At 48.5% G+C, this 113029-nt stretch overlaps 1 protein-coding gene across 1 annotated transcript; it reads right to left on the bottom strand.

Moving 5' to 3' along the window:
• Positions 1-19212: 19212 nt before the first annotated feature.
• SEC31B (SEC31 homolog B, COPII coat complex component) lies at positions 19213-102186 on the bottom strand. The gene is made up of 23 exons (XM_060240953.1): positions 102103-102186; positions 101437-101560; positions 98344-98539; positions 91150-91245; positions 87631-87771; positions 86930-87072; positions 79520-79619; positions 76732-76893; positions 73463-73618; positions 69484-69714; positions 55450-55524; positions 54900-54986; positions 54314-54410; positions 49208-49338; positions 47960-48102; positions 46845-47118; positions 33824-34016; positions 32836-33129; positions 29140-29195; positions 28045-28191; positions 24386-24502; positions 23341-23412; positions 19213-20525 (listed from the first exon to the last, which is right to left on the bottom strand). Exons 1-23 carry the CDS (start codon positions 102179-102181, stop codon positions 20346-20348), a joined length of 3294 nt encoding a protein of 1097 aa, XP_060096936.1. The 5' UTR covers positions 102182-102186; the 3' UTR covers positions 19213-20345.
• Positions 102187-113029: the final 10843 nt, after the last annotated feature.

The following is a 113029-nucleotide window of genomic DNA, read 5'->3' as shown; positions in this document are numbered from 1 at the left end:
CCAACCTTGGGGCTCCTCTGTCCTGTTAGGTGAGTTCAAAGCTCAGGGGTCCAAGCTCTTTTCCCCAACCTCTGCTTCAAAATCCAGTTGAGTCCTTAATCAAATGAGCCACTCAGGATTTGAAGAGATTGGGAGGGGAGGGGTTGGGGGGGGAGTATTTTGGAGGCCCTGATTGTATGAAGAGGCTTCTTGGGACAGGTGAGGGCCCTCAAACTGGGGCAAACTGGAATTATGAGGAGAAGCAATCTTGTGCGTTAAACAAGAGGAATGGGAACGAAGAATCCTTTGTGGTTGGAGCAGAGCACCATTTTGAAGGGGAAGATGGACCGGAGCAAGACACATGGAGTGGGGGGAGAGGCTAGGAAAATTAACTACTTGCATTTTGGGTGTTTTTGTGCTTCCATAACAGTTAAAAAAATTGCCAGATTTTTCTGAAAAGTAAAAAAAAAAAAAAACCCTTCATTTTCTGAACTTCTTTTTGCTCCGTAAAATTAGCACAAAGCCTCCGACTCTGGGGACTTCTTAGGAAGTATATAGGCATTTTTCATCCCTTCTGGGCTAGGATGTGGAGGGTGCCATCTGTGCTGTCCTGGAGTGGAATCCTCCATCTCTTTGATCATCTCTGCAGCCCTCAGCAGTGCAGCTCAGTGTGAATAAGGGTTTTAGGAGCTCTGGCTGGAAGAGTTCAGGGTGCCATTTGACCTTCTTAATCAGCTGCTGACTCAAACATGCCGGTTTAGGGATCCCATGACTCATTCTCTCATGCTTCTGTAGTGCATCTGGCCCATCCGTCCTGGCTTCCAGTGGTGTGTGTGTTCCTAGCTCTTACAGCCAGTTCCAGCTCTCCTGATCCCCCAGAGTTATGCTGCAGAATAATCTCCCCAGCCTGTCTCAACACATTCACAAAACCCAGCAGAATAGATGGGAGTGTGGTCAGGACTTGTACACAGACAAAGGCTGTGGGTCTGAGAGCTGACAGAGGCAGATCATGAAGCCAGGCTCCCTGTGACTGGAACTTGGGGCAACTTTGTCACAGGCAGGCTGAGTAGGGGTTTTTGTTGATGCAGGGGGCGGGGCGTGTTGTACGTGTGTGTGAAAAATCATAGCCTCTGCCAAACAGAGCCATTCATTTTTTTACTCAGATATTTTGAGCCCAGAAGGAAAGGAAGCCAACTCTGAGCAAGCTTGCTGTAGGCATAACTACTGTCTTGCCATGAGGAACCCACATTGTGCTGGAAATTGCATTTTGAAGACTGCTGCGGTCAATGCCTTGTGGGAGGAAAACTCTCTTCTTGCCCTCTGTGCCTCTTACAAAACTTTCTCTTTTGATGCAGGGGAATTATGTTGTAAATAGGAGTTAAGCACTTTGAAGTTTAATTTATTGCACAGTTAACTGTGATGTATATCTAGCTTTCACCTGTCTGGATTCCGTATCTTGATGAGGCTTAGTAAAAGCTTTGTAACTGTTTGGATGGAAGACATATTTGGCCAAGCCAAGGAGTACACAGAAGTACACAGGAAATTTCCCATGGACCAAGAATCAGTGGTGGTCCCCAGGGAAATAATTCATCTGTTGAAGCTTCTGGTGTTACTTTTCAATTTTAGGATGTTCCTAAATCAATCTACCTAACTGGCCAGTAGACCTCTAGCTTGTTAGTCAATAATCAATAAATTGAAAGCCATGCTTGCTAAAAGTCAAGGTGTCTGAGCAGTTTCTTTGCCGGGGGGGGGGGGGGCGGGGGCGGGGCTGGTTGTTGGTTTAGGGATGTGAACATAAAATGTATTCAGATTCAGATTTGTGTCTTTTAACATAATTAAGATTCTTAAAATATTGTGGCAATTTGGATTAGCTAATCATCTGCAGTTATTTTCATTGCTTTCAGCAGGATATGCATTTTTCCGTGCAACTTCCCTACAACTATTTATTTATTTAAAATGTTTACATGCTGCCTTTCCACCCAGTTAGGGTTCCCAAAGTGACATGCATGCAGATATGAAAACATCATTTGAAATGTATATTTAAATATTTAACAATGCAATAAAAACATATAGACCTACAAACACACACAATCAGGGTGGAGGGGTGATAAGAATTTTACGGGGGGAGGGATGTGGTACACCGAATGGAGCAAAGCAGTTTTCATCTGCTGGCAGAAGACAATGGGTGCATTCAAATACACTAAATAAAGCACTTTGCAACTGGATTTTTACTGTGTAAGACAGGGTGTGTGTGGCCAAACTTGCTTAGTGTAAGAGCCCCATAGAATAATCATAAGATGTTTGAGAGCTGAAAGACATGAACTAATATTGAACACTTTCTAATTAAAACTCTCAATACTTTCTTTGCACAGAAAGATAAAATACATATGAACATGCTAGAAGAAGACTTTAATTTAAAAAAAAAAGCTGGGAATAACAGTTCCCATAAGACCAGCATAGGGGAAAGTTAGGGAATTATTTTTTGGCAGCAGTGGGGAGAAGAAAACATACATGTAGCATATAATCACTGACCACTATTTGCATTGCATCATTATGCATTTCTTGTATTGGTCAAGGTCAATACAGCTTTTACAAGAGTTATGAAACTAAGGGGGAACCCTGTGTCGCCCTCTTTAATTCTATCTCTCCTTCTAGTGTGACAACCTAATTGTCAGATGAGGAACTTCAAACTGAGACGGATCATAATGTTACAAAATTGATCCATTTATTTGAGAACAATCAGTCTAGTATAGAAGCAAGTTGAGTTTGATAACTTTCAAGGCTATGCATTGCCTTTTTGTGCATTTCAGAGAAAGGAAACAATACAGCATTTTCACACCCTCAGAGACAGTCGGCGCTTCCCATACTCCCTTATCTCTCTCCCAGGAAGCTACCCACTAGTTGCCTTGGGCATTCTAACTTCAAAGGCCCCAGATGGTTTCTAGGCCGAGTGTGAAATTCCTCTCCTTGCGGTTAGGGATTGCTCTGGGGAAGATTACAGGTTGCTGTTCTCATGGTTAGTAAAAGCAGGGTCACAGCAGAGTACAATATGGCGTTAGTCATGTCAAGCAGTTACATTACACATGTTATAAAACTACAGCTAAGTTACACGTCTGACACTAATGGGGGGGGGCACCTGAGAAAAGGTGTGACGTGTTAGCATAGGAGAAACAAGGGAAACCACAACTACCTACATATGGGCCAGCAGTCAGAGGCTGACTGAGGTTCTGATGCTATGCATGCTTACTTGACAGCCTGCATTAAGTTCCTCCTTGACCTCTGGGAGCTGCTCAATATGTGTGAAAGAGCCACATGTGGCTCCCAAGCCGCAGTTTGGCCACCCCTGGTGTAAGAATAGCAAAATTCACTTTCAAACAGTCGCTGTGTGAAAGCACCCAATGACAGAGGGATCTTCCTTGGGAAGCAGTTCCAAATGTCAGTGCTGTGATCAAGGAGGTCCTTTCTCAGGTTGGAATTACAGATCCTCTCCAGAGATCAGTTTCCTGGAGAAAATGAATGTGTTGGAGGGGGGACTGTATAGGGCACTGTGACCCACTGAGGGCCCAAGCTCTATTCCCAAATCTCCTAACTTGGATATGGCAGCCCCATCAGTTACCAGGGGGGACCAGGCAACCCTAGCTGGTATCCATCCTAGAGTTCTTGAAGAACCTGGGTCAGTAGTGAATAGTTTGGCTGCTGTGAAAAAGGCAGATTCCATATTGGCCATAATTAGAACAGGAACAGAGAATAAAACTGCTGCTCTCATACTGCCCTTATACACATCTATGGTGAGGCTACACTTGGAATACTGCATACAGTTGTCACCACACCTAAAGAAGGATATTGAAGAGTTTGAAATGGCCCAGAAAAGAGCAACAGAAATGATCGGGGGCTCGATCAGCTGCCCTGCAAGGATTGGTTGAAATACTTAGGGCTGTTTTAATTTTGAAAACATGAGTAAGGAGAAACATGATAGAGTATGCAAGGAGTGGAGCAATTTGGACCAGGAGAAGCCCATAATACTAGAACCCCCAGGGGTCTTCCACTGCAGCAGAAGGGTGAGAAACGCAGGAGAGACAAAAAGAAGTATGCCTTCTCACAACATATAATTAATTGCAGGGGTCATTTTGTAGAAAAATAGGTGGTGGAGCTCATCCAAGGATTGTTATGCAGCTGCACATACTGTCAATGGACAAGGAGGTGGAACTCTCAGAAGGAGGAGGAGGAACTCTCAGAAAGGTTCAGTATCTGTGCTCCTGTGAGCTCCCACTGAATCCGAGGCCTGATTAATTTGTGGAACTCACTGCCCACTTGGAAGGCTTTAAAAGGGGAGTGGACAAATTCAAGGAGGATGGGACAATCAATAGCTACTAGGGTTGCCAACCTCCTCCAGGTGGCAGCTGGAGATCTCTTGGAATTACAACTGATCTTCAGGTGACAGATCATCTGGGGAGAATGGCCCCTTTGGAAGGTGGACTCTGTGGCATTATATCCCATTGAAGTCCCTCCCCCTTCCTGAGGCTCCACCTCCAAAATCTCCTGGTATTTCCCAATCCAGATCTGGAAGCCTTAATGGCAATGGCAACTAATCATGATGGATATCTACTCCATTATTAGAGGGTGCACACCTCTTTAAATCAGTCACAGGGGCGGGAGAACAGGCAGGATAATATGTTGCAGTCTTCCTGCTTGTGGGATTCCTAGAAGTAATTGGTTGGCCACTGTGTAACTTGATGGGCCTTTGGTCTGATCCAGAATGACTCTTCTTATGTTCTTATACTCTTATAGGGCTTTAAAGGTCAATACCAGCATGTTGAATTGCTATTGGGCTTGGAACCAGATTGGGAGCCAGTGTAGGAGCATTCTGCACCAAGTGCACTCTTCAAAGGCAGTCCTGCACAGAGTAATCAATCTAGATTAATTGCAGTAATCAATCTAGATGTTACCAGGGCATGCATCACAGTGGCAAGATCTTTCCCACCAAGAAAGGACTGCAGATGAAAGGCACTCCTAGTTCCTGTTTATCCAACAGGAGGCTCAGGTCCAGCAGCACACCCAATCATAGAATCATAGAGTTGGAAGGGATCTCCAGGGTCATCAACCCCCTGCACAATGCAGGAAACTCACAAATACATCCCCCTAAATTCACAGGATCTTCATTGCTGTCAGATGGCCATCTAGCCTCGGTTTAAAAACCTCCAAGGAAAGAGAGCACACCATTCTCTATGACAGCCCTTCAAGTACTTGAAGATGGTGATCATATCACCTCTCAGTTGCCGCCTCTCCAGGCTAAACATCCCCAGCTCCTTCAACCTTTCTTCATAGGACTTGGTCTCCAGACCCCTCACCATCTTCGTCGCCCTCCTCTGGACCTGTTCCAGCTTGTCTATATCCTTCTTAAAATGCGGTGCCCAAAACTGAACACAATACTCCAGGTGAGGTCTTACCAGAGCAGAGTAAATTGATACCATCACTTCACATGATCTGGACACTATACTTCTGTTGATATAGTCCAAAATTGCATTCGCCTTTTTTAGCCACCACATTACCCAAGCTACGAACATGCTCCTTTAGGGAGACTGAAGCTCACAGACAGTAAATATCCACATTCCTGGATCAAATCTCTATGCCCCACCCAGCAGCTGTAAGATTTGCAAGTAACACTCAGGTAGACCTCTCTTTAACATAGATGAAGCTTTATTTATCATTTGTTACAAGTGTTCTTTCCCCTGCTGGGGCATTGCCAAGAATAATGAATACTAAGCTAATGGTTCTAAAATAGTCTCACAATCCCTCCGCACACCTATATGCAACATTCTAGTCAAAGCAATAAAATACATTATTATCTGAACTAACCTAAATACTACACAGTTCAAAGCAGCAAGGTGTTACCAGAAAGCCATGACCAGATGGCACATGCAGGAGAGGTAACATATGAGTGCTTCCAGAGTCAGGCTAATTCACATGGGAGTGCATTTCATGTTGTAACTCAGTTCTCTCAAGGATGAGAGATATCCTCCAGACGGTCAGGTGCAAAGGAGAGTGAGCAGGAAAAGAAATGAGCAAAGGGGAGTTGGGAGAGAACAAGGGAGAGGGACAAAAGCAGACAGTAATAATCATGGCAAACAAGATGTTTCAACAGCCAGGTACATGATTATGCTAACAGCACCTAGCAACCCATCTTAATAGAATATGGCAGAAAACTGGGAGGGGTTCTGACAAGCAGCACCCCCATTTTGGTGGGATTAAGCTTCAGTTTGTTTAGCCCTCATCCATCTCAAAACTGCACCCAGACACCTGCTCATGGTTTCCACAGCCTCCCTGGGGATGTCAGAAGGGTGAGAAAGAGCTGAGCATCATCCACATATTGGTGACAACTCCACCCAGATCTCCAGATGACCTTTCCCAGTGTCTTTACATAGATGTTGAAAAGCACCTTGGACAAGAGTGAACCTTGGGAGATCCTGTAGGCCACAGGCCATGGGGCAAAGCTGCAGTCCCTCAGAGCCACACTCTTGAGGTAGGACTGAAACCACTGCAGAACAGTACCTCCCAGTTCCAGCCCTGAAAGCCAGTCCGGAATGATAGCAAAACTGTCGGCACCAAAAGTCTCATGCTCCCCTTGTCCATCTCCAAGCACAGGTCATCCACCAGGGCAACCCAGGCTATTTCAGTCCTGTGACCAGGCTAGAGTGACAATGTCCAACTCAGAAAATACCTGGGGACTTTGGGAGTAGAGCTGGGGGGACTTTGGGAGTGAAGCCAGGAGACTTTCTGATTCCTTAAAATAAATAAAGATACAGCAGTGCAGTTCCCGTGAATACAGTCCATTTCCTAGTCTCTCAATAGCTAAACTTCCACTAAATGAAAATGAACACACACTCTCTCACAAAACAGTTAGCAAGCACACACTTATGATCTTACTGGGGCAATTTACTCATATTGCTGCATATAACCGTCTCCTGTATTTTAACCAACTTCTTCTGACTAATAGGATAATGAAAGAACAGTCTAGGAGGCGGAGTTTTCCTCCAAACAAACAGAGGGCTGAGAGCAGTGTGGCTTTATCTGCTCACCCTGCCCCTCTGCAGCTTTCCTTTTGCCAGATTTAAAGGCATGCACACATTCAAAAACACAAACAGTTGCACATGGTGGCTGTTGGAACATGGCTTCCCCCCACTGGCCAGTTGGCTGGCAGTGTGGAGGAGCCTGAATAACTGGAGGATCCCCCACCTAGACCTGGGGACTGGCAAGCCGAGGCCAGGTCTGAAACCATATTGGAACAAATCCAAACAATCTGCTTCATTCGAGAATCTCTGAAGTTGCCCAGCCGCTATGCAAGTGGGATGAAATTCTCAGGATGGCAGGCAAATAGAAAGCCACGTCCCTGTTCTAGAGGCCCTGAAAGGCACAACACATTTCTGGTTCTAAATTTTTACCACCACATTCAAATGGCAACGAACTGTTAGATACTGTAGCACTCACCTAAGAGAGAGAGGATGCTAGGCAGTGACCTCAGAGGGAAGGGGAACAGGGAGGTTATTAAAACAATCCTTGAATAAGCTGTGTATCCTCAGTGATGCTGAGGGCTACCAGGGGCTTCTTCAGCTCAACCTGGGCCGCTGCAACAATGTAGGCAGGTCTGCTTGCTCCTAACCACCAGCAGGCCTGGTGCTAGGGGTGCCTGCGTGGGGAGGCGGAGGACAGCAGTGAGCGCGGGGAAGCGGAGGACCACAGGGAGGAAGAAGATGGCAGGCGTGGGGAGAGGGGGCGCCTCATGGTGCACTTCACATGAAGTACTGCAGAACTGTGATCTGAATTCTCTGCTCTGTTTGAAGAACTTGGTTGAATATACAGCAGATGGTTACATTCAACAACTCTGTGAATAAATTGTCCCAGTAAGATCACAAAAGTGCGGGATTGCAAACTGCTTATTTTGGCTTTCTCCAAGAATTCTCAAAAATAATGGCCAGATGCTCAGAAATTACATCTGTAAGTTTTTTTTAGTACCCTTGGATCCAGTTCATCTGGCCCTGAGGACTTGGGTTCATTTAAAGAAACTATATGTTTATGTACTGCCAGTATGCTGATCCTAAGTTGCAACTGTTTCTGCCAAGCTGAGCACCTTTTCCCTCAGAAGAGAAGACTGAGGAAAAGTAGGACTTGAGCAGTTCTGCCCCCTCTTCATCACCTGCTACAATTCCACTTTCGTGTCCCTGCACAGGGGCCTACCATGTCCTTACTCTTTTTCTTACTTTGTACATAAGAAAAGAACTCCTTTTTTGGTTTTGTTTTTAGTATCTCTTGCTAGCCTCAGTTCATAGTGAGCTTTAGCTTTCCTTTCTCTACAAGCACTGGTTATTTGTTTATATTTATTTGGGATTTATAATCATCCTTGGTTAGAAAGCCCCCCTTCCATTTCCTAAATAAGTCTTTTCTTTTAAAAAAAATTCTCTAGTCTTTAGAGAGCTGTTTATGGAGCCACCTTGGCTTCTTTAGGCTTCTTCCATTTTTTTCTTCTCATAGGAATAGGATTTTTAAGACATCTGTTGGACTCAAATCCAGCAAACTTTCTTTTCTACATTATGGTTAAGAGTTCCTCATAGATGGAAAGCCATCTTGACTGTTTTGATTTGTGATGCCACCATTTGCACGAATCAGCATGTGATCTGGATGAGCAGACACAGATGCCATTTGAACACTCCCTGCTTTCTTTTATGCACCTCTTCTTGCAGGCAGGATTGTGTAAATGAGCAGAACCACAAGCATTCAGGTCACACGTCTGAGGAGCAGGCAGCTTGCTTTTCATTTCATTGCAAGGAGTTTCTTATCAGACTCTTTGGAGCCTAAGCAAGATTTTAAAGAGTAAAGTTTTAGTCCAGTGGCACCTTGAAGACCAACAAGGTTAATTCTGGGTGAAGGTTTCATGTGCATGAACTCAAAGCCTTACACCCAGAATTAAACTTTGTTGGTCTTCAGGGTGCTACTGGATTAAAACTTTGCTCTGTTGCTTCAGACCAACATGGCTGCCCACCTGAATCAAGATTTTAAAGGATACTCTGAATACTGCTTTGGTTTATCCCAGAAGAGGAATATGGGACTGCATCCCTATACAATTTGGATAGTGGAGAATCTGGTCCACAGCTATGAGGACATCTTACCCCATGCTCAGGCCTAGAAGTTTTCATCAAGAAAGACAAAGATGGAGAGAGAGAGAAAGAATACATTCTCCCTTGGTGAATATGAAAGCAGTTGGTGGTACTTGAAAACCAGCTTTACATCGTGTCACTTCATCCAGTTTAGTCTGCTGCTATGAGCATGAGTGAATCCTCTGGGCTATGTATGTCCTTAAAATTACTTTATTTGCTCTCTGCCCCCCCCCCCCCTTTCATTTTTGGTACTGTCCATTCAGTGTGATATAGAGCTCCAGAGAATGCCAAAGCTTGCACATGGTTTTGAGATGCACAATTTTGGAATATGTTGAAGGATCCTAATAATGATTAAACCAAAAGAGTTAAATTAAATCAAAAGAGTTTCCGGCTCAGCATTAGGAAGAACTTCCTGACAGAGAAGTTCCTCAGTGGAACAGGCTTCCTTGGGAGGTGGTGGGCTCTCCTTCCTTGGAGGTTTTTAAAGAAACGTTGGATGGCCATCTGACAGCAATGCGGATCCTGTGAATTTAGGGGGGGGGTGTTTGTGAGTTTCCTGCATTGTGCAGGGGGTTGAACTAGATGACCCTGGAGGTCCCTTCCAACTCTATGATTCTATAATTGGGGAATTTATCTGTGGACCAACATGCTGACTTGAAATTTATATGAGCAATTAAGCAGTATATATAAATGAGACAGCCTCACTATAGACACAGTAAAGAAATCTGAATGGTTAAAAATGAGAAGGTCTGGGGACAAAATGGTAAATAATTTCTCCCCTGCCACCACCACCCATTTCTGACACAAGCCCATAAAATTTTGAGGAGCTTTGGGAAAAAAAATCTTATGAAGTATTCTCTTGCTTGGAATTAATGTGATGCTTTTGAAGACAAGATTTTACTAACTCAAATTGTGTGATTGGAAGTCAATCTACAATATTAGATAATGATGATAAAGAATGCTAATAAGCATACTGGATATGTTTATTGTTTAAATGTGACTAATTTTGCCCACAATAAATATGCTGTAATATGTATTACAATAATATGCTATTGTAGAATTCAGTGTTTTTGTTGTCATAAAGTTTAACGACATAACCAAATCTGCCAGTGGTGAGATGGTTTCTTTTACTTGAAATAAGTTTGTTGCATCTCTTTCAAATATTTGCTTGTGTTAAGGGTGGTCTAAAGCCAGTTAACCTCCATCCAACTGGAACATGCTAGTCTTAAACATAGTTCAAAAGACAGAGGAACTGAAGAGGTTGAAAATCCGATGGCATTAAATAAGAACAAGGTACATTCAACTTTTGTCAGCTTTCATCTCAATTGCTGGATCACAAGGAAGCTGTTGCAGGGGTGGGGGAAGGTGCTGTAGCAGCTGCCCAAGTCCTAATGTGGTTAACCGGCTTTCATGTGTGTTCAGCCGCCTCAGGACCAAATCAGGCATGATGTTAGAAGTGCTGTGAATGAGTTCCCTTCTATCTCTCCCTCACTCTTTTCTGAATGCAGTTTGGACTGAGACTGTGGAATGATAATCTTCCCTCTTAGAGTGGGAGAACAAGCTCCATAAGCCCATGACAGATTAGGACAATCACACAGAAAGATGGTCTACACAGGCATCATGCCAGAGTCCCAATCCAAATTGGACACCCCCACATGCCTCCTCTTAGAAAGAAGAGACCCCTTCAGGTGCTCAGTTATGGAACTCTGGTGTCTGCTGGGAAAATTCCCCAAGACTTGGGGGATGGGGAAGGCAGGGTTTGGGAAAGAGAGGGGGGGCTCAGCAGGGATGTGATGCCATTGAGTCCATCCTCCAAATCTGCCATTTATTTCTGATGGAAGCAAGCTCTGTAGTCTGGAAATCAGTTGTAAATCTGAGAGATTCTCAGGACCCGCCTGGAGGCTGGCAACCCAACCACCAGCCCACTGCAGGTGAGTGGGGTGTTGGGGCTAGTGGTTGCCCATGCAGTTTCCCTTCACGGAGGGAGGAGAGCCAGATCAGCAATACTTCTCCTTGATCCTGTCATGTCAAAGTGGCATTTCCAACAGGCGTGGTGCTATAGTGGTGATGGGGAAGGTAGGGGAAGAGAAGGTACTGAAAACTTCATATTTGTAGGGAAGGGTAGACTATTAGCAGAGTTCCGCTCAGGGAGCATGGGAATATGACAAGGGGGCCTCCAGTTCCTAGCCTTGTGGCAGACGTGGCTTCTCATTCTTCCCCTCCTTTTTGAAACAAATTCCACCTTAGCTCTGAGAGACGCTATATATGAAGCAGAGTGGGGCCCAATATGTTAGACAAAGAGTATGGCAATGGAGTGCTGCATCCCCCCACCTCCTTCCTCCCCCCGCCCTTTCTTCTCCGTTCAAGAGGGGCAAAGGGGGCCCTGCACCACGGGGCTCTTCCACACCCTTTGGGATGCAGACAGGCCCAAGCCTTCTGCCAATGGGAGCCCCTCTTTCCCAGCCAGCATTATTCTTCCTGGGCACAATGGCTGCCTTGGAACTCTCTGGCCCACCAGTGGCCTCCATTCAGCACAGTGACACCTGGAGGCGAGGGGCAGCACTGGTCCCCTCCATGCCCATGGCAAGCTGGCAACCCGCTGGGAGCTTTGCCAGCAGGCCATCCTGACCCTTCCACCCACTCCTTTCTGAGCCACAAATGCCGTCACGACAGCTGCAAAACATGCTGCCCCTCGCAGCAGGGCCAGGCCATGACGGGGTCGGCTGGAGCAACAGGCTTCCCGGTGGCAAAGGCCTCGCACCATTGTGTTCCGGGATTGGACGCTTCCACATATTCATTTCCTCTTAATGAAGGTGCATTCCTGCGAGGAGAAATATTTACATTTGACTTCCCAGGTGGTCACCCCCATACAAGACAACACCGAAGCAGCTGCCTCCCAATCAAAACCTCTTTAACAGGCTCTGAGAGGGAGGGCGAAATGAGGGAACAAAAGTCTAATACCCGAGACACTCACTGGCCTCCCCCCTCCCCTCGATGGAGTCAATGGAAAGTCCATTTCACATGCTAATCCCCATGGCTCTCTTCACAACACCTTTTTCCAAAAGTGTTTGGGAAAAATCCTTGTGGCGGGTACACAGCGCCCTGCGGCTTGGATTTCCCCTTGTTTAGTGCTGTGGGTCTCTCACTCCAACAGGGCCATTTACAAGGGGGGAGAGGGGAAAAAATTAAACAAAGACTTTGGAGTTCATCAACCTCCCACTGAAATTCACAGCTGCTGAACAAACTAATCCCCTCTCCAGGGCTTTCTTCCTTTCAATGGGTTCTTGGCTTCAAAGACACTTTGGGAAAGGACTTTGTAGGGACTCACACTGTTCCCTCAATAGAAGTTAGTGCAAGTATTATGCTCAGAGCAAGTGCCTTTACAAACAAATACTACTGAATGCTGCAGACTCCCCCCCACATCCAGTGTGAGTGTGTGTGCGCACACACACGCACAATCTCTCCCAAAGAGAGACCCCAAGCTATCTCATAGACACTTTGCTCTCTGTATGGTGGATGTGGCATTCTCACATGCATCATTGCTGGTCAGCAAAGATAAGGGTGCCACAAGCACAGAGATGGCACAGCAGTGCAAATAGAGTTACCCTCACACAACAAACTGGGTAGACCTCTGGGTTTTTGTTGTGGATGCAGACTCAAGTCAAGACTGATATGGGTGTTCCTGCCTGGCTCTTTGGAGCCATAAGAACGGAGCTTGAGGACTCAGGAACAATGGGCAGCAGGATCCAAATCCATGCTGCCCTGCACCAATCACAAGGCCTCTGCTGGTTTGAATGATCCAATAACGTGCTTGCGCGGGAACCCTGAGGTGTATATAGTTGGCCCAGCTCTCCAGTTTTGGAGTGCAGCCTACCTAATGCTATACCTAATAAAGAGCTGATGTTCACTACTTCGCCTCTTCAGTGCATCGAACCCACTATATTATAGTTTTAAAAGCAGGCACTCTTCCCAATAGAAGATATTGCAAGCATTTGTGCTGTCCCGTCCCCCCCCCCCATAGAAAAAGCTCTGCCCATAGAACAGAATGGACTCCATTCCCAATTTGGTGCCCCCCCTACAGCAGCGCCTGGGGCAAGCACCCCTCTGCTCCCCCCTAGATTCAGCCCTGGATCCCTGTCAGGAGCCCCTGATTCCTGAGAATGGTAGTTCAGGTCTTTGTGCTTAGCCTCCCAGACCACTTCAGTCATGGCCCTGAGCAGTCTGCCATTCAGGTAATTCATTCATCCCACATAATCCCCAATATTTGGTTTCCACTTCACCTGGGTACACATCACTAAAAATTTAAGCCCACCAAAAAGGCAAGAGCATGCACCCATGGTCCAATCCCACTGCAGATTCCAACACTGCATGAAAGCTGGACCACTACAAATCTGGGCAACAACAAAGGCATAGAAGGGGCACTTCAAGTTCCTCCCGTCCAGAACCATTTTTCAGGCATCCCAGCTGGGGGAGGGGGAGTAGGCAGATACCAGGCAGCCTGAGCCCATGTGGGAACTCTGGAAGACGGCAAAGAGAGAAGTGGAGGGAACTGGGGATTCAGAACGGAGCTGCTAGGACTGAGGTCAGCTGCAATGAGGCACTTAAAGTGTTTCCCCTCAGATCCTGTAACATCTGCACTGGCATCCCATTAATCCCTGAGCATCACTGAAAGCTAAGTACCAGCACTTTGGAGCCCTAAACAGTCTGAGACCAGGGGGTCTTTGGGACTGCCTTCTCCCTCACCACTCTACCAGGTCTCATAACAGGAAATGGGCTACCTATATGCATGTGTAAGGATGTGACACTGGTGACCAAGAGTAAGATAATACATACAATAGTACTCCCCATTGCTATGTATGGCTGTGAAAGTTGGACAATGAAGACAGCTGATAGTAGAGTTTTTTTAAATGGAGTGTTGGAGGAGAGTTTTATGGATCCTGTGGACCTGCCAAGAAGATAAGTCAGTGGGTTCTAGATCAAATCAAGTCTGAACTCTCCCTTGAAGGTAAAAAAGAGAGAGACTAAACTGAGGCTATCATACTCTGGGCCAATTCTGAGAAGACAAGAGTCCCTGGAAAAGACAATCATGTTAGGAAAAGTGGAAGGTAGGAGGAAAAGAAGACCCAACAGGAGATGGATGGATTGACTCACTCAAGGAAGCCACAGCCCTCAGCTTGCAAGATCTGAGCACAGCTGGTAACGAGAGGATGCTTCAGCAGCCAGTCATTTATGGCAGGGGCGGCCAACGGTAGCTCTCCAGATGTTGTCTACTGGCTGGGGCTGATGGGAGTTGTAGGCAAAAAACATCTGGAGAGCTACCATTGGCCACCCCTGATTTATGGGGTCACTAATTCAGAAGTGACTTACTTGATGGCTCCTAGTACTTGGAAGTCTTTGGAAAGGTGGGGAGCGGGGAGGAGTAGATTCTGGGGAGACAGAAGCCACTTGACAACACTTCGCATAAACACTCATGCTTTCCCTTAAGGGGGCAAACACCAGCATGGAGGTGGGTCACTTGAGGTTAGGAAAACAGGGGGAGGAAAGACAAGTAGGGTGATGGGAGAGCGAACCAAGAGAAGGGTAGGAGAGAGAATCAGGAAAGGAGAGGTGGCATGGCAGCTGCAGGGGATGGATGGGGGGGATGAGGGGAGAAGAGGGGGATACATTGGGGATGGTGAAGGAGCCACCTGGAGGGGTCTGATGAATGGCCTCTGGTTCCACCCTCCAGGCACCCCAGCCTATCCCTGGGTAGGTAGTCACCAAGAAGCCTGAGCCAATGAGAGGCTGTGGCACTTCTGGAGGAGGAGAGTAAAGTGGAGGGAAAGTCAGCTATTGCCTCAGAGGGGCTTGGAGAAAGGATGGAGAACAGGAGGAAATTACTGGAACAATTCGGCAGTTAGGTGAAGGAAAAGAACACAGGCATCTATAGGATGGGCATACTGGGCTCAGAGGCCAATAAAGTGTTTTAATGGATTCTTATAATTGGCTTTAATGTTCTTATTTTAACTGTTTAATTATATTGTAATCCATCCTGAGCTCGTTCGTGGGGTAAGGCAGAATATAAATTTACGAAATAAATAAAATCCCACAGGGCCCTGGTGGAGAGTTCCACCAGGTTTGGGTGAGGACCGAAAAACCCTGGACAAGGACAGTCAAGACTTCTTTGGGGCTGAGGATCACCAGCAGATTACTATTTAGGGAGTGTAACACTCTCCCAGAAGAGATGCTTCGTGTTTTCCTGCTCTCTCCCTCTTTGCTCATCATCCTCTCCTGGTCTGCAGATGCCTCAATTGCCTTCCCCATTTATCCCACCACACCTTTCAGTCCCTCTCACCTATCTCCTTCCTCAGGAGTAGTTTGCTCTGGACTGGCCAGCATCATTTTAGTCCAGATAAAATGAAGAAATCTGTTGAATAGTGTAGAGCAGCCTGCTTGATTACAGCTTCTGCGAATTAATCAGTAAAATTCTTGTCTAAGAGGAACAGAACTTGAGTCTAGTGGATTAAAAGGTTTCCTAAAGACGCAGCTATAAAAACAGTGGTTGTGAGAAGTTATCAAACAGATTAAGATTAAAGGAAGAGTGTTTATGCTCTCTGGGGTGTTCTAGATCCCCTTGTTCTCAAGTCACATGGAATTTATAGCTACTCATAAGAATCTTCAATATAGCATAAAGCAGTATAGTTGTACTCTGAGACAAGTGTACAGCTGCTGTAATAGCTCTCGGCCCCACTTACCTCACAGGATGACTGTTGTGGGGGGGGGGGAGGTAAAAGGAGATTGTGACCACTCTGAGATTCAGAGTATAGGGCAGGATATAAATCCAATATCATATCATCAGTATCATCCTGTTATAGCAGGAAATAAATGCATGCATTTTATTCTTTTAATAATCCTGCCTCTTGAGTGCCAGATACTAGCTCTCCAACATCCATATGAAGAAATTACCTCAGTCACTGGTAGGAAAAAGGAGTATTAATTCTTTAAGCACATCAGTGATGTAATATATTGAGTAACTGTCTGAAATAAAGATACGGGCGCAACACTTTGCCCACCACCCTGTGTCAGAAACACTGCCTCTGGAAAGTGCTAATGCTGCGCCTTTGAAGCTTATGATGCATTTATTGGGCCACCATTTTGGGGTGAATTCAAACATTTGTTACCAGAAACTGTGATGCTGAAGTCTGAGATTTTTGTTCTATGATGACTCATCCCATTTTTAAAGGATAAGAGGACACTGGGAGGCACTTCCGGGAGAAAGTTCTTGCCTCGTGTGCAAGCGTACAGTCACTTTACATCAGAGTCTGCCCCAAGTATCAATGAGTCCTGAGCAAGAGTATGGTCGACAGGCTCCTGGTTTCAGCTCTGACACCCCATACAGCATTGGCCTCCCAGCTCACTCAGGACAGAAATCTGATGGGAGAAAGAGGTCCTGATACCAGGTTCTTCTGTGACCAAACAGGCAACTGCCCAGAGACTAATTTAGGCAAAAATGACAAAGTGAAATTATGCACATGCCTACATACCATCAAGTCACAACTGACTTTTGATGACCCCAGCAAGGGGCTTTCAAAGCAGTCTTCCTTCTTTGGTGGATTCCCACTGGAGGGCCAATCCTGCTCAGATCAGGCCATACTATACTATCCCACATCCCAAAGTGAAATTAAAAGGGACTGTACTGATACCATTATTTTTAGACATACTGCTTAAAATATTTGATTCTGCCTTCTGACCAGGTCTGAAGTAGGCAGATTATCTAGGCAAGGGACAGAAAGAATATACACACTCTCTCTACACCTGTACTGGAGGGGGATTTCACCAGAGTTAATTCATCGATTTCCTTCCATACTATTTTATTCTACTAACATTACCATTCTTTCTCCAGTGAGCTCCAGTGGAAGCTATAAAAGGTAAGAAGGACTCCTTTAAGCAGTGGAAAACCAGCAGTGGAAAACCAGTCCAAGTGAGATTAGTAAAAGGGAACACAGGCTGTGGCAAATCAAATGCAAGACTGTGATCAGGCAGGCAAAAAGGGACTATGAGGAGCATATTGCAAAAAACATAAAGACCAACATTTCTTCATATATTAGAATTTCTTCATATATTAGAAGTAGGAAACCAGCCAGGGAGGCAGTGGGGCCCTTGGATGACCATGGGGTAAAAGGATTACTGAAGGAGGATAGGGAAATGGCTGAGAAGCTGAATGAATTTTTTGCCTCCATCTTCACTGTGGAAGATTAGAACTTTTTGCCCACCCCAGAACCACTAATTTTGGAAGGGGTGTTGAAAGACCTGAGTCAGATTGAGGTGACAAAAGAGGAGGTCCTACAACTGATGGATGGATTAAAAACTAATAAGTCACTGGGTCCGGATGGCATACATCCGAGAGTTCTGAAAGAACTCAAAGTTGAACTTGTGGATCTTCTAACAAAAATCTGCAATCTTTCATTGAAATCTGCCTCCGTTCCTGAGGACTGGAAGGTAGCAAATGTCACCCCCATCTTTAAAAAGGGTTCCAGAGGAGATCCGGGAAACTACAGGCCAGTCAGTCTGATTTCAATACCGGGAAAGTTGGTAGAAACCATTATCAAGGACCGAATGAGTAGGCACGTTGATGAACACGAGTTATTGAGGAAGACTCAGCATGGGTTCTGTAAGGGAAGATCTTGCCTCACTAACCTGTTACATTTCTTTGAGGGGGTGAACAAACATGTGGACAAAGGAGACCCAATAGATGTTGTTTACCTTGACTTCCAGAAAGCTTTTGATAAAGTTCCTCATTAAAGGCTCCTTAGTAAGCTCGAGAGCCATGGAGTAAAAGGACAGATCCTCTTGTGGATGAAAAACTGGCTAATTAATAGGAAGCAGAGAGTGAGTATAAATGGGCAGTCTTCGCAGTGGAGGATGGTAAGCAGTAGAGTGCCGCAGGGCTCAATACTGGGTCCCATGCTCTTTAACTTGTTCATAAATGATTTAGAGTTGAGAGTAAGCAGTGAAGTGGCCAAGTTTGCAGATGACACTAAATTGTTCAGGGTGATGAGAACCAGAGAGGATTGTGAGGCACTCCAAAGGGATCTGCTGAGGCTGGGTGAGTGGGCGTCAACGTGGCAGATGTGGTTTAATGTGGCCAAGTGCAAAGTAATGCACATTGGGGCCAAGAATCCCACCTACAAATACAAGTTGATGGGGTGTGAACTGGCAGAGACTGACCAAGATAGATATCTTGGGGTCGTGGTAGATAACTCACTGAAAATGTCAAGACAGTGTGCGTTTGCAATAAAAAAGGCCAACGGCATGCTGGGAATTATTAGGAAGGGAATTGAAAACAAATCAGCCAGTATCATAATGCCCCTGTATAAATCGATGGTGCAGTCTCATTTGGAGTACTGTGTGCAGTTCTGGTCGCCGCACCTCAAAAAGGATATTATAGCATTGGAGAAAGTCCAGAAAAGGGCAACTAGAATGATTAAAGGGCTGGAACACTTTCCCTATGAAGAAAGGTTGAAACGCTTGGGACTCTTTAGCTTGGAGAAACGTCGACTGTGGGGTGACATGATAGAGGTTTACAAGATAATGCATGGGATGGAGAAAGTAGAGAAAGAAGTACTTTTCTCCCTTTCTCACAATACAAGAACTCGTGGGCATTCAATTAAATTGCTGAGCAGCCAGGTTAAAACAGATAAAAGGAAGTACTTCTTCACCCAAAGGGTGATTAACATGGAATTCACTGCCACAGGAGGTGGTGGAGGCCACAAGCATAGCCACCTTCAAGAGGGGTTTAGATAAAAATATGGAGCAGAGGTCCATCAGTGGCTATTAGCCACAGTGTGTGTGTATATATAAAAAATTTTGCCACTGTGTGACACAGAGTGTTGGACTGGATGGGCCACTGGCCTGATCTAACATGGCTTCTCTTATGTTCTTATGTTACCTGTGAAGCCAAAGATAGTCACTTCCTCAAGACCTACCCCAACAGCTTCCTGGCTCCTCCTCTTCCCCAGCCAAGCCCAACACATAACTATTCCAACTGCACAGGCTCAACAGGTTTGTCTTCTGCACTGAGAATAACAAGAGGGAAGGAAGCCTGTGTTCACAAAAACACCTTTATTTCATCTGCTTAATCTGTGCCTCAAATTGCAGACCTCTGGAGAGATTGGCACTGGCTATGTGTGTAAGGCAGAGGCATCAGAAAAAAATGTGAAAATACTGATCAGAGCTGAATCCCACACACAGAACCACACTCATTCTCATCTTCTGGGCTGCAAGGCAAAGACTGTCTCAGTGCAAGCTTAGCTTTAGTCCACCTTCAAGCATGTTCCTGTGAGTGACAGAAAGCTGACCCACCCTGCAAGTTGGAATATATCTAAAGAATTCTTCTAACCCCTTGAAATCATCCACCAAGAAAGATGAAGAAAGTCTGACCGCAGCGCAAGTTATGAAACACCAGGAACTTCCTTGCACTGGTCTCTCTGAAAAGGTACACCCCATCTCCTAGCAAGGCAGTTATTAAAAAGCACCATACAGTACTGAGCCAAGCCCCACCCCAAGCATGGACTGAACTGGACCTACATTTCCCGTGTGGCCTGGCAGCAACAGAGGATTGTCCAGGGCTTAATGATCGTCTGCTGCCCAGGCTGTTTTGGGGAAATGGACACAGTAGGTGGGATGAGGCCACAGTGGGAAGAGAGGCACTTGGGTCCAATCTGGAAGGGGCCTGACAGTTTTCAAACAAGGAGTTTGTGTTTACAGCCCATAACCCCACAATAAGAACAGCATATCAGTCATTATTTAGCAGCAGGATGGTCAGTGCAATTCCATGAGCTCCCCAAGCCCTAACAAAGCGCCTCCAAAAGCAGCAGCCCTGAAGTTCCTTGACACTGGGAGGTTCCTGCAATACAGCCAGATGATCTCCTGCAGCACGAGGATGACCCAAAAGCCAGGAAATGATGGGAAAGGGGCTTGGGAAGGCAGAGGAGACAAGGAGGCTGGCATTTGCTCTTGCCCCGAGTTGCATTCGTACTGCGCTGAGGTCCAGCGAAGGGACTTCTTGAAGAACCTGCAGCAGGAAGACACTCAAGGAGCCGCACACTGAGGTGCCTGAGTGGCAGCTACTTCCAGCCACAGCCCCCCTCAGGAGGAGATCCAGCATCCAACTGCCAAAAGAAAACCTCTGCAAGCCCACACCCTCCTTCCACAGTGACGGTCCAGGCCGCGGAGATCCTAAATGTCGAGCTTCTGGGCAATGGTCAGGAGAGCCTTCAGGACAGGCATGAAGCCAGAGACATCGCTGAACCTGCTGCTGTTCACCACCTGTGTGTGCACCGCCAGGGCCTGCTGGTAGCTGCCAGCCTCTGCACAGCGAGTCAACTCGTGGAGGCCCAGCAGGATGGGCTGGGAGAGCTGGGAAAAAAGGAGAATGTTAAGAGAACCTGGCCATGCGCCCTCTGTTATCTGACAGAAGAACCCACAGAATCAACAATGGCTTCCAAACACTGTGCCTGTAGTCTGGTGGGAATGGAGAAAGCATGCTCCGAACTGCTGCCCCTCTACTGGAGCTACTCTGTACACCATGCGCTAGTCATATGGTGCATCAAATGCATATCATCACCCACTCTCACTCAAGAATAAGAAGAACAAAAGAAGAGCCTTGCTAGATCAGACCAGTGGTCTCTCTAGTCTAGCAGTGGCCAACTAGTTCCTCTGGAGGGCCAACAGCAAGGCATAGAGGCCTTGATAAGAAATTAAGAAAAGCCCTGCTGGATCAGACCAGGGAGGGTCCATCTAGTCTCACACAGTAGCCAACCAGTTCCTCTGGAGGGCCAACAACAGCCATAGAGGCTGAGTGTCAAGCATGTTATTTCTAAATGCTGGTTTATCCATACTTTCTCCATCTCCCCTTCTCCCCTCTCTTCCTTTCCTCTTTCTTTCAGTAGAAGCATAATAAATCTCTCTGCCTCAGGAGTTGTAAGTAACCTTGTAATAATAATGTAAAATGCCTCTCCTACAGATTCTCACCAACAGGTCTTATCAGTCAGTAAATAATGCGTGAGAAAAGGAGATGTTCCCATTCCTTAGTAACCAAAGATAGTTGATAGCAGCCTTTGAACCTTCAATGCAATTTGCATCTTTATGTTATTCTTTTGAAGTTATGTATAACCCTGCCTTTGAAGTAACCCTTAAGATACTATGCAATGTAGAGATCTGTATTACTTCCAAGGTTTCAGTCCTTGGAACAAATCATGGAGTTTCAATAAAATAAGTCTTTGATTTTAAAACAAAAGCTTGATTATTTTGAAATATTGATGCTTGACACTGAGGCCTTCCTCGGATGTTGCCTCCTTGCATTGGTATTCCGAGGTTCACTGCCTCTGAGTGGGGAGGTTCCCTTTAGTCACCATGGCTAGTAGCCACTGATAGACCTCTCCTCCATGAGTCTGCCTAATCCTCTTTTAAAACCATCTATGCCTATAAGAACTAATAGCAGAGATTGGCTCACTTCAGTTGTTTGTCTCACTTTTCACCCAGGCAACAACAAGGATACACAACATTCACTTATCGCACTTAGAAGTATTCAAGGTAATGAGTGTTTTGCTGCTTGGAACAGAACTGTGGAGGAAGTTTCCCCTGCAAATGCGAGAGCTCTCACATAGAATAAAAAACCACATCACATGGCACAAAGTGCCCTGAAGTCTGGTTACTGAGTGGTGTGGGAAGATCCAGTGCCAACACTGACAAATGCAACACCCCATACCTGACCCCCCCAAGTTTGAGGAAAGCAAAATTTTAAGTCAGTCTGGGGATTTGCTATGATGCTGACCCAGCCTTAGCTCTCCTTCTGAGCTGAGCAGCAGCCAACTTTTTCCATCCTAAAGAACATAAGAGAGGCCATGTTGGATCAGGCCAATGGCCCATCCAGTCCAACACTCTGTGTCACACAGTGGCCAAAAAATGGAGAGCCAGTTTGGTGTAGTGGTTAAGTGTGCAGACTCTTATCTGGGAGAACCGGGTTTGATTCCGCACTCCTCCACTTGCACCAGCTGGAATGGCCTTGGGTCAGTCATAGCTCTGGCAGAGGTTGTCCTTGAAAGGGCAGCTGCTGTGAGAGCCCTCTCCAGCCCCACCCACCTCACAGGGTGTCTGTTGTGGGGGAGGAAGGTAAAGGAGATTGTGAGCCGCTCTGAGACTCTTCGGAGTGGAGGGCGGGATATAAATCCAATATCTTCAATATCTTCAAAAATCTCCAAGTAGCCACAGCTCCTTCTATCATCCTTCCACCCTGCAGCCTTCACTGTGTGGCCTTGCCTAGCTGTTCATGGTTCCATTTTTCACTCTTGAGACTGTGCTGCTATCTAGTTTGGAAAGGAGCCACAGAGGAAGAGCACATGAAGCTGCCTTATGCTATCAAGGTTAGGGCTTTCTGCTCTGACTGGCAGCAGCTCTCCATGGTCTCATGTGGAGATCTTTCACATCATCCACTACTTGATTCTTCCAACTGGAGATGCCAAGGATTGAACCCGAAACCTCCTGCATGCCAAGCAGATGCTTTGCTGTTGAGCCACATTCCACAGGAGATCCCTGGGCTCAATCCCAGGCTTTCTAGTTACAGTGGGAGCTCACAGGAGCACAGCTCCTACACTTTTCTGACAGTTCCACCTCCTCCTTCCCACCTTGTACACTGAATAGTAGGTGCAGCTGCATAACAATCCCTGGATGAGCTCCACCACCTTTTTTCCTATAAAACAACCCCTGGTTACAGTGGACCTCAAGAAGTGTGGCTGGGGGAAAAGTCCATGTCTGAGAGCGCCTTGAGAGTGTTGCTGCCACTTGCCACAGACATTCAGTCATCCAGCTCAGTATAAGACAGCTCCTCATACCTGACACATTACAACTCACAAGTGCTTTTGGACCCAAAATAGAGCTGGAAGCAGGGAAGAAAATACTTTTCACCAAGACACTGGGGCGTGGGTAAAAGCATCATAGTTCACCCCCCTTCCATTCCCTTCTTGGCCATTCCAACCCTTTAAGAGGATTCTAGAGGCTGATTTTATGTATAGTTCTAGCAATCATTTGCAACCAGATTTTCCTGGATGAAACAGGAAAATCCAGTTGCAAACAATTGATTATAGTGCACTGAGTGCGGATTATCCGATGTGAGTAAAAACAGCTTAAGAGACCATGCCACTCAGGGTCTCAAGTGATATGCGCTAGCACATACCGCCTGCTCCTGCAGTTTTTCATATAAACACTCCAGCCGTTGAGTTGCATCTTCCAGCTTCCTTCTGGTTTTCTGCAACAAGAAAGAAAGAACTGCCACAACTCCTGGTTGAGGAGAAAAGGCTGGGGATACTACAATAGCACAGGTGAAGTACAAAGTCAAGTTTCACTCCAGAACAGGAAACGCTTCGAAGCCTTCAAGACCCCTAGATTTGGCCAGACTGTACTCTGCCTTAGAAGAGGCCAAACAAAAATCTCACTTGTGGGGTTTTGAGCCCAACTGGGAATGGCAGTTATCAATCTAATCTATAAATGAATAAAAATGGGTGGTGTGGGGGGACAAGAAAACCTGTCCATATCAGAATACTCTCCAAACCCAGCTTTTGTTCTGCTGTATTCCTGTCAAAAGGAATTGGCTTCCATGATCCAATCAAAGTATTGGTCTCCAAACCAACTCGCACGGGACATTGCTGGTGAAGAATTCTGTCACAACCCATTGCCAATAGGACTACAGATTAAGCAGGAAGAGGAAAGCTGGCTCTTTATAGCTCTGCCACTCCCTGAGGATGTGAAAGGGAGAAATTGTCTTTTCTCCCATTTGGGGAGAAGCAGTCCTGAAGCACACAGATTCCATAGCAGAAGGAAAGACTATATGGCCATTAGCTTTGTTTTGATCAGAGCTCTAAGGCCTCAGTTATAGAGAGAAGGTGGCGAGAGAGGTAGATGTAAAACAAGAGGGGGAACTGGACATGATCAGATTCTCTAAATGAAGATGAGCACTGCATGGTCAGAAGCTACTGACTTTCAAGAGAATGCCAACAGATAAAGGGAGCAATCCTGAACAGGTCTACTCAGAAGCAAGCCACATATTATTCCTGAGAAAGTCTCCAAATAACTGTCACCTAAATTTCTGAAGTCAAACATAATAATGCCTTCTGCAAAACAAGCAAGTTGTGGAATGCAGATTGAAGCAGGACACTGGCCTAATTCTGTCTCCTGTCTTAAAAAAAAAGGGGGGGGAGGAGATGAAGTGATCAAAGACTTACAATGTCAGTGGCGACGGATAAACAGCGCTGAAGCAGGCTTTCAAAGGTGGTCTTCAGCACCTGATGCTCAGGAGGGATCTCCCTCTTCTTAACTTGCACCACAGGCAGTTCATGAAACTAGGAGGAGGCAGGAAGAGGCAAACACTGTAGGACTGTCCTTAAAGGGTGGACAATACACATCTAGATGACCCCTTCCACCTGAGTGGAACCATGTACAAGACACCAAGCAAATTTTGACTCACACACTGCTTTGGCAATAGCTCACAAGCCTTAGGCAAACATCCTGCAAATGTAAGAAATTCTCCACAAATGCAATATGTGGACATGTGTGTGTGTGTGTGTGTGCATGTGTGAGTTTGTATGTGCACCTGGAAGTCATGGCCACCTCTGGTGACTGACCCCTACTAAAGGCCTGGAGGATATTCAGAGAGGTGGCTGAATACAGCCTGCCCCTGCCCTCCCGGCTGCTGGTATTCCAAGGAGGCCTCCCATCGGAGTCCTTACCAGAGTCAACCCTGCTGAGCTTCCAAGACCTGATGAGGTCGGGCTTGCCTGAGCCATCCTGACTGAGGCAAAAGCTGGTTTGTTTTTTAAAGACTTGTCCCTTGGTTGAATCTTGGCAAATAAAGATGCCCAAGAAGCAGCCGTGCAGTGAAATATTGGATGCAGCAGGCAGACATACCCTTCAGAGCCAGTTTGGTGTAGTGGTTAAGTGTGTGGACTCTTATCTGGGAGAACTAGGTTTGATTCCCCACTCCTCCACTTGCAGCTGCTGGGATGGCCTTGGGTCAGCCATAGCTCTGGCAGAGCTGTCCTTGAAACGGCAGCTGCTGTGAGAGCCCTCTCCAGCCCCACCCACCTCACAGGGTGTCTGTTGTGGGGGGAGAAGATAAGGAAGATTGTAAGCCGCTCTGAGTCTCTGATTCAGAGAGAAGGGCAGGGTATAAATCTGCAATTCTTCTTCTTCTCCAAGATGATCCAGAAACTCCAGCTACTGCAAAATGCAGCAGAGCACCTGCTGATTGAGACGTTTGTGTGGGTACACAACCAGCCAGTGCTACGCCAATTGCAGTGACTACCAACTGAGTACTGGGTCCATTTCAAGGTGTTGGTTCTGAACTTTAAAACTTCTTGTGGCCGGACCAAGGGTCATTTTGTAGAAAAATAGGTGGTGGAACTCTCCAGGGATTGTTATGCAGCTGCACCTACTATTCAATGGACAAGGTGGGAAGGAGGAGGTGGAACTCTCAGAAATATTCAGGAGCTGTGCTCCTGTGAGCTCCCGCTGAATCCGAGGCCTGCCTGGGACCAACATATTTAAGGGACTGTCACATATGCCCCAGAGAGTCTTGCGGTTGGTGGACTGTTATTGCTGGTTGTCCCTGGCCCAAAGGGCATCCACTTAGATTGACCAGGGCTTTTCCTCCTACCTAAGATCAGGGCCCTGTGGGACCTATTCCAGTTTTGCAGGGCCTGCAAAACACAGCTGTTCCGCCAGGCTTTTGGTTGAGGTGGTGGGCACCCAATTATTTGGCCTTGCTTGCTGAAGCTTCTGGCTTGCATGATGCCCACATACATTTAGACCTTATTGTCTGATTATGGCTTAGCTGCTTCCAGTGATTTTGGATCGCAAAATGTTATCTTTTGTACTGCCTGTTTTTTAAAATTTTAATCCTTAATGAATAGAGGGAATGCTTATTAAATGTGCCGATGATACTAAATTGGGAGGGGTTGCAAATACAGTAGAAGACAGAAACAGGATACAGGATAACCTTGACAAGCTGGAAAACTGGGCTAAAATCGATAAAATGAATTTTAACAGGGATACATGTAAAGTTCTGTATTTAGGTAGGAAAAATCCAATGCATGGTTATAGGATGGGGGAGACTTGTCTTAGCAGTAGTATGTGTGAAAAGGATCTAGGGGTCTTAGTGGATCATATGCTGAACATGAGTCAACAGCGTGACGTGGCGGCTAAAAAGGCAAATGCAATTTTGGGCCGTATCAACAGAAGTATAGTGTCCAGATCACGTGAAGTGATGGTATCGCTTTACTCTGCTCTGGTAAGACCTCACCTGGAGTATTGTGTTCAGTTTTGGGCACCACATTTTAAGAAAGATATAGACAAGCTGGAACTGGTCCAGAGGAGAGCAACGAAGATGGTGAGGGGTCTGGAGACCAAGTCCTATGAAGAAAGATTGAAAGAGCTGGGGGTGTTTAGTCTGGAGAGGAGGTGGCTGAGAGGTGATATGATCACCATCTTCAAGTACTTGAAGGGCTGTCATATAGAGGATAGTGTGGAATTGTTTTCTGTGGCCCTAGAAGGCAGGACCAGAACCAGTGGGTTGAAATTAAATCAAAAGAGTTTCTGGCTCAACATTAGGAAGAACTTCCTGACTGTTAGAGCGATTCCTCAGTGGAACAGGCTTCCTCAGGAGGTGGTGGGCTCTCCTTCCTTGGAGGCTTTAAAACAGAGGCTAGATGGCCATCTGACAGCAATGAAGATCCTGTGAATTTAGGGGGAGGAATGTGTGAGTTTCCTGCATTGCGCAGGGGGTTGGATTAGATGACCCTGGAGGTCCCTTCCAACTCTATGATTCTATGAACCATTTATATTAGTATAATTGTTTTAATGGTCTTGTAAAACTTGTTGTCTGTGACCTGCCCTGAGCTTGCTTGCAGAAAGGGAGGGACATGAAACGAAATAAATAAAATAGATAAATCTAGGCTGAAATCCCATCTGAGCCAGGGGCCGACAAGGGGAGCTGTGGGACCTCTCTCTGTAGCCAGGGTCTCAAATACCTTGGTGAGCACGGATGAGTGTCCTCTCGGAGAGACAAGGGGTTGAAAAAGGCATAGCCACAATTCTCTGGCTAAGGAACAGGAATAAATAGTTGTGGGGTGAAGGATGAATGAGGGCTGTTCAAACTATATACAAGCATACATTTTTAAAAATGGCTTCTAACAATGTGGTTGCAGATTAAAAATAAATTAACCACTGGGTTTTTATATGTCCATTTGGTATCTCTTAAAAAAATGAACAAACCATTTAAGACAAAAATAAATACAATACAAAGCATCTTAAAAGAAAAGCCACACCCATCATCACTTCCAACCAAATTTATGACCTCTATCAAGCTCACCACCTTATGAGAAAACCTTTGTGGTTAACATTATTCTCTAGTTTAAAGAGCTGCCTTGGACGGGGGGGGGGGGGGGGAGATGGAACCCCTCAGTTGCACGTGGATTTCTAGTGATTCACTGTGCATCCACACAGAGAGAATTACATCACGATTGTTTAGCACAGGGCTTTCTTGCAGAAAAAGCCCAGCAGCTCATTTGCATATTAGGCCACACCTTCTGATGCCAAGCCAGTCGAAACTGTGTTCCTGCTAAAAAAAACACACCTGGTTATAAGTATGGTATGCAAGATCATGTGCTGTATTTCTTACAAAGGACAGCAAGAGTCAGGAACCAGAAGACCTTAAAGAACCAGTCCTTGAAGCCTGCTGTTCTCTGTTTCACAATATCCAGAGGTTTTTGAGTCTTAGCCAGAATAAGACACTATTTAGCCATAAAAATAAAACTTTAATGGTGACAGCAACTAATCCCGAGCCAAATGCTGGGCTAGAATATGGAAGACTAATGGCCATGCTCACCCGCATACTGCCTTCTGTTGGCATTCTTGGAGGCCTGCAAACATACTCCTGGGATGGAGGAAATCGCACAGGAAAACCTCCAGGAGGCCTTATGGGGAGGTTCATTATGGGAGTTGTGATTGGGGCAGGAGAGGTGAACTCAGGAACCTAAAAGGAAAAGAAGAAATTACACAGAGGGAGAGCACTTAAAACACGCTTTTGTTAACATCCACCATGACCCACAAGGATGCAGAACTAGCAGAAAAGGAGGGCACCACTGGGGTTTTCACAAAGCCAAGTATAGAAGAATTCAAAGATTCCAGTTTTCCATTTCTCTTTCTTTAATACAACTGCTTGTCTCACATGTCGTCAAGTCATTTCCACCTATGAACTAGCAACAGGGGCTTCTGCCACCCCAGGCTGAGCCCCTCCTGACTTCCAGTGTGTGTGTGGGGTGGTGGTGTAGCAGGGCAGTGGGTGTGCTGGGAGTATGCCCACTGCTGAACCATCCTGACCTCACCCAGCCTTCTCAGGGTCTGGGAGGGCTCAGTGGGGTTGTTCGGAGCCTGGCTGTGCCACCCCCTGACCCCACCCAGCCTTCCCGGCAGCAGGGGGGTGCACTTGGAGCCAGGCTGTGAGTGTGCTCACTGCTGAGGTGCCCCACCAAACCTGCTCAGCCTTCCTGGGGAATGTGAAAGCAGCCGGGAGGCACCTGCACAGTGTGGTTCTCGGAGCCTGCTTTTGCATTCCCTGGATCTGTAGCACTGACTGGGGGAATGCAAAAGTGGCCAGGCAGGCTTCAAGGAGCACATGTGCTGTGTGTGTGGAGAGAGGGCACCTTGCAGTGTCCCTGTAGGCCAGGTGATGCCCTGGGCAGCCACCTACTTGATCTACTCCCACAAGCCGTGACTAGCAACTTCCCAAACATTCTATCATTAACAGCCTGGCAGACTGAAGGCCATGGCTTCCTTTATGGAGTCCCTCAGGGTATCTAAGACACAACCACCACCACCTATCTCTGAACATATACAAACAGTTCTTTGCAGCAGGTTTAAGAGGTTTAAATCAGCTCCAACTCCCATTTCTCCTCTCCTTACTAGCGAGGAGATCACTTACTTTTTTCCTCTGGAGGCTGCCTCTCAGAGCAGAAGGACTGTCCCAGGATTCTTGGGCTGAAAGGTTGTAACAGCACAAGGGTCAGATTTACACAAGGGCAGGGTGTGAAGCTCCTGAGTGCACAGGCTATTGTTTCCCTCCCTCTTCCTGTCATGAGCCATCAGGAGATTTAACGTGCCAGTTCAGATCCAAACTACACATCACTTTGGTGATTTAACTTTTCTTGCATCTTTCCCAGTGGTGTAAGTCTGGCCAGAAGCAATTTTTGTTGGCTGGGGAAAACTCTTCCCTCAGACTCTTGCTGAGAAGATTTTTCTATAATCCCAAGGAGTTCTCTGTTTTTTAAACAGCCACTTTACAAGGGCCAGCACTAGCTTTTACTGGGACATCTTCCTCATAACTCCAGAATGTTGGGAGCTGTGTTTTTAAAACTTTTACATCTTTGTGCTACATGTTACCATAACTGATGAAGACCTTTTGGCCAAATGATTTTATATGAAATGTTCTAACTCTTTCTCAACCTTTGCCTTATTTTCTATTCTTCTTTGCTTCTAACCTCTAATGAGGAGACTACTGTGGAGCTCAAATTCTTTTACAAAGGTCTAGATTTCAGTGCTTAAAAATCCTGATACACACAGAACATGGTGACAGAGAGGCAATTCTTTTACTGTACTACCAGAAAAAGAAAGTGATGTGGTGAGTATTCAGTACAACAAGTTTCTTTAGGGATTCTGTCAAAGGCTGTTCCAAAAAACAAGAGGAAGAATGTGGTGAGACTTCATGGTGATAATTTTAAACTTTACAAAGTCACAGCTAGACACACCAGGATAATATATAACTGGATAACCTCCATGCTCAAAATGCTCCATATGGGTTCTCAGTAATTTCTGCTACAGGCCCCTGAGGCATGCCAGCACGACTGGCTCACCATTCATACTGGTAATCAGGATACTATAAATATGTAGAAGAAGATCAACATCCATCTGCTTATGGATGACCGGCCCGTCTGTGCCTCACAAAATCTGGACCGGGCATTACAGGCTGTGGCTGGGTGGCTCAAGCAGAGCGGGCTGCGGCTAAATCCGGCGAAGACAGAGGTCCTTTGCTTGGGCCGTCGGGGTCTGGGAAGGGAAATACCCCTCCCGTTTTTTGATGGTGCGCCGCTGACGGCGGCGGACAGGGTCAAGAGCCTGGGGGTACTATTGGAGCCTTCTCTAAAGATGGAGGCTCAGATAGCAGCCGCTGCCAAGTCCGCGTTCTTTCACCTTAGACGGGCAAGGCAGTTGGCCCCCTTCCTGGAGCGCGACCATCTAGCAACAGTGATCCATGCTACGGTCACCTCGAGGTTGGACTACTGCAATGCCCTCTACATGGGGCTGCCCCTGTGCCGAACCCGGAAATTGCAGCTGGTGCAGAACGCCGCCGCCCGGTTGTTATTGGGGCTCCCAAGGTGGGAGCACATTCAGCCGGGACTTCGGGCTCTGCACTGGCTACCAATACCTTACCGAGTTCGGTACAAGGTGCTGGTTATTACCTTTAAAGCCCTATATGGCCTAGGACCTGCCTACCTGAGGGACCGTCTCTTCCCACACGTTCCCCAGCGAGCACTGAGATCGGGAACTCAAAACCTCCTGGTTGTCCCCGGGCCAAAGGAAGCCCGTTTGAAAGCTACAAGGGATAGGGCCTTCTCCGTAATGGCCCCATCTTGGTGGAACCAGCTGCCGGAAGAGGTAAGGGCCCTGCGGGACCTTACCCAATTCCGCAGGGCCTGTAAGACAGCCCTCTTCCGGCTGGCCCACAGCTAACCGGCATCGAACATCGAACACTGAACACCGAAATACTGAATTTGAAATCGAATTTGAATCGAGTGTAGCTTTAAGACCGCTGTATGATTTTAATGTTTATGTATATAATAATTGTTTAGATTTTTAACTATAAATTATGAAATGTTAATTTAATGCTTAATTTTATATTTTATGTTAGTTTTACATGTTGTAAGCCGCCCTGAGCCACCTAGTGGGAAGGGCGGGATATAAATAATAATAATTAAAAAAAAGATGCTAAGAAATGGAGAAAACAGTGCTAGGAAGTAATTTCAATTGTAGGCCATGCATTTGTACAACTCCTATTGGGGGAATCTTTGCAAGCTATTCTGAGCACTAACCCTTAAGTGGGATCTTTGGTCCTACAGGCTCATTTTTCCATGCAGAGGTTTGCTTCATTTCACCTCCTAGGCATGGCTTCCTTGGTGTGGAAGAGGTGGCTTGTGGCTGAACCAGACCCTTGGTCCATCAAGGTCTGTTTCCTCAGACTGGCAGCAGATCTCTAAATTCTCAGGCAGAGATCTTTCACATCACCTACTACTTGGATCCTGTAACTGGAGACGTCAGAGAGTGAACCTGGGATCTTCTGCATGCCAAGCAGAGGCTTTATCACTGAATCACAGCTCCAATCCCAAATCACATCCTTCTATCTAGTGCTACTCTTTTCTGGCAGGTAGACTGTGGTGCTTCCTGAATCCTTTTTTGCATTGATAGATGTATAATCCAACATGTCCTCAATCCTATTTTCAGACTTTGTACTGAACATCCAGTCAGGTGAAGAGTTCTGTGGTTTTTTTAAAGTTTACACATTGGGTTTGAAATGCTATTGTTGATTCTAACACTACACAACTTTTTGTTGCTCTGGACTGACAAGATGGCCCACAATCTGTGTTGGAAGAGGCAGCTTAGAGCACCACAGGATGCAGAAGACATCAACTTGTGAGCCCCTCCCCCCCACTCTTTAGTGGAGACCAGCTTTCTGCCACCTTCCATTTGCTTCTCTTCCACTATACATAACAATTTATAAGTTGCCATATTATAACTTTTCCCCTCATAAAATAGTATGTGTGTAAAGAGGACAGCCATAACCTCCCTGCACTTGATAGAAGGGAGTGCCACCTAAGCATCGGTGAAAAAAAAGAAGTCTTTTCAGAAAACAGTTCAAAACTGATCAACAGGGCAGAAGTAAAATGCCAGAGAGGCAGTTTTCATTGTTAAAGCCCTCGAAGCTTCTCCTGTGGGGAAATTCTTGTACTCCAGCAGGCTCCTCTAGGGATGGAAGACTGCAGGTGCTGCTTTCCCGACAAATGAAATCTAAGACCCAGATAGGATGAGAGAGACTCTGCAGACATCTCAAGTCCACTGACTCATTCCTTGTACGTAAGAGACCCCATGGGTTGCCGTCTAGCTGGTTTGCAAATCATTTATTTTAAGTATATCTTGGGCTGGGAATCAGCCCAAAGGAAGACAAGATTAATTTTTCCGCCTGTGCCATCCAAGACACTGAATATTCAAGCCCTTCTTATTCGGGATTGATTTGAATCGAGAATTAATTGGCAGGTCTGGGACAAAATCACACCCTCAACCAGGAGTCCCAGCTTTTCTAAGTCTGCGGCACCTTTGTAAGTCTGACGTGGCATGGTGGGTGCACCACTAAATGGCTGGCGTGGGAGGCAGAGCTAGCCACAAAACAGGTGCCACAGTAAAGAGAGACCCTTGTGCTGTGGACGTGGCTGCTGCCAAAGGACCTTTTTTAAAAAAGCCAGAAGCCTTGCTGGGCAAAAGCCCACCCACTTTCTAAAAGGTGTTGGCAGGAGCCATGGTGCCCACAGGCATTGTGCCCTGCAACCACTTCCAAGCACAGTGTCCTCACCTGTGGGTGGTGAAGGGAGGCTGCTGGCAGCCAGGGACTCTGACAGTGGTGGAGGGTAGCTCATCCCTGCTGGACAACTGAGAGGCAATGGAGAGAAAAGCATAGTGGGCTGGCCCTGTGTGGCAGCACTGCCAGCCATGGGGAGCTGGGAAGAAGGCACTGAGGTTGGAGTCAGAAGAGTGGGTCCAGGACGGAATGCTTCAGGGGGTCCCAGAGAGAACGATGGAGCAGGAAGCTCTCTGAGTCCAGAAAGGCTGGCCCCAGGCAAGCTGAACGGCTGCGGCAATGGCGCATCTGGAACCAAAAGAGAAAGCCCAGTTATATGGAGGCATTCCCTTCTGCTATCTTCACACTCTGTCCTGCTTAGGACCTCAAAAGTGCTCACACTGGGCCTGGGGCTCCTTCCCTCTCCCCTAAAACAGTCTTGACCCCCGTGGCCTCATATGATTTGACAAATGTCACATTTCCCCTGCACTTCACTCTGCCCTCCCTTGACTTTGCTGGCTACAGAAAACACAAAGAGAAGAGCTCAGGGAACAACACACTGATTTGGCACAACCAGGGCTTTTTCTGAGCAGGAATGCAGTTCTGGTTGGCTTGGTATCAGGGGGTGTGGCCTAACATGCAAATTAGTTCCTGCTGGGCCTGTTGTACTAAAAAACCCCTGGGCACAACTGCAAACATGAGCCAGGTTTTTCTGGCTGCAGAAGCTCATTCTGTGTGCCTGGCAAAGTCTGGTGGGGACAGATTCTGCAGCCAAAAGCTGTGTGTTTGCCATTCCTCTTGGGTTAACTGACACAGCTGCCAAAGCACAACAGCTCTGTTCAAAGGCAGGCCTGGGCACGCTGGTGGCTTCTCTTCCCCCAAGTGACAAGGGCCAGTCTGGGGAGATGCTGGAACCCCCAAGTTACAACAACACCTGGGCCTTTTCAAACGTAGCCCTCAAAACAGGGAACAAGACACATACTTCCTGCAATGCCATACTCACTCGGTCCAGCAGCGGGCACAATGCCAGAGCCATACTGGGAATAAGGTGGGGGCTCTCCTCTGTGGGAGAAAACAGGCACAGTTGGGGCTGCACTGGGCAGAGGCTTCACTGGTGCAGGCGGAGGCATGTAGGGTGAAGGCACAGGTGGCTGAGCGAGGGCTGGTGGGGTGAATGGCAGTTGGCTGGGACCCAGCTGGAAAAGGAAGGGGCAAAGGGTGAGGTGAACACTCAGTGGGCATGGCTGGCTCAGAGCTGAGAAGCCACTGATTGCTTCCTTCTGCTCAAAAACACATCACACTCCTTGGATAGCACGCCCTTAAATCTCCTCCCATGGTATGCAGTTAATGGCCTCATTCTAATTGCAGGACCTTGAAAGAGTCCTGCATTGTAGCTTTTTGCCACTACCTCCCCAAATGGCTTGTACTGCAAGCTTCTCTCCCCCCCACCCCCAAATCTACTCAGAGTGTCTGTTGCTCTCCAGGTGTAATGTTTCCCTTTGGCTTTGGCTGTGGGTTCCCAGGTTAAAGGACTCACTTAGGTACCTGTTCTCAGGTCCACTAGGAAGGAAGGAAGGAAGGAAGGAAGGAAGGAAGGAAGGAAGGAAGGAAGGAAGGAAGGAAGGAAGGAAGGAAGGAAAGAAAGAAAGAAAGAAAGAAAGAAAGAAAGAAAGAAAGAAAGAAAGAAAGAAAGAAAGAAAGAAAGAAAGAAAGAAAGAAAGAAAGAAAGAAAGAAAGAAAGAAAGAAAGAAAGAAAGAAAGAAAGAAAGAATCTGCCAATTGGTGTTTCTGTAAATCTAGGTGAATCACAAAAGGATGGGTATTTCCTAGTTGTGGTCCACCTAATTTGTAATATCTTAAAAAAGATAGATAGACAGACAGACAGATAGATAGATATTGGATTTATATCCTGCCCTATACTATGAATCTCAGAGCAGTCAATCTCCTTTACCTCACCGCCCACCCCCTGCACAGCAGACACCCTGTGAGGTGGGTGGGGCTGAGAGAGTTTTTATGACAGCTGCCCTTTCAAGGACAACTCCTACAAAAGCTATGGCTGACCCAAGACCATTCTAGCAGGTGCAAGTAGAGCAGTAGGGAATCAAACCCGGTTCTCCGAGATAAGAGTCCGTGCACTTAACCACTACTCCAAACTGGCTCACCAAGCTAGCTCAAAACATCAATCATTTGCAACAAGACAGCTGAAGCTGTTGGTTTTTGGAGTTAACATACATAACTGGAAATTGAAACAAATGCTTCACCCAACAGGAACAAGCTAAATCATACAGATATTAGAGGGGGAGCAGACTGTTCCATTACATATAAAAATGCAGAATGAATTTCCCATTAAGATCTCTGGGCAGACACAGACTACTCTGGGAATGGAAAAAACCACTCCAAACTTTCTTTGCAACTTTTTCTGTGTTTCAATGGAGCCCAGAGAAGCTACAGACGAGGGAGGCAGCCCTGTCTTCTGCTTCCTGCAGCTTGATCTTGAAAAGGTGAGGACAAGGAGGGGAGGGAGTTCTGCGCATGCGTCACGTAGGACAGACGCCTCATACAACCCCTCCAAGTTAACAGAGATAAAACTTAATTACAACCAAAATAGAGACAAGATAAACAAGAGAAAAAAACGGAATGAAAGTATAAGGCTCGAAGAGCAGCAGCGTGCTGGTGTGGTGGGTTAATTTGTTTTGAAATCATTTTTTAAAAATTCTCAAGACTGAGACACACTGGAGATAATGGCAAAGAAGGAGATAAAGGAAATGGCGGAACTTTTAGCCAACATGGAGAAAAATATCAGAGATGATATAAAAGACAGACAGTAGAAGCCTTATCTGAGCAAGTAATAAATATTCGGTCACTTGCTGACAAAGTCTTTCTTGAATCAAACTTTTCAAAGGTTGCAGTCATTCTATGAAGGAGAATTATTGATAGTAGGAGATTTTAATACTGGTATTAAGGGAAACAAGTATTTGAAATTTAAAAAATGGAAACTTAGAGAAGTATATGAATTCTCGCAAAAGGAAAAACAACCTACTTATTTCTCTAAAAAGTTTTAAAAATTCTCTTACATAGACTATATTTTAATAAAAGAATCCAATGAGACAAAAATTACTAAAATAGAAACAGAACCAATATGGATCTCAGGTCATGCACCAAATTTTATGGAAATTGAATTAGAAGAGGAAAGGAAGATTAAAAGATGGAGATTCAATCCTAAGTGTTTTTTTTCATCAGGAAGATAAAGAAGATTTGTTTAAAGGGGTGGAAAATTATTTTAGGGAAAACAGACAATCTGCAGAAGACGAGATAATATGGGATGCTGCAAAGGCAGTTATTAGAGGAATTTGTATATCTATAGAAGTTCAGCTTAACAGGAAAATAAATATTAAGAGAGAGGAAAGGCTGAAAGAGCTATTAGAACGTCAGAGGAGGTTACAAAAGAAATATGAAAAACACACTCAGGAAAAACTGACTAAGCTGAAAAAGGAATTGCAGGAACTGGATCTAATAGCCATGTGGAAAAGAGACATAATAGTGAAAAATGAATACCAAAGGTCCAATATAAATACAATGAAAAGATTGGCATATTATTTAAAAAGCAGAAGAGAAAAACAAAGAATAGGGTCAATGAAGAATGAAAAAGGTGAGAAAATATATAAGGATAATCAGATAAAGGAGGTCTTTGCTAAATATTATCAAAATTTATTTAAAGCAGAAGAAAGTAAACAATTTGATGAAATTATAAGAAACAAAGTTAGTCAGGATGAATTAATGGAATTAATTGAGGATGTCACACAACAAGAAATATTAAATGTTATAACAAACTTTGAAATGCCAGGTCCATTAACAATAAGACCTCTGCCCTGCGGGAGTTCCTGTCCGAACAGGATATGGACCTGGCTTGCGTGACCGAGAACTGGGTGCGTGAGGGGGAGACGGTAGCTCTCTCCCAGACGGTCCCCCCGGGATACTCGGTCTTTCACCAGTCACGGACTAGCGGGGGGGTGGGGGGTGGAGGGGTGGCACTACTCATACAAGAGGCTTACTCCTGTAGGGCTCTTCCGGCTCCAGAGATTCCGGGCATTGAATGTGTTGGCCTGATGTGGGATGTTGGGGAGGGGTTGGCGATCTGGCTGGTGTACCGACTGCCTAATGCACCGGCCGGCGCCTTACCATCCCTGGTGGAGGCCGCGGCAGGCTGGGCGTTGGAGTGCCCAAGGCTCTTGGTCTTGGGTGACTTCAATGTCCATGCCGACGACGCGGCCTCCAGCTAGGCGATGGACCTGGTGTCATCCATGGCGACACTAGGACTCTCCCAGGTTGTTACAACGCCCACTCATCAGGCGGGACACATATTAGACCTGGTCTTCGCGGCCGGAATATCAGTGACCGATATTGCAATGGAAGCAGTACCATGGTCGGATCACTTTGCCTTTAAGGCTCGTATGGATGTGTCACCCAAAACCTGTTTAGGCAGAGAGCGTATTTTAGCTCACCCGCGGAGTCTGATGGACCCAGAACGGTTCCTAATGGCCCTACGGGACACCTGGCCCACTGGCGATTCCCTGGATGATCTGGTAGAGTCCTGGAACGATGGGCTCTCCAAGGCCATCGAGGAGATCGCACCCAGGCGCCCTCTACGCCCCCGCTCGAAGCCGTCGCCCTCGTTTAACCGGGAGCTGCGGCAACTAAAGCGGGGACTCAGACAACTGGAGAGGCAATGGCGGTGTACTCGAGACGAAGTGACCCGAACATCTTATAGAGAGAGTTTGAAGGCCTATGAGATGGCAATCAAATCCGCAAAGAAAGCATTCTTTGCAGCTAAGATTGCGTCCGCAACTTCGCGCCCGGCACAACTGTTCGATATAATTCGAGGACTTACAACGCTGCTGCAAGGCAGACCAAATTCTATTAAATTGGAAATAGGCTGCGAGGCTTTTGCGAAATTTTTTGCGGATAAAATCGCATCACTCCGCCCCGACCCCCCTGCCAGTTTTAAGACAGTTAGTGAAACCGAGGCCCCGAGCCTGTCTTCAGATCATATTCTGGATGGTTTTAGCCCCCTCAGCCTGGAGGAAGTTGACAGGATTCTCTTATCTGCTCGCCCAACAATTTGTAAATTGGACCCATGCCCTTCCTGGCTTATTAAATCTTGCCAGAGGGACCTTAGATATCCTGTACGGGATATCATAAATAGATCCCTGATGGAAGGGCATTTTCCAACGCCGCTCAAAGAGGCTGTGGTCCGTCCCCTCCTAAAAAAAACATCTTTAGACCCGGCCCAATTGGCACATTACCGGTCGGTCTCAAAACTGCCCTTTTTGGGCAAACTTATTGAGAGGGCAGTGGCGATGCAGTTACAGACTTTCCTGGAGGACGCTTCCATCCTTGACCCATTTCAGTCCGGCTTTCACCCAGATCATGGGACGGAGACGGTGTTGGTTGCCCTAGTAGATGACCTTCAACGGCATCTGGATCGGGGTGGCTCGGCGGTGCTGATGTTGTTAGACCTGTCGGCTGCGTTCGACACGGTCGACCATCAGCTACTGACGTGCCGCCTCGCCGACGCGGGGATTCAGGGGTTGGCCTTACAGTGGCTTTCCTCTTTCCTTGAAGGTCGGGGACAAAGGGTCGCAATTGGGGGGGAGCTATCCCGGAGGTGCACACTCGATTGTGGTGTGCCCCAAGGGGTGGTTCTCTCCCCGATGTTATTTAACATCTATATGCGGCCTCTTGCCCGGATTGCCCGAAGGTATGGGCTGGGGTGTCACCAGTACGCTGATGACACCCAGCTCTATCTACTGATGGACGGCTGGCCGGTCTGCGCCCTGGAAAACCTCGATCGGGCACTACAGGCCGTGGCTGAGTGGCTCAAACTGAGTGGACTGAGACTAAATCCTGCGAAGACAGAGGTCCTTTGCTTGGGTCGCCGGGGGCCGGGGGGGGGAATCCCCCTACCAGTTTTTGACGGTGCGCCGCTGACGGCGGCGGACAGGGTCAAGAGCCTGGGGGTACTATTGGAGCCTTCTCTAAAGATGGAGGCTCAGATAGCAGCCGCTGCCAAGTCCGCGTTCTTTCACCTTAGACGGGCAAGGCAGTTGGCCCCCTTCCTGGAGCGCGACGACCTAGCAACAGTGATCCATGCTACGGTCACCTCGAGGTTGGACTACTGCAATGCCCTCTACATGGGGCTGCCCCTGTCCCGAACTCGGAAATTGCAGCTGGTGCAGAATGCCGCGGCCCGGCTGTTATTGGGTCTCCCAAAATGGGGACACATTCGGTCGGGTCTTCGGACCCTGCACTGGCTTCCAGTGATATACCGAGTTCGGTACAAGGTGCTGGTCATTACCTTTAAAGCCCTATATGGCCTGGGACCTGCCTACCTGAAGGACCGTCTCTCCCCACATGTTCCCCAGAGAGTACTGAGGTCGGGAACCCAAAATCTTCTCACTATCCCTGGGCCAAAAGAAGCCCGCTTAAAATCCACTAGAGATAGGGCTTTCTCTGTTATGGCCCCTACATGGTGCAACCAGCTGCCGGAGGAGGTGAGGGCCCTGTGGGACCTTGTTCAGTTCCGCAGGGCCTGTAAGACGACCCTCTTCCAGCTAGCCTACACCTAGCGGAGATGAGAAACTCAATGTAGCTTGCCAGACTCCTGTTATATATATTTTTGGAATGTTTACTGGTTTTTAAGGTTTTAACTGTTTTAAATGTTTAACTGTTTATATATTTAAATATTGTTTAATTTTATGTTTGACTAATTGTTGGGAGACGCCCTGAGCCACTTGTGGGAAGGGCGGGATACAAATCATAAATAAATAAATAAATAATAAAAACAGGAAGTCACCAGGATTAGATGGGTTTACAGCAGAATTGGTGGGAAATTTGATAGCCCCGGAATTACAAAGGTCGTTTAATAAAATTTTGAATGAAGGAAAAGCCCCAGACTCCTGGAGGAAGACAGAGATTAATACAATCCAAAAATAACAAAGAGATCCAGAGGATCCAAATTCTTAGAGATCAATGTTCGGCAAACCAAGATTATAAAATTTTTGCAAAGGTTCCAGCAAATAGATTAAAGAAGGTATTACCAAAGTTAATAGGAGAGGACCAATATGGATTCGTGAAAGAGAGGTATATAAGGCATCCTATCAGAAATGTGATAAATGCTTTTTACCATGGGAATAATAAGAAAAAATTGCCTTATTAAAACTGGATATATATAAAGCTTTTGATACTTTAAATCAAGAGAAGGAAAACTCTAACATCAAACCCGGGCAGATAGAGCTCGTTAATGTAACACCTACCACCTGGAGGACTCGCTGCTGGCGTCCCGGCTTACTGGGCCATGGCAGATGACCCCAAGGTGAAAGGGTGGAGCCAGTACTGCGCACACTGTGCTTCACCTAAAAATTCCTCTGTGCAGGCCTGAAGGGCATATCCACATCCACAACCCACAACACACCAAGTCCTGCAGCGATGGGCAAGGGGCGAAACGGCAGGTGGAAGATGCCACTGGAAGCCGCAGTCCCAATCCTGCATGTAGGCGGTTCAGGGTATTGGTCACCTGATGCTGACCCGGAGACGAAAGCATTTTTCGGCAGCACCCTGAACGACCAAGCAGCCTTATCTAGGGACAGCACTGCTTGCTCCACACGGAGAGGGGCCTAGAAAAGGTGGCCTAAACAAAGCTCGTCTCCCCCACCCCAGTTGGCTAGCTGCGGTCAACGGGCATCCTTACTTGCGGTCAAAAAATAACAACAAAGAAAAGGCATGCACCTGCCTCACAAAGTGTGCAAAGACTAAAGCTTGCGTGTTGGAACATCAGAACCATGCTTGACACAGTAGACAGTGGTAGCCCTGAACGACGCTCTGCTCTAGTTGCCCACGAACTTCTCAGGTTGAATATCGACATAGCAGCTCTCAGTGAGGTCCGTTTCCCTGAGGAAGGTAGTCTTCGAGAACATGGTGCTGGCTATACCCTCTACTGGTTGGGTAAGTCAAAGGCTGAGAGCCGCCTTTCTGGCGTTGGCTTCATGGTCAGGAACTCCATTGCCTCCAAACTCAAAAACCTGCCAACAGGTCACTCAGATCGCATCATGTCCATGCGCCTCCCACTTCAAAACAAGCAGCATGCAACACTCTTCAGTGTGTATGCCCCAACCCTTCAAGCAGATCCTGCAGAAAATAACAAGTTCTATGCTGATCTACGCAACCTCGTACGGAAGACCCCTATAGAGGACAAGGTGATCATCCTTGGCGACTTCAATGCCAGAGTAGGTAAAGACTCAGAAGCCTGGAAAGGAGTACTTGGCAAACACGGCATTGGCAACTGCAATGATAACGGGCGCCTCCTGCTAGAATTCTGCATGGAGCACCAGCTCACCATCACCAACACTATCTTTCAGCAGAAGAACAGCCTGAAGACAACCTGGATGCACCCACGGTCCAAGCACTGACACCTTATCAACTACATTCTGGTGCGCCAGAGAGACCTTCGAGATGTCTTACACACTCGAGTAATGCCCAGTGCGGAATGTCATACGGATCATCGTCTTGTACGCTGCAATCTCCGTCTTCACTTTAAACCCACACCCAGGAGAGGAGGTATCCCTCGGAGGAAGCTTCAGGTTGGCAGCCTTCAGTCAGCCAAAGTTAAAGCTGCCTTCCAGGCAAAACTCCAGTCAAGAATTGAGGACCCCAGTTGCCCCACAGACCCTTCTCCAGAAGCACTCTGGGAACACCTAAAACTACCATCCTGTCGATCTCTGAAGAAGTCCTCGGGTTCTCCACAAGGAAGAACAAGGACTGGTTTGACGAGAACAATCAAGAGATCCAAGAATTACTAGCGAAAAAGAGATCTGCCTACCAAGCACATCTTGCTCAGCCCTCCTGTCCCAGGAAAAAAGCAATCTTTCGCGCTGCATGTAGCAACCTCCAGCGCAAGCTTCGAGACATTCAGAACGAGTGGTGGACCAAGCTTGCAGAGAGAACCCAGCTGTGTGCAGAAACTGGTGATTTAAGAGGGTTCTACGAAGCCCTGAAGGCAGTATATGGCCCATCATATCAGGCTCAGAGTCCCTTGCGTAGTGCAGACGGCCAAGTGCTCCTCACAGACAAGGCATCCATACTGAACTGGTGGTCGGAGTATTTTCAGGTTCTCTTCAGTGCCAACCACGTAGTTCAAGATTCAGCAATCCACCTCACTCCCCTTCAACCAGTGAAAATAGAGTTGGATGAGATCTCCACCCTAGAAGAGACTGTTAAAGCCATCAAGCAACTGAAAAGTGGCAAGGCAGCGGGAGTTGATGGAATCCCACCAGAGATCTGGAAGCATAGGGGCACAGTACTACATAGCACACTTCACAAAGTACTTGTCACCTGCTGGGAACAAGGCAAACTACCACAGGACTTTCGCGATGTAATCATCATCACTCTACACAAGAACAAAGGGGAAAAGTCAGACTGCTCCAACTACCGGGGGATAACCCTGCTCTCCATCGCAGGCAAAATCCTTGCCAGAATACTCCTGAACAGACTGGTGCCCACCATTGCAGAAGAACTCCTCCCAGAGAGCCAGTGCGGCTTCAGAGCTAACAGGAGCACCACTGACATGGTATTTGTTCTCAGGCAGCTCCAAGAGAAATGCAGGGAACAGAACAAGGGTCTATATGTGACTTTTGTCGACCTTACCAAAGCTTTCGATACCGTTAGCAGGAAAGGCCTGTGGCAAATCTTGGAACGTTTAGGATGTCCCCCAAGGTTCCTCAGCATGATCATCCAGCTACATGAAGACCAGCGAGGCCAAGAAGACACTGCAACGACCTCTCGGAGCCCTTCCCAATAGGCACAGGTGTAAAGCAAGGCTGCGTTCTCGTGCCAACTCTCTTTACGATCTTCTTTAGCATGATGCTTCAAAGAGCCGCAGTAGATCTAGATGATGACAATGGTGTCTACATCCGCTATCGCACCGATGGCAGCCTGTTCAACCTGAGGCGACTAAAGGCTCACTCCAAGACAATGGAAAAACCTATCCGAGAGCTACTGTTTGCTGATGATGCTGCACTCGTCTCCCACTCGGTATCAGCTCTGCAGCATATGACATCCTGCTTTGCAGAGGCTGCCAAGCTATTCGGCCTAGAAGTTAGTCTGAAGAAGACAGAAGTTCTCCACCAGCCTGCACCCCAGGAAGATTATCACCCTCCCTGCATCACTGTGGGTGAATCAGTTCTGAAGACAGTCCAGCAGTTCAGCTACCTGGGGTGCATCATCTCCTCAGATGCCAAGATCAACAAGGAGATTGACAACAGGCTGGCAAAGGCAAACAGTGCATTTGGCCGACTGCACAAAAGAGTGTGGAGCAACAAACATCTGAAAAAAGGCACAAAGATCAATGTTTACAAAGCGGTTGTGATGACAACCCTCATCTACGGCTCCGAATCGTGGGTTTTATACCGTCATCACCTGCGACTCCTTGAGCGCTTTCATCAGCGCTGCCTTTGCACCATCCTCAACATCCACTGGAGTGACTTTGTGACCAACACTGAAGTCCTCAAGAGGGTGGAGGTTACAAGCATCGAGGCACTGCTGTTGAAGACGCAGCTGCGCTGGGCAGGGCATATTTCTAGGATGGAAAACCACCGCCTTCCCAAGATTGCTCTGTATGGCGAACTTTCCACCGGCCATCGAAATAGAGGGGCACCAAAGAAGAGGTACAAGGACTCCTTGAAGAAATCCCTTGGCACCTGTCGCATCAACCATCACCAGTGGTCTGACCTAGCCTCAGATCGCAAAGCATGGAGGCATACCATCCACCAGGCTGTCTCTTCCTTTGAGAACGCACGCATAGCTGGTCTTGAGGACAAAAGGAGATTGAGGAAGAATCGTACTGCTACAGCACCAACCCCAAATCAGACTTTTCCCTGCAGCCACTGTGGCTGGATCTGTCTGTCCCGCATTGGTCTTGTCAGCCACCAGCGAGCCTGCAGCAGACGTGGACTACTGTACCCTTTTTAAATCTTCGTTCGCGAAGTCAAGCCGAGAGAGAGAGAGAGACTTTAAATCATGTTTAAAGACATAAATTTGGTTTTGAGGGGACAGTTGTGAATGCAATAAATATATAAAAATGGGAAAGCAGTGGTTAAAAATAAATGAAGGACATACTAAGGAAGTTATGGATGGGAAAGCAGTGGTTAAAAATAAATGAAGGACATACTTACGAAATTAAGCAAGGTTGCCCCCTATCACCGATGCTTTTTGTCATGGCTATGGAATCTCTGGCTGATAGAATTAGGAACAGTAGTAGAATACAGGGATATAAGGTAGGGAAAGAGAAAATTAAGCTGAATTTATTTGCAGATGATATATTATTAGTTGAGAACCCCCTAGAGGCTATGAAAGAATTAATAATAATTTTGGAAGATTTTAAAGAATGTTCAGGACTGGGAGTAAACATTGAGAAATCAGAAATAATGTTCAGTAAAGTAGATATAAGGGAACAAAAAGAATAGCAAAGTTAACAGGCATGAAATTAGGAGTTAAAAAGTTGAAATATTTAGGGGCAATTATAACAAGGGATGTTAAGAAGTTAATGACATTAAATTATAAAATAGTTTGGAAAAAAACAGAAGAACTTTAATTCAATGGAAGGACAAGTATATGAGTATATTAGGAAAAATAAAAGCAATTAAAATGTTTATAATACCAAAGCTGATGTATCTGTTTCAGGTACTCCCAGAGTGGGATCCCAAAAAACAACTGACAATATGGGATAAGGTACTTAGAAACTGGGTTTTTGGAAAGACGCAAGCTGGAGTCTCAAAGAATGTGATATATACTTCAAAAGAAGAACTAGGTTGGGGTGTACCACAGTTGGAAGCATATTATGAAGGATTCCAAATAAAAATGTTGATGGAACTGGATGGAAATAACAGAGATAAATGGGCAAGATGGGAAGATAGTACAAATAAAGGAGAAGGAAGATTTGGTATATTTACACAAGAAGTAAAAAGGGACATAAAAAATACAATAGGACCAAGACAAGTGGAACTAAAAATATGGCGAAAAAAGAAGGCAATGTGGATGCCTACAATAAACTGTAGCAAATCCTTAAAGAGATGGGAGTACCAGACCACCTCGCATGTCTCCTGAGAAACCTGTATAAGGGCCAAGAAGCAACTGTCAGAACGGGAAATGGAACAACTGATTGGTTTAGAATAGAAAAAGGAGTTTGACAAGGATGTATATTGTCACCCTGCTTATTTAATTTATATGGAGAGTACATCATGCGGAATGCTGGCCTGGATGAAGCACAAGCTGGAATTAAGATTGCCAGGAAAAACATCAACAACCTCAGATATGCAGATGACACTACTATAATGGCAGAAAGTGAGGAGGAACTAAAGAACCTCTTGCTGAGGGTGAAAGAGGAGAGCACAAAAGTAGGCTTGAAACTCAACATCAAAAAAACTAAGATCATGGCATCCGGTTGCATCACAGCTTGGCAAATAAAAGGGGAAGACATGGAAGTAGTGACAGACTTCACATTTCTGGGATCCAAGATCACTGCAGATGGTGACTGTAGCCATGAAATTAAAAGACATTTGCTCCTTGGGAGGACAGCTATGGTGAACCTGGGCAGTATAATAAAAAGTAGAGACATCAGCCTGCCAACAAAAGTCCGTATAGTCAGAGCAATGGTATTCCCAGTAGTAATGTATGGCTGTGAGAGATGGACCATAAGGAAGGCTGAGCGCAGAAGAATAGATGCTTTTGAGCTGTGGTGCTGGAGAAGACTCTTGAGAGTCCCTTGGACTGCAAGAAGATCCAATCAGCCAGTCCTAAGGGAAATCAACCCAGACTGTTCCCTGGAAGGTCAGATGCTGAAGCTGAAATACTTTGGCCACCACAAATTGAGAGAACAAATTGAGTCAAAACAAATTGAGAGAACCTTTTGGGAGAAACTGAAGGAAAATGATATAAGGAAAGTGAAAGATATATGATACCCGGGGTACTTTAAAACCAATGCAAGATTTATTAGTAGGGGGTCAATATTGGTTAGGTGTTAATGGTTTATATAGTATGTTGAAGCAACAGAAATATGCTGGAATATTTAAGGATGATACCCTGATGGAAGAACTACATAGAAGTAGGAAAGATGACAGAAAATTTTTAACAAGATAGATATATAATATTATGAGGGAAGCAAAGATCATATGATAAGTATAATACAGTCAAAGTGGAAGAAAGATGTGGAACTATCAGAACAAGAGATAAATAAAGTAATGAGAAATATTAATGATATAAAACTGGAAAAATTTAGAGAATTAGAAATGAAATTAATTTGGAAATGGTATAGAACACCGGCTCAATTAGCACATATGATTAAGGTGTCAAGATCGAGTAATAACGACTTAAGACTGGGAGATCATGGCCTAAGCAATAGGCCCTGTTAAAATCATAATGGATCCACTGCTGCTAATGTTCTACCTTAGTTGCTCCCCTTCCCCCCTTTTCTTATTTTGATTTGTAACTGGTGTAAAGGAACTAGCCAGCGCCTTCTCAGGGCCTGAGGTGGCAGGAGGCCTTGCATAACAATTCAAGAGCATTTGCTACCCATCGTCTGAGAAAGTATCTAGTAGTTGTATGTGAATGTTTCCTCCTGTAACCCCACCCCCCGTAGGAATGTTTTGAAGTGTACCTTAAAACCCATGTATCAATGTATTGGTTTCATTCTTAGCAAGCTAGAGGCTTGCGCCAGAGTACCAGTTATCAATAAATGGGAACTTAGTATCAACTTTGACTCATTCTTGAATCCGTCGACTTGACATTTTGCTAAGAATCTACTTTGAAGCTTAACCACCCTGGGCACTTTACAGTGAAATGGCTGAAGAGATACCAGAAGGCGGTGAGCTTCCTGACGCCATTCCCTGGCCCGTCCTGGACGCCCGGAGAGTAGCGGCATCTCCTCCACAGTTCCAGCAGCTGCTCATCACCCCGAGGCAGTGGCAACCCCAGACCTCCACCAGCACCATGGATGAGGCCCCGGCTAGACGCGAAGCCAGCCTGACCCGACACATGCGAAGGCTGCGAATGGCGAACGCGGAAGAGCCCAATCCAGAACCCATGGAGCCGGGGGAGATTGACACTATCGTAGCGGCCCCGTTACACGAGGAGTGCCCGCAACCAGACGAGGGAGAACTGGGGGCAACGGCCCCAAGGGCCGAGGAGGACGAAACAGCCAGGGAGTTTCGAGCCATGGTCCGCAAGGAAGTGGAGAGCGTGGTCAAGGGACTGAAGACGGAGATGCAGGCCATAACCAACTGCATGGCAGGAGAGATCACGAGAGAGATCTCTCGCTCTCTAAGGCTGCCTGCGCCCAGAAGGATTACTCAACCCCCCCCACACACATCCGGCAGCCACCAGCACCAGCGATTCCCATGCCAGCGGCAACGGTCGTGGCCCCAGCACCACCTGCAGCACCCTCCTGCTCCTTGCGATGGAGGGAGAGGAAGGGAGCTTGACGCTACCTTCGACGGGGACCCGGACGAGGTTGAATACCTTACAATCCAGGCGAACAGCTATATGCAGTACTGGGGAAATACCTTCGAAACTGAAAGGGGCGGCCAAAAGGTGGTGCGTAAGCCTGTACGAAGCAATGAGCCTGGAACTGGACTATGTAGCAACGTTCCTACAGGCTCTGTTGGCCCAGTATGAAGACCCCCTCCAGGAGACCCGGGCGCTGGCGGCCCTGCGCAACACGCAACAGGGGCAGAAGTCGATCCAGGAGTATGCTGCGGACTTCCGAGCCAATGCAGCCAAGGTGCGAGGGTGGAGTGAGCTGATGAAGATCGAGCATTTCACCCGGGGGCTGAATGCGGGCATATTGGATCGGGCCCTCACCCAAGCCCGACCTACCACGTTGGTCGGTTGGATCCAGCTAGCGGGTGAGGTTGAGACCAATATGAAACGCGTCGCCCTGCAACGCCAGCAACTGAGTGGAAAAGGGGGACGGGACCCGAAAGCAACCCCAAAAGCAGAGGTGAAGAAGCCGGCCGGTGGGGGTCAACCAAGCAGGACCCGCAAGTGCTTTCGGTGTGGAGACTCAGGGCACCTGGCAAGCAGCTGCACGAACCTGCCGCAAGCACCACCAAGTGCCCCGAAAGAGAGCACTCCCGTCCCAAGGAAGGCTCCCGGCCGCACTAAGGAAGCGGTGAAAAGCAACGTGGCGGCCAGCAAAGAGGAACCGTTCCTGAGCGACGAGCTGGGCGAGTTGGTCTGGATGGAGGAGCCGTCGGGAAATGAGAACGACCTGCTCTGAAGGGTGCCCACCAGCAGGTCGCAGAGGAGCCGGCACCAGTGAGGGTGAGAGTGACTGGATCACTATGTTTTGTACCAGTGAGACTGTTGAACCCCAAACTCAAGAGGTTCTAGCAAGTGAGGGCGTTAATTGACTCGGGGTGCAACAGGGAGTTAATAACGCCTAAGATAGTAGAGGCCTTAGGCCTGACTACCAACCCCCTCCCCTGCCCCATACTGTCACGACCCAGACCTGCAGGCAGCAACGGGCAGCTTCCGTTGCCCTGGCAATCGGCCAGGACGCGGGCTGCCGTCTGTAGTGCTTGCAAAGGGAGCTCAAGCGTTATCTTAACAGTCCTAATTGGTCTTCACCATAAATCAGTCCGGCCGAAGGGAGTAGCAAAGCACGGTGTCAGGAATGCAAAGGGTCAATAACCGGGGAAAGCAAGCCGAATATATCCAAAGTACTTAGCCAAGTCGCAGAGTCAAAGCAGGGTCCAGTGTCCAGTCCAAAAGTCAAGCCGGGTCGGGAACAGACAGGTTTGCTCAGCAGGCAAGAGGGTGCAGGGCGCGGTCACGTCCGAGGGTGATCATTTGTTGCCAGCACAGTTTGTACTGAGGCCAGGATTCCAGATATACTGTGCTGGCTAATTAGCTTGTTAGTATTCTGGGCTCAGATCCCTCCTAGCACGCCTGCGTGCCTCTCTACGCCTGTTCCTGAACTCCAGCCGTCTCCTCTCGCGTAGCCGGTCTCCAGGTGGTGGTGATTCAGGAGGGGATGAGCTAGTGCTTGGTGTAGCCTGATCGGTTCCAGGTGGCCCCTGCTGCTGGCTTGCTCCTTCGGGACTTACGTCCGATGTTGGTAAAGGCATCTGCACAGCAGGGGCTGGGTCTGAAGCAGGCACCTGCTCCGAGTCAGCAGGGGCAGGCATGACACTATCCCCCCCCCCTCAGGCCCCCCCTCATCCAAGCCGCCTGGCTTATCTGGGTAGGCCTCGTGGAATTGCCGGAGCAGGTCAGGGGTATGCAGGTGGGTAGCCGGTTCCCAGGAACGATCCTCGGGAGGGTAGCCTTCCCAGTCCACCAGGTACTGGAGCTGTCCTCGATGCAGCCAGGAGTCTAGGATCTGACGGACCTCGAACTCTTCCTCATCGTTCACCACAACCGGTGGCGGAGGCGGTGGTGGTTCGTCCCTGTTCGGGTCCGGCGTTGCCACTGGTTGGAGGAGGGAACGGTGGAACACTGGGTGGATCCGAAGGTGGGCGGGGAGGCGTAGGCGGAACGCCACTGGGTTGATTTGCACCTCGATGGGGAATGGGCCGATGAAGCGAGCGGTCAGCTTGGCGGATCGGCCAGGAGTCCGGAGGTACCGGGTCGAGAGCCAGACGGAATCCCCGACCTTGAGGGGGGCTCCGCCCTGGCGATGCCGATCTGCGGCCAGTTTGTAGGCGTCTTTGGCGCGTTGGAGCTGGGTGCGCAGGAGATCGTGGAGTGCGTGGAGTTCCTCGATCCGGTTGTCGGCCGCGGGGACATTGGCGGGTGGGCCGAGCGGAGGGAAGAACCGGGGGTGCAGTCCGTAGTTGGCCGCAAACGGTGTGGTTTGCGTGGAGCTGTGTACTGCGTTGTTATACGCGAACTCTGCCAGGGGTAGCAGAGAGGCCCAGTTGTCCTGTTGATAGCTGGTATAACAGCGCAAGTACTGCTCCAGGGTGGCGTTGGTCCGCTCTGTCTGCCCGTCGGTCTGGGGATGGTAGGCGGAAGACAAGTGAAGCTCCGTCCCCAAACCGTGCTGGAAGGCTTGCCAAAAGCGGGAGGTAAATTGCGGGCCCCGATCCGAGATGACCTGCGTGGGCAACCCGTGCAGGCGGAAGACGTGGTTTAGGTATAGCTGGGCAGTTTCCGGCCCTGACGGTACTTTGGCGCAGGGGACGAAGTGGGCCATTTTGGTGAACAGGTCCACCACAACGAAAATGCAGGTATGGCCCTGGGATCGTGGTAGGTCTACGATGAAGTCCATGGACACCACGTCCCAGGGGCCGGCGGGAGTAGGCAGAGGCTGTAGGAGACCGGAGGGCTTGGCCGGTACGCTTTTGGCTCGGCGGCAGACCTCACAAGAAGCCACGTACCGACTAACGTCTGCTCGGACGCGAGGCCACCAGAAGTCTCGGGTTAGTAGGTGAGCTGTCTTGTGTTGCCCGAAGTGGCCAGCCGGGGGTGCATCGTGGGCAAGACGGAGGATGCGGGAACGGAGGGGCCCGGGAGGGACGTACAACTGCTCCCGATGGTAGAGCAGCCCATCCCGGGTGGATAGGTCTCCGGCAGGGTCTTGCTGCGGTTCCTGCAGGTGTTTCTGAGCCCAAGGGTCGGTGTCTTGACTGGCCTGTATCTCCGCCACCAAGGCGGGTGCGGTCAGAGTGGCAGCAAAGACCGAAGGTGGCAGGATGCTTGCCTTGGGGGCTTCGGTAGCACTAGAGGTGCTATAGTCCGGCCGACGGGACAGAGCGTCGGCTTTTTGGTTCTGAGAGTGCGGGACGTAGGCAATGGTAAAGTTGAACCGTGAAAAGAACAGGGACCACCGGATCTGCCGCTGGTTCAGCCGGCGGGTGGTCTGCAAGTGTTCCAAGTTGCGGTGGTCTGTGAAGACTTGGACCGGATGTCTGGTTCCCTCAAGGTGGTGACGCCACACCTCAAAAGCCACCTTGATAGCCAAGAGCTCCCTCTCCCATATGGTGTAGTTGCGTTCGGCGGCGGAGAGCTGCCGGGAGTAGTAGGCGCAGGGTTGCCACGGCTGGCTGGAATCGTCCCGCTGGGAGAGCACGGCTCCGAGGGCCACATTGGAGGCGTCTGCTTCTACCATGAAGGGCAAGCAGGGGTCAGGGTACCGCAGGAGGGGACTTGAGGAAAAACTATGCTTGAGGTGGCGGAAAGCCTGGTCGGCTTCTGGGGTCCACTGAAAGGGCTCCTTAGGTCGGAGGAGTCTGGTCAAGGGCTTGGTCAGGTCGGCGTAGCCTGCGATGAATTGCCTGTAATAATTGGCGAAGCCCAGGAGGCGCTGGACGTCCTTCCGATTTTGCGAGGCCTGCCACTGAAGGATGGCGTCAACTTTCCGCGGATCCATCTGGGTTCCTTGGGGGGAAATGATGTGCCCCAGGAACTCGACGGACTGGAGGTGGAAGGCGCATTTCTCCAGCTTGGCATACAGGCGATGGGCTCGGAGTCGCTGTAGCACCTGGCGGACGTGTTGGACGTGCTCCTGCTCGGAAGTGGAGTAGACTAAAATGTCATCCAGGTAAATGATCAGGAACCGGTCTAGTAGGTCGCGGAACACGTCATTCATGAATCGTTGGAACACGGCAGGGGCATTGGTGAGCCCAAAGGGCATAACCAGGTGTTCGTACTGGCCATACCTGGTGCCAAAGGCGGTCTTCCACTCATCCCCGGCTTTGATACGAACCAAGTTATAGGCCCCTCGAAGGTCGAGCTTGGTGTAGATCGTGGCCCCTTTGACACGGTCGAGGAGCGCTGGGATCAGTGGAAGCGGGTAGCGGTTCCGAATGGTAATCTTGTTGAGGGCTCTGTAGTCGTTGCAGAGCCGCAAGTCCCCAGTCTTCTTTTTGACGAATAGGACAGGTGAGGACAAGGGCGAGGTGGAGGGTCGAATGAACCCTCGGGCCAAGTTCTTTTCCAAGTACTCCCGGAGGGCAGCCAGGTCCGGGTCCGCCATAGGGTAAAGGCGGCCTGCTGGTAGCGGGGCGCCGGGTATCAGGTCGATGGCGCAATCGTAGGGCCGATGTGGGGGAAGCTGGTCTGCTTCCTTCTCGTTGAAGACGTCCGCGAACTCCTGATAGGGAGCTGGTAGTGCGGTGGCGGCCCCCAGGAGGCTGGTGGTGAGTGGGGAGCCAGGTTGATTGGCAGACGGCACAGGAGCCGAGGCGGGTGGTAGCGTGGAGCAGGGCGCGAGGGCACCCGAAAAGCTCAGTTCGCGTTGCACCCAGTCCACACGGGGGTTGTGGGCCTGCAGCCAGGACAGGCCTAGGATGACAGGGAAACGGGGCATGCGGGCCAAGTCAAAGGTCTGTTTCCCTTGGTGCTGCTGGACCCATAAAACGAGTGGTAGAGTCTCGTGGCAGACGGGTCCAGAGCACAGCAGACGGCCATCCACTGCCTCAACCAGTGTAGGAGTCTTCTTTTCCCGGACAGGGACGCCATGCTCCTTGGCAAAGTGGTTGTCCATGTAGCAGCAGGCAGCCCCTGAGTCCAACATGGCATGGACGAAGATCCACCGGTCGTCAGGGAGTTGCAGACGAATCGGGACCAGGAACGGGGTGGGTGGTGGGTGGACGGAGCTGGAGGATCTCAAGAAGTGCCCCAGGTCAGGCGATCCAACTAGACCTGGGGCTGGCCTTTTACCGAGGCAGCGGAGCTTGTGGGGCGCTTCGGTTTGGCCGGACAGGAGCTTGCAAAATGCCCGTCTCCACCACAATACAGGCACAGGTTGTGGGTGCGCCGTCGGTTCTTTTCCTCGGGTGTCAGGCGAGGGCGGGCGACGCCCAGCTGCATGGGTTCTACAGCCGGCGGTAGAGCTGGGGTGCCTGAAACGGGAGCCACCGTGGGAACTCTGGTTGTAGTAGCGCCCCTCTTCTGCCTCTGGCGTCGACCTTGCAGCCGCCCATCGATGCGTAGGCACAACAGGATCAGGTCTTGGAGGGCAGCTGGGCGGTCACTGCGTGCTAGTTCATCCAGGACAGCATCAGAGAGACCCTCAGTATATTGGTCCACCAAGGCAGCTTCATTCCAGGCCAGGTCTTGAGCCAACAACTGGAACTCTGTGGTATAATGAGACACAGAGTTTTGGCCTTGGTGCAAAGCCCGTATCTTGTGATTAGCCGTCTCAGCACGCACAGGGTTGGCATAGGCAGCCGTGAAGTGTGCCTTGAACCGGTTATAGTCTGCTAGCAGCGGTGAGGGCTCGAGTAGCAGAGGAGTGGCCCATTTGGCCGCTGGCCCTTTAAGCAGGCTCAAGATAAAGCAGACTTTGGTCTTGTCTGTAGGGAAGTCGCCCTGCCTTATCTCCATGTACAGTTCACACTGGGCGAGGAAGGCAGGGAACTCCTCCAGGCTTCCAGCAAATTTCTCAGGGACGCTCACCGGGCAGCGAGAGCGGGGAGCGGCGGCAGCAGCCAAGGCCATGGCATTGGACGCAGTCTGTTGCTGGAGAGTAATTACAGCCTGTGTCAGCTGCTGCACCTGGTCTAGGAGCCCCGGCAGGGGGTCCGCGCCTCCTGCCACTGGGTCAGTCATGGGTGTGCCTGGTGAGTTTTGGGTGCTGGCAAGCTGTCACGACCCAGACCTGCAGGCAGCGACGGGCAGCTTCCGTTGCCCTGGCAATCGGCCAGGACGCGAGCTGCCGTCTGTAGTGCTTGCAAAGGGAGCTCAAGCGTTATCTTAACAGTCCTAATTGGTCTTCACCATAAATCAGTCCGGCCGAAGGGAGTAGCAAAGCACGGTGTCAGGAATGCAAAGGGTCAATAACCAGGGAAAGCAAGCCGAATATATCCAAAGTACTTAGCCAAGTCGCAGAGTCAAAGCAGGGTCCAGTGTCCAGTCCAAAAGTCAAGCCGGGTCGGGAACAGACAGGTTTGCTCAGCAGGCAAGAGGGTGCAGGGCGCGGTCACGTCCGAGGGTGATCATTTGTTGCCAGCACAGTTTGTACTGAGGCCAGGATTCCAGATATACTGTGCTGGCTAATTAGCTTGTTAGTATTCTGGGCTCAGATCCCTCCTAGCACGCCTGCGTGCCTCTCTACACCTGTTCCCGAACTCCAGCCGTCTCCTCTCGCGTAGCCGGTCTCCAGGTGGTGGTGATTCAGGAGGGGATGAGCTAGTGCTTGGTGTAGCCTGATCGGTTCCAGGTGGCCCCTGCTGCTGGCTTGCTCCTTCGGGACTTACGTCCGATGTTGGTAAAGGCATCTGCACAGCAGGGGCTGGGTCTGAAGCAGGCACCTGCTCCGAGTCAGCAGGGGCAGGCATGACACATACAGTTCAAGCAGATGGATGGCTCAGTGATGCGGGGGGAGCCCTGTGCTTCAGAGACTCAATTTCTGCTGATGGGGATTGAGGAGCATTGGGAGCAGGAGTCTTTTGTAACTGCTTGTTCAGGTGCAGCCCTCAAAGTGCAGGTTTCCCAGTACCTGTGGAGACAGGAATTTCCAGTGCAGGCTTCTCCTTAAGCAGGTCATCAAAGAAATGTACAGATGAAGTGGCCTTTCCTGTGGAGTTTTCCCGGCCCTGTAGAAGGAAAGGAAGGCACAGACAGGTTACCAGTTGGCAGAGGTGATTCTCACAGGTGCACCAGGGGCAGCTTCAGCTGATGACCACGAGGAACTGAGACCAAGCAATATGGCTCTTTTGTGCACCACTGCACACTTCTGTCTCAGACCCTCCGGAATGGTTCCATGGAATGATGGATGGTCACTCTAAAGAACCTACAGTGGCCAAATCACATCCCCCCTATTCGTTTCTATTGTAAACAAGCAAGAGGGGCCCAGGGAGGGGTTGTGGCTCAGCAGAAGTGCATCTGCTTGGCATGCAACAGGTACCAGGTTCAATCCCCAGCAGCACTCCCAGTAAAAAGGCCTTGTAGTGGGTGATATGAAAGACCTCAGCCTGGGACCTCGGAGAGTTGACTGGACCTACTTTGACAGACTGAGGGTCTGATGCAGAATAAGGTAGGTTTCTGTGTGTTCATCAGTTATTAGGCAGGAAACCCACACACACCTGAATAGCTTGTGTGGCTTGCCCGAGGTCATCAGCTTCAGGAGGAGGCTGTTTGTCCAAAACTCCGTTCCCCAAGTATGAGGCAATCTAGAAAGAAGGAACAGGCCACTTTGGCAGTGACCTCCCATGCAGAAGACAACAAATGTGCATAGCATCACAGCCTTGGGAGGCACTTCAACTGGAATTCTGCATGTTCTCAACCCTGCAAGGTAGGCTAGCAGGACAGACTGTGACTGGCCCAAGCCCACGTCGTAAGCTTCATGGCAGAGTGGGAAACCTGGCTGTTCCAATCTTGCCTTTGCTGCTCTTCCCATGGGCCAGCCAGTCTTTCAAAAGGAGAAAAGGTTCTTATACGCTGCTTTTTTCTGCCCTAAGGAGTCTCAAAGTGGTTTACAACTGCCTGACCTTCTTCTCCACACTAGAGGTATTTTGTGAAGTAGGTGGGGTGGAGGCTTCATGTGGAGGAGGAGTAAAGAATCAGATCCGCCTCTCCAGATTAGAGCCCTCTGCTCTTCACCACCACACCTCTCGCTGGCTGGAGGCTACTCACTTTTTTTTGCAAGTCTTCTTTGCTATAGCCCAGCAGCTTCAGCCGTTTGGTCCTACATTCTGGCTCCAAGTTCACCTGGACACCAAAGAATATGCAAGCATGAGAAGATGGATGGGATCAGGCCATAAAATGTGTGTGCAAGGAGGTTTAAGTACCACAAACAGACCAAGATGTGCTCTGCTCTTCCCTCTGGGGGATGTGGCTCAGAAGCCATCAGCAGCTCAGAAGATAGTTCTGTTCAGTAAACATGGAATCACTTCAGGACTATAAAAAGTAGCTCTTGAAATTACAATGAAGTGCAGTGCATAACAACAAAAGGGGAACCACCTGTTGCAGTGGCAGGACAGCCACTCTCTGGAACACAGGGAACAAAGACGGGGAACAGCTCAATACCCACCTGCTAATTTCCTTCTTCCACCTTGTTTCAAGACTGACCAGGAAGCAGATTTATGCATGCAGCAGCACAAAGTACAACTAATGTTATTCTTTAGCGAGGGTTTGCAAACCCTGGTTGAAAACCAACTATAACAAGGTTGGTTTGACCATAGTTAGTAGCAAAACAAACATTACTGTACTCCCAAATGGGAGTGCTCAGGTTTTCACAATGCTAATGATGTCATAATTAATATATGTTATGCACCACTGTAATTTCAGGCATCAGTTTTTAAAACTGGGGACCTGCAAGGACTTGAAGGGGTATCTCATTTTCTCTTTCCCTTTCCTGAAAACCCCAATAGCCGCTCCCCTTTTCCTGCCCCCTTTTCTCCTTCCCATCAGATCTCAGAAGCTAAGCAGAGTTGGCCACAGCTAGTATTTGGAAGGGCAACCTCCAAAGAACACCAGGGGTGTGATGCAGAGGCGGGCAATGGCAAAACACCTCTGAAACATCTCTTGCCTTAAAAACAAGTTTAGCTCCCCACCTAGTGATGCATAATGCTAAGAGAGCTAGAACTGACTGCCAGAAAAACTTAGGATCTCTTGGTTACACTACACACAATGCCGCATAATAAAACAGCAGCAGCTATCTGACCTTTTATTTACTCCTCGTCTTCAGCTTTCCTCCCTCTGCTTGCCCCAGCACAGTCTCCCTGGGAAAACTATGGCCCAGACTACACACTGCCAGCTGCTAGGCTGGACCCGGAAAGAAGAGCTGCTGTGGGCAGTTATGTTCTCTGGCTCCTGATCCACTGACCGAAATGTTCAGAGAAACTGTGGGTCTTCCCCTCAAGTCACACTGGGAGGTTTGTGGCGTGTGATTACTTTCAGATGCTTTCTTTTTCACCTTCCCTTTCGGGTATTCCTTTGCTCCACAGCAAGCTTACAGCCATCCTTCCTTCCTGACAACTCTAAAATCCGATTCATGTGGGTTGTGTCAAATACAAGACCCCACTAACGGTTAAATGATGACCTTGAGATTCTAATTAGTTTAACAAATTATATTTTTAAGCTGTCTCCAAAACCTTCAGGTTGAGAGTTGGAATATCAATTTTAAATAAATAAATTCTTCTAATTAATTCAATAAAACCGTATAACCCAGAAAGTTCATGGCAAAACCAAAAGGACATATTTAAAATTAATTAAGATTGTTTAAGACCAAAAGAGATCAAGAGTTATGTGTCAGACACTGGAGAGTTTTGCTATTGTGTTATGATAAAGGTCACTGAAATGCAATGTGTAGCTTGACATGACTAACTCCATTTTGAGCATTTGCTACTAACCCTAACCCAGAGGCCTTGCGTATGAAGTAGAGACAGAGATGTTACTAACCCCTGCTGTGAATTCCTCTTCATAGTACTAATAAAAGCAACAGCCCTTTGAAGATAACATGCCTCAAGGAGAGCCAGCAGGGCTCCTCCATGAGAAAGGAAACCACAAGAGATAAGGGGAGAGAAGGTGTTACATGTATCCTAGAAGTGTGAGAATGTAGTATTGTTTAGAAATTCTTTGATGTATACTGTTTAAAGCATTGCCTTTCCCGCCAACTGGCATCAGTTCCATTGATCCTTTGTCCAGAACCTTGAGATATCAAATAAACATCTTAACATTGAACCTCCATCGTCTGACATTTTGGAACTGATCCAATACGGGTCTATCCGAACCGGCAACTTATTAGCTGGATGGCCGCCAAAGTTCCGGATAACGGAGAACCCACCAAACTCAAAGAAGAGCCGGAGATCCCACCGGGTGTCACAACTGACAGACGGAAGGGGGGAGCTCCGCTGCATTTCTCGACTCTACTTTTCACCCCAACGAAGTGGAAGCCCCACACCTCAACCGCGCTCATGGATGAGGCGGCCGGGTGCTTCGGGAACCTGTTCACCGGGACGGGGAGTGAAGGGGAGGACGTCCTGGCCGAAGAGGATCAAGGCGGTGGCCCGGGGGAAGACGAGGGCCGGGCCCCGAGAGAGGGAGAGGACGCCCAGCTGTTGAGAAACGAGATGCGAATTTGGATATGAGAGATCCGAAACGATATCCAGGCAAACACCGTGCACATCACACACGAGGTGCAGAGACAACTGGATCAGATGCGGGAGCAGATACGGGCCCAACCGGGCAAACCGGTGCCGTGGCCAGAGCCAGTGGGACCACCGCTGGACCCACCCACGGACCGACCCGGAGAGCCAGGTGAGCTACCACTGGACCGGCCGGCGCCGTAGCCAGACCAACCGAGGGGCCCACCGGGAGGACCAAGGGGGCCACCGGTCCCGGTGGGGCCACAGCCAGCCCCGGGCCCGGCTGCTCCACCAGGGCCGGCCCTCCCACCAGGGTGGCCGATAACTCCGGCCGGCCCGCAACCCCTCATGCCATGGGGGGGAGGCAGGGGCTGAGAGCTGCAAATCACCTTCGATGGTGACCCAGAGGAAGTGCAGTACTTCACCATTCAGTGCAACAGCTTCATGACCCACTGGGGAAACACCTTCCCAACTGAGTTTAGTCGAGTGGATTATCTGGGGTCGAAACTGAAGGTGGCGGCAAGGCGGTGGTTTGTTAGCCTGTACGAGACCCGAGGCCCCGAAATGACCAACGTGGCGGGGTTCCTGAAAGCCATGCTACAACAGTACGGCGACCCGTTGAAGGAGGTCCAGGCCCTCAACGCCCTGCAAGAGCTGTAGCAAAGGGCGAGAACCGTGAGGGAGTACACCGCCGACTTCAGGGCCCTCTGCTCCAAAATCCGAGGGTGGAACGAGAGGATGAAGTACGAAGCCTTCCAGCGGGGCCTCAATGCGAGCATCCTGGGCCAATGCTTCCAGCAGGCCCGACCCACAACCCTGGTGGGTTGGATACAACTGGCAGGGGAAGTCGAGACCAACCTGAAACATGAAGCCCTGCAACGGCAGCAGCAGCAGGGAGTGAGAGGGGGGCGCGAGGCCAAAACAGGAACCAAAGCCAAACCCAAGAAGGTGGCTCAAGGGGGGGGCACCTAAACCAACCCCCGGGCGTCGATGCTTCCGGTGCGGCGACCCAGGGCACTTGGCCGCCAACTGCCCAGAGAAACCCCGAGGCCCCCCCTGACTCCGAAGCCAACGCCCGCAGGTCCAAAGAAGACGGGGGGTAAACCCAAAGAGCCCAGTTAGGGCAGCGTCGCCACATCTATGGCGCTTGACGAGGATTTTATAATAACCGAGGATTCAGGTGAAGAGTCGTGGGAGCCGGAGCCGGCGGAAAACGAGAGTGACCTGCACTAAGAGGTGCCAGACGGCAGGTCGTAGATTTGATGGCACTGCTATGGGTGAGAATAACGGGGGCCCTACTCTTTGTACCAGTGACTTTGTTAAACCCGAAACTGAAGCAGTTCATGCACGCCCGAGCTTTAGTAGACTCGGGCTGCACCCACGAGATCATCACCCCGAGGCTAGTAGACGTCCTAGGACTGGCTACGGTCTCCCTTCCCCACCTGATCCAATTTGAGCAGATGGACAGGACGGCCATGAGGGGAGAGCCCTGCACGGAAGAAACCCAAGGGCTGCCAGTGGGAATAAAAGAACACTGGGAGGTGGAGGTTTTCGTCATAGCCCTCTCCTCGTCCTTTAACGTGGTGGTGGGGGTGGGATGGCTAGCCCGCCACCAGCCGGATATACAATGGGGGGCACAAATGATAGACTTTACCAATCGGCGGTGCACCCACCACCACTGGCAGGGGCGATGGGGGCCAACGCCTCCCCCGGTGAACAAAAAGATGTGTGTATCGGTGGAGGAGGTCCGCTCCATCCCAAAGGAGCACCGAGACCTCCGCAAAGTGTTCAGTGAGGAGGAGGCCAACGAGCTGCCGTCCCATAGAGACACAGACTGTGCTATTGAGCTGATCCCGGGGCAGGAGCTACCGAAGGCCAAACTATACTCGATGGGGTGGGCCGAGAAAGCCGAATTACGAAAGTTTATTGACAAAAACTTGAAGCGGGAATTTATTAGGCCTGCGACCGCTCCCCACGCGGCCCTGGTCCTCTTCCGGAAGGACGGGAGTCTGAGATTTTGCACAGACTTTTGTGGGATAAATGGGATTTCGATGTCAAATGCCTACACCATCCCACTAATCAAAGACTTGTTAAGTACAGTGTCAGAGGGGTCCGTGTTCACCAAGTTAGACCTGAGGGACGCGTACTTTCGAGTCAGAATTAAAAAGGGAGACGAGTAGAAAACGGTGTTTAACACCCCCATCGAACAATTCGAATATCTGGTGATGCCCTTCGGCCTGCAAGGGGTGCCCGGAGTCTTTATGAACTTCATAAATGAAGTACTCCGGGAATAGCTATACAAGGGGGTGGTGGTGTACCTGGATGACATCATTATCTATTGGAAAGATCTAGTGTCTCATGTGCCCCTAGTGCAGAAACTGCTCTCCACACTGTATCAGCACAAGCTGTACGCCAAGCTATCCCAATGCGAGTTTCACCAAACGGAACTCAACTACCTGGGGTTTCGGGTGTCCAGGAAGGGATTGGTGATGGACCCAGCTAAAATACAAGCAGTGCTGGAGTGGGAACCCCCGAGGACACGTAAACAGCTCCAATCGTTCCTCGGGTTCACAAATTTCTACAGAGGGTTCATACAGGGGTTTGCCCAAGTAATGTTGCCCCTAACCGACTTGCTAAAGACCAAAGGGAAGGGGCCGGAGGCCAAAAAGCCAGGGACAAAGCTGCCGTGGACCCCCAAGTGCCAGGTGGCGTCTGATGAACTTAAGAGACTATTCACTAGTGAACTGGTCCTGGCCCACCCGAACGAACTAAAACCCTTCGTGGTCCAATGCGATGCCTCTGACGTGGCCGTAGGAGCCATATTAATGCAGAAAGATGAGGAGGGGAGGCTAAGACCCTGTGCATACATTTCGCGCAAATTTTCGCATGAACAGCGTAACTGGTCGGTCTGGGACAAAGAGGCGTTCGCTGTAACGTATGCCCTAAAGACTTGGAGGTCCTGGTTAGAAGGGGCCAGAGTGCCGTTCGAAATATGGACGGATCACAAAAATCTGGAGGCCCTCACCGGCCGAAGGAAATTAACGGCTAAACAAATCTGGTGGGCGGGATTCTTTGCGAAATTCGACTTCGTGCTCCGGCACATCCCCGGTTCCAAGAATTTTCTAGCAGATGCGCTCTCATGCCTTCCCCAGCACGAGAGTCAGAGGGAAGAAGTCGTAGACTCAATCATTCCTCCCTTCGCAGTGGCTGGGGGGGGGGGTGACCACCCGGTCTGGGAAGAAAACCGGGCGGCCTGAACCGTGGGGGACAACCAACTAATCGAGGAAACTGAAAAGGAGGGAGAGGGGAGGCCGGACGGCATTCGGAAGGGGGGTTTTGGTACTACGAGGGGAAGTTTTATGTGCCAAAGACCCTCTGAGCAGAAGTATTGCAGCACTGCCATTGCAGTAAGCTGGTGGGCCACTTCAGCTATGTAAAAACGCTACATCTAGTAAATCGCCAGTTCTGGTGGCCGCAAATGAAAAAAGACATTTCTGAATTTGTGGTGTCGTGCCCCATCTGTGTCATGGCCAAACGGAGAGGGGGAAAGCCACCCAGGTTATTGCAACCTACCCCCACTGCCAGCAGACCATGGTCAGTGGTCTCCATGGATTTCATAGTGGAGCTCCCCGCTTCCCAGGGGAAAACGGTAGTGCTGGTGGTGGTCGATACCTTCTCCAAGCAGGCACATTTCATTCCTTGCAAGCAACTACCAATGGCTAAAAAGCTGGCTTATTTATTTTTCCATCACGTGGTTAGACTACACTCGTTCCCTGACAAGGTCATTAGCGACTTCTGGCTTCTGACAAGGTCATTAGCGACTTCGTTACCAACTTCTGGCGGGAGTTTTGTAAAATGGCGGGGACAGAGCAGGGGCTGAGTTCCGCCTACCACCCTCAGATGGACAGACAGACAGAACGTGTAAACAGTCTTCTTGAACAGTATTTAAGGTGCTATATAAACTATCAGCAATCCAACTGGGTAGAGCTGCTCCCGTTCGCAGAGTACGGGTACAACAACAGCCTGCACAGCTCCACCAAAGCCTCGCCATTTCAAATAGTGAACGGCTACGAAGGCAAGCCGTTCCCCTTGCTGCCCAGTCCCGAGGGGACAGCGCCACCTAGCGCTTGCCAGCAATGGTGGGAAGGAGTGAGAAAAGGCTGGGCAGTCATTCAGGAGAACTTGGAAATGGCAAAAAGGGACTACAAAGCTTATTTTGACAGAAAGCACTCTCCAGAGTTGTCAAGTCTGCTGTATTTTTGGGAATATATTTTCTAACTCTGGTTCAGAAGTAAGGGATTCTGGGTCCATACTGAACACCGAATGCTGCTAGCTAACTCTCCTTCCCCCCCCCCTCCTCCTAGCTATGCCTTTGTTGTGTAGTTTACTTTGAAATGCTGATATGGGAATGAGATGTTGGAGCCTTCTCAGGCCAAAAGGGCTGTGGGAGTACAGAGCGCCGCGGCTTTGGTGTGAGAATGAGAGATTAACATCCTAGTGTGAAAACCTGCTGTTTAGTGTACCTCGCCCGTAGGAATCCTTTGATCTACACCTTAAAATGTTTGGTTCATGTTTTGTACATTAGTCCTTCAATTGTTATCATGGTCTACTTTTCTGCTTTCAATAAACTAGAAGCTTGTTTTCAACCAAGGACTCGTTATTGAATCCAGCTGACTTGACATTTTGAAGGACTCCCTTTATTGGAGTTCAACCTTTCCGGCAACTGAAAAGGCGATGTCCGATCAGCCTCCGGACAACGGGGAACTCCCAGCCAGAGCGGAGGGGGCCGAGACACCCTGGCACATCCACACTGCCAGAAGGACCGCGGCTTCCCCTCCCCAGTTCCAGTTGGTGGTCACCCCCCGGCAATACCAGCCGAGGACCTCGACCACGTTGATGGACCAGGCACCGATCCACCGAGAGGCGATCATGACCCGCCACACCAAGCGGGTTCAACTGGCCGAAGCCACGGCTACCAACCCGGGAGAGCCGGAGGAAGGAGCCGAGGCGACCGCGACCCAAGTCCCGGGCGGCGGGAGCGAAAGCGCAGAGTGCGGGGAGGAGGACGAAGGGGGGCTGAAACCCAAGGACCCGCACGACGAGGACTTCCAGATGTTCCGGTCAATGGTGCGCCGTGAGGTCGACGGGGCAGTGAGGGACCTCAAGGACCAACTACAGACCCTGACCGCCCAACTGGGGAGAGCGTTGGGAGTAACCGGGACTCGCCAACAGCAGCCGGGGCCAGGGGGGCCACGCGGCCGACCGAGCCAACCCCCACCCACCGCTGTGGCGGCCACCCGCCCCGGCCAGACAGCGAGACCTTGGGGGGAGCCGGGAGCTGGATGCAACATTCGACGGGGATCCGGAGGAAGTGAACTATTTTGCAATCCAAGCGAATAGTTACATGTACTATTGGGGAGATCTGTTCCCCGATGAAGTGAGCCGAGTGGACTATTTGGGCTCGAAGTTGCGGGGGGCCGCCAAGAAGTGGTATGTGAGCCTGTGTGAGACCAACAGCCCGATCCTGCACTTCGTGAACACGTTCGTGCAAGCTCTACTGACCCAATACGAGGACCCCCTGCAAGAGGCCAGGGCGCTTTTGGCGCTACGAAATATGAAGCAAGGGGCCCGATCCATCCGGGAGTATGCGGCGGATTTCCAGGCTAACGCCGCCCGGGCCCGGAATTGGAACGAAGTAATGAAGATTGAACACTTCACCAACGGGCTGAACCCCAGCATCCTGGACCGGGCGCTAACCCAGGCCCACCCAGACACGCTAGTGGGGTGGATCCAGCTCGCGGGAGAGGTGGAGACCAACCTGAAGCGGGTGGCAATGCTGCGGCAAGCACTGACTGCCGGAAGAGGCGCACCCAAAACCCCACCCGGAAAGGTCGAGCCTCCCAAAACCAAGAAGCCGCCAGCGGCCGCCCCGGCAGGGCCCCGCCGCTGCTTCCGTTGCGGCGACCCCAACCACCTCGCCTCCAACTGCCCCCAGCCGCCCGCAGGAGCCGCCCCGACGCCGGGGCTGAACAGGCAAGGCACCCCGGGTCCGAAGAAAACCACGGGCCGCCCTAAGGACGCGGCGAAAAGCAGCACTCTGATGGTGCAAGAGGAGTTGCAGGAGGAAGAAGTCCGTCTCTCCGCAGAGTTAGCTGACCTCGCGTGGGAGGAGGAGCCGGCGGGAAACGGCGCCGACCTGCTTTGAACGGTGCCAGCCAGCAGGTCGATCGGGAGGAGGCACCATTAACGGTAAAAACCACGGGAAGACTGTACTTTGTAATGGTGAAGCTGCTAAACCCAAAACTGAAAAGGTTCCTGCAGATCCGCGCCCTCATAGACTCGGGGTGCAACCGGGAACTAATCTCCCCCAAGGTGGTGGAGGCCCTGGGACTAGAGCGGTTGCAACTTCCCCACCCCATGCGGTTTGCACAAATGGACGAGTCGGTGATGGGGGGGGAGCCCTGCACGCAGGAAACAGAACCATGCCCCCTGGGGATTGAGAGCCATTGGGACATGGAAACGTTTGTCATCGCCCCGGCTTGTGGCTACCCCCTGGTGTTGGGAGTGGGATGGTTGGAGAAACACGAGCCCCTTATCCGCTGGAAAGCACAAACCATCCGGTTCCCCGACCCTGATTGCAGCGGGCACTCGTGGGACACATCGTGGGGACCGCGGGCGCCCGCCGCCCGAGAGAGGGCGTGCGTCCTGGTAGAGGAGGTGCACCAGGTCCCGAGTGTATATCAGGACCTCATGGAAGTGTTTAGTGAGCGGGAAGCCAACCAACTACCCCCCCACCGGAACACGGACTGTGCCATAGAACTGATCCCCGGGGAAACCCTCCCCCGGGCCAAACTTTACCAAATGGGGTGGGCTGAGAAGAAGGAGCTGCGCAAGTTCCTAGACCTGAACCTGGAGAGGGGTTTCATCAGGCCCGCCACGGCGCCCCACGCGGCCCCAGTGCTGTTTAGAAAGAAGAAGGACAATACGCTTAGACTTTGCACTGATTTTCGCGGGATAAACGCGATTTCCATGGCCAACGCTTACCCCATCCCCCTCATTAAAGACTTGCTGAGCACGGTGGCGGGGGGGAAGATCTTTACAAAGCTTGATCTGAGAGACGCGTACTTCCGAGTGCGCATCAAAGAGGGGGATGAGTGGAAAACGGCGTTCAACACCCCGATGGGACAATTTGAGTACCTAGTCATGCCATTCGGGCTGCAGGGGGCGCCTGGGGTATTCATGAATTTTATAAATGATGTACTGAGAAAATTTCTGTACAAAGGGGTGGTGGTGTACCTGGATGACATCATTATTTATTCCCAGGACGAACAGTCCCATGTAAAACTAGTGAGGGAGGTGCTAACCACCCTGCTGGAGCACCAACTGTACGCCAAGCTGTCTAAATGCGAGTTTCACCGCACCGAATTAGACTACCTCGGGTTCCGGGTGTCCAAAGATGGACTAGCCATGGATCCCGCGAAGGTGCAGGCAGTCGTAGAATGGGCCCCCCCGAGGACACGTAGACAGCTCCAATCTTTCATCGGATTCTCCAATTTTTACAGAGGGTTCATTGAGGGGTTCGCTCAAATCGCCCTGCCCCTGACAGACCTCCTCAAAACAAAGGGGAAGGGGGAAGACGCAAAGCGACCGGGGGCGAAGCTTAACTGGACACCCACTTGCCAGGCGGCTTTCGACCGGCTCAAGCAACTGTTCACTAGCGAGCCGGTCCTGAGTCACCCAGACGAGCTCAAGGGCTTCGTGGTCCAGTGCGACGCCTCCGATGTTGCCGTAGGAGCCATTCTCATGCAGAGGGATGGGGAGGGGAAATTGCGACCCTGTGCCTACATCTCAAGAAAATTCTCAGATGAGCAGAGGAACTGGTCAGTGTGGGACAAGGAAGCCTTCGCAGTCATGTTTGCGCTAAAGACATGGAGATCGTGGCTGGAGGGGGCTAGAGTGCCATTTGAAATATGGACGGATCACAAAAACCTGGAGGCACTCACGGGGAAAAGAAAGCTCAGTGAGAAACAGATCAGATGGGCGGGGTTCTTTTCCAAGTTCGATTTCATTCTGAAACACATCCCGGGGACCCGTAACTTCTTGGCTGATGCCCTGTCCAGGCTCCCGCAGCACGAAAGCCAGAGGGAAGAGGTGGTCGACTCCTTAATTTCCCCCACACAAGTGGCGGCCATGGTCACCACCCGCTCGCAAAAGAGGAGGGAGCTGGACGGAATCAGTCGGGAACGCATCGCTCTAGAGGCCGAGAGGGAGGGAGGCGGGCGGCCTGAGGGGGTGCAGAAGGGGAAGGATGGACTGTAGTATAAAGGGGAGAAACTGTACATCCCGATGACTCTGAGAAAAGAAATTTTGCAGCTTTGCCACTCATCTAAATTGGCGGGCCACTTTGGCTATGTAAAGACGCTGCACCTAGTAAACCGGCAGTTCTGGTGGCCGTCCCTCCAAAGGGACGTGTCGGAATTCGCGACCAGCTGCCCAGTGTGCATAATGGCGAAGAAGAGAGGGGGGAAGCCCCCCGGTCTCCTGCAGCCGCTAGAAACAGCCAAACGCCCCTGGGCCATTGTGTCGATGGATTTTATAGTAGAGCTCCCCTCTTCACGGGGGAAGACGGTCATTTTGGTGGTAGTGGACACGTTTTCCAAGCAAGCCCATTTCATTCCCTGTGCCCAACTACCCACAGCCAGGAAGCTGGCCATCCTATTCTTCGATCACGTGGACAAACACCATACAATCCCAGATAAAGTAATTAGTGACAGGGGGCCTCAGTTCGTTGCCACCTTCTGGCGGGAGTTCTGCCAACTATTAGGGATGGAGCAGGGGTTAAGTTCAGCATACCACCCCCAGACAGACGGACAGACGGAGAGAGTGAACGGGGTGCTAGAACAGTATTTACGATGCTTTGTGGGCCAACGCCAGTCAGACTGGGTAGACCTCCTCCCGTTTGCAGAGTACGCCTACAACAACAGCGCCCACAGTTCCACCAAAGCCTCCCCCTTCGCCACGGTATTGGGATATGAGGGAAAGCCAATCCCGCTGCTGCCGGGGGGGGAGAGCCCAGAAACGGGTTCTGCGTTTGAGCAATGGTGGCAAGGACCTAGCCAATACTGGCCCTCCATCCAGGAGAACTTAAAAGCAGCAAAGGAGGCTTACAAGAAGCAATATGATAAGTCTCATGTGCCAGTCTGGGAACTAAAGGTTGGGGACTCAGTGTACCTGTCAACGAAAAATCTACCTCTCTCCCAACCATCCAGAAAGTTGGCCTTTAAGTTCATAGGGCCTTTCAAGATCAAACGAGTGATTAACCCAGTAACTGTGGAGGTAGATTTGCCTCCGGCCCTTGGTAAAGTTCACCCTGTGTTTCATTGCAGCCTGCTGCGTCGAAGCCCAACCTCGACCAATTGGCATCAAACGGAATCAACGCCCATCTCGGGTCGGGGGAGTGCAGAGCCCCCCCCCGGCTTCAAAGCACGAAAGCATGATCAAGAACAACCTCGAGCCCGCACTGTAGGGGGGGCTTAGGGGGGGCAGTATGTCAAGTCTGCTGTATTTTTGGGAATATATTTTCTAACTCTGGTTCAGAAGCAAGGGATTCTGGGTCCATACTGAACACCGAATGCTGCTAGCTAACTCTCCTTCCCCCCCCTCCTCCTAGCTATGCCTTTGTTGTGTAGTTTACTTTGAAATGCTGATATGGGAATGAGATTTTGGAGCCTTCTCAGGCCAAAAGGGCTGTGGGAGTACAGAGCGCCGCGGCTTTGGTGTGAGAATGAGAGATTAACATCCTAGTGTGAAAACCTGCTGTTTAGTGTACCCCGCCCGTAGGAATCCTTTGATCTACACCTTAAAATGTTTGGTTCATGTTTTGTACATTAGTCCTTCAATTGTTATCATGGTCTACTTTTCTGCTTTCAATAAACTAGAAGCTTGTTTTCAACCAAGGACTCGTTATTGAATCCAGCTGACTTGACAAGAGTGGGACTTCAAGGTGGGGGAGAGTGTGTTCTTGTTGACTAAAAACCTGCCTTTACCACAGACTTGTAAAAAATTGGTATACAAGTTCCTGGGCCCGTTTAAAATAAAACGGGTAATAAACCAAGTGACAGTAGAATTGGACCTTCCTAAAATGTTTAGTAAAATTCACCCTGTTTTCCATTGCAGTCTTTTTCTGAAAGCTCCTGGAATTACGTCATGGCACCCCCGCCCTCCAGAGCCCATACCTATTCAAGTGAGGGGTTAGAGTCACCATGAGGTGCAGGAGGTGCTGGACTCAAAAATCCAAAGAGGGGTATTGTACTACTTGGTCCGCTGGAAATATTTCCCTCCTAGTTGTGATGAACGGGTCAAATCAACCGACCTGCGGGCCCCCTCTCTTCTGAAGAAGTTTTACCTGCAGACAAACCCCAAGCAAGAGCTTAGGGGGGGCAGTATATCAGACACTGGAGAGTTTTGCTATTGTGTTATGATTAAGGTCACTGAAATGCAATGTGTAGCTTGACATGACTAACTCCATTTTGAGGATTTGCTACTAACCCTAACCCAGAGGCCTTGCATATGAAAGCAGAGACAGAGATGTTACTAACCCCTGCTGTGAATTCCTCTTCATAGTACTAATAAAAGCAACAGCCCTTTGAAGATAACTTGCCTCAAGGAGAGCCAGCAGGGCTCCTCCGTGAGAAAGGGAACCACAAGAGATAAGGGGAGAGAAGGTGTTACACGTATCCTAGAAGTGTAAGAATGTAGTATTGTTTAGAAATTCTTTGATGTATACTGTTTAAAGCATTGCCTTTCCCGCCAACTAGCATCAGTTCCAATGATCCTTTGTCCAGAACTTTGAGATATCAAATAAACGTCTTAACATTGTAACAAATGGAAGTCCATTTACTTTGAACCTCCATCGTCTGACATTATGGAACATTATTTATTTATAAATTCAAATTTTAAACCACCCTCCCCCTTGCTTGGGGTTCAGAGTGGTATACAACATCTAAGAGATACAGTCACAATTAAAACAAGTTAAAAGCAGTAAAACCAACTCTAGAACAGGAGATCATCCCCCCTCCCCTGGTTAAATTAACTTCTGAAAAATGTTGTCATGAGTTTCCATGTTATTATGATGATCAAAATAATTTGGGGGAAAGGACAACCGAAACACATATTGTATTTACTTGAAAGGAAGATAACCCTGAATGTAAGATGATCTTTTAAAAAAAAAAAGTATACACAGGGCTTTCTTTTGTAGAAAAAGCCCAGCAGGACTCATTTGCATATTAGGCCACACCCCGACACCAAGCCAGCTGGAACAACATTCCTGTTCAAAAAAAGCCCTGCATGTGTATGTGTGTGTATATACGCGCACACACACACAAAACTATTGGGCATAACTGTTTGACTGCAGGGCAACCCCTTCCTTATCTCTGATGGTGTGCCTGTGGGAAAGCCTAGCCTGACATTTGAGTAGAAGCTGCATGTAGGTTTGGTTCTCAAATCAGTTAACGACAATAAACCAAGGAACCCTCAGATCCCTCTGCAGAGAATCTGCCTCTGGTCTACCTTCTCTGCCTACCTTCAGGAAGTTCCAGACATTCTCTTCAGAGGGCTCCGGTGCTGCTTCGATCTTCTTTTGGCAAAAGTCAAGAAGCCTCCCTGACTGCAGGGCCTCCTGCAGCTGCTGGGAGCGGGCCAAGAACTCGGCCTCAGTGGTGACTTGGCTGATAAAGACTTGCTGTGGCATCACTGGCTGCCCCAGCTGTGTGAGGGCCTTGGTGTGGCCAAAGGTGATTAGTTTGCCTCCAAACTGGGTGGAAAGAAAGTTTGGGGAAAGAACAGATTAGAAGAGAGAGTGGAAGACAATTCCGACACTTTTAATAGTTCAGAATGCCAATGCCTGATTAATGCAAACAACAAAACCATCTTTATTATTATTTATTATTATTATTATTAATTTTATTTATATCCCGCCCTCCCCGCCTAGGCAGGCTCAGGGCGGCTAACAAACATTCAATAAAACATGTTATAAATACAGTAATTAAAATACATTAAGTGCATTAAACATATAGACACATTAAAATTATAAAACAGCATAAAATTTTTAAAACAACACTAATCCAGCATCTATAATCTATAATATATCTATTCTATAGTTTAACAGCAGCAGAGGTGTTCCGGCGCTGTTACATATTTAAATAGTGGCAAGAGTCATTGAAGAGTCACTTTATTGGATCCTCCGTTCAGTCATCCTCTATCAGCATTCTAAAAAAGCCTGCCTGAAGAGGATGGTCTTGCAGGCCCTGCGGAACTGGTCTAAGCTCCGCAGGGCCCGCACCTCCTCCAGGAGTTGATTCCACAGGCTGGGGGCTGCCACGGAGAAAGCCCGTGCCCGTGTGGTCTGTAATTTTGCCTCCCTTGGCCCAGGGACAGTCAGCTTGCTCTTCCCTGCTGACCTCAGTGCTCTTTGGGGCTCGTATGGGGAGAGACGGTCCTTTCTGATACGAATAAACTAACAAACTTTTAAATACTTTTAAAATATGTTTATATACTTTTAAAATATAAAACTGCTTCATATTTAATATGTTTAACACAAAAGTTCACATTGATAACCATAAAAAACAATTAAATCCTTATAAACAGAGCCCATAGTGATTAACTGATACAGCATACAAATAACTAGTTAATAATATAATAGACGCGTTCCGTATTTCCCACTTCATCAGTATTATGATATCTTCCACTTATGCTGTATATTATAGCGTTTCCCAAAGGCAGGGTCACGACCTGGCACTGGGCCACGGAGCCCTCAATGTCAGGCCATGGGGCCTCCAGTCCCCTGGCCGCCCCTCCCCGCCCCTTCCCCCGCATCACGCACTTCCTTCTCCCACCCTTCCCCACCACAGGCAGGTCAGTTTCATGCTGTGCAAAGCCCTTCTCCCCCCCCCAACCGATCGCCCAATGGGGGTGGGGGGAGGCGTGGGGGGGGGCGACCGATTGGTGGGAAATCGGCGCTGAGCTCATTCCGCGCTGGGCCAAGCCAGCCGCAGATTGAACATACTGTGGCCGAAAAGGGTGCATGGCGAGGGGAGGGACGGTGGCTCAGTGGTAGAGCATCTGCTTGGGAAGCAGAAGGTCCCAGGTTCAACCCCTGGCATCTCCAAAAAAGGGTCCAGGCAAATAGGTGTGAAAAACCTCAGCTTGAGACCCTGGAGAGCGGCTGCCAGTCTGAGAAGACAATACTGACTTTGATGGACCAAGGGTCTGATTCGGTATAAGGCAGCTTCATATGTTCATGGCTCCTCCCTCCCCGGCACTTCCTTCCCATCCAGGAAGTGCCAAGGAGTGAGGAGCCATGCGCCCTTTTTGGCCACGGTTTGTTTGACCTGTGGCTGTCTTGGCCCAGCGTGGAATGAGCTCAGTACCGATTTCCCACCAATCGGTCGCCCCCCCCCCCCACGCCTCCCCCCACCCCCATGGCGTAGCGCCCCAGTCTCCTTCTCCCTCCCTTCCCCACCACTGGTAAATTTCCAGCTTTGTAAAGCTCCTCCCGCTGGCCATCTCCTCGGTGAGGAAAACAGACCTGAGATAATTCAGCCGCTGGCATTTCGAAGGGACTGCGCCTGAAGAGGGCGCATGGCTGATCCCTCCCCCACACTTCAGCCATGCGCTCTTTCCATGTGCGGTCCCTTCAAAAGGGAGGGAGAAGGAGGGAAGAGGCGCTTGCGCAGTGAGAGGAAGGAAGTGCCGGGGAGGGAGGAGCCATGCACCCTTTTCGGCCACAGTATGTTCAATCTGCGGCCAGCTTGGCCCAGCGCGGAATGAGCTCAGCGCTGATTTCCCACCGATTGGGCGATCGGTCGGGGGCGGGGGGAGAAGGGCTTTGCACAGCATGAAACTGACCTGCCTGAGGTGGGGAAGGGTGGGAGAAGGAGGTGCGTGATGCGGGGGAAGGGACGGGGAGGGGCGGCCAGGGGACTGGAGGCCCCATGGCCTGACATTGAGGGCTCCGTGGCCCAGTGCCAGGTCGTGACCCTGCCTTTGGGAAACGCCGTAAGATACAGCACAAGTGGAAGATATAATACTGATGAAGTGGGAAACACGGAACGCGTCTATTATATTATTAACTAGTTATTTGTACACTGTATCAGTTAATCAGTTTTTTTCCCTGCAGCCGCTGTGGCCGGACCTGCCTGTCCCACATTGGTCTTGTCGGCCACCAGCGAGCCTGCAGCAAACGTGGACTATTGCACCCTTCTTAAATCTTCGTTCGCGAAGCCAAGCCGAGAGAGTATCAGTTAATCACTATGGGCTCTGTTTATAAGGATTTAATTGTTTTTTATTTTTGTCAATGTGAACTTTTGTGTTAAACATATTAAATATGAAGCAGTTTTATAGTTTAAAAGTATATAAACATATTTTAAAAGTATTAAAAAGTTTGGTAGTTTATTCAATGCCTGATTAATGACAAGAACAAGTTGTGGGGTGTGTTGTGTGGAAATAACTGTGTTGGATATCAGTTTCTTTCCAAGAGCAATACAAGTTGTGTGTTTTGGGCTATAAATCTCTGAACTGACTGGATATCTTTGGAAATGCTGTCATCCACATAAACCTCCCCAGGAAGAGCCAACAAATGTCCTGCTTCAGGCTCCAACATACATTAAGGGCCTGTTGGGTTTCAGTGAGAAGCAGGGCCTTTTCTGTTGTAGCCCTAGAACTCTGTAGTAGTATTGCTCACAATGTCTGCTTCTCTGTCTGCCAGTGTTCCACAACCAGGCAAACACAGCACTGCCATTTTAGCATAGCACCGTTTGAGGACCCCTCCCCCACAACAACTGTTTTTGCAGACCTCCAAGCCTCACCCTCTTCCCTCACTGGCATGCCACATAATAGACAGTCCCTTTCCTAGGCATGTACAGCAACGTGTATATGTCCTGTGGAGTTTACATGCTAATAACGACCCAGTGTAAGGATGGATCTATAGGATGCATATGGGTGGAGGAGGCTGAGGGGGATTGAGAATATAAACTTGGGAGCACACGGAGGGGAGCAAAGACTGTTACACAGAATAATTCTGTTCTTACTGAATTTAGCCAACTGTTGCCCCGAGATTCACTGTCCAGGATTTACTCGTCCACCTCAACACTTGGGTGTGCATGGGTATACACACACATACACAGAGGCCTTTATGTTGAGGCATCCCCTTTTCCTCAAGAATCCTTCAGCGCCAAGCAGGCAGGCAAATGAAACGCATGGAACCACAGCCAGCTGTCCTGGTCCCTGGGCAGCCAGTGTCCTATCAAGCAGGATGTTGGGGGCCTTTACTGGACAGATAAGACAGTGTACATGCTTTGTAAATAAAATATAAAATAAAACTGTGCTAGGAAATCAAGCCATCGAGGTCTCTTCATCAAGCCAAGATGTGCCACCTGCCTGCAAATGCTTCCTGGGCTGACACAGAAGCCGCTCCCGCTGTGGGGCCAGGCAGACCCACCACTTTCTCTGACCAGTCCTTCCCGTTTCCCTCGGGGCGGGGGGGGGGGGGCGTCTGCACCTACCGTGAATGATGCCCCTGTTGGTCTGCGGATCCACTTGGGAGGTTTTTTTAAAGGCGGGACCAGGGTCGCCTGAGCAGCCACACGTTCCAGCACTTGCAGAGGCAGAAGGTTCTGTCCAGCGCCAAAAGGGTCCATGTGACTGAAAGAGGAGGAGATCTGAGAGCCAATGGAAGGAAAGAAAGGTTTACTGCTGCTTTCCAGGGAATGTCACCACCCAGTCAGCATTATTGCCTTTAACAAGTGGCAAGCAAACAGTGCTAGCCTGAGAAGAGTTGGTGGTTGTGGAAAGTTGTGGAACAGAAGTGGTTTGCTATTACCAGCCTCTGTGTAGCAAACCTGGTGGTCCACCACTTCCCTGGTGGTCTCCCATCCAAACACTGGCCTGCTTAGCTTCTAAGATCAGTCAAGATTGGGCTATCCTGGGCCATCCAGGGCAGGGCTAAGAAAAGTTACTCCAGTCTAAGCCTGCTGATTTCCACAGGCTTTGAGTTGCTGTGCTCATGATGGCCCTATGAATGCGCCACCCACTTCTATAAACTTGAGGTGCTTCACCGGAGGACCAGATCACACAGGAGGCTCAACTTAACACATCCAGGCCACTCTATCATTTCATAGACAATTGAATGGGAGGGGTGCAAATACAGTAGAAGACAGAAACAGGATGATCTTGACAGGCTGGAAAACTGGGCTCAAACCAATAATATGAATTTTAACAGGGATAAATGTAAAGTTCTGCATTTAGGTAGGAAAAAATAAAATGCATGGTTATAGGATGGGGGAGATTTGTCTTAGCAGCTGTATGTGCAAAAAGGATCTAGGGGTCTTAGTGGACAACATGCTGAACATGAGTCAACAGTGTGATGCGGTGGTTAAAAAGGCAAATGCAATTTTGGGCTGTATCAACAGAAGTATAGTGTCCAGATCACGTGAAGTGTGCTATTGCTTTAATCTGCTTTGGAAAGACCTCGCCTGGAGTCTTGTGTTCAGTTTTGGGCACCACATTTTAAGAAGGATATAGACAAGCTGGAACGGGTCCAGAGGAGGGCAATGAAGATGGTGCGGGGTTGGAGACCAAGTCCTATGAAGAAAGGTTGAAGGAGCTGGGGATGTTTAGCCTGGAGAGGAGGCGGCTGAGAGGTGATATGATCACCATCTTCAAGTACTTGAAAGACTGTGATGCAGAGAATGGTGTAGAATTGTTTTCTGTGGCCCCAGAAGGTCGGATCAGAACCAGTGGGTTGAAATTAAATCAAAAGTGTTTCCGGCTCAACATTAGGAAGAACTTCTTGCCTGTTAGAGCGGTTCTTCAGTGGAACAGGCTTCCTCAGGAGGTGGTGGGCTCTCCTTCCTTGGAGGTTTTAAAACAGAGGCTAGATGGCCATCTGACAGCAATGAAGATCCTGTGAATTTTGGGGGACGTATTTGTGAGTTTCCTGCGTTGTGCAGGGGGTTTGACTAGATGACCCTGGAGGTCCCTCCCTACTCTATGATTCTATGAATCAAATCAGCACAGGAATTGTGGCAAGGTGCAGTTGTGACTGTCTGAACTCCCACATTACCTTGTCCATCTGGAGATGCTAATATACAGAAGCCATAGTTGAGACCCAGTCCACCAAGTATAGGGGCTCAGAGCCTGCATGGCTGGGACTACTCTACAGGTTATGGACTGCTGAAACGCTGAAGGGGGTTTTGTGCTTAAAAAAAAAAAGGAGCATACTTTGGTGGAAGACCTCATATCATGTGGACACTTTCTCCCTATTGCGTGAAGGAAGCCCCCTGGGTTTCCAAAGGTTGACCAAACCTGGGAGAAAATGCACTTATGCTCAGGGTGTTGAATAACAGTCTTTTCACATGACTGATATGTACAAGTATTTATATTTAGATATCTACACCTTGCTTTCCCCTCCAATGTTACTTACAGCATTCATCCCCCGCCATTTTATCCATACAAGAAAAAACTCTGGTCAGGCTGAGAGGATGTAACTGGCCCAAGATCACCCAGTCAGCTTCCATGATTCCAACCTGCATCTCCCAGATCCTTGTCTGACTCTCTAAGTTCTGTACACCACACTGGCTGTCTAATGCTATACAGTCCTTCGGTTCGGTGAAACCAGAAGCGAATCTGTGTGTTCTATCTTATATCCCAATTAGATTCAATATTTCTCTTTGAATGCTAACATCTCATTATTAAGATAAACTCTTAATATCAGATTGTATGGGGGAAAAATACATATAAAAATGTATAATCCTGACATCAAGGGATATAAATATAAAATCAGAGATGCAGACTCCCTCTTTCTAACTCTACACAGCATCTGCAAGTGTCACTGGGCGGGGGGGGGGGGAGCGCTCGCACGCACGTGGTAGCAACATTAGCACAAACGGACAGTTGGCTTCCTGTTCCAACTACGAGCTATGAAGCCTGACTTGGAAACCAAACAGGGGCTGGACCACATGCCCTTTCAGTCCCTCCCTGCTCTCATTCCTGGGCATTACTGAACATCGTGACAAAGGCGACCATTCATAAAACCTCAAGGGCTCACAAGAGGAACAGTTTGTCCTTGGAACAGGATGATATTCTGTGCTGAATCACAATCAGCTTTTGCAACCCCTCCAAGTCCTGCTGGCCCACAAAGCACGGCTCCAACAGCCTGTCACATGGCTCTCTGGATTGTGCTCATAGGTGGCCAATGCAGGTACCTGTTTTTCACTGATCCTTTTCTTTAAAGATCTTTGTGATCGTGCCCTCATCCTCAGCCCATTAGGAAAACCAGGGTCACTGGAAGGTTACCACTGGCATGAAAAGAGCCAGCTAGAATCTGGGAAGCCCCAGTTTGAGCCCTGACTCCTGGTGGGTAACCTTGGGCTAGTCACACATTCTCAGCCTAACTACCTCACAGGACTGTTGTGAGAATAAAATGAAAGAGAGAAGTATGCAATAAGTCTCTTTGGGTCCTCACGGGGTAGAAAAACAGGGTATAAATAAGTAAAGATTAAGTAATAAAATAGCAATATTGTGGAACTTATTGGAGTGTGCTGGCAGAATAACAAACTTTGGGGCCACACAGAACCCTTTCCATTCCTGTCTGAAAGAAAATCCAGTCATTTCCATAAATAAATCACAGAAATGTTCTTCACAAGCCTGTTTTATTACAGCTGCATGATTTGAATTTTTGAGCATAGAACTGCAACCTGAAAAAAGGTGACAAAACAACACAGCTCTCAATTTCAAACACACTTTGCTGAGTGACATCCATGTGTGTTCTTACCTTGTCTGCCTGGCTTTTCTGCTGTGCCTCCAGGATGCCACCCATCACAGAATAAAGGCTGAGCCGCCCATCAAAAGAAGCAGCTGAGAAGACAGAAGGATTTTGGGGGCACCACTGGACCTCGAAACACCACTGTGTTGGTGTGCGCAGCTCATAGACTACCTAAGCCAGGCACAGACATGAAGGAGATGTCAAACCAGGCCATGTGTCTCTTGTTACAAAAAATTCTTACCACACCACAGCTTACAAAAATTACATTACCCTTTTTTATTCTTAACTGTTTTTCTGGGAGCAAACACAAGAGTTTTTGCTCGCCTCTGAGGCTGTTTGCAAAAATGCAATGCAATTAAAACCCTGCATGCAGCAGTACAACATAAAACAGATATATAAAACCCAGTCAGGCCAAGCTCTGGTAAAGAGGGACTTCAGTCAGGTGAAAGGTGGTCACGGGGGGAGGATATAAGCAACCGTGTGCTTTTACCCTGGCTTGTTTTAATGGCTGTATTAGTTGTAAACTGCCTGGAGAGACAACATTCACGCTTTCTAAAAAAATCTCAAAGATCTGCTGCCACATTTAGCCTGGTGGTGGAGGAAAGTGCCATCAAGCCGCAGTTGACTTACAGTTTCCAAAGCAAGAGATGTTCAGAGGTGGCTGGACATTGCTTGCTTCTGCATAGCAACCCTGGACTTCCTTGGTGATCTCCTATCCAAGTGCTAAGTGGCGCCAACTCTGCTTAGCTTTTGAGATCTGACAAGATCAGGCTACCCTGATCAGGTCATCCAGGTCAGGGCCACATTTAGCCTGGTCTCACAAAATTCTCTAAAAAGGAAACCGTGATTGAGAACATTGTACATGGTTCTATCTTCTAGTGCAGGAATGTCAAACATGCAGACCGGAGGCCGAATCAGGCCCCCAGAGGGCTCCTATCAGGCCCCCCAGCAACTGGCTATCATCTGCTTCCTTCTCCCTATCTCTTGCTTCCTTCTGCATTACAGATTGCTTTGCAAGGCTTGCTCAATCGCAGAGGAGCTACAGAGCAAAACCTCTATTTTCTCCATTGACTGAGGCTCCTCCCTTGGGGAGGAAGAGGGGGAGGCAGATCTTGCTTTGCCAGGCTCTCTTAATTGCACAGCAGAGCTATTGATCCAAGGCTCCTTCTATTGGCTGAGGCTCCTCCTCACCCCCCCCCCCCCAGTCCCCTGGGGAAGGAAGGAAAGAGCCAGAGCTTCCTTTGCCCAGATCCCTGGATCCCATGGAAGAGATACAAAAAAAACACCTTTAAGAACAATGAGTGCTAACATTTTAAGCATGTTTTTAAAGTTTTTTAAAAAAAAATATTTAGTTGTGCTTATCTGTGTCCTTTATAAAATTCATATCTCTGCTTACCTAATCTTAAATAGGTACACATGCCCTAGCCCGACAAGGTCTCATTTACGTCAGAGCCAGCCCTCGTAACAATTGAGTCCAACACCCCTGCTCTAGTGTCATAAGAAAAACTGATTCAGGCGGGTGGCCGTGTTGGTCTGAAGCAACAGAACAAAGTTCAAGTTCAGTGGCACCTTTAAGACCAATGAAGCTTAATTCTGCGTATGTGTGCTTTTGTGTGCATGCACACTTCATCAGACAATATCTGCATGAACATGAAAGTTTATACCCAGAATTAAACTTCAATGGTCACTGGACTCCAACCTTGTTCCATACAGGACCACACAAAAGGGATGCAGTGCCCCTAGAGTTTGGTATCTTGGACCCACAGATTCCAGGACACCAGTAAGCCAGCTCCGTTTGCTGCCCCACAAAGTAAAAAAACTGTCGTTTGTTTTAAGGGAAGCAAAAAAGCCTCATAACCCAGAGAAGGAAAAGCTCATGAGTCTCTTAGGAACAGCTCATAACTGAGAGACCCAAGAAGCCTCCATCTAGAGCAGGGTGTCAAATGTCTGGCCCACAAGCCAGAACTGGCCTGCCCAGAGCTTTAATCAGGCCCCTGGGGCTTTTCCTCCCCCCTCCTACCACTGTCTTAATCATCTGAAGCTCTGAGGCTGCCGAAGTTCCCTGCTCTTTCAGTTCCCTGCCTTGTCTTGGTAGACTGGAGGATGAAGCAAAGCTGCAAGGAAACAGGGAATGGATTTTTCCATTAAGGTCTCTGTGCCCAGGTAGACAGGGCCCAAACACCTTAAAGGAAAATCCATTCCACATTTTCCTTACAATTTTGTCTGTGCTGCAGCATTTCTATGGCCAGCTGAAGGTGTTGCTTTGTGGAGTTGTGTCCTTGCAAATAAAGGGTTGCTTTGAGCCAGCTTGTTTCTGCTCAGTGAATATGAGAACTGGTGCCTAGTGAGTACTCTAACCTGGGAAACCACAGCCAAAGGGAGCTATTACACTGGAGAGTCATAGCCAATCGCAGTAGCCCTGGCTGGGGGGAAGGGGGGGGAGAAGCTTGCAATGCCATCACTTGTTTTCCCAGGCTCAAAGCATTTTATATTTTTAGTTTCTGCTGTGATTCTTGAACTTTTTTCTAGGTGTTTTATTTTTAAAATTGCATTGCCAAATTCCCCCACCTTTCCATTTTAAACAAAATGTTGCTGGAGTTTCAAGCATGTTTGTATTTTAAGTTAAAAATAGTATCTTTAATTGTGTTTATGAAGTTTATATCTCCATTACCTCACATTACATTTTATGACACACACCCCTGGTCTAAAGGACAAAGTATGAGACTCAGGACATTTGGGAGCGCACAAGAGGGCTTCCATGTGGTTTAGGGAGGAAGCACTTGGGCTGTCAACTCACTTCACTGGGGCAGAGATTCCAGCACAGGATCCGGCTGTCTTTGGCGCTGGTCAGCAGCAAGTCTGGGTCTGCTTGGCACCAGGACAGAGATAAGACACCCCTGAAAAGCAACAACAGACTTGCGGAAACTGAATGCACTTCTATTCCATTAACATAAGAGCTTAAGAATCCCAAATGATGGGCTCAGAGAATATCATGCAAGCCAAGCAAATCAGTACAGACATTCGTTTCCCCAGAATTCATTCTGCTTCAAATTTCCAACTTCTGGCAAGCAGTGAAGGGGAGGGCGTAGAGTCAAAGGAAGGGAGCGCATGGAAGGAACGGGAACAGAATGGGAACAAGGGATGGGCTCTGGAAGTAACAAAACCACATGCCTACCCTGCACCACCCCTGTCTCCAGAAGCCTTCTTCTGGGACCACCCCCCAAAGGATCCCCAGAGACTCCCAAGATTCCACACATCATGCAAAGTCATGCCACACTTTGTTCAAGCACTTTACAGCTGGCACAACAAGTTCACTGGTAAGGGTCTTACAGTGAAGTCTTAAGCACAGTCATACCTTTAATGTCTACTGAAGTTAATGGATTTAGGAGGCAGCTCCATTTAGTACTGCGCTGCAGAAATCTTGAGATTACGATGTCAGCAAGGAATGGCCATGGATGGCCCAGGAGTGAGCTGCCCTTTGCCTGGGACTGCTTCCAGACACTCGCTCAAATGCCCACCAGTCCTCCCTTTTAAGAGCTTCTAATGAAGCCCCCACGCAGGGCAAGAAGCACCAGAGTCTTGCCCTCCAGAGAGCTGTAATGGCTGACAGTAGGGCTGCCAGCTCTGGGTTGAGTAATACCTGGAGCTTCGGGGGGGGGGGCAGAGTCTGAGGGAGGCGGGGTTTTGGGAAGGGTTAGAATGCCACAGAATCCACCTTCCAAAGCAGTCATTTTCTCCAAGTGAATGGATCTCTTGCCTGGAGATCAACAGTAATCCCATGCTTAGGAATTTATCTTATTAGAAAGTTCCCTAACTAGCATTTCAGTTTGAGCACCTTGATATTTTTCTTATCTGTGTGGGACTTCTTCTTTTTAAAGGAAGCCCTCCAGCCCTTTTCGAATGGCTTTTTTGACTCAGGTCTTTTAATCATGTTGAGCTCACCCTAAATGCAGAATATTAGATAGGGTCTATGTGTCAGACTCTGTTCATTGATACGCTTCTTGAATGCTGATCACTAACCATATTGCTTAATAAAGATATATGCTTACTAACCCATATTAGCAGAGTAGTAGAGGGGGGGGTGCCAAGAGTAGCTTCCCAGGAATATCAAAGGTTGTTAGCCAGTCTTTGAAGTAGAAAGTGCCTGGCAGATTCTCACCTCCCCCCGAGAGGCAGCAAGGACATTGCCACCAGAAAATGTAACCACCAACTGTAGAAAATAAGGCGGTAGCCGTGTGAAATGTCTCACATGCAAAGACAGCCTTTGTTTTGGGAATTGGGGGTAGATGTGAATGCTTTGATGTGAAGTATAATGTTAAATACCAATGACTCGAACTGCTAGCCATCAGTTCCAATGTCTATCATACTGAAGTAACTTTGGAGTATACAATAAATGCAACTTTGTTTCAAATAACCAAGTCTGCTCATTTTGAAAATTTCAATGAACCTTCGCTGACATTTTGGAACTGAACCTTCACGAAGGTTTATCAGTGCTGGTACTTTGTAGCGGATGGCTGAAATGGCACCCAGCGACCGAGAGCCTTCAGATCCGATTGAAATCCCGGTGTCCCTGGCATGGCACATTACCGAGACACGGAGGCTGGCCAAGCTAGGGGGGACGACGCACATACAAGAACTATTCATCACCCCAAGAGCATGGTACCCCCGCACCTCCACCACACTGATGGACGAGGCTGCACTCCGTCACGAAGCCATCCTCAACAGGCCGGTGAAGAAGGGGAACCCGGGGAGCGGAGATGAATCGCTGCCGAGCGAGAGCGAGGAGAAGGGATCCCCCAAACCCGAAGACAAGCAGCAGGGGTCGGAATCGGAAGGACCCTCACCGAAAGACTTGGATCCCGTTGAGGCGCTACGGCGCGAGGTGTCAACCCTAGCCCAGGATCTGAGAAGTGAAATGAAGGTAAACATGACACTGATGGTGTGAGAGGTCCAGAGGCATATCGACCGCGCACTGATGAGGGGGCCCGGAAGGTTACCCCTACCGCAACCACCACCCCCGGCCCCTGCTCCCGCCGTGCCAGCAGCATCAGCCGCCCCGGCCGCCCCAGCAGGCCCAGTGGTCCCAGTCGCGCCAGGAAGGCGGGGGAAAGCCCGAGAACTAGATGCCACGTTCGACGGGGACCCAGAGGGAGTGGAGTACTTCATAATCCAGGCGAACAGCTATATGCATTACTGGGGGGACACCTTCCCGGATGAGTTCAGCCGTGTCAGCTACTTGGGGTCGAAAATGAAAGGGGCCGCCCAAAGATGGTACGTGAGCCTGTACGAGACCAGGAGACCCGAGCTGGACACAGTTAGGGGCTTCCTCCAAGCCCTACTCTCCCAGTACGAGGATCCACTGCAAGAAACGAGGGCCATCACCACCCTCCAGAACCTGCAGCAAGGGACAATGTCAATACAGGAGTACACGGCAGAGTTCCGAACCCACTGCGCCAAAGTTTGGGGCTGGAGTGAGATGATGAAAATAACGGCGTACCGAAGGGGGCTAAACGCCAGCCTGCTGGATCGGGCCCTGGGGCAGGCGAGACCAACCACCCTGATTGGGTGGATACAATTAGTGGGTGAAGTTGAGACCAACATGAAAATGGTGGCCCTCCAACGCCAGCAGCAACAGGGGGGCAAGGCCGGCAGAGAAACCAAGCCGGGCCTGAAACCAGAAACGAAGAAGACACCGCCGGGGGGGGGAGCAAAATCCCTTCCCCCCCCCACCCGCAAGTGCTACCGGTGTGGGGACCTGAACCACCTGGCCGCCAACTGCCCGGAATGCCCCCGGGTCCCCCCTCCAACCCCCAAACCGGGGCCAGTGGGGGCCAAGAAACCAGTGAAACAGAAGGAGTCGAGCCGTGGCAGCACCGCCTTATCGATGGTGCTCGACGAGGATTCTATATTGCTAGAAGACCTGGGCAAGGACCCTTGGGAGATCGAGCCGGCGGGAAACGGGAGCGACCTGCACTGACGGGTGCCGGGCGGCAGGTCGTGGATGTATCAGCACCACTGAGGGTGAGGATATCTGGATCACTTTTGTTTGTTCCATTGACTCTGTTAAATGTAAGACTGAAAAGATTCGTGCACCCCAGAGCACTCATAGACTCGGGGTGCACTAGAGAAATCATCACCCCTAGACTAGTGGACATGTTAGAACTGTCCCGGGAGCCCCTCCCACGCCCGATTCAATTCAAGCAAATGGACGGGACAGTGATGAAGGGCGAGCCCTGTGTAGAGGAGATTCAGAGGATCCCCGTGGGGATAGACAATAATTGGGACTTGGAGATTTTTGTGATTGCCCCATCCTTTTTCTTCGATCTAGTACTGGGGGTGGGTTGGCTGGCCAAACACCAGCCAGATATTCAGGGGGTGAGCAAACCATAGATTTCACCGATGGGCGCTGCACCTCCCACTTCTGGCGAGAGCAGTGGGGCCCTAAAGCCCCACCAAAGAACGAGAAACTATGTGTATCAGTCAAAGAGGTCCAAACCATCCCCCGCAAATATTGAGACCTACGGGGGGGCATTCAGTGAGACCGAGGCCGATGAATTACCCCCTCACAGGGACAACGACTGCACCATCGAGCTAATCCCCGGGCAGTCGCTTCCCAAAGCAAAGCTCTATTCTATGGGGTGGGCGGAATAGGCTGAACTGAGGAAGTTCTTAGACAAAAACCTCAGCCGGGGGTTCATCTGCCCCGCCATGACGCCGCTCGCCGCCCTAGTACTTTTCCGGAAGAAGGATGGGAGCCTTAGGCTTTGCACTGACTTTCGCGGGATAAACGGGATTTCTATGTCCAACGCCTACCCGATCCCCCTGATTAAAGACCTACTAAGCACAGTATCAGAAGGGTCCATCTTCACCAAAATGGACCTGCGAGACGCTTACTTCCGAGTAAGAATCAAAGAGAGGGATGAGTGGAAGACGGCCTTCAATACCCCCATGGGCCAATTTGAGTATCTAGTAATGCCCTTTGGACTACAAGAAGCCCCAAGGGTATTTATGAACTTTATCAATGAGGTGCTGAGAGAGTACTGTACAAGGGGGTAGTGGTGTACCTGGATGACATCATTATTTATTCTAAGGACCGCCCCTCACATGTGAAACTGGTGTGGGAGGTCCTGACCACCCTATATCAGAATAAACTGTATGCTAAGTTATCTAAATGCGAGTTCCACAAGGAGGAACTGGACTATCTGGGATTTAGAGTGTCGGGGAAAGGGCTAGCCATGGACCCCGCGAAAATCCAGGCAGTGTTGGACTGGGAACCCCCGAGGACACGTAGACAGCTACAATCCTTCCTCAGGTTCGCAAATTTCTACAGGTCATTCATACAGGGGTTCGCCAAGATGGCCTTGCCCCTCACGGACCTCCTAAAGACTAAGGGGATGGGGCCGGAGGCTAAGAAACCTGGCGCCAAACTAAAATGGACCCGAGAGTGCCAAATGGCGTTTGACACTCTCAAACGGTTGTTCACGAGTGAGCCGGTACTAGTGCACCCAAACGAACTTAAGCCTTTCGTGGTTCAATGCAACGCCTCCGACGTGGCCATAGGAGCCATATTAATGCAAAAAGACGATGGGGGTCAGCTACACCTGTGCGCGTACACCTCCAAAAAATTCTCCCACGAGCAGCGATCTTGGTTGGAAGGGGCATGGGTGCCGTCCGAAATCTGGACGGATCATAAAAATTTAGAGGCGCTCACGGTGCGCCACAAGCTGACGGGGAAGCAGATCCGGTGGGCGGGCTTCGCTAAATTCGACTTCGGCACGCTGCGGCACATCCCCGGCTCTAAGAACTTTCTGGCAGATGCCCTCTTGAGGCTCCCTCAGCACGAGAGCCAACGGGAGGAAGTAATAGACTCTCTGATACCTCCCGGAGCAGTGGCCGGGGCGGTGCAAACCCGGTTGAAAGCGACCCCCAAGCGGCCCAATCCCTGGGGGGGAAATAGGCTGATAACTGAGGGCAAAAAAGAGGGGGAGCAATGGCCAGACGGATTGCTGAAAGGAGAGGGGGGCTTCTGGTACCATGAGGGGAAATTGTACGTCCCAAAAACTTTGCGGCCGGAAGTCCTGCAGCACTGTCACACTAACAAGTTATCGGGCCACTTTGGTTATGTAAAAACTCTCCACCTGGTGAACAGACAATTTTGGTGGCCCCAAATGAAAAAAGACATTTCTGATTATGTACAATAATGCCCTACCTGCCTCATGGCGAAAAGAAGAGGGGGTAAAGTACCGGGACACTTACAGCCCCTTCCTACGGCCAAGCGGCCATGGTCTATAGTATCAATGGACTTTATTGTGGAACTACCGCCCTCCCAGGGGCGGACGGTGATTCTAGTAATGGTGGACACCTTTTCTAAGCAAGCCCATTTCGTCCCGTGCAAAAAGCTGCCCACTGCTAAAGAACTAGCGTATTTATTTTTTCTGCACGTGGTCCGGGTCCACTCATTCCCCGACAAGGTCATTAGCGACTGCGGGCTGCAGTTTGTTGCCAACTTCTGGCGGGAGTTTTGCAAACTGACTGGGATGGAACAGGGACTGAGTTCCGCCTACCACCTGCAGATGGACGGGCAGACAGAATGCATGAACGGGCTTCTGGAGCAGTATTTAAGGTGCTATATAAACTTCCAACATTCCAACTGGGTGGAGCTGCTACCGTTTGCTGAGTACGGGTACAACAACAGCCTCCACAGCTCCACTAAAATGACTCCCTTCCAGGCGGTAAACGGCTACGAGGGAAAGCCGTTCCCTTCTTTGCCAGGAGGGGAAAGCAACTCCCAGCCAACAGACTGTCAGCAATGGGGGGGACAGCTGGAGAAAACCTGGAAAGTAATCCAGGAGAACCTGGAAGTGGCCAAGAGGGATTACAAAGCTCAATTTGATAAAAAAAACATGGCCCAAGTTGGGATTTCAAAGTAGGAGAGACTGTTCCTATTTACCAAGAACTTGCCATTGCCACAAACCTCCCAGAAACTGTCCTACAAGTTCCTGGGGCCTTTTAAAATAAAAAGAGTGATCAACAAAGTGACTGTAGAATTGGAATTGCCTAAATTGTTTAGTAAAGTGCACCCTGTTTTCCATTGCAGCCTTCTTCATCGAGATTCGGGTGGGTCGAGGTGGCACCCGCGAGGTCCGGAGCCCAAGCCCATCTTGGTGAAGGGCCAGAAGCACCACGAAGTGAAGGAAATCCTTGACTCTAAAATCCAAAGGGGGGTCTTGTACTATTTGGTGCGCTAGCGCTATTTTCCACCTAGCTGTGACGAATGGGTTAAAGCCTCTGATTTAAACGCTCCGCAATTACTTAAGCAATTTTACCAACTGCACCCAGACAAACCCTGAGCAAGAGCTTAGGGGGGGCAGTATGTCAGACTCTGTTTATTGATACGCTTCTTGAATGCTGATCACTAACCAAATTGCCTAATAAAGATATATGCTTACTAACCCATATTAGCAGAGTAGTAGAGGGGGGGGTGCCAAGAGTAGCTTCCCAGGAATATCAAAGGTTGTTAGCCAGTCTTTGAAGTAGAAAGTGCCTGGCAGATTCTCACCTCCCCCCTTAGAGGCAGCAAGGACATTGCCCCCGGGAAATGTAACCACCAACTGTAGAAGATAAGGGGGGAGCCGTGTGAAATGTCTCACATGCAAAGACAGCCTTTGTTTTGGGAATTGGGGGTAGATGTGAATGCTTTGATGTGAAGTATAATGTTAAATACCAATGACTCGAACTGCTAGCCATGAGTTCCAATGTCTATCATGCTGAAGTAACTTTGGAATATACAATAAATGTAACTTTGTTTCAAATAACCAAGTCTGCTCATTTTGAAAACTTCAATGAACCTTGGTTGACATTATGGCTCAGTGGTAGAACATCTGCTTGACATGCAGGAGGTCCCAGGTTCAATCCCTGACTGCATCTCCAGTTCAGAGGACCAGGGAGGGAGGGATGTGAAAGACCTTTCTCCGCCTGAGACCCTGAAGAGCCGCTGCCAGTTAGAGTAGACAATACTGACCTTGATGGGACCAACCATCTGATTCAGAGTAAGGCAGCCTCATGAGCATGTATTTGATAAAACACCTTGCCTACCTTCAAATTACCCTCTGGAAGGACATATCTCTCTGCAAGCTGCTTCCAAGAGCCCCTCAAAGACTTCTCCCCACAGTCTAGTTGGGAAGTAGCAAACGAGTCCAGTTCCTACCTCGTGTGGCCCTCCAGTTGGCTCAGGGGAGAGGTAGCAAACCGCAGGTCCCATATCTGGATCACTGGCAAACGGTCGTCTTCTGAGGAGAGGACCAGCTGAGTGGCAATCTCGGGGTGCCAAGCCATTCCTGAGCAGAGCATCTGGGTGGGGGCAGAGCAGCTTGGGCTGAAACACAGCAGGGCAGGCAGAAGGGACGTGCCAGGCACTCCAACAGAGCAGGATGAGCAAGGGAGTGAGGTGGGAGAAATCAAGCAGAGTGCAGAAGCTGCCTTCCAGAAACACTGGATATACCACAAAAAAATTATCTCCATGACTCTGAGGGCTAGGAATTTGTGCCTTTATGGAACATAACCAAGGGAGCATCTATGTAATCTGAGCACAGAAGGGCAGCAGACAGAAAAGGCAGTGGAAGTCTAGCTTAAGACATCCTGCCATTAAGAAGAATCAACAGACACCACCCCCCTCAAACACACACACACACACACACCAGTCCTCCTGGCTGCCAGAAACAGTTCTCATGACAACACAGCCTGCAGAGTCAGTGCCACAGCCCAGATACAACAGCCCAATGTTGTTGAGACTGACCCACAGTCAGTGATCACTGGAAAACAAAAACTGCTAGCAGCATGTGGCCCTTGCCTGGAAACAGGCTGAGAGAAGCTCTCCTGGATCCAGCCCCCTGCTGCTGCTTGGCTCACCCTGTTGCTGTGGTCGCTGACTTTGATGATGGGCTCGTTCTTCCGGAGGTCCCACACAACCGCCTTCCCGCTGGGGTGGGCAGATGAAAGGATGTGCTGCACCTGTTGGTTCCAGGCCACCACGATGATGTCCTCTGGAGGCTGCCAAAAAGGAAAGGAGAAGACACATTTTTAAAACCAAACCCTCAGAAGTGAAGAAGTGGACAGGATCCAAAGAAGTTCTCTTGTCAAGGCCCTGATCCCATGCTCCTAAGACTCCAGGCAGATGCTTCAGGAGGCTCTTCTCAAAGGTTTTGTAGCAAAGGGACTTGGCAGCTTCCCCCAGCAGCTTATTCTACAGCTAAAGAGGTTCTGGACACGTCAACCTAGCTGCAATGCCAAGGATAATGGAGATCCTGTGGCAGAAGCCGCCAGGTTAGGTGGACCTGTGGTGACTATTTTGCTGGATTTTGATTCTTATACATATAGCAACCTGACACTTTGGCAGAAACTGAAGGTCAAAATCAAGGGCAGGCTTATTTTCTGGAATGAACTCAAGACTGGGGTTTGAACCTGAAAACTCCTGCATGCCAGTCACCTGCAGCCCCTTCAGCATGTAAGCCTGAAGCTCCCTCAAGGATCATTCATAGAGCAGCAAACTACGGCTGATCATTTTGTCGAAACTAAGCCACATGCTTCACTCTACACTGCCAGAGCCATTTGAAAGATCTGGCAGGAAGTGTCCTAGGCAGAGAGAACAATCCCAAGAGCAGTATAACACTTTGGGGACACAGCAGCACATACCAGACTAGACATGATACCACTCCCTGCAGTGCAATTAATTATCTTTTGAGCAAGTATCTATTGCCTAGGATAAACCAGAAATCTGGCACCACACCTTGTCCAAATTCTGCTTCTCCACTCGCTGGGGGGGGGGGGGGAGTGGCAGAAAGAAATGACAGATGCCTGATATGATAGTTTTGTGCAGCTCCCCGAGTGAAGCTTCAAAGCCAAAGAAGGCCAGCCAGCTAGAGCCCACACCCCCCCAGCACAGAGAGCCATGAGGTCCTCTACCGGACAGCTCAGCTTCTTGGATGGGTGTCTCACAGTCTGGGCCAGCCGAGCATGTGATCGGCCATCAGAGCTGCTGCAAGGCAATGGAAGCAGGCAGGTGAACACATCCGCAGGCCTGAGACAGTGAGAGATTAGCCAACAGACGAAAGGAAAGTGGCTGCCCCCTGACCCCAGGGAGAGAACAGAAAGTGGAAGAGGGACCACGTGTACTGCTTCAGAAGTGCAGCCAGATGGAAAAGGCGACAGAGTTGAAGCCTCATGACAGCCTCCCACCACTGGCTGGCCATGACAGAGGGAGGCAGAGCAGATGACACCAAAGGCACCATCAGACAGGGCAGTTCTTCACAAGAGAGCAGTGGTGGGTGGGTGGGGGCGTTTGGTAGGGGTGGGGGCGTGTAGGACAGCCAAACCATCCAAGAACCATGAGTATTTTCTTAGCTGATTTCCTGGAGAGGCAGCATGAACTAATAAATAGATAAAACAGCCTGGAGTTATTTCTAGCCACGGAGATTTACCAGGAGAGAGCTTTAGAAAAGTCTTTTGGAGGCTGGGATTTATAGGGATTCCACAGTAGACATGGTGTTTATGATGACCGGCAGGCTCCTTCATAGTTGCTAAGGTTGATTCTTTATCTAGAAAATACACAGATCACAGCACTAACCGAGATTACTAGAGACAGTGAAAACTGGGTATTTCCACTTCTTAAAAAATGCAAGAGACGCACAAGTTATAGTTCTCAGTGTCTACTAAACTTTCAGCTCTCCAGTATGCTTTCTAGGCTCCGTTCAACCTGAATCTTCCCAAAATCTACCTGTCAGGTTCTAATAGACTTCTTTGGCATCACACAGTGATGCTGCACACCAATATCAGTTTGTAACACTGAGGAGGTGGTGTAACAACATCACCTCACATAGGCACTGGAGACGAGGGGGAAGGAGACTTCCAAAAACATGCAGGTTACAGAAGCTGCCTTTCTGCCTCTGATCGGAATTGGTTTCTTATCAGCTACGAATTCTGGATGATGATGATCTCAACCAATTCTGACTCGGTCCTTTTGCAGTTTTCCTGCACTTGAGAAACTTGCCGTTTCTTTCTGGGTCCTGCCAGAGTCACTGGTTCCAGGGCCTGCACAGCCATTATGTAAACTAGCATGAGAAGCCCCTGGGCTCATGGGCTGGCCACCTCCTCCCCTCCTGTGTCACTCTGGAATAAAAAAAATTCCCAGTTTGCAATGAAACCAGTGTTTTTTCTTTCCATTTTCTCTGAACCATCTTGTTGTACCCTGACCTAGCCACAGTAATCCATGCAACAGCCACCTCCAGGCTTGACTACTGCAACTCACTTTATGCTGGCCTGCTCTTGAGACTGTCCCAGAAGCCCCAACTAATCCAGAATGCGGTGGTGCAAGTCCTGACAGGAATGCCATGGATGGGAATGCACATAGACAACTTGCACTGGTTTTCAGTGGAGCGCCGAATCAAATTCAAGGTTTTGGTATTGACCTTCAAGGCCTTGAGTGGTCTGCACCAACATATCTGCAGGACTGTCTCTTCTGGTATGTCCCTGGGAGAATGTTACACTCCTCAGATAACAATCTGCTGGTGATCCCCGGCCCTAAAGACAGCTGGCTGTCCTTGTCCTTCTCCAGGGCTTCTTCAGTCCTGACCCCAACCTGGTGGAACTCTCTGCCAAACAACATCTGTGCCCTGCAGGATCTTATGCCATTCCACTGGATTTGCAAGGCAGAGGGGTTCTGCCAGATCTTTGGTTGAGGGTAGTGACGGAATAAATTCTAGCGGGCATCCTCCCCTGCTCTCCATCCCCCTCAGACTGATTTAATTCTTCTTCCACACATCCATGAAGACTGGAAATGGGAGGAAACAGTAAATTTCACCACTTGATTTCTTAAAATTAATGTATTAATATGGTTTGTTCGATTATATGGTTTTTAATGTTTTTATAATGTTGTGTATCACCTAGAAAAAGAGCCCCGTGGCGCAGAGTGGTAAAGCTGCAGTATTGCAGTCCTAAGTTCTGCTCACAACCTGAGTTCGATCCTGGCAGAAGCTGGGTTCAGATAGCTGGCTCAAGGTTGACTCAGCCTTCCATCCTTCCGAGGTCGGTAAAATGAGTAGCCAGTTTGCTGGGGGGAAAGTGTAGATGGCTGGGGAAGGCAATGGCAAACCACCCTGTAAAAAGTCTGCCATTAAAACGTTGTTAAAGCAACGTCACCCCAGAGTTGGAAATGACTGGTGCCTGCACAGGGGACTACCTTTACCTTTATATCACCTAGAACCCTACAAAAGAAGGCATTAGGCAATTCATAAATATAATGAAATAAATAATAAAAAATAGACAAATAAACTACTTTCTTGCTCACAAAGCTAGATTCCAAACCCAAATCTTCTCCCTTTCCTACCCCCAATCGTTCCAGGTAGCTTTTTCTTCAGCAAAGGAGTTCCCCACCTGTGATTTAGTCCCTGGAGTCATTGGCATACTGAAGTTATTCAGATCCCAGATGTAAATTTCAGAGTTGTTGGCTCCAGAAGCCAGCAGGTTGTCCTGGAAAGAAAACAGCTATTGTAAGAGTGGCTGGCTGGCCAGGCTGTGCAAAAAAGTGCTAGTAGATGCCTATTCCTTACCGTCAACCCTGTAGTAATACAATGCCTGACCTAGGGTTACACAGACTTGGCTTGAAGAAAGTGCATACCTTCCAGATGTGCGTGTGGGGGAAAAGGTATGTCCCCTCACCCTGGGCAGCCTAGAAGTCTGCCATGAAAGCAGCATTCTAGTGCATGTGCCCAATAAAATGCTGGGTGTGGAGACTGCAGACCTACTGGCTATGTTTATACACTGCCTTCATTTGTAACAGAAAAATATCCCCCACGCCTCCAAAACCAGGCTTTAACCTTCAAGTGCACAAATCTGCAGCAGAAGTGATTTGGGATATAAACATGGAAAATCAAAGCACATTTGCCTCTTCCCACAGCTGTCACAATAAACGTGGAGGCAGCAGCATGATTCAGTCCTGACTGACAAAACAAGGGCAGATGTGCGTAAAATAAACTTCACAGTCAAGAAAATGTAGACGTTAATAAGATAAGGTTCTTAGGGATTTATCTTATTGGAAAGTTCCCTAATATACGAAGGAAAAATTTCTCTCAGAAGTGAAGAGGGGAATTCTGAGGTAAAAAGTATGGACAGCAGGGCTGCAAAGAAGACTGAAGGCAGAATGGAATCTGAGAAGGAAGTAGTTTTGACATCAGCTTATGCGAATAAACAATTTAAAGAAAATAAAGAACTGGAAATTTTGAGATTTCAGCAAACACTAGGAATGAGCTAGAGCTGGCTAGAAAGCAACAAAAGCAGGCTAAAGTATGGTTGGCTAGAATGCAACAAGAGCTAAAGCTGACAAATGAAAATATAGGCTCAAAGGAAAATGAGGGTCAGTCATAGAAACTACAATTAGAACAAACAAAGTTATGTGCTAAGCTAGGGGTGTCAGAAATGCACCATGACAATCCCAGAACTGATATGAACAAGTTCCCTAAATTTCATAAAGGCAGTGAGGTAGACACTTGGTGTATTAATTTTGGGAGAACGTGTGAGGATTTTGGTGTTGATGATGGAGATCACACCAAGTACCTAAGATCTCAGATTTATGAAGAATCTGAGGAAGTATATTCCCAGATGAGAACAGATAAAGCAAAAAATTGTCATCTCTTTAGAGAAAGAAATTGGATTCATTACCAGACCATAGCAGGAAAGAGTTCACACAAATGAAAAAAAACCCCTCATGAAATGTAGTTTCAATGTGGACTAGATAGTTTTACACAGGTGTGTTAGCCAAATTGCATATGGAATATCTTTGGGGAATTTAATTAGGTGGGCAAGATGGCCAAGATATTAGGGGACAATAACCTGTGTATACCAGAGTCAGTTTTCCCAGGAGACCCTTAAGCATGAAGAGATTTTGAACTTAAAGCAGTTCTTTTTATTGGGAGAAAGTTCACTCATGTAATGAAAATAGCAAACATTCAACACACTCAATGCAGAACTAAGAAAAACAGCAAGGAAAAATATAGAGATATTTGAACTAGCAGAAATTTGTTGAGGGGCGATACTTTACATGAAGACCGGGGTTCAGCAGCAAAGGCGAGGGTGGGGAGGGGTGGCAAGAGATGACCAGTATCACTCACAATAAGGATCTCAAACTGATCAGGTAAGGGGACGGCTCTTACAGCAAGGTAGGGGTACTGAAAGAGGCATGTTTGCCTGGCAGGATGGTCTGCCTTAAATAGCCAAATTCATAACCTGAGGCAGGGGTCTTAATGACGCCCACTGACAGGCTAGCTGGTTCCCAGGATGGTTGAACAAAAGATCCCCAAAGTGCGCTTGATCACTCTTGGGGAAGGTCCTATTTAGAAACAACGGAGAAAGTATAGGGCCATTTAGAGCGTAATATTTCCTTTAGTGGCACCAAGGGAGGGGAAGAAAGAAATAATAGTTCAGACAAATAGAGGAGATGGGTGACAGGATCTCTGTCATTGATGGGTGATCTTTTCAGTGATGGTCAATTGACAGGAACAGTCCATTGTTTCACTATGGGCATTTCATCAGACCTTTTGTGAGTAAGTGGCTTCTACATATGCATTGCAAAAACTTAAGCAACACCTCTGGAAGTATGTGCTGTCTCCGGAGCCTCTTCATGGCTGCTTACAGAAGGCTGTGTTGTCCTCTTTGAGGAACAGGGCCTCTCCTTGGTCTGTAGAAGCTGTATTGGCGGTGAGGCTGGCCTATCTCTACTCGTCTCAGTGTTAGCTCTCGACCAGGAGGGTGAAGCAGGATTCTGAGGCTGCATGGTGGTGGTGTCAGGAATCATTTACTGTAGCACAATCCAAACAGGATTGGTCTGAGCCTGGCATGGCTTAGTGTTTTAACTGTCCATCAGGGCTGGTTACCCACATTTGGCATGGCACAGATGCCAGTCAGGATACAATCCATAAGAGTCACTGTAAACATTGGGGGCGGGAGGTAGGCTGGGGAATACAGTTCTGCCTTATAGGTGGAAGGAAGTGGGGCTGACACAGCCCAAAAACTAATCACTCTTATTAGCTTGGAGCAGTTTTACAAGGCAGTACCACAGCAATCAAAGTGATTTACAAAACAAAGCAAACCTGAAAGTGTTGTGCAAGCTAGCTTAATGGACTCCTAAAAAGAGGACATGAAGGAATGGCCACAGAAATAAGTTGTTCCTCAAAACACCAACCCTGCAGAGAAGGCACCTCAGAGGGGCGCCAAATGAACCTATTTCTACTGTAGGAAAGCAAGGCATTACTGCAGCAATTGTCCCAAATTAAAATCTACCTCAGACTCTATTAAACAACTGAATGTTGTTAAGAAGGTAGAATCTGAAAAAAGGAGCAGGAGACACCGTTAACAACGGCTTCTGAGGAAAAGTATGTCACTGCTTCATCCGTATGGACAGTGCCTGCGGGAGTTGAGAGGGAATGTTTAGAACCCACAATGGTCAATGACCAAATGCTCTATGCATGGGGTGACACGGGAGCAGAGGTTTCACTAATCCATCTCTGTCTTTTCCGTCAAGTCAAATATCTAAGAAAACATGACCTCTATTAAACTGACTTATAAGTACAGCTGTAGTCTAGCAGGTTTGCAAACAAGAAACTTTTAGGGAGCACACAGCTTAGATGCTGCCAATCTTTAATTTAAAGCTTGTGTTCCCTACTCTATTTGATTGTGGGCAGGTTTCGGAGAGGTAGAGGAACTAGAGATCAAATTGCCAACGTTCGCTGGATTATGGAGAAAGCATGGGAGTATCAGAAAAATGTCTATTTCTGTTTTATTGACTATGCTAAAGCCTTTGATTGTGTGGATGATAACAAATTGTGGCAAGTCCTTAAAGAGATGGGAGTACCAGACCACCTCACATGTCTCCTGAGAAACCTGTATAAGGGTCAAGAAGCAACTGTCAGAACAGGATATGGAACAACTGATTGGTTTAGAATAGGAAAAGGAGTTCGACAAGGATGTATATTGTCACCCTGCTTATTTAATTTATATGGAGAGTACATCATGCGGAATGCTGGCCTGGATGAAGCACAAGCTGGAATTAAGATTGCTGGGAAAAACATCAGCAACCTCAGATATGCAGATGATATTACTCTAATGGCAGAAAGTGAGGAGGACCTAAAGAACCTCTTGTTGAGGGTGAAAGAGGAGAGCACAAAAGTAGGCTTGAAACTCAACATCAAAAAAACTAAGATCATGGCATCCAGCCCCATCATACCTTGGCAAATAAAAGGGGAAGACATGGAAGTAGTGACAGACTTCACATTTCTGGGATCCAAGATCACTGCAGATGGTGACTGTAGCCATGAAATTAAAAGACGTTTGCTCTTTGGGAGGACAGCTATGGCGAACCTGGGCAGTATAATAAAAAGTAGAGACATCACTCTGCCAACAAAAGTCCATATAGTCAAAGTGATGGTATTCCCAGTAGTAATGTATGGCTGTGAGAGCTGGACCATAAGGAAGGTGGAGCGCAGAAGAATAGATGCTTTTGAGATGTGGTGCTGGAGAAGACTCTTGAAAGTCCCTTGGACTGCAAGAAGATCCATTCAGTCAGTCCTAAGGGAAATCAACCCAGACTGTTACCTGGAAGGTCAGATGCTGAAGCTGAAGCTCAAATTCTCTGGCCACCAAATGAGAAGGGAGCACTCCCTGGTGAAGACCATGATGCTGGGAAAGGCAGAAGGCAAAAGAAGAAGGGGACGGCAAAAGATGAGATGGCTGGACAGTGTTACCGATGTAACAAACATAAATTTGAGCAGACTTCGAAGGATGGTGGAAGACAGGAGGCCTGGTGTGACTTTGTCCACAGGGTCGCAAAGAGTCGCACTCGACTGTGCAACTGAACGACAAACAACAAGTTGAGGTATAAAGAAAGAAGTCAGAGTGCAGGACTACAAAAAAAGATGCAGGAGTATAAAAGAGATCAGAGTCCAGGACTGGATATCCTTCAGTCCAGAAAGCAGTGGCTTCAGAGCTCCCCCGCACACACACACCACCCTGCACTGTGAAAAGTGTGTAGAGCACAGCAAATGTTTGGGATTTTTTTTGTTCTCTGTCTCCCCCTGATGGTCAAACAGTGTACATATCTATATAGTTGACTCTTTCCTCCACTATTATACTTATTGGGAGGTTGGAAGTTATGAATTTTAAACTGAAAGCATTTTTCCCATTTAAAAAACAGCATTTGAACCCTTACTGAATATGCAGTTCTTAAGAATGTGTTCTATACCAGGGACAATCAATTATATTATTAAAGAATTGGAACCGTGTTTATAATACACAAGAATTCAGTACACCAGAATTTATTACAAAGCCACACAACATCCTGGCTAGCTCTTTTTTTGGTTCCTTGAACAAGCTGCATATTGGTGCTCTCAAGCTTATAAAATGATTAGTTTTTACACTGCTAATGGGTTCTTTGGAAGTTTGAAAATTATTATTGTTATTTAATTAAATTTTTTAACTGCCCTCCCCTGTGGAACGGGGCTTAGGGCGATGTACATCAATTTTTTAAAAATTACAGAATACATTCACAACTAAAATAATAAAATATTGCCCTACATTAGCAGGACAATAATGAGCCTATAATCAATAAGCTAGAGATAAGACTGCCAAAGTATGCCACTGCCTCGTGGGAAGGTGGCTCAGTGGTAGAGCATCTGCTTGGGAAGCAGAAGGTCCCAGGTTCAATCCCTGGCATCTCCAAAAAAGGGTCCAGGCAAATAGGTGTGGAAAACCTCAGCTTGAGACCCTGGAGAGCCGCTGCCAGTCTGAGTAGACAAGACTGACTTTGATGGACCCAGGAGGGTCTGATTCAGTATAAGGCAGCTTCATATGTTCAAGGAGGCAGGAAAAACAAGAGTGCCAGTCAAATGGAAAGCTGTGGCTGTCCTCAACCGAATGCCTGGTGGAACATCTCTGCTTGACATGCCCTGAGGTTGCATTAAGCCACAGGGCATGGATGTTGTTCAGCAGAGAGTTCCACTAGGTTGGGGCCAATGTAGAAGAAGCCCTGGCCCTGGTCAAGAAGAGGCACAAACAAATGTGGCTGTGGAAGAAGCTTTATATTCTGGCTTCTTCTCTACAGGTCTTAAATACTAGTTCATGAAAAGCTTGATACTCTTACTAGAAATGACAGAATTGTATTTCTTGCATGCCAAGATGTGGAGGACTTCTAGACTCCTTGATTGCCCTTGATAAAGACTGGCTGAAAGACTGTTCAGAGAACGACTACTTATCAGTTATCACTGAATATAGTCTTCACTGAATTTTGTGGTCTTCCAGTTCTATTCATCAAACTTTTCATTCTGACAATTTGTAACTGACAAAACTTTCACTGAGACCTTGTGTGTTAACATCAGAGGAATACTCTAATCCTGTACTTTACTAAAATCTGTAATTACACTGATGGTTGACTCCATTGTTCTTTACCTTTTGAGTTCCAGCTCATGGGAAACTACCTTGCTTTTTATTTCTTGAGGAGCTGGTATTTAGAAAGCAGAAAAGCTGCAAGCTCTTTTTCACACAGAGGTAAAGGAAGATTGCTAGCAGGCAAGGGTTGGGTTTTCTCCCCATTGTCTCTTACCATGTGGGCACGATGGAGTACCTAAGGAGACTTGGTCCTTCTTGGCCAGTGCCCAGCAAGAAGGAAGATAACTTTTTTCTTGTGTCCTGGGAATTTATAAACTCCCTTTGGGAGAGTCTGCCCTGCTGTCCTTGGGATTATTCTGACCTTCCTGTCCCAAAGAGGAAGAGAAAACTATCAAGATATCCGGCACTCTTCTTTCTCTGTGCCCCTTGAGGTGTCATATTCTAGCTGGGTGTGAGATGTCCTGCTTCAGCTGAAGCCATTATTAGATGTAAGCACTCAAGTACTCTGTGGTTCAGCTTGATGGCCCAAGTTCCTCCTTTCTGCCAGCTACAAGTCTGCAGCTGGGTTCCAACACAGAGACAGACTGCAGTCCCAATGGCTGAAAAACTGGGGTGAATTTCAGGATTCACAAGATGTTCAGAGCAGAGTCACCCAAGGACAGAGTCTTGTCTTAGTCTTGGGGAATAACATGCAAGAAAACTGCATCTTGGAGGGCCTAAAATGTTCACTAAACCCCCCCCCCCATACCAATGGAAATACCATAACACACCACACCATTCCAATGCAAATTCTGAAAATTAAACAAATAAGAAAATCCATGGACTTCCATTGTTTTGTAAGAGCAATTAATAAAAAGGAGGGTTAAGAGAGGGGGCAGTAGATCTGCAAAAGCAGGGGTCCTTTGGAAAGAACAAGCAGCATCTGGAGAAAAACAAAAGCTCTGCTTGGAGCAAGATTTATGAGAAGCCGGTGACCACTACCATCCCTTTTCCCAGAGTTTCTTCCAACCAACAGTGGCACAAATGTACTTAGTTCACTAGAATGAAACGGACTATGTGCTGAGCTAGGTATGGAAGTGCTGTCAAGCTAGAATCTCAGCCTTACACTAGGGCTTAATTTTTCAGAGATACCACTAGAAGAGTTCCCTCTCTCATCAAGTTGCTGCAACACATTGCAATTCAGAGGCTGGGTACCTGGAAAGGGTTGAAGTCAAGTGCTCGAACGGGGCCAGTGTGCTTCTCCACGTGGTCAATCGCTGGCTCATTTGCTGAAGTCAGAATCTGAGAAGCGCTGTACAGGGTGATCACGCCATTATCCCCTCCGCCTGCAATCACTCCAGAGGGATCAGATCCTCCACTGGCAAATCTGCCCCAGATAAGCTTGTGAAATCTAGCAAGGAGAAAGGTACTGACTGCAAAGCTGGATCGCAACTAAAGTCAGATTTTCTTGAGTTTGCACAAACCCACAGCTCAGCTGTTACACTCCAGAAATATACTGTGGCATATATTTATTTAAGTTAACACAAATTAGGAATGTTCTTTTTTTTTCAGATGGCCTTAAATCTAGTCCAAACCATAGAAGATCATCAAGTTCATTATTAGGAGTAATGATGAAGGCCTGACATTTATCTACATGCATATCTATAGAATCTAATTCCAATGAGTATCTCCGTGGATATCTAGGGTAGCACTTACCCCAAACAGGCTTTTCTGCAAACTCAGGTAACCCCTAGGGTTTGCAGAAAAATCTGAAACGTTTAAAAAAATACTCGGGGGGGGGGGGGTTTAAATTCCACCTCCCCCCAAAAAAGAGTTGTCTGTGCATGTGCAGACAACACTTTTACCTTAGAAAGTCCCTGTGGTGGAGGCTGGGAGCTGCAATTGGCCCAGCCTGCCTGGAGCTGTTCTAGGCAAGTTGCTGAAAGACAGGGGAAAGCAGCAAAAGCAAGCAGATGAAGAGATGGGGAGAGAGCTGGTGGGCCTGAGAGAGTAAGTGAGGGGAGGGAAACTCGAGCAAGCAACTAAGAGGGAGAAGCCTCAGCATGCTCAAATGGAGCAACTCCAGGTGAGCCACTAAGAGAGGGGGAGGGTGGAGAAGTCTGCCAGGACAATTCCGGGGGAGCTGATGAGGAAGGGTAAGGAAGATTGGCTGGCTTGCCCAGAGCATCTCCAGGTGAGCTGCTGAGAGCACTGGAGAGGGGATCCTCAGCTGGCCTACCTGCAGCAGCTCTAGGTGAACTGCTGAGCAGTGATGGGGGGAGGGAAGGTCAGATGGCCCACCTGGAGCTGCTCCAGATAAGCCAGCAAGGGAGGGGAGGGAAGGTGGGCTGGTTCACACAGGCAACTGCAGGCAAGCTGCTGAAAGCTGCTCTGGGCCCAGTGAGCTGGATGCCTGCAATCGCTGCAGACTGGGCGTGGAAAGGAAGGATGATGACAACTGCTGCAGCTCCAACCATAGCAGAGAAGGACGCCAGTCACAGTTCCGGGTTTGGAGCAATGGCCAGTGTCCTTCTCTGCCCCAACTGGAGCTGCAGCACTTGCTGGCCATTGCTGACAGCTGCTGCAGGCCTAGCTGCAGCAGAGGATGCTGGCTGTCACTCTGGGCCTGGGTGAGGTGGCAGTGGTTGCCAGCAGCCACTGTAGACCCATATGGAAGCAGAGGATGCTGGTAACTGCTGTGGGCCCAGGTGCAATGGAAGCGGGTGCTGGCCCCACTGTGGACCCAGGCATGGCCATGAAGGACGCTGGTGGCCACCATGGCTTCTCTGGAAGGTGGTGGCTCCAGGAGCCTCGCCAGCCTCTGCGATGGGAGAGATATGGGATTCTCCCCTGCGAGTTTCATGGGCCTACCTCTTGTCATCTTATAAACATCTGTACAACAACCATCCTGTTAGTCAGTACTATCACCTCCTTGCTATAGATGAAGGCTTGAGGATGCAGGGGACAACAGGCTTCAGGCCTTGTGAGTTAACGGCAGAGGTGAAATTCAAACCAGGAACCCTCCAATTTGTAGATCATTTAGCCTCTGTGCAACATCAGGTCCCACACTGGCACAAGCAAATCATGCACAATATGCAAGTAATGATTTTAAAAGCAGCACCTGGCAGATATATCCAAGCCCGTCCTGCCTCACCAGAACGTCTGATCCTGACCGCCCCTTCACCCACTAGCTTAACTTCTCTGCCTTAGTTGCTAAAATCGTACAAAGCAGTTGAAGGAAAAGGGAGGAACAGGACATAGAGAATACTGGAAAGCAACTGTTGAGGCAGATGTTTCTACTCAAAATGTAGAGATATTATGATTTTGATGTAAAGCAATCTGTAGCATTCAACAACATTCCTGCCTATACTGCAGGCATATGTAATATATTTTCAAAAATGAATTCACTGTTAAATGTGACTAGCTTTCTCCAGAAGTAATTCATTATAATGTGTATGATAATACACTCTGGATGAGTTCCATGTTCTCACTGAAGTTTAACTCTATCTAAATATGCTGCATGTACAAAATGCTTGTGCCAGTTGCAAACGTTGCAGGAGTTTGCAGCTCTCTCCAACATTTGCTGTATTCATCACCAATTTGATCATAGAAAACTGAACAGGCAGTCCTAAAAGCATTAAATCCTTCTGTGGAAGTTCATGAGCTCAAAAGGATGTAACTTTGCTAAGGATTTCACTCTAAGACATTTCTACTTTTCAGTTCCATAAACATGCCAATTTTACATGCTAAGTCCTAAAAGATGTTTGTCTTGTTGTCAAAATAGTAAGTAATTTTGGGTTTGACCAAAAAAACTGCACAATTTATCCAAATGTATGTTTCTCCACCCCCACCTAGAAATTCACATTCTTAGCTCACATCCTGTGCACTGGAAGCCTTATCTGGATGCCCTCTAACTAGTTCTTGCATTGATTAAACAATACCTCCTAACCCCTAAGGTCAGAAGTTCCCTCTGCTTAAAAATGAGACAGCAGGAATCCTCAGTGTCTTAGGCCTGCATCCCTGGTATTCATGCTTGTAACTGCAGGCCTAGAGTTACGCTTGACATTGGCAGCATTATGCCACTCTCTTTCAGTGCCTCTCCCAATATCATCTGTATAGACTGGAGACCTCTATATGTCTTGACAACAAAACTTGTACCAACTGCCAGAATACAGGAAAAGCAAAATTCTGGTCTGGCTGCCAGAGGCAATTAGTTTTCACCTGGAAAAAATTCCCTCTTCTACTCCTTCCAGCCCCACCAACATGCTTAAGAGAAGAAAAGGGTGAGAAACAGGAAGGCTCCAGTACCGGTTTGCAGTGGAAAGGCTTCCTCTGCATTTCATTTCCAAAGAAGGGTCTCTGAAGTCCACTTCAAAAATGTCCAGAGTGGCACTAGTATTAAAAGAAGCATCCAGCTGCTGTGCAGATGTTCCTAGGTTGGGACACAAGAAGAAAGGACAACTAGCCGATGTTTCAGACATTTTAAAGAGCATCAGATTTCCCAAGATGACTATGCTGAATGTCTACCGTGAAATGGCAGGAGTTCACAGAGCATCTGAAGCATTTAAAGGCAAGAGGCACAGGCTTGCAGGCACCTCTGTGCATTAACACCACGGAGAAACCAGTTTTATAATCATCCGAAAGAGAAGACAGCCAGGAACTCAATTGTCCTAGATCTACACAATTGTACCCTACAACAAAACAATAAATGTTAACTTTTAAAGTTGTGGGTCCTTGTGCCCACAGACAGACATTCAAGACAAGGCTGCAAACTTTGCAAATAGGTTGGAAAGCAGGAGGCAAGAGGAGAAGCCCAGCAACTGCACAGCACACCCTCAGTCACAAAGGGATGTTGACAACATGGCAAAGAGCATGTTGAAGGGAAAAAAGTTTGCCATGTAAAATGGATAGGGAAATGTCATCAACAGGGCATCAGGAACACCCTCCCAAAGTCAGCATGCATGGGAAGCGCACCTGCCGCCAAGCAGATGGGGTGGTGGCCTGCAGGGCTCCAGGCCTGGACAGCTGTTCTCTCGACCTCCTTCAGCTTCATGGTGGCAGTTCTGAAGGAGAAAAAAGAGGAATTGCATGGTTTTAAATCACCAGAAGTTCTGTTTGTGATGAAACCCCTCAGTGGCAGGATTCTCCTGTGAGCAAACAGCAAAGGCTATGAAATGACTGTCTCTTGTCCTCGTGGCCAGATGCTGACTCAGGCATGATTTATGGCTGCTGTTCTTCTCCAGCTTCTCTGATTTCAACCTGCTCTGTGCATGGAACACAATAGGACAGAGGAGCAGGAGGTGCACCCCTTTAGAAGGCAGGAGGATGCTCAGAGGCTTCATCTCTCCTTTAAAAAAAATTCTTTGCAAGTAGAAGACGAGCATATTGAAGTGGCATAAAAAGGTTTTCCACTCAGTCAGGGTCCCTAAGGTGGCATAGAACACCCCCTCCCACTGTGTTTATTTTTTTATTCTGCATGGTGGGTATTAAAATGATATTCCCTCCCCATGTTCAGCACAGCCTGAATGATACAGTCTAAATAAACAAGGGTCGTTTTCGCACTTAGCGTTTGCTCCCCTTATTCCGCGGCGCAATTATGTCCGGATCATTTTTCTCGTTTTCCCACTAGTGACTCTTTGCGGAGTCGCCTTCCCTGAAGCCCCGGCTCAAATCGTTTTCCCACTGGCATCGACTTGAGTTCGATGCCCTGTCAATCATTTTTTTTTTAAGCGCAAGTCTGGTTGCGTTATGACGTACTAACGTACTAACGTAACATCGAGCTGTTCCCTCCCCTTCTTCTCGTGGACAAACCGCATCACGTGTGCTGCTGCTGCTTATGGATTGGCTGCAGCTGTAGTATCCTCCACAGCCCGAAGAGAGAGAAATCGAGGGGTTTGTGTGTGTGTGTGTGTGTGTGTGTGGCAGCTTCTTCCTTTCTCAGCCTTGCTCCCTCCCGGGTGGCGACGCTGGGATTTCCTCCGTGCTCTACTTCCCATTTTATACATGGCGATTTTGTGCAGGTCCAGAAATCCTGGTGGCACAGCTGAGGGAGGCATTGCCTTTTTAAAACACACACACACATGAACGCTTTGGCCCGCGCCGGCACTAGATTTCCCCCCCCCCCAACATTGTATAACGCAACAGCGAAATAACGCAACTAAAGTCAATAATAATAAAAAAAAAATTCTAACGAAACCAATTGAAGTGGCAATTGAGGCTATTCCGATGGCCTGAACGGCAGCTCGACGGGCGGCCGCCTCTCGCAGCTCTCGGGGAAAGCAGCGCCTGCACAGCCCGCCCGCCCGGCTCCCTTCCGAGGTTCCCCGAGGGCGCCCAGCCTGCAGGAGAAGCGCTCGGCGCGCCTCTAGGCAGACGCAGCTTCGGGGCCCTGCAGCGCTTCGGGACAGCCCCCCCCCCGGACTGGCTGGAAAGAAAAGGGGGCTCCAGAGCGCAGCCGGCCCCGAGGGAGACGCAGCTCCTTTTCCTGCTTGGAAACAAACTTTACTTTTGGCGGGGCTGCGGCGGGGGGGGGGGGCACCTCAAACCCAGAAGGCGCATCGGCAGACCGAGTTTGGGATGGTGCCGGGCAAAGAACGAAGGCACAGCGCGGCTCCCCGGGGACGTCGGTGGGGCATCCAGCTCTTCTTTGTTTACTGTATGCCCCCACCCCACGCACCCTTCTCTCCCGTGCCTTGTTTGGTCTCCTTCTGCGCAGGAAACCCAAACAAGTCGACCTCTCCGCACCAAGCAGACGAAATAACGCAACTAAAGTCAATAATAATAAAAAAAAATTCTAACGAAACCAATTGAAGTGGCAATTGAGGCTATTCCGGGAGGGTTTTTTTTTCTTTGTTAATTTCGAAATATCGCTATTACACAAAACTGTGAAGTTTTTTTAAAAAAAAATGGCCGCGCCGGCACTTTGGGGAAGCGCCGCGAAAGGCTGATGATTGGCCAAGGGGGTGGATGGGGTGGGAGGACGGAAAGGGAGAGGGTGCCGCCCACACAGCAGTTGATCCGGCGTGGATGGATTTCCCACAGAAAACTCCACGGAGTGGATCCGGAGTGGATCCGGAGGTTTTCAAAAACTCCGGAAGGAGGTGGATCTAGATACTCCGGCGTGAAAACCCTGCAGCGCCGGAGCAAACCGCAGCGCCGGAGCAACAGGTGGGAAAACCAGGGAAAGATCCGGAGGTAAATGGGGTGCTACGCCGGAGTAAACGCTAGTGCGAAAACGGCCAAGGTAAACAGGGAAAGGACGGACATTCATTCCAGTTGCATGCATTTGGGCTATGGGACTGAGCAAGAGGTAACATCACACAAGAGTTCTGGGAGGCAGTTTCAGGTGCAACAGCTGCAAAGGCAATTTGAGGAAGCTTTGGATGACAGAGGAAAGATCACAGGTCAGAGGTCATGAGAGCAGGGAGATGAGAGAGGGGTGGTATGGCTATGGAGCATAACAATCAAACAGCAGCCAGGAAGCCCATGCAAAGATTGAAAGAAGGATGCCCCCAGGTCAGAGGAAGGAGAAGTGAATGATTTTGGAGAGTCTAGGACCAACACCAGGAGACCAGAGAACAGAAAGCTGCAGTAGTCAAAGTGGAAGACAGCTGGAAGGGTCAGTTTTGCTGGGGTGGAGAATAAGTAGGGCCATATTTTGGGAATATTATAAAAGGAGAATTAAAAAAAAATAATACGGCCAAGGCTGATGGTCAAAATAAAGTTCTAGTATACTAATTAAAAACCCCCAAATTCCCTACACATTTTGCCAAGAGGCTTCTATTTTTTAATCCCTCAGTGATTTGTATGGCCCTTTTATTTTCTCCCTATAAAAGAGAAATGGCACAGTGACAAACTGTATATGGGAAACAGAACAGGTAGAATACAAGGGGATTCAGAGGTTGGCAAATTACATCAAAATACAGAGATCAACTACTGAATATATGCAACTAAAGAGTATTGATAACTGACCTGTTGATTAATAATCCATAAGGTTTCTGCTGCTTAAACACTGGTTGTTGTGACTTCTATATTACGAATTGGCAGACATGAGTTCTAATAATAAATGTACACTGTGATCACTGGAGCGTCCTGGCATAAATCTGTGCATGAGTCACACTGGGATTGCCGGCAACTGATCACCTCTACCATTTCCCTGTCTACCATTAACCACCTTTAAGAAGCCCATTATAGTTCCCTAAAAACGTTGTCTCCCATTCTTTTAACATACTGGTTATTCTTGTGCCCTATGCACTCCTCTAATATACTTTAAATATTTCATGTATTCTTGGAGCCATAAACTCTAATATCCCTGGACTAATTGTTCATTGGTAGAAAGGAGTGAGCAGGTCAAGGGATGAAGCAGAAACACTGGAATCTAGAGAGTGAGGGGAAGCAACAGAAGAAAGAAGCAGAACCTGAGTCCATGGATCTGAAGTCACAGAAGGGACAAGATGCATGATCAGACAGAGCAAAGCCAGAGGTGGAGCAACGTCAGGTAATGAAGACAAGAGCAAGCAGCATAGGAGCTGGAGTCAGTCCAAAGAGGTGGGCAGGGAAAAGGGACAGGAAGCTGCCAGAAGGCCATCACCGACTTCACCAGAAAGCAAGACAAAGCAGTAATCAGAAAAGAGAGCATGCCAGAAATAAAGACTGACAGGGTGCCTGGCAGCAATACAAGGTGGCTGGCATGGGAAATGCAAAGGCAAATACAGTCGCACAGAATGGCCTGCAAAGGCTGAGAAGCAATGAAATGGTGGAGAGCAGGAATGCTTTAGGGAAAATTAGGGAAAGGATTCCACTGCAAGCCAGAATGCCTGCTCCCATGTTTGTGAATTGAGATCTTCAGCTAAGGTTTGGCCTTGCATACACGAGCAAAGACAGTTTTAGCAATGGTACCAGATCTTGAAATTCTCTGAACTGAAGGCTTTTTAGTCCCCTCTTAAGAGGCCAAGTTGAGGTGCTACTTTATGGACATGCACGCAAGTAAGCTGGGCAGCCATGATCTTATTTCATGCACTCCTGCTTTGTTGGTGGACAAGTTTGTTCTATCTGCTGTCTTTTTTATTAGGCAGCAACATCAGTTAACAGCTGCTTTCAGGATCCCACAGGTGGACAGAAAAATGGAATAAAACGGTTAATGTTTGTCATGCATTTACTGGCAGCTGAATGTATTAGCTGGCTCCACTGAAAATTGTTTACACAGTGATATTTAATGCATTGAGCTGTAACTGGAATGGCTACCCAGGGCTGCGATTCACACTCAAGTCATCTCATGGCATCACAACAGTCTAAGCATGTGTGAGCTGGTCACTGGTCCGGGATCTTTCCCATTTGGTTCTATGAAAAGGAGTTTGCTAGATTTTAAAAGGACATTTCTAGGACAATTTCAGTACAGGTCTTGAGGGTTCCATTACATTATTCCCCACCCCTTGTCCTGTGGTTTTCAAGAAAGAGACTTTCAGAGTCTTGCGTGCCTCTGCGTGCCTCTGGGTAGTGACCCTGAATTTCCTTGGGGGTCCTAGCCCTAATCTAGGCTGACTATGTTTAACTTCCAGAATCTCATCAGACTGAGTTAGCCTGGGCTATCCAAGTCAAGGCTCCGTTACATTACTTTGGTGGGAAACAATGCAGCTTCTCTGCACACCTGCACGAAACTCTGAGATTCTGACCCAGTCCCAAATTTCTCACAGCGATGGATGCAGCAAGAACTGGCGTCAATCCTCTCGTGCCACCAAAGTAAGGCAAGAACCCAGCCTGCCTCCTTGGCCCCAGCTGAAGTGAGGCCAAAGCCTCCTGCTGCTTCCCTTGCATCTTTCATCTCCCACTTTCCTCCTCACAAGCCTAAATTTAGATGGTGAGTCAGGGGGCAAGGCGCTGCTCGCCTGCTCATCTGCATACGTGACAGCAGCCTGGAAATAAAGTTATGGAAGAAGCAGCCTTGAGGCCTCTGCAGGGAGAGGAGCTCCGGAGACCCTCCTCGCCCGCCCGGCTAACGTGCCTCGCAGGGCAGAAGAGCGCAGCAGCTGCCTGGAGCTCCGGGGACTAAACCGGGCTGGCCAGCGGTAGCTCTCCGGATGCTTTTTGCTGGCTGGGGCTGATGGGACCTCTGGAGAGCTGCCCTGGGCCGCCCCTGGAACCAAGGGCCAAAGCCGGGAAGATCCCGCTTCGGAAGCCGCCCTGGCAGGGCTGTTGTGCTGGGGCAGGGTCGCCGGCAGCCTCGGAGCGGCTAAAGGAAGCGGCCGCGGGAGGCTCCCCTTACCGGTCCGGGTCCGGGTCCAGCGCCGCCGCCGCGCTCCTCCCCTCCCTCCCTCCCGCTGCAGCCCCAGGAGGCGGCGACGGCGGCCGCCAGCGGCCAAGACACCTGCGCTCGCGCTCGGCCCGTCGCCCTGGCTGGCTGGCTGGGGGGGGGGGGCGGCCTCTGCTCCGGCGTCGCGCCCTCGCAGGACCTGCCTGGTTCCGCAGCCGGGGAAATGTCTGCCCCTCTCTCCCCTCCCGCAGGCTCAGAAGGGCTGCCTGCCAGGCCTGGCCCCTCCACTGCCTGCTCTCCAGGTCGCAGGCTGACGCTAGCAATGATTTGGCATATCTTGCATACGATAAGGTGTAATAATAATATAATAATCTAGCATATAATAAAGGCACAAACATAACCGTTAAAATGATCCAACCAAAGCAAATGGAAACTAGCCTCTTTCGATGCACCTGCTAGAGATGCCAGCCTCCAGGTGAAATCTGCCAGGGGACCCCCGGAATTACAGCACATCTCCAGACTACGGAAACCAGTTGGGGGGGGGGGGGAATGGATGCTTTAGAGCAGGGGTGTCAAACTCATTTCTTATGGGGGTGGGATCTGACATAAGTGAGATTTTGTCAGGCCAGGCCATGTGTGTCATAAAATGTAATGCGAGGTAGCAGAGAGATAAAAATAAGAACATAAGAGAAGCCATGTTGGATCAGGCCAACGGCCCATCCAGTCCAACACTCTGTGTCACACAGTGGCAAAAAAATTTATATACACACATACACTGTGGCTAATAGCCATTGATGGACCTCTGCTCCATATTTTTATCTAAACCCCTCTTGAAGGTGGCTATGCTTGTGGCCGCCACCACCTCCTGTGGCAGTGAATTCCACATGTTAATCACGCTTTGGGTGAAGAAGTACTTCCTTTTATCCATTTTAACCTGTCTGCTCAGCAATTTCATCGAATGCCCACGAGTTCTTGTATTGTGAGAAAGGGAGAAAAGTACTTCTTTCTCTACTTTCTCCATCCCATGCATTATCTTGTAAACCTCTATCATGTCACCCCACAGTCGACGTTTCTCCAAGCTAAAGAGTCCCAAGCGTTTCAACCTTTCTTCACAGGGAAAGTGCTCCAGCCCTTTAATCATTCTAGTTGCCCTTCTCTGGACTTTCTCCAATGCTATAATATCCTTTTTGAGGTGTGCCAACCAGAACTGCACACAGTACTCCAAATGAGACCGCACCATCGATTTATACAGGGGCATTATGATACTGGCTGATTTGTTTTCAGTTCCCTTCCTAATAATTCCCAGCATGGCGTTGGCCTTTTTTATTGCAAACGCACACTGTCTTGACATTTTCAGTGAGTTATCTACCACGACCCCAAGATCTCTCTTGGTCTGTCTCTGCCAGTTCACACCCCATCAACTTGTATTTGTAGCTGGGATTCTTGGCCCCAATGTGCATTACTTTGCACTTGGCCACATTGAACCGCATCTGCCACGTTGACGCCCACTCACCCAGCCTCAACAAATCCCTTTGGAGTTCCTCACAATCCTCTCTGGTTCTCACCACCCTGAACAATTTAGTGTCATCCACAAACTTGGCCACTTCACTGCTCACTCCCAACTCTAAATCATTTATGAACAAGTTAAAGAGCGTGGGACCCAGTACCGAGCCCTGCGGCACCCCACTGCTTACCATCCTCCACTGCGAAGACTGCCCATTTATACTCACTCTCTGCTTCCTATTACTCAGCCAGTTTTTGATCCACAAGAGGACCTGTCCTTTTACTCCATGACTCTCAAGCTTTCTAAGGAGCCTTTGATGAGGAACTTTATCAAAAGCTTTCTGGAAGTCAAGGTAAACAACATCTATCGAGTCTCCTTTGTCCACATGTTTGTTCACCCCCTTAAAGAAATGTAACAGGTTAGTGAGGCAAGATCTTCCCTTGCAGAACCCATGCTGAGTCTTCCTCAATAACCCGTGTTCATCAATGTGCCTACTCATTCTGTCCTCGATAATGGTTTCTACCAACTTTCCCGGTATTGAAGTCAGACTGACTGGCCTGTAATTTCCCGGATCTCCTCTGGAACCCTTTTTAAAGATGGGGGTGACATTTGCTACCTTCCAGTCCTCAGGAACGGAGGCAGATTTCAATGAAAGATTACAGATTTTTGTTAGAAGATCCACAAGTTCAACTTTGAGTTCTTTCAGAACTCTCGGATGTATGCCATCCGGACCCGGTGACTTATTAGTTTTTAATTTGTCTATCAGTTGTAGGACCTCCTCTTTTGTCACCTCAATCTGACTCAGGTCTTTCAACACCCCTTCCAAAATTAGTGGTTCTGGGGCGGGCAAAAAGTTCTCGTCTTCCACAGTGAAGACGGAGGCAAAAAATTCATTTAGCTTCTCAGCCATTTCCCTATCCTCCTTCAGTAATCCTTTTACCCCATGGTCATCCAAGGGCCCCACTGCCTCCCTGGCTGGTTTCCTACTTCTAATATATTTGAAGAAAGTTTTATTGTTGGTCTTTATGTTTTTTGCAATATGCTCCTCATAGTCCCTTTTTGCCTGCCTGATCACAGTCTTGCATTTGATTTGCCACAGCCTGTGTTCCCTTTTACTAATCTCACTTGGACTGGTTTTCCACCGCTTAAAGGAGTCCTTCTTACCTTTTACAGCTTCCATTACTTTGTTTGTTAACCACGCAGGCCTTTTCTTATGCCTGTTTGTGCCTTTCCTAACTTGTGGTATGTATTTTATCTGAGCTTCTAGGATTATAGTTTTAAATAGCGTCCAAGCTTCCCCAAGGGTTTTGACCGTATGTACCTTTCCTTTCAGTTTCCTCCTCACATGCCTCCTCATCTCAGTGTATTTACCCCTTTTAAAGTTAAACGTGGTTGTGGCGGTCTTTTTGGACAGCTACCTATTTATACAAACGGTGAAATCAATAACATTATGGTCACTGCTCCCAAGTGGCGCAATCACTTTTACATCTTTCACCAAGTCTTGGGCATTACTTAGGACCAAATCCAGGATCGCCCCACCCCTGGTAGGTTCTGAGACCATCTGCTCCATAGCACAGTCATTTGAGAGCATCAAGAAACTCAATCTCTTTCTCTCAACCAGAACACATATTGACAAAGGACACAGGCAAACACAAAGGGGTTTTTTTTAAACTTAAAATAAAACATGCTTAAAACATTAGTGTCTGTTGGTCTTAAAGGCGCTTTCTTTGTCTTTCTTCCAAGCCATCCAGGGAACTGGGCAAAGGAAGCTGTGGCTCTTTCATTCCTTCCCCAGGGGACCAGGAGGGAAAGGAGCCTCAGCCAACAGAAGGAAGAGAGGCTTGGCTCAGTAACTCTGCTGTGCAATTGAGAGAGCCTGGCAAAACAAGCTATCCCCCCCCCTTCCTTCCCAAGGAAGGAGTCTCAGCAAATGCAGAAAATAAAGACTTTGCTCTGTAGCTCCTTTGTGATTGAGCAAGCCTGGCAAAGCAAACTATGATGCAGAAGAAAGCAAGAGAAGGGGAGAAGGGAGCAGATGACATCCAGTTGCTCAGGGGCCTGATAGAGCCCTCTGGGGGCCGGATTCGGCCCCCAGGCCACATGCTTGACACCCCTGCTTTAGAGGCTGGCTTCTATTCTGCAGGGGTGTGAAACATGCGGCCCAGGGGCCGAATCAGCCCATTGGAGGGCTCCTATCAGCCCCGCCCCCAGCAACTGACTCTTGTCTGCAGGACATACTAAAATGCATGACAAGATTGTCCATAGGAAACAATAGGAGAAGCTGGATTGCCCATTGGATATAATGGGAGACAAGATTGCCAATTGACTTGCATGGGCTCCATTGAAATACATTGAAGCACAAGAACGGCTGCAATAAAAATGTTGAATGGCTTTTCCAGGAAAGTCAACACAACCTACAAGTGTCCTGGAATGGGATTGCCAGGGAGAAGGGTAGATTGCTAGCCCCTGGGACTGGCACAGGTGTTCAGGGTCCGAATTGCCAACAGGGAGGGAGGGTTGCCACCCTTTGGAACTGGATTGCCAGGGGACAGGGCAGAATGCCAGCCTCTGAAAGTGGATTGCAGGGTGGCTGAGTGGATTACCAGCCTCTGGGAGTGGATTGCCAGGCAGAAAGTTAGATTGCCAGCCTCTGGGACTAGATTGCCAGGGGAAAAGATGATGATGATGATATTGGATTTATATCCCGCTCTATAGTCTGAATCTCAGTCTCAGAGAGGTCACGATCTCCTTTATCTTCCTCTACCGCAATAGACACCATGTGAGGTAGGTGGGGCTGAGAGAGCTCTTACAGCAGCTGCCCTTTCAAGGACAACTCCTATGAGAGCTATGGCTGACTCAAGGTCATTCCAGCAGGTGCAAGTGGAATTTATTTATTTATTTTATTCGATTTATATCCCGCCCTACCCCACCGAGGAAGGGAAGTGGAAGAGTGGGGAATCAAACCCAGTTCTCCCACGCACTTAATTGATACACCAAACTGGCTCTGTTCTTCTGGAACTGGATTGCCAAGTTTTATGATTATGAGACTAGACTTTTCTGTGACTTACACATTACCATTGAACATGGGAGATATTTTTGGCTGCAAAACACTCCACATTTTCTGTTCAAGAAATTTACTGTTGCTGGCAGTCTTTGCTCAAAAAAGTACTATAAATGTTTTCAACACTCTTTTGACGTGTGCAGTCAAAGTATAGTATTAAGTAATCCAGATTAGTCCTTGGAGTGATATTTTCCAATAATTTTTGAAAGTCTGAAATTTTTTGTTTGTTTCAGCAAAAAGAAAACATCAGAAAATGAGGAATTCCACTTATGATTAGGTCTTGAAAAAAACCCAAGTACCTGCAGATTGGTATAAATCGCTAAGAATTTTCCACTTTGTGATACAATTGCACATACATGATATAGTAAACTATTATCTGAATAATATCTTGGCTGCTACTGAGTTGTATGTTGATTGCAAGCTGTACATTAGCTTCTCCTGTTACTGAGAATGACTTTATGGAAAGTACTTGATAGTGCTTTTTATAGGTATTCACATGTAAAAGTTGTTTCATCTTATGGGCTTTGTTGGTGTTTTGTTTTCTATTTCAGTAGTCTGATAGTAATTGCTAGAGTGCTTCTAGACCTTGGGCAGTTCCGCAGGGCCTGTAAGACAGCCCTCTTCCTAGGCTTCCCAACCCTCTCGCCCTGGCGGGGGACCCCAGGATTTACAGCCTCTTCCCCCACTCTCCAAAACAACGGAAGCGGGGGGAGGGGGGGAAACGGCACCAAGGAGTGTGGCGAGCCGCCCCATCTCAGAGGAGCAGCTAAGGTGAACCGGAGAAGAGGCGGTGGCAGCGCAGCGGCATTGCCCGCTCCGCATCTGAGGTAAAATCAGAGAAGGAGAGGGTGGAGGCAGGCCAGGATTTCACCTCAGAGGTGGGGTGGAGCGGGCGACGCCGCTGTGCTGCCGCCTCTTCTCCGCTTCACCATAGCTGCTCCTCAGAGATGGGCTCAGACACACACTTCCGGAAAGATGGCGTGGTGACACACAGAGCATTGCCGAGCTCCGGCGTGCACTGTGAATTTGAGAGCTCCAGAGAGGTCCCTCTTTGCAGAGGCCTCTTAAGAAGCGTCTGTATAGGCGT

Source organism: Heteronotia binoei, chromosome 6, assembly GCF_032191835.1.
Source record: "Heteronotia binoei isolate CCM8104 ecotype False Entrance Well chromosome 6, APGP_CSIRO_Hbin_v1, whole genome shotgun sequence".
NCBI lineage: Eukaryota > Metazoa > Chordata > Lepidosauria > Squamata > Gekkonidae > Heteronotia > Heteronotia binoei.
Note: the sequence above shows the minus strand (reverse complement) of the source record. Positions and strands in the feature narration are given on the sequence as shown.

Coding starts and splice junctions, on each gene's coding strand:
- SEC31B (XM_060240953.1), bottom strand. CDS start 102,181: ATGAAGCTGAAGGAGGTCGAGAGAACAGCTGTCCAGGCCTGGAGCCCT. Junction 101,561..102,102: donor CCCCATCTGCTTGGCGGCAG/GTGCGCTTCCCA, acceptor GTCCCAACCTAG/GAACATCTGCACAGCAGCTG. Junction 98,540..101,436: donor AGCCTTTCCACTGCAAACCG/GTACTGGAGCCT, acceptor TCTCCTTGCTAG/ATTTCACAAGCTTATCTGGG.